Source organism: Eschscholzia californica, unplaced genomic scaffold (assembly GCF_041429995.1).
Source record: "Eschscholzia californica isolate CP2 unplaced genomic scaffold, dmEscCali1.0.p SCAF_4, whole genome shotgun sequence".
In the NCBI taxonomy this organism is placed as follows: domain Eukaryota; kingdom Viridiplantae; phylum Streptophyta; class Magnoliopsida; order Ranunculales; family Papaveraceae; genus Eschscholzia; species Eschscholzia californica.
The window spans coordinates 7247792-7369629 of NW_028238461.1; the positions used below are offsets into that span (position 1 = coordinate 7247792).

The 121838-nt window shown below is 35.7% G+C and overlaps 18 protein-coding genes across 33 annotated transcripts; 12 read left to right on the top strand and 6 right to left on the bottom strand.

The window, feature by feature from the left end:
• The first annotated feature begins 208 nt into the window (after nt 1–208).
• LEC2 (AP2/B3-like transcriptional factor family protein) lies at nt 209–3277 on the top strand. Its single transcript, XM_086636778.1, has 6 exons — nt 209–949; nt 1107–1181; nt 1788–1888; nt 1996–2042; nt 2131–2204; nt 2687–3277. The coding sequence occupies exons 1-6, from the start codon at nt 431–433 to the stop codon at nt 3053–3055; spliced, it is 1185 nt and encodes a 394-aa protein (XP_086492904.1). The 5' UTR covers nt 209–430; the 3' UTR covers nt 3056–3277.
• Nucleotides 3278–4726: 1449 nt separating this feature from the next.
• On the top strand, nt 4727–7506 carry LOC147542164 (small ribosomal subunit protein uS5c-like). Its single transcript, XM_086633942.1, has 2 exons — nt 4727–5569; nt 7133–7506. Exons 1-2 carry the CDS (start codon nt 4908–4910, stop codon nt 7380–7382), a joined length of 912 nt encoding a protein of 303 aa, XP_086490068.1. The 5' UTR covers nt 4727–4907; the 3' UTR covers nt 7383–7506.
• A 372-nt stretch (nt 7507–7878) lies between these two features.
• Nucleotides 7879–9216, bottom strand: LOC147542165 (Leucine-rich repeat (LRR) family protein). Its single transcript, XM_086633943.1, has one exon. The coding sequence runs from the start codon at nt 9175–9177 to the stop codon at nt 8053–8055; it is 1125 nt and encodes a 374-aa protein (XP_086490069.1). The 5' UTR covers nt 9178–9216; the 3' UTR covers nt 7879–8052.
• Nucleotides 9217–10548: 1332 nt separating this feature from the next.
• Nucleotides 10549–13235, bottom strand: LOC147542166 (ADP/ATP translocase 3, mitochondrial-like). Of its 2 annotated transcripts, none has more exons than XM_086633940.1 (5): nt 13118–13235; nt 12409–12864; nt 11819–12288; nt 11282–11653; nt 10549–11096 (listed from the first exon to the last, which is right to left on the bottom strand). In XM_086633940.1, the coding sequence occupies exons 3-5, from the start codon at nt 12263–12265 to the stop codon at nt 10815–10817; spliced, it is 1101 nt and encodes a 366-aa protein (XP_086490066.1). In that variant the 5' UTR covers nt 12266–12288; nt 12409–12864; nt 13118–13235; the 3' UTR covers nt 10549–10814. The 2 variants fall into 2 exon arrangements, with proteins under 2 accessions (XP_086490066.1, XP_086490067.1); XM_086633941.1 differs by lacking the exon at nt 12409–12864 and having other exon boundaries at nt 10549–10670; nt 10769–11096; nt 13118–13217.
• Nucleotides 13236–23465: 10230 nt separating this feature from the next.
• LOC147542167 (uncharacterized) lies at nt 23466–26165 on the bottom strand. Its single transcript, XM_086637285.1, has 3 exons — nt 25837–26165; nt 25592–25749; nt 23466–23956 (listed from the first exon to the last, which is right to left on the bottom strand). The coding sequence occupies exons 1-3, from the start codon at nt 25912–25914 to the stop codon at nt 23863–23865; spliced, it is 330 nt and encodes a 109-aa protein (XP_086493411.1). The 5' UTR covers nt 25915–26165; the 3' UTR covers nt 23466–23862.
• A 3909-nt stretch (nt 26166–30074) lies between these two features.
• Nucleotides 30075–31661, top strand: LOC147542168 (uncharacterized). Its single transcript, XM_086636983.1, has 2 exons — nt 30075–30641; nt 30722–31661. The coding sequence occupies exons 1-2, from the start codon at nt 30470–30472 to the stop codon at nt 31483–31485; spliced, it is 936 nt and encodes a 311-aa protein (XP_086493109.1). The 5' UTR covers nt 30075–30469; the 3' UTR covers nt 31486–31661.
• Nucleotides 31662–35108: 3447 nt separating this feature from the next.
• LOC147542169 (putative bifunctional methylthioribulose-1-phosphate dehydratase/enolase-phosphatase E1 1) lies at nt 35109–41631 on the top strand. Its single transcript, XM_086673367.1, has 12 exons — nt 35109–35353; nt 35502–35638; nt 36233–36328; nt 36603–36722; nt 37904–37993; nt 38734–38916; nt 39128–39283; nt 39883–40032; nt 40119–40220; nt 40323–40432; nt 40533–40651; nt 41430–41631. Exons 1-12 carry the CDS (start codon nt 35119–35121, stop codon nt 41519–41521), a joined length of 1590 nt encoding a protein of 529 aa, XP_086529493.1. The 5' UTR covers nt 35109–35118; the 3' UTR covers nt 41522–41631.
• A 4710-nt stretch (nt 41632–46341) lies between these two features.
• Nucleotides 46342–48339, top strand: LOC147542170 ((R,S)-reticuline 7-O-methyltransferase-like). Of its 2 annotated transcripts, XM_086636315.1 has the most exons (4): nt 46367–47155; nt 47468–47665; nt 47874; nt 48089–48282. In XM_086636315.1, the coding sequence occupies exons 1-4, from the start codon at nt 46367–46369 to the stop codon at nt 48184–48186; spliced, it is 1086 nt and encodes a 361-aa protein (XP_086492441.1). In that variant the 3' UTR covers nt 48187–48282. The 2 variants fall into 2 exon arrangements, with proteins under 2 accessions (XP_086492440.1, XP_086492441.1); XM_086636314.1 differs by lacking the exon at nt 47874 and having other exon boundaries at nt 46342–47155; nt 47468–47667; nt 48089–48339.
• Nucleotides 48340–58607: 10268 nt separating this feature from the next.
• LOC147542171 ((R,S)-reticuline 7-O-methyltransferase-like) lies at nt 58608–60533 on the top strand. The gene is made up of 2 exons (XM_086636316.1): nt 58608–59465; nt 59925–60533. Exons 1-2 carry the CDS (start codon nt 58680–58682, stop codon nt 60219–60221), a joined length of 1083 nt encoding a protein of 360 aa, XP_086492442.1. The 5' UTR covers nt 58608–58679; the 3' UTR covers nt 60222–60533.
• A 9240-nt stretch (nt 60534–69773) lies between these two features.
• LOC147542172 (wax ester synthase/diacylglycerol acyltransferase 4-like) lies at nt 69774–74875 on the top strand. Its single transcript, XM_086636376.1, has 5 exons — nt 69774–70630; nt 70877–71440; nt 73199–73552; nt 74146–74283; nt 74560–74875. Exons 1-5 carry the CDS (start codon nt 70418–70420, stop codon nt 74713–74715), a joined length of 1425 nt encoding a protein of 474 aa, XP_086492502.1. The 5' UTR covers nt 69774–70417; the 3' UTR covers nt 74716–74875.
• A 1659-nt stretch (nt 74876–76534) lies between these two features.
• Nucleotides 76535–79157, top strand: LOC147542173 (wax ester synthase/diacylglycerol acyltransferase 4-like). Its single transcript, XM_086673370.1, has 5 exons — nt 76535–77213; nt 77313–77888; nt 78045–78398; nt 78472–78609; nt 78782–79157. Exons 1-5 carry the CDS (start codon nt 76992–76994, stop codon nt 78935–78937), a joined length of 1446 nt encoding a protein of 481 aa, XP_086529496.1. The 5' UTR covers nt 76535–76991; the 3' UTR covers nt 78938–79157.
• LOC147542174 (RNA-binding S4 domain-containing protein) lies at nt 79125–85400 on the bottom strand. 2 transcript variants are annotated; one of them, XM_086673374.1, is made up of 10 exons: nt 84594–85400; nt 83874–83986; nt 83048–83179; nt 82886–82959; nt 82670–82775; nt 82472–82540; nt 82142–82206; nt 81924–82022; nt 80785–80884; nt 79125–79410 (listed from the first exon to the last, which is right to left on the bottom strand). In XM_086673374.1, exons 1-10 carry the CDS (start codon nt 84808–84810, stop codon nt 79348–79350), a joined length of 1038 nt encoding a protein of 345 aa, XP_086529500.1. In that variant the 5' UTR covers nt 84811–85400; the 3' UTR covers nt 79125–79347. The 2 variants fall into 2 exon arrangements, with proteins under 2 accessions (XP_086529500.1, XP_086529501.1); XM_086673375.1 differs by having other exon boundaries at nt 83874–83988; nt 84599–84882.
• LOC147542175 (dihydroorotase, mitochondrial-like) lies at nt 84599–89001 on the top strand. Of its 2 annotated transcripts, XM_086673372.1 has the most exons (9): nt 84599–85052; nt 85859–85927; nt 86082–86227; nt 86361–86542; nt 87007–87143; nt 87391–87556; nt 87662–87778; nt 88231–88391; nt 88602–89001. In XM_086673372.1, exons 2-9 carry the CDS (start codon nt 85898–85900, stop codon nt 88797–88799), a joined length of 1137 nt encoding a protein of 378 aa, XP_086529498.1. In that variant the 5' UTR covers nt 84599–85052; nt 85859–85897; the 3' UTR covers nt 88800–89001. The 2 variants fall into 2 exon arrangements, with proteins under 2 accessions (XP_086529498.1, XP_086529499.1); XM_086673373.1 differs by lacking the exon at nt 85859–85927.
• Nucleotides 89002–89931: 930 nt separating this feature from the next.
• On the top strand, nt 89932–90736 carry LOC147542176 (uncharacterized). Its single transcript, XM_086673376.1, has one exon. It carries the CDS (start codon nt 90072–90074, stop codon nt 90504–90506), a length of 435 nt encoding a protein of 144 aa, XP_086529502.1. The 5' UTR covers nt 89932–90071; the 3' UTR covers nt 90507–90736.
• A 1288-nt stretch (nt 90737–92024) lies between these two features.
• LOC147542177 (uncharacterized) lies at nt 92025–95246 on the bottom strand. 2 transcript variants are annotated; one of them, XM_086673369.1, is made up of 4 exons: nt 94925–95217; nt 93990–94268; nt 92222–93310; nt 92025–92148 (listed from the first exon to the last, which is right to left on the bottom strand). In XM_086673369.1, exons 1-3 carry the CDS (start codon nt 95066–95068, stop codon nt 92225–92227), a joined length of 1509 nt encoding a protein of 502 aa, XP_086529495.1. In that variant the 5' UTR covers nt 95069–95217; the 3' UTR covers nt 92025–92148; nt 92222–92224. The 2 variants fall into 2 exon arrangements, with proteins under 2 accessions (XP_086529495.1, XP_086529494.1); XM_086673368.1 differs by having other exon boundaries at nt 92025–93310; nt 94925–95246.
• Nucleotides 95247–97836: 2590 nt separating this feature from the next.
• LOL2 (lsd one like 2) lies at nt 97837–100766 on the top strand. The gene is made up of 4 exons (XM_086673395.1): nt 97837–98069; nt 99560–99667; nt 99835–99944; nt 100334–100766. The coding sequence occupies exons 1-4, from the start codon at nt 98015–98017 to the stop codon at nt 100403–100405; spliced, it is 345 nt and encodes a 114-aa protein (XP_086529521.1). The 5' UTR covers nt 97837–98014; the 3' UTR covers nt 100406–100766.
• Nucleotides 100767–102695: 1929 nt separating this feature from the next.
• On the top strand, nt 102696–107066 carry LOC147542179 (nucleic acid-binding protein). Of its 2 annotated transcripts, XM_086673393.1 has the most exons (10): nt 102696–103103; nt 103269–103873; nt 103944–104890; nt 105027–105072; nt 105182–105231; nt 105336–105377; nt 105456–105569; nt 106433–106511; nt 106591–106662; nt 106749–107066. In XM_086673393.1, exons 3-10 carry the CDS (start codon nt 104328–104330, stop codon nt 106794–106796), a joined length of 1014 nt encoding a protein of 337 aa, XP_086529519.1. In that variant the 5' UTR covers nt 102696–103103; nt 103269–103873; nt 103944–104327; the 3' UTR covers nt 106797–107066. The 2 variants fall into 2 exon arrangements, with proteins under 2 accessions (XP_086529519.1, XP_086529518.1); XM_086673392.1 differs by having other exon boundaries at nt 102741–103103; nt 103269–104890.
• Nucleotides 107067–107922: 856 nt separating this feature from the next.
• On the bottom strand, nt 107923–112820 carry LOC147542180 (putative nuclear RNA export factor SDE5). Of its 10 annotated transcripts, none has more exons than XM_086673386.1 (13): nt 112577–112799; nt 112478–112525; nt 111712–112301; nt 110793–110818; nt 110067–110141; nt 109905–109951; nt 109615–109814; nt 109310–109386; nt 109111–109167; nt 108855–108922; nt 108638–108744; nt 108496–108560; nt 107923–108408 (listed from the first exon to the last, which is right to left on the bottom strand). In XM_086673386.1, the coding sequence occupies exons 2-13, from the start codon at nt 112498–112500 to the stop codon at nt 108265–108267; spliced, it is 1479 nt and encodes a 492-aa protein (XP_086529512.1). In that variant the 5' UTR covers nt 112501–112525; nt 112577–112799; the 3' UTR covers nt 107923–108264. The 10 variants fall into 10 exon arrangements, with proteins under 10 accessions (XP_086529512.1, XP_086529508.1, XP_086529507.1 ...); XM_086673382.1 differs by having other exon boundaries at nt 109310–109383; nt 112465–112525; nt 112577–112776; XM_086673381.1 differs by having other exon boundaries at nt 112465–112525; nt 112577–112776.
• Nucleotides 112821–121838: the final 9018 nt, after the last annotated feature.

Consider the following 121838-nt stretch of genomic DNA (forward strand, 5'->3'; position numbering starts at 1 on the left):
TTTGACCGACTCGGTCAGCTGACGTCCACGAACCTTTCGAACGCGGGCGGACGTGGACGGGTACCGGGCCACGGGCCAAAATCCGACCCCAACTCTAGGCAGCATTTAAAAGCAGAGAAGAAGCGCCAAGTTTCAAACAACTCTTCTCCCAACTGGTCAGATGGGTATTCCAACACCACCATCTTCACACCATCTGTCCTTCAATCCACCTTGCCGAGACGCCCTTCCACTTTTCTCCCTCTTCTCTCTCTCTCTACTTTCTCTCTCTCATGGCTTTCCTTACCCCCTCCTCTTCACCAAACTTCCTGCATTTCTCGACGCGTTTTTCTTCCCTTCTCTCCACCTGTCTTTTATCAACTCGTTACCTTTTTCTCTTCCATCACCACTCTACCTCCAATACATTTCTCATCTTTCCAATCGGATCTCTTCAATGGAGTCTAAAAGCATCTCTAAACTTCACCAAGAAGAAAACCCATCAAATGATGAATCAGATCAAAACAAATCCAAAATGGGTCTTACATCAAATCAAAGATTTTCCTCAAATTTGCACTATTTTCAGACTTCAACAGATGTGCTCTGTTCTGAGTTGATTAGTTCCTCTGTTTTTACTCCATTAATGGGGAATCATCAAATTGAAACACCTGGTACTCCATTAATGGGGAATCATCATAATGGGTTTCATCCATTTAGATTAGTGAATTCAACTAAAGTACAAAAACCAAGGAGTTTTGGAGTTTCATCAGTAACAAAAGCAGCAAGAAGTAAGAGAAAATTGGTTAGACAGAGAAGTCTGACTTCATCTAGGGTTCGGTTCTTATGTAACCAATCTTCATCATCAGGCTCTTCTTCTTCTTCTTCTAGTAGTATATCATCATTGGCTACTGGAATAACTAGTAACAACAATGGAGGTGACAAAGACATTTACTCATTAACCATTCCTGATGACAAAGTGGGTTGATTCTAGTTTCTTAAATTTTGTATTGGTTTCTCTTTTCATGTCTATATGTTGATTTTGGTGTTCAAATTTGAAGTTTTGAACTTTTTTTCATCTGATTTTCTATTAGGGTTTTATTGGGGTTTATACTGATTATTTGCTTTATATGTAGAGATTAAAGTTTCTCTTGCAGAAGGAGTTGAGGAACAGTGATGTGAATTCTCTAGGAAGGATTATCATTCCAAAGGTGAGATTCCAATTCCTAAGTTATAAAATAATAGTATATCCTAATAGGGTAAAGGATTAAAATAGTGGATGCTCCAATTGAAAATGAAATCAAGGTTAAGATTTTTTTGGATCTTATACGCAAATACGGAGAGAGTTGTGTTAAGTTTGTGGCCATCCAATTCAAAACCAATCGGCAATGAGTGGAGAGACCTAGACATTATATCCTTGGTTGCTAGATAGCCCTTCTCCCATCTGTGCGATTATTCTCACACGCTCCCTCACGTGGCGTGGTTAGCCTAACAAGTGTTTTTTTTTTTTCGGGTGACGTGGAGCACGTGTGGCCCCTAGCTGATACCATGTTAAGTTTGTGGTCATCCAACTCAAAACCAATTGGCAATGGAGAGGACCTCGACATTATATCCTTGATTGCTAGATAGCCCTTCTCCCATGTGGGATTATTCTCACAAGTTGACACTCAAATCGAAGCGGTTGATTTCAAATTCTCTCCCGAGTCGGATTTGACTTTGGGTGGCCCTAGCATTTTTGGTTCCAATTTTTGAATTATTTTTGTAAGTGTTGTAATTAGTTAGTTCTTACTTGTGAACTATAACATGATTCCGAACAGAAAAATGCAGAAGCTAATCTCCCAAGCCTGAAAGTGAAAGAGGGAATTAAAATTCCAATTAGGGAAGTTGAATCTGCAAAAATGTGGTTCATGAGGTATAGGTAGGTGGGTTGGTTTTCATATTTCCTCTCTCTATTAAGGAGTTCATTTGCTTAATTTACAGCTAATAAAACCAAGTCTTTGTTTTTTTTTGGGGTTAATAAATCAGGTTTTGGCCCAATAACAAGAGCCGTATGTATGTGCTTGAAAATACAGGTGAAACAAACTTTTGATTTTTCCATTTGCCTGATGACTTTGTTTCATCTAACTCAACCTAATATAGTTCTCTCTCTCGGAAAAGCAGGGGAATTTGTGAAGGAAAATAAGCTTAAAAGTGGAGACTTTGTGATGTTGTATCAAGATGAACACAAACAGCTGGTGAGTTTATCTCTCTCTCTACTCTCTAGAGCCATTTCATAGTCAAGTGTTATATTTATTGTTTCATTTTGCAGTTGGAATTTTAAGCATTTTAGAAATAGTTTTCTTGTCTTAAATTATTTTTGGGAGATTCTAGTTCCAACTTCCAAGTACCTCTCTGTCGAATAAGAGATCAAATGCTACCTAGTCATGTTAAATTCGGGTATATTAAGGTTAAAGATTTAGGCTTTAGCCAACTATATGTTTAGAGTACTGGATCATTGATACGTGATGCTGAACGGGCGTAGAGTTTCCAATAACATTGGAATGGGACTGAAACATGTCCAATCCACTTATTCACGTAAGGTTTTTCTGTGAGCTCATATTTGACGGTGAGACACTTTTCAGTACACAAGGATAGGGTTCTTTCTATAATACCTTATAGCTAGTATTCACAAATTTGCGTTCTTGATTATTGATTTTGAATTATTCTTTAATAACAGTACATTTCTTCGAAGAAGGCTGAAAAATCGTCTCTAAGCATTGAAACTGAGAAAGTTGAGGTTCCTGAGCTACCAAATGATATGAAACAGAATGAAGATCTAAAAATGATTACGAGTATAGAGACGAACATAAAACAAGAATGGATAGTAGACGAGCCTTCTTCATCTTCAAATGATTTAGTAACGGAAGGAGACCGTCTAGTCTTTGATGGTTCCATGTTTCTAAACTTCAGTGGATGTGATCTAAGTGAACTAGAACTGTTGTCAAATTTTGATGACTGTGATCTTTCTCTCTATGATGACTTGGTTAAGGATTTCATCGCCGATGATAAATCTCATACCAGTGGTTCCGCCACGACATCGAAGTAAAACTCGCTGTCTCACTTAAGGTTCTTGAAGACTTCTTTTGTGATTCTGAATCTTTAGGAGATCAGTTTTTTTTGGGGCAATATGGGGGTTTGGTTTTAGGATGTTATTTTTGTTATATATCATGGGTGTCGAAGGAACATAAGAAAGTTTGCTTGCTCTATAGATGTTGTAAACTATGCTTTTGAAACAGGGTTGTAGATAATAGAAAAGAAACTTTATTTTTGCCGCTCTCTTATATCCAGAACAAATGTTTTAAAAAAATCCTATAATGGACTCACAACGAAAAGGCGGGATTGTCTGTCATAAGATTCACAATTTAATTATTGCAAATAATGCGAGTTCGGCGAGTAATCTCAAAATTTTACTCGTGAGTGAAGAAAGTAATCCATGTTCGATCGGTAGTCTTTGTAGCAATGGTGAGGGACTGCCAGTTTTTTCTAAAACTCCAAAAAAGTCATTGTTCATATCCATCTTTAGAAACTATATCATGCTTAGATTTCGGTTTTGTCAGTCCTTAGATCTTTTCACAATTTTTGGATCTTTGTTCATCCGTGGTGGTTTGCAATAAATAAAACACCTTTTGGACGTAGAGCTGTGGTAAGTGCACAATTTCGATAGAACCATACTGTACCCAAACTCGCCTGTACCTGGTGTGGAGGTGATTGGTGTGAGGACATGGGGTGTTTGGAGATGTGAATTTTTTGAAGATCTAGGTTTCGGAAAAGAAAAAGTAGGTAGCTTTATATTCCGTAGCTAGAGGGAGATGCCTTTAACCAAGGGTAGTGAAACCGAATTGCCGAAATGAGAAGGGGTGTGCTAGCAGGCTTCAATAACAGCTTCCGAAAAGCGCTTTAAAACTCAATATTCTAAATTCCTCTGCCAGATTATTATCCATATTCGTGGACCTAGTCCACCATCTCTTGGTATGGTGGTTGGACACTCACTCCGCAACACAGATGTTTCAGATTCGATTTCATAGAAGTGCAAATTAATGATTTATTGAACTTGGGTATAGATAAAGTAGAGGCATATTAGATGGGTTTTAGGCCCTAAGGGTAGTCTTTACCACTCTTTTTTTTGTTGTTGAGCCTTCAGCACTCAAATCAGAGAGCAATACTGCTTATTCGATTCATGAATCTTGATGTATCTTTATATTATTTCTTTATAATGTCTCAATGTCTTGTAATGATGAATTTTTTAGTCCATTCGCTTTTAAAATTCTGATCCTATATTCTAATGCCAGATTATGATCCATATTCGTAGACCTCGTCCACAATTTCTTACTATAGTAGTTGGACACTCGCTCTACAACACAAATCTCCCAAATTCAATCGCGTATAAGTGTAAATTCATGTGCTTATTGAATTTTAGTATAAATATAGTAGAGGTAGGTTAAATGTGTTTTAGGCCTTTAAAATAACTTTTAAGACCCAAATTAGACAGTTATAATGCTTATTCAATTCATGAATCTATTAGGCCCTTTAAAATGACTCTTAGAGTCCAAATTAGACAGTTATAATGCTTATTTAATTCATGAATCTTCACGTGTTATCACTTCATAATCTATCAATGTATCGACGTGGTATTCTTTTTCCAAAAATAAAAAATAAAAAACTTCTTTTTTTTTTTTTTTTTGTTGAACTAAAAATAAAAAAAGTTAGTAGACCTACCATGATATGGTAGATGTTATCTTCCATCTATAGTCGTACTCGACTCCTCAATTTCACCCAATCCTCTCCAAATCCATACCTGATAATAGAAACCTAAACTTTCAGATAATCTCTCCCTCTCACCCTCTTCTCTCTCTCTCTCTCTCTCTCTCTCTCTCTCTCTCTCTCTCTCTCTCTCTATAATGGCTGCCTCTGCAACATCTCTCTCATCAATCTCCTCTATTTTCTACATACGAACATCTCATCCACCAAAATTCACCATACCCACTTCCTTCTCCTTTTCAAAAATCAAAATCCACAAACTCAGTAAACCAATCTCTTCAAAAATCCCAAGAGCTCAATCCAACGACATAGACACAACATTCTTTGACCAAGTAAACCCAGAAGAAGATATAACTTTTGAACCACCTACACCTCCAGAAGGTTATGTACCACCTCCTTCCTTTGATGATCTTCCACCTGAAAGTGAAGAAGAAATAGCAGCAGCTTATGAAGAAATTTATGGTCCAGCTTATAGTGGTATGAGTGTTTTGGGTAATGACATTTATGTAATGGATGCAAAAATGAAAAAGGCAACTGGGTTTGGAACAAAAACTAAGAAAGAGAAAATTAGAGATGGATTTGAAGAAAGGGTTGTTCAAGTTAGGAGAGTTACTAAAGTTGTTAAAGGTGGGAAACAATTGCATTTTAGGGCTGTTGTTGTTGTGGGTGATAAACAAGGACAAGTTGGTGTTGGAGTTGGGAAAGCTAAAGAAGTTATTGGTGCTGTTCAGAAAGCAGCTACTAATGCTAGAAGGAATATCATAACTGTGCCATTGACCAAGTATTCAACATTTCCTCATAGGTAACTTTCACTAAGATTTTGTTCTTGATTTCTTTGGTGCTTTTGTTTTGGTGGGTAGTGATTATTATTTAGTTTTATGTTAAAAAGAAGCAAGAGAAGTTAGTTGCTACTTAACTAATAGTAATGTTAATGTAGCTCATGATGGGGTTATCGAATTTCGAAGATTATCTGGGTCAAGAGTTTGGGAGGGTTTATAATGTTTATGTGAGATTTTGTTCTTGATTTCTTTGGTGCTTTTGTTTTGGTGGGTAGTGATTATTATTTAGTTTTATGTTAAAAAGAAGCAAGAGAAGTTAGTTGCTACTTAACTAATAGTAATGTTAATGTAGCTCATGATGGGTTTATCGAATTTCGAAGATTATCTGGTTCAAGAGTTTGGGAGGGTTTATAATGTTTATGTGAGAGCATTTTAGTGTGAAATAAGATGAACAAACTAGTAATGTTATTAGTTCATATACTAGTAAATTGTAATGGAGATTTCTAACTTTGTGAAGCAAGCTAAATGAATTACAAATTCATTTGGTTTATGTCCGAGGTGAGCTGAATTCACATTTTAAATAGTTCAATGACATTTTACTCATGATCTATGAATCATTGAATTGAATGTGATTAAGTGATTGAATTTTTAGTTTTCATTTAAAGATTAAGTTTATAGCCTCAATTAGATTAGTATATTGTCATGCTTAATTTTTGGTGTTTACCTACTTATTTAACTGGTATCGTAGAGTATACATAATAGCACACTGCCTTTGCGGTTGACTAGTGATTAACGGAGAAAAGGTGCAATTCCCTCATAAAAATTTTGTGGAGTTCTCGATTACAGTAAATTGTTGAAAAGTAAACTTAGGCTTCACCTTCCTCGTTGTTTAGTTTGTAGGTTTCCAACTCCAAACCAATTTGGAAGGAATGGCGAGGCTACAAATGTCATATACTTGATCATGGAACTTGCCTTAGTTCACGTGGGATTATCCTCACACCCCCACTCACGTGTGTGTTCTTTGAGCCAGAAATGTGGCTTCAATGTCTTGGAGCACTGAGTAACCATTGGGGTTATTACATGTGAGCCTAGTTCGGGTATTATATCAATTGTATAGGCTCATCCTCAGAACCAATGTGCTGTAGGAGACTCTAATCTATATCTTGTATACTTAGTTAAAGACTTACATTAGTCACTATTCTCACACTAATGTCTGTATCCCCCTGATATTTGTTTTAGTTGATTGGTGCCCCCAACAATTTATTTCTGCTTTTTCATGCCTCGGCCAGGCAGCCTCGCGTAGACTGTTTGTGTTTTTCCCTAAACCCATAGACATGTTGGAATGAAAGTATCAAACATTTGCTTTGCGCTCAAGAATGTAACCAAATTGAAAGAGATAACCGTATTTGGGATCTTTGATTCATGCGGTCTCTAGGTTCACATAAAGTAGTAGTCTTTCAAAATTCAAATGATAAAAGTAGTACTATTTGCAATGCTGATAAGAATTAACTTGCTTGTGACATTTTGTTTCTAAAGTTGAATGAGTTGGTATACCTAATTTCCTTTTTCATTTATATTTATGTCAGAGCTGATGGAGATTACGGAGCAGCAAAGGTGATGCTTAGACCTGCTTCACCCGGTACTGGTGTGATTGCTGGTGGTGCTGTTAGAATCGTGCTAGAAATGGCTGGTGTTGAGAATGCTTTGGGGAAACAAATTCGGAGTAAAAATGCTCTTAACAATGCTAGAGCAACAGTTGTTGCAGTTCAGAAAATGAGACAATTCAGTGATGTTGCTCGTGATCGTGGGATCCCCATGGAAGAATTATGGAAGTGAGGGACTTTTCTAATGTGAGCTCCTTGTCTTGGTAAAGGGGTTGTAATTTGATTTATGTTTGTTTTTTTCTTTTTAATTGTAATCTTTTTTTGAGAAACCAGTAAATGAAATTCATCTTCTCCAATAACATCCAATCACTTCTACTTACTTTCAACTCCTTATTTTCTTGTTTTACTTTCTTGGTTGGTATGGGATTATTTTTCTTCGTGCTTGCATGCCTAAGGGTTTAACGAGAAAGGCCGATCATCTTGTTTGCTCTTTTTCTTACAGGCTTATTAGCAGCAAAACTTAGAATACTGTAGGAGGAAGGAGATTAAGGAGAAAGGATTTCAACTACATGAAGGACCAAGATCATGGGATCTTAGGTCCTGTACAGACATATCCACACTTGATTTCAGTCATTTATTATTTGTTCAATGATCAAAACCAAGGGTCTGAGTGTTTATTCTGAAATGTTTTGGCCAAACTTGGCGTTGACTGTTCTTAGAATACGAGAAAAGCAAAAACGAAAGGAACACCCATTCATGTAATTACAATTTATACAATGTTTGGAACTGAATTTTCACAGAAATCACAAGCTTTTTCTTTGGGTTTTTCGATAACATTATATATATTACTAATCATGCACGTGTTATTAATCATACGAACACAGAATTTAGCAGGTTCAAATCTAAGAGATGCAATGAAGGTTGAAGCAGTCAACAGGATGCTCGTATACTTTGTCACACTCTTTTCTGCTTCTTTGTAGTGGTTTTTCTGGCAAACAGTTCCGGTGATCATCATAAATGACCCGTCTTGATGTCAAATTTTGGCAAAGACCTTCTTCCTCACAGAAGAAGTTATACGAGTATGTGAAATTCTGCAAATTTGGTAAAGAACATATTGATGCAGGTACCTCTCCACTAAACATATTATATGCTAAATCGAGTTGCTCGACTTGACTCAACCCTGCAATAGTATATGGAATTGGACCTACTAATTTATTAAAACTTACATCTAAGACTCTTAGCTTGTATAGAAATCCTACCTCTGGTGGCAAACAACCACTTAAATTAGTATTTATCAGAAGCAATTCTTCCAAGTTATTTGCTAATGTTTCAATGGTGGGAGGAAGACAACCACCTAAGTTGTTATTAGCAAAAACAATTACAGATGCTGTACTTCCGTTTATGTTTGATGGGATAACTGAAGTAAGCCGATTATTATTCACAAAAATTGCATCGAAGCTTTTAGAGAAGAGTTCGGTTGGTAATGGTCCTTCGAATTCGTTATAACGAAGATCGAGAAACTTAAGAGAAAGCATAGAGAGAACTACTGTGGGGAATGGACCGACGAACCTGTTATTACTAAGATCGAGTTCAAAAAGGAGAGTGAGATTTGCAAAGGTTAGAGGGACAATTCCGCAGAAACGGTTACTGTTGAGGTGAAGTAAAGCAAGATCAGAGAGTAACCCAAGTTCATTAGGTAAAACTCCTGCTATATCACCATGATTAAGATCAATCCCAGCAACGACTTGAATTTCAGGATCATCGAGTGAAGGTGCACAGTAAATTCCATTGTAGTCACAAACAGAGGAACCGATCCAGTTGGAAGTGAAGTTGCTTGGGTCAGAGTAGATTACATGCTTCCATGCCTGGAGAGCTTGATAAGCTAGATGCAGTTTTGGGTTTGGGTTGATATGGTGGTGGTGGGTGGTGGTGGTTGAGTTACTGTGTCCGGATTTAGCTACTAATTTGTGAAAAGAGAAATGTAGTAATAAGATTATCAAAAGATTAGTCTTTGAAGATAAACCCATTGTTATGTTTTCTCCGATAAAGGATTCAAATGAAGTTGGCCATATTTATACTGCAATTTCTTCTTGTTCAAGTGTCTTGAATTGAATATTTGTTGGTCTTTCTAGTTCATCATTTCTTTCATGTCTTTTCCAAGAACTGATGTTTCGTTGACAAAGACATCTAAGGTACCTCTATCTACCTTTACATTAGATCGAAAGGGCTAATTTCCATGTTCCTATTGAAAAACAAAGTTTCTATTTTAATAGGTTCTTCAAATATTATATATTACATCAAACTAATCAGATCATCTGACGACAATCAACCGTTTCATTTGAACTATAGGGAAAACTTCACATCGAAGTGTTAAAAGAGGCGGAGAAAAAAGAGCGAACAACCGACACTCGAAAATCAAACAAGACAGATAGCAGAGAAACCGGAGAAAAATGGAGAAAACAGAGGAAAATGATAATGAGGGTAAGGAAGACAGAGAGATGAAAAGTAATGGTAGAGAAAGAGATGGGCAGGATAACGACATAGCTCCTTCTTATGTAGTTCTCCAAGTTAGTTTAAGGTGGGAAGTTGAAAATATGAGACTAGTTTCTTTAGTTTGAAGGAATACTCACCCAGAATTAGAACAAACAACAAAATCTTCAAAATTTGGATATAGTTGTTTCAGGTTAATGATTTTTCGAAAAGATGATCTGATTTTGACGTAAGAGTAGAAAACTCGAAGAGATCCAGTCTTTGAACCATCAGATAAGGATGGTGATGATTATATTAGGAATTAGGTTCAAATGTTGTTGATGATGAAAGAGAAGAGAAATGGGTAATACATAATTTAGTAAAAGTGACGAGGGTATTTGTGTTCTCGCGTATCTTAAGGAAAATTTGGTCACACTGTAAAAGAAAATTAAGGGCGATGACCGATTGGGTCAAAAATATATTACCAAATTATTTTGGCTGAAATTGACATTTTTCAAAATGTAATTGGCTTTTGACAGATTTCATCGAAAGGCCGGTAAACTCAACACAGGAAATTGGACCTTTCTTAAGGTAAAAAGACATGTTATATTTTGTTGGGTTAAAATCATAGTATTTGTATTTTGTGTAACGAAAAATCACAACCTTTCTGCTAACAGTTGAACCTTTTTGCGAATCAACTGCAAATTTTTCACAAAGCAGTTGCAAACCTTTTGCAAGCAGTTGCAATCGTTTTACAAACGGTTTCAACTCTTTTGCAAATTGTTGAAAACCTCTTGGAAGCAATTGCAAATTACGAAAAACACAGAGAACTGAAGATTAGAAAAAATTGAGTGATCCTTTCTCACTAAAACAGAAATCTTATTGGGAGTTTTAGAAAAATAATAGTAACCGACAGATCTATGCCAAACTTTTTCCAACAAATAACTTAATAATGAAGATTTCATGTAAACAGGGGTCACTCCATACACACAAAGATTACTCAAAATTGTATTACAAAATACTATTACAAGTTCAACCAAACAATGCTTACCTGAAACTCAATCCAAAGATGGGAAATCAATGAGAGTTTGTACTTAAAGATAGATATATGTATACTCAAACTATTTTAAACTAGGACAAGTAAAATACCAAGAAGAAATGTTTTTTCGTCGTTGTTTTAGCTTCCACTGTCAAATCAATACTTCTTTCCGATCAAGATCAGTTGCAGTTTGTCATACCCGGCAAGCACACCAGCTCCAGCAACTGCACGAAGAATGTTGGCTCCACCACCCTTGTAGAGTGATTTTGCACCTTCGTTCTTGAGGATTTGAGAGAATGCATCGAACGAACTTTTGTACTTGACTGCTTCTCCAGATTTCATCATCATCCTTCTCCGAACAGTATCAAATGGGTAAGAAGCTAGACTTGCTCCAGTCGTAACACCCCAACCCAATAGAAAACTTGCTAGGAAACTACCCTGCAATCTCAAACAAAATAACATGTATCGCTTTAAAGGTTAAAAATTCGTATTAGTCTAACATTGATGCTCGTTTATGAAAAAAACTCGGATACTAACATTCTTATACGTATCTATGTTATTTAGATAGAAATAAAGGAAATCCAAAACGGAACTACTTGATCATTTTTCTTATATGCACTAACCTGCAAATTACCAATAAGCACAACGGGCTTTAAAGAATCGTACAACCCAAAGTAGAGTCCACGATACACAATAATACCAACGAGAGAAACGTTAAATCCACGATAAAGTCCAGCAATGCCATCAGTTTTGAGGGTTTTCTTATAAACGTCAATGAGACCATTAAACTGTCTTTCACCGCCTTTGGTGGAAGCCTTGGCATCGTTCGCTAGACGTGTTCTGGCATAGTCTAAGGAATAAACAAGTAGTTGGGATGAAGCACCAGCAGCACCTCCTGATGCCAAGTTCCCAGCAAACCATTTCCAATAACCATCTCTGTCCTTCTTTAAATTGAAAAGGGTTTTGATATAATCCTTCGTAGCAAAGTTCAACGCCTGCCATGAAAAAAGATGTCTAGTGTTCAATAAAAAGTTATATTCCTATATGCATATATAATGGAAGCAGAATGAGTTCAAAAACCCTAAATCTTATACTCTTGGTCCAAAGACTTCTTTCTTGTCTATGTGGGACTAAAGTTTTATACCAACTAATGAGCTGACCTGCGTAGGGAAGTATCTGATAACATTAGTAGAATTTCCCCTCCATAGAGAAAGAAACCCTTCATCTTTGATTGTTCTTCCAAAACAATCAACGATTCCTCTATACGGATTAGAGAGACGACCCGCTTTGATCATTTCATCCTGATTTTGAATCAAGAGCTTAACTCGCTCAATCGGAGCAGCTGCTGATTTAGAAACAGCAGCAGAAACTCCTCCCATTAGAAAATCAGTAAGGAAGCCTGATATACTTTTCTCAGCTGGTGCTTGCACAAGAACTGGTGAAAAAGGAGACACAATTCCTCCTTGGCCTTCATTAATGTATGAAGTAGTCACATTGTGATTAACTTTATTATTCCTAGCCTGAAAATGGGGAGATAGCTTGGTGAAGAGGTAAGATTGATCATGCATTTTCTGTACTATTGATGGATATTTCAGTCCATCTCCCATTTCGACAACTCAATCCAACTCACCTGCATTAAAATGGGTAAATTCACAATTTTGTATAAACAACGGGGCAAAATTAAAAAAGGTAATTAGAACTCTGATCAATTTTTGAAAAAATAGCTGAGAGATGAGGTTTTCTATCATACTTATAAACGGACTATCTGCGCGTTCCACAACCCCGATGTGAATTATAGCGATCACACATCAGTCTTTAACTTCGATAATTATTTCTTCAACTCTAATACCAGTTATTGGGTGGTGTTGGGCTTCTCTCACCCTCAAAAACTAGTATGAGAAGTAAGTGGCCGTCGCACTTATAAACTAATCACATGCCCATTTCACTGATGTGGGACTATTCCAACAACTTCTCCCCCCACAAATGGTACGTCTTTGACTTTGATAATTAGGCTGAGACTTGTTATATCCTAGGCTATGACACAGTATAGGTGATCTTCAGCCTCATCTTTGACACCCACACTTATGAATTGACCATTTTCAAGCCCATGAACATAACTCTATAGTATCATACTCTTAGAAATATTGCTAATCAAAATAAAATGAGAAATCAAGTAGTAATAAACATAAGCAATTATATATGAATCCTGCAAAAGGAATAAAGAAAAAGAGTTGATGAGTAAGACCCAAAAAACTTGTTACAAGTTTCAGCAAACAGGAACGGTAATCGACAAAATCAAACCTACAAAGTAAGAGCAACAGAAGAAAAAATAAAGTTGAAGAGAGAGAGAGAGAGAGAGAGAGAGAGAGAGAGAGAGAGAGAGAGAGAGAGAGAGAGAGAGAGAGAGAGAGAGAGAGAGAGAGAGAGAGAGAGAGAGAGAGAGAGAGAGAGAGAGAAACCTGGAGGGTGTTCAAAGGTAGAGAAGCAGGTTGTTGTTTCAAGTGAAGAGAGTTAAATGGCAGGTGCAAGCTTCTTAATAGATAGAGATGGGAATAAGAGTACAAATTCAAATTCCCCTGCATACTGTGTTTTTTTAGTTGAATTTCTATTGATGTAACTACAGCCAGCCAGCCTACAACTTTGAATACTTCCTCCTCGTACACTCAATTAAACTGACAAAAGCCCCGAGGTCATGTCAACACTTGACTACCCAGGTGTCCACAACCCTGGAGTTTAAGCCTTTTTAATTGTTGGTTTAACTTAGGGGTAGTGGTTGGGGACATTGGGGGACATTTTCATGTCCCCCAATGTCCGTGTTATTGGTTGGAGACATTTGAAATTTCTTCAAATGTCCGTGTTATTGGTTGGGGACATTTTAAATGTCCCCAAATGTCTGTGTTATTGGTTAGGGACATTTGAAATGTCCCGAAATGTTTGTGTTATTCGTTTGAGACACGAAATTAGAGACATTTCAAGACAAATTGGTTTTGGGGACATTTGGAGACATTTTAGTGTAAATTTGGAGAGCTTTTGGAGAGAAAATGTCTCTCAAAATATGGAAGACACTTGTGTTCACTTGGGGACATTTGAGTAAGGAAGATAATAAAAATAATTATTATCAAATCATATTATAATAGTAATATCTTATTATTATATTACTACATTGTTGTATTATTATTATTATTATTATTATTATATTATTATTATTATTATTATTATTATTATTATTATTATTATTATTATTATTATTATATATTTGAGTAAGGAAGGTAATAAAAATAATAATCATTATCAAATCATATTATTATAATATTATCTTATTATTATATTACTATATTATTGTATTATTATTATATTATATTATATTATATTATATTATATTATATTATATTATATTATATTATATTATATTATATTATATTATATTACATTACATTACATTATATTATATTATATTATAATATTATTATATTAATATTTAACTATATTAAATAATAAATATTTACCAATTGTCCATCAATGTCCATCTACAGATGTCTACGAAAGTCGAAAAATATATATTTGGAAATATTAATTAATTTTTTTTTTATTTCATATGGTAAGACAGTAATAATATTAAAACTAATAAATATCAACTAAATATCTATCAATGTCCACAGATATTCGCGGATGTCTACGAAAGTCGAAAAATATATTTTCAAAGTAGTAGGGCAAATTTATTTCATATGATTATACAATAATGATTACACTAAAATAATAAATGTCTACCAATTGCCATCAATACCTACAGATATTCACGAATGTGTACGAAAGTCGAAAAATTTATTTTCAAAGTAGTAGTGCAAATATATTATTTCATATGATTAGACAATAATGGTAACATTAAATAATAAATGTCTACCAATTGCTATCAATGTCCTCAGATATCCACAAATGTCCACAAAAGTCGAAAAATATATTATTGAAATATGAGTACAAATATATTATTTCATATGGTTTGACAATAATGATAATATTAAAATAATAAATGTCTACCAATTATCCTTCAATGATGAGATAATAATAATAATAATAATAATAATAATAATAAATAATAATAATAATAATATCCACTACACATTTTGTCCATGGATTCAATATGTTGAAATGTCCCCAAGACATTTTGTCCATGAACCAAATGTCTTGAAATGTCTCTGAGACATTTTGTCTATGAATCAAATGTCTTGAAATGTCCATAAAGACATTTTGTCTACGAACAAATGTCCCGAAATGTCTTGAAATGTCTCTGGAACATTTTGTCTCTGAGTGTCCTCCAATGTCCTGAACCACTACCCCCCCCCCCCCCCCCCCTTAAGTTGTTATCATTTGGATCGTAGTAGATTTTCTCAATAAAAAAGAAAAGCCTGGAGGTCATTATCTCGTCGGAAGTTATAAAGGCCTTGCTCCGTAATATTATTGCCCCTCCCACACCCCCTTTGACTTGGTAAATCTGATTCCACTATTTTCGGTTTGAGGTGCTCCATAATCAGTGTACTCCGGCCGAATTCTTTTACGAAGTACAGCTCAAGGTCCATCGCATTCAACTCCAAAGTTCAAGAATTGAAATCTGTAGACTTGAATCGAATTTGTAACAAAATCCACCCTGAATTCACATTCACCATTTTGAATTGTATTAAAAAGCAGCGGTGTTAGGGTTAAACTAAAAAATGGGTTAAAACATAACAAATTTTTGCTACAATAACAATTTGGTCCTGCCCTTTAGCCGGTAAAACTTAACCTGTAAACTAAATCAACATGTCTGATTGGTCTCAACACTTTAACCTGTAGACTCTTGAGGGCCAACTAGTTATTTTGTTGTTATGCGTTCTGAAACCTCACTTACGGTTGTGCTATAATCACGAATCTATTGATAAGTGAAAATGACAAAAGAAATAAGAGAGAAAGGAAGGGATTAGAGAGAACTATGATACCTTAAAATGTTCCCTAGGTATTACTTATTCGGTAACATGTGATTTTGGTCGCTATTAGTTGGTTTTTGTAGTAATTGATAGTTGTATAGGTCATCCTTCTCAATTTTACCATAAATGGTTGGTTCATTATTAGTGGAGAGAAAAACTTGAATATAAAAACTGAGAAAATAGTAGTAAGAAAAACAATTGGGGAAAAAATGTACTAATTGGGAGGGATTATTGGTACAACAATCAATAGGAAAATCTACTAATCTTGAGTTCTGAAGATGGCTTTTGTTTTATTAACTCCAGTAGTTTGTCACAGAAAACAAAAGTTAGTGACTCTGAAATTAAAATAAAACGTTTGAGTTTGCACTGAAGCTCGTACTTTTTTTATGTGGCTGTTAGACATAGGATCATTTTATTGTATCTTGTTGAATTTTACACCCTAATGATGTTGTTAAAATAAAGAATGTTATCAAAAATTGAGTGTCTAGACACAAAAGTAAAAATGTCAAGATTGGTTAGCCTCCATCAAAATTTCTATAAAATCATGTAATTATTAAGGCAAGAAGTCAAGAATGTCTACTAGCTTAAAATATAGATAGGGTACAAAAAAGTAATAACATTATCAAGCCTTTGATTAGACATTAAACCTACCAAAAAGTAAATGGGTAAAATGTAGATTCTCGTCACAATGTATACCTGTACTAGATTTGATATCACGAACAAATAATGTTGTTTGACATATTTTAATTGTGCAACGCAAAGTAAGTAGGAAGAATTAGTATCAAAACTTTAGATTCAGCTTTTTTAAGTTTAAGATTTAACTTTTTAATGTATGATTCCTCAATTAAAAGGAATGAAATTTACTGTCATTGACTCATTGTGAGTAAAACTAAAAATAAAAATGATCCCTTTGAATTATCTTCATGCTTTATTTACTTGAGAACCTTTTTTTTTGTTGAACTTATTTTCTTGAGAACCTAAGAATCCTTTTTTTCTTCCCTTTCTAAAGTAGAAGAGATTTTGATATGGGCCTTCAGTTCTTCAATAACCAAGCTTTAAAGAGACTCAGAATATAGCAGTGAATTGAAAGATAAAAAACTACTTCGAGGGTAGCAACCTCCTAAACAAGCTTTTGAATAAATTGATCGTACTCTCTTTATTGAGTATGATTCTCTTTTATAGTAGAAGAGATCACCTTTAGTCAAACACTTGTTCCTAGATACAAGGAAGACTAGAAACAACTAACTACTTTGACTAATTCAAACAAGAAACACCTAGACTGAAACAAATAACTACTTTGACTTATTCAAATAAGAAATACTAGACTAGTAAATAACTTAGGCACGTATCAATGCGTTCTGCTCGAAATTAACCTTGTCCCCAAGGTTAAGATTTGGAAATCGACGCTTCATATCCAGAAGTCGCTCCCATGTGGCATCGTCTGCTGAAGTTCCTTCCCACTGGACCAAAATTTCAGTAATATCTCGCCTACCTTTGCGAGCTATGCGCCTATTCAATATCCGAGAAGGTTTAGGCTCCAAAATACCCTCATCTGTAACTTGAGGAAGAGAAATTTGTGGCACGTTATGGTTACCTAACTTGGGCTTCAGTTGGGAAACATGAAATACATTATGTATTTGGGCTGAGCGTGGCAAGTCGAGCTTGTAAGCTACTGTCCCAATCCTTTCCAAAACCTGGAAAGGACCAAAAAATCTGGGTGAGAGCTTAAGGGACTTCCGAACAGCTACAGAACTCTGACGGTAAGGTTGGAGTCTTAAATACACCCAATCTCCTACTTCAAAGACACGTTCTGACCTCTTCTGATCAGCAAAGAATTTCATTCGATTTTGGGCTTCAAGTAGATTCTGACGTAACAACTTAAGAACGGAATCACGATCCCGTAGTTGCTCATCCAATAGAGGTAAATTACTAGAGCCATCAACATAAGAAAGTAATGTTGGTGGTTTATAGCCGTAAACAACTTCAAATGGGGAGAATCCTGTAGAAGAATTAACATTTGTATTGTTCCAATACTCTGCCAGTGTAAGGAATTTATACCATTCTTTAGGTTTGAGGCTAGCAAAACATCGAAGATACGATTCAAGACAACGGTTGGCCACTTCTGTTTGACCATCAGATTGAGGGTGATATGCAGAGCTTAAACTCAAGCTAGTCCCTTGTAATTTGAAACATTGCTGCCAAAATTCACTAAGGAATATTCGGTCTCTGTCACTCACAATAGTTTTTGGCATGCCATGGTATTTAAAAACATAATCAAAGAAAGCATGAGCAACCGACTTTGCTGTATAAGGGTGAGTCAAAGCAATAAAGTGAGCGTATTTTGATAACCTGTCCACCACTACCAAAATAACATCTTTACCTCCTGATTTAGGCAAACCATCAATGAAGTCAAGTGAAATGTCGGTCCAGATTTTGTGTGGAACTGGAAGAGGTTGGAGAAGTCCAGCAGGTTTCTTGTTTTCACTTTTATTTCTTTGACAAACTTCACATTCCTGGATATACTTCCGTATAAAAGAACGCATGTTATTCCAAAAAAAATTCTGTTTGATTCGACGCCATGTTTGATGGAAACCCGAGTGGCCACCAATGGGGCTAGAGTGTAACTCTTTCAAAACAGCTTCTCTAAAGGTTGAATCAGTTCCCACATATAATCTTCCTTTATATAATAACCGACCATTAACAACAGAAAATTTCAGAGAATCTAATGTTCCATTCTGATAAGCTTCAAGTTTAGATTTAATATCAGGATCTAGGCGGGCCACTTGATCAAACTCATGAATCCACCTTGGTTCCATATGAGATAGGACGTGCAAGTTTAAGTCTTGATCACGCCTAGATAATGCATCAGCTGCTGAATTTTGAGATCCCTTACGAAACTCGATCTTATAATCGTAACCAAGGAGTTTAGATAACCATTTTTGTTGTAAAGGAGTACCAACTCGTTGTTCCAACAAATATTTCAAGCTATGGTGGTCTGTCCTCACCACAAAACAGCTACCAAGCAAGTATGGTCGCCACTTTTGAACTGAAAGAATTAAAGCTAATAATTCCTTTTCATAAGTGGAGAGGTGAAGATGCTTACCACGAAGTTCTTGGCTAAAGTAGGCTAGAGGGCGACCAGATTGCATTAGAACAGCACCAACTCCGAATCCAGAAGCATCACATTCGATAACAAATTCTTTCTTGAAATCAGGAAGGGCAAGAACGGGTGGACTGGTCATGGATTTCTTGAGTTCATCGAAAGCTATCTTTGAATGATCGGTCCAAAGAAAAGCTCCCTTTTTTAGCATATTGGTCAGAGGTGCTGCAATTTCACCGTACCCTTTAATGAATTTTCGATAATATCCTGTCAACCCTAAGAAACCTCGTAATGATTTCAGTGTCGTAGGCAAGGGCCAATGAAGGATGGATTCAACCTTCTTTTGATCAACAGCTACTCCATGTGCTGATATTACATGTCCCAAATAATCGACTTCCGAACTCCCAAAATGACATTTTGACATTTTAGCGTGAAGCTTGTGTTTTTGGAGTAGTTGTAGAGTCTGTTTGAGATGATTTATGTGTTCTATCTCTGATGAACTATAAACCAAAATATCATCAAAAAATACTAATATAAACTTTCTCAAGAAAGGTCGAAATACCTCATTCATAAGACTTTGGAAGGTGGATGGAGCATTAGTGAGACCGAAAGGCATCACTAAAAATTCGTAGTGACCATCATGTGTTCGGAATGCCGTCTTTGGAATGTCCTCTTTAGCCACACGAATCTGATGGAATCCCGATCTTAAATCCAACTTGGAAAAAATAACAGCACCATGGAGCTCATCAAGCAACTCGTCCACTACAGGTATAGGATATCTATCCTTAATAGTTGCACTGTTTAAAGCCCTATAATCGACACACAATCTCCAACTCCCGTCGTGTTTGCGCACCAATAAAACTGGAGAAGAAAATGGGCTGCGACTTGGTCTTATGATACCTTCATGTAACATCTCTTTGACGATGCGTTCAATCTCTCCTTTCTGAAGTAAAGGGTATCTATATGGTCTAACATTTGTTGGGGCTGTTCCCGGGAAAAGCGGGATGCAATGATCATGTGATCGGCTTGGCGGTAGTCCGGTAGGAGGGGAAAACACATCAGAAAATTCAGTAAGGACTGCCTTAATTCGAGGAGGAGGATCTACTGTTTTTCCAAGTGTACAAGCTTGAGAGATGTGTAGTAATAACCCAGGTGGAGTGGATTTGATTGCCTGTTGTAATTGAGGGCAGGAAAGGAGAGATATCTCCTTAGTCAACACACCTTCGAATTTAACCGGAACACCTTCCTTGATATATTGCATCTGCATCTTAGAAAAGTCCCACAGAATGGGCCCCAAAGTTTTGAGCCAACTCGTGCCCAATACTGCATCATAACCCCCAAGAGAGAGGAGGAAAAAATCAAGTTTGAGTGGAGTCCCCTGTATATCTAATGGAACATCATAACATTTTCCTTCACTAGACAATTTATCACCATTAGCCACCATAACATCAAAACGGGAATTAGCATAAACATGAATACCAACCTTATATGCAATTAGTGGATCTAAAAAGTTATGCGTTGAACCTGAATCAATAAGGATATAGATTGGCTTGTTGTATAAGATTCCAGTAACTCTCATCGTTTGAGGTGATTCAGTCCCTTCAATAGCATGAAGGGATATCTCAGGGGGCATCTCATCACTACCTTCAGGTGAGCAATCCATATCTTCATCACTGTTATTGTCGCCTTCCATAAGAAATAAAGTAACAGATTTACAACGATGACCGGGTTTAAACTTTTCATCGCAGTTGTAACAAAGTCCTTTGTCCCTTCTAGCCTTCATTTCCTCATATGATAATCTTTTCGTCTTTGGTTGAATATTGGGTGGCTTAACTGTAAGTGTTTTGCGCTCCTTTGTGTACGGTTTTTCTTGTAATCGAGCGAGACCGATTGCATCCTTTAAGGAGTCTGGTCGAAAAGACTTGACCATCAACTTAATTTCATCTTTAAGGCCACTTATAAACATACGAGTGAGGTATTTATCCGGAAGACCATCCACCCGTTGGGCCAAATTTTCAAACTGAGATTGGTAGGCAGCAACAGTAGTAGTTTGACAGAGTTTAGACAACTCTCCTTCTGGATCTTCATACTCTGTAGGACCAAATCTTTTCTCAAGAGCTGGTATAAAAGAAGCCCAATCATTAAGTTCACCAGCATGTTGTAAATAGTGATAATATTGTAGGGCTGCTCCTTTCAAGTGAAAGGACGCAAAAACCAAACGTTGTGCTATAGGTATCTGGTGCAATATAAAGTACTGATTTGCTAGTAGAATCCAACCAGAGGGATCCTCACTTCCGTCATAAGTATACAGATCAACCCTTGGTCCTTTGCTATGTAGTCCGACGGAGTCAAAAGATGTGGATTTGCTGGTCGTGGACCCAATTGAGTGATCTCCCTTCTCAATTACTGAACTTCTGGAGTTCTTTTCTACTGCTAGATTAATCGCAGCAAGTTGCTGCTTAATCTCCTGCATAAAACTATTAGTTTGATTGTCGAGTTGCTGAATTTTCTCACCTTGTTTAGCCAAAGCATCTGACAACTCTCGAAAACGAGTTTTTGGAACATCTGGATCTGCCATAGGTCGCAGAATCTAGGCTCTGGTACCACTGATATGGGCCTTCAGTTCTTCAATAACCAAGCTTTAAAGAGACTCAGAATATAGCAGTGAATTGAAAGATAAAAAACTACTTCGAGGGTAGCAACCTCCTAAACAAGCTTTTGAATAAATTGATCGTACTCTCTTTATTGAGTATGATTCTCTTTTATAGTAGAAGAGATCACCTTTAGTCAAACACTAGTTCCTAGATACAAGGAAGACTAGAAACAACTAACTACTTTGACTAATTCAAACAAGAAACACCTAGACTGAAACAAATAACTACTTTGACTTATTCAAATAAGAAATACTAGACTAGTAAATAACTTAGGCACGTATCAGATTTCTCATTTTCCTTTTTTTTTAACTAGTGGCCCAAATGACCCACCCCACAATTTCCTTCTCCTACCATAGCTGGAAGGCATAAGCATCTCTTCTTTTTGAAAGTGATAGGAATGGCATCCAATAACAATAATATGTACAAAGATAAAACAAGTCATTTTACAGCAACTCTCTCTCTCTCTCTCTCTCTCTCTCTCTCTATATATATATATATATATATACACACACACACACACACACTTGAGCTTGGGAGGTTGAAGATCACACCCAAAACCAAGAAATGAAGTTCTTGTTTCAGTGTCCATGTTGTGCTTGCTTCTGTTTCATGAAGCCAAAGAAATGTAAGCCGAAAGATCACGACAAGGAAACTAAGGGAGATTAACGAAAATGTAGTTCATTGTAACGGGTGTTCGCTTGTGTAATAATGGAGAGAAGGATCTCCGCTTTACCCTGTAATCTCTTCTATTTTAAGCATAAACATGCAAAACTCTGAGTGGATTTCACATCCAACCCGATACTCAAAACTTGTTCTTTACAGTCCTCTTCTTTTAGTTTATAACTTTATATATATATATATATATATGATCTTCTTTATGTTATGCCAATCTCCTGCACTTAGATGTTAGACCCAAACCAGACTTATTCCTGGAAGACTGCAGAGAAATCCACCAACAATGCACTAAAGAAAAAAAAAACTATGACAGCGCATAGCGAGAGTCTGATATACTTTCTTCTTTTTTGATAGTCGTGGTAACTCTGAACAATTTGATTGTACTTAGACTAATCTACAGAATCCTGGAGTTTAAACCCCTAGATGTCCTGGTAAAGACTTCAAACTAGTGCCATTGGGAGTAAACTCATCGCCGAACTAGATAACAAGCTAGCTCTGAAGAGTACATCAACATCATATAAGATATAACTATCACTGAAACCTAGTTCTTACATAGATCTTGTTGTAGTGTCTAACTGACTCGTTTGCGTATATGAATCATAGTAGTCTATTAAGTAGTAAGTACGTAGGATGATAGAAAAGACCAGACTGCAAATACTCTGGTTTCTGTAAAATTATTGAAGGAGAAAAGACTAATATAAGGGATTAGAGACCAACTCATATACGTGTGTTGATACCAAGGAATAAAATGTCGACATATTTCGGTCGAAATGACCGAAACATGTCCTAAATTCACATCACCAAAACGAAATGTCCACCGAAATCTGACACGAAATTTCGAAACAGAGATTTAGGTTTAGGGTTTCGAAAGATTCTAAAATCGTAACTCATATAATACCTTAGTCGTTTATCTTCTACCTTTCTGTTAATTTGTTCCATCTTTCTTGACTACTTCTCAAATCTTTTGTTCTTCAAGAGATTCTTCTCTTCTTTAGGTGATCTTTAACTTCAAATTCAGATTTGAGAGAGAGAGAGAGGAAGAGGGAACAGCCGGTTTCGGCTGAGAAGTCTTAGAAATAGGGATTAAGGGTTGTATTTAAGGGGAAAACAATTTTTACTACAAAACAAGAATGTTATGTTTTATATCTGGTTTGCCCCCTAACTATTACTATTATAGCAGATTTGACCCCTAAACTAACTGTTTTAGGTTTACATCTGATAAATAATTCAATATACCCCCTAAACTAACTGTTTAATTGCAGATAAACACCTAACTTAACTGTTTTAGTACTAATAGAGTTAAATAACTCTATTTATCCCCTAAACTAATTGTTTTATTGCAGATTAATACCGAACTTAATTGTTTTAGAACTGTTTTATCATTCTGCAAATTTGTAAAATTTCCACACAGACCGAAACGTTTCCACGAAACTTGTCCACTTTTGGACCGACCGAAATTTCCATCGAAACCGAAATTTCATTCCTTGGTTGATACAAAAGTAAAAATTACAGGTTCGAATTTTTTGAATGAGAGTTTGTAACAGCTGGTTGGTACGTAATGGCTTGAAAATCTAATGCTATATCGAGGATATGGTCCTTTAAGAAAAACCCAAACAATTTGTATTAGAGAGAAATTATCCACAAATCAATGCCAGTGTTATCCTCACTCTTAAATACCTATTTTCAGAGATCATCCATGCAGGAAATATTGGCTCCGTGCCGGTAGCGGCGATCCTGTTGTTCAGGGCTTTAGGCAACCAGAGTTGTGAGATAACTGCTTAATTTTCGTGAGGCAGACTTACGAAAATATTATATCCTTAATCCTTTTTGTCTTCAATGTTATCTTTTGGTCTCAAGCCCATCTCCTGCATTTGATGTTCAACTGAAACCAAACCTGTTTCTGCCAAAAAACTGCAGAAAAATATACCACAAAATATTAAGAAACATTCAGGCATACCCTTTATAGGTCTAACTGTTCCAAGGGGTATTGTTCTTTGATATTGTAAAATGGTAAAACAGTAGAAAAAAAAACGAAGCCCAGTAATATTTCGAAAATACCATCATTCACTCATACACGAATTGCTAGCAGAAAACAAGAGAAATATCTATCAGTTCTCCCACACTACAACCAGTATCTAGCACCCAGTTTGGTATATCTTGAATATTATTTTGTTCTACAGTTAAGAATTACCGATTTAGAGTTCTTTACTTATTTTTATCTTTATATGAAGCGTCTCATAGTGCCCAAGGCATTCAAAAAGCATCAAAAGGAAATGCTATGATTTGGTAGTAAGAATATTGGAAGATGAAAGACTAAATATTACATGCTACAAAATCGCTAGGAAATCTCAAGCTATGGGATTATAGATGTAAAACTAGCTTATTTTTCAGAACACATGGAGGGCATCTAGGATAGAAGTCGATCTCGCAAAACCAGAATGCTTTACAAAAAAAAAGAAAAGGAAAACAAACAAACAAATACAATACTGAAGTACAACAAGAACTACACACACAAAAGGCTACAAGGTTCGTAAACTTCAACTCCACATATTGACCGAAATAACGAGACTTGCCTCCCCCTCTACTGAAGTTATACAGGGAGATAATTACCAATCGCTATTTCTTTTATCTTTTAACTAAATAGTTAAATTTTGAATAACTAATTACTTGAAATTCATAGTATGAACCTCACAAGAAAATAGCAGACATAACTGTTGATTATTCGGATACTCTAGCAGGTTAATTAGCCTACCAAGTTGCTGATGATCAATCTCTATGCAAAGAAAATTGATACCTTATGATAATGTGAACAGGCTCAACCGAGACGCGAGTGGGTTCAACAGCCGACGCAGTATATAAACTCGTGCTGTGCGGACCGACACGTCGAGATTTGTTCATCAAGTTTATAACATATTAAAGTACAATGAAGATTTGAAGGATAAAGTCTAGCATTCATGCATTAATATACGAATGTCAAATTTGATTGTGCTAGCTAGATGGTGGATCAGTTTGATCTGCACAATTTTGCACAAGTAATGAGTTACCAGATGAGATTTTTAATGCATTTTCTACTCAATTTGTTGAAAGCAATGCTCCACTAGATAAAGTACTCATACTCGATATTTTTGGAAGGAGTAAAAAACTATTTCTAGGGGGAATCTATATCCTTGATGAAGAACACATATCCTGTCCATCGCTTATTCTTACTTTTTGGATGAAGAACTATTTTTAGGGTGGGAAGTGGGAACTAACTGCGTAGAAGGCGAATGACAAAGCATCAAATACTCAAACAAAAGAACTGATAATTGGAAAGATTACCATAGAAAGCATCAAGAACAGCTAAGGTAGATTGGGCAAGCTCATGACTAACATTATGAACATAATCCAAACTAGAACACACGTATAAATGTACAATTCTTCATAAACACACAAAATTAATCTACAAATTGAATCATAGCAGAAAATACCACTAACCCACATTCAAGAACAATCAAATCAAAACAAAACAATCAAACAGAGATAAGATCAAAGAAGAAAGGATAATACCTGCTAAGGAGAAAGAAAAGCACCCCAGATATCAAAACAAGGATAGAAACATGAATGATCATAGTTAAGTCACTTGATGAGAAAGATAATCCAAGTATTACAGCAAAACTAAGTCCAAGTACAAAGAACGTCATCTTCAGTACATTCCATGTTGGAGCCTGTATAATTGAAGCAAAAAAATCACTTCATCAATTCACTGTAGATTTCAGAGAAGAAAACTTTTGAAAATTTTGAACAATACTAACATTGACACCAGGAGCCAAAGCTCCTAATAATACTGCTTCAGCGGAGGAAACATCTTTTCGATCGCCTGATTTATCCATTACAGAAGAGTCCTAAAGATCTTGGAGATATAGAGAGAAAGAAGGAGAAAATTTGGTGCTGGATTTGGGGTTAGGGTTTAGTAAAATCAAACAGCAGTAGATCTGAAATCATCTAATTGACCCGGTTTTAGGTTAAATTTTCTGCGACAGTGTACCTATACCGTTGCTAATTTTCTGTCACTAAAGAATTGATCTTTTCTTTTTTTTTCTTTTTCTGTTTTTTGAAAGCAATTAATTTTATTTTGGGATCCGTTTGATACATGTGAAAATGTTAGATGTGAAAACCATTTTTATCTCATGGGATAAAAAAATCAAAATTTTCACATGTAAATTAACAGTCCGTTTGACACAGGGGAAAGTATTTGGATGGAAAAACCAAATTTTTCGTACCTAAAAGAAAATCAAAATTGAAGAAAATGAAAGAAAAAAAGAAGCTGAAATTCTAAAGGCGCCCTTTAAGAGGGTGCCTTTACAAGGTTATATAATGTTACGTATTTAAGGGGTGCCTTTAGAATTGCAGCTTCTTTTCTTCTCCCAATCCCATTGTTTTTCCACCTACATATTTCAGCTTCACTAAAACTAACTCCAGTGAAGCAAAGGTCGGTTGAAGCAAAGAGCTCTAGGGTTTTAATTTGTTTTTTGTTTTAATTTGTTCGTCTAGTTTTCATCTTGTTTCATCCTTGACCCAAAGTGGTTGAATTAGAGTTGCAACTTGTTTTTGGTTTTAATTTCTTCCTCTAGTTTTCATTTTGTTTCATCCTTGACACAAAGTTCGGTTGAATTAGAATTTCAATTTGTTCGTCTAGTTTTCATCTTGTTTCATCCTTGACCCAGAGCTCGGTTGAATTAGGGTTTCAATTTGTTCTTGGTTTTAATTTGTTCGTCTAGTTTTCGTCTTGTTTCATCCTTGACCCAATCTCGGTTGAATCAGGGTTTTAATTGGTTCTTGTTTAAATTTGTTCATCTTGTTCTTGATTCTTTAATCTATTTGTCTTGTGATTGGTGATCCTTTAATTGTGGAAATCTGAGAACAAATTTTTTCTTTTTTCATAGTTTAGATTCGTACGCAAAGATGTCGAGCTTACTTCAGATTCGACCAGCACTATCGATATTACTTCAGATTTTAAATGGCAAAAACTATTGAGGAATTTTGATGTCATTTCACAAATACAAATGTCTATATGGGGAGTGTTAGAATGATGCAATTCAAGGGCCTTTGATTCAATAACAAAGAAGCAAAACTATATTTGATGTGTGAAGACTTCGAGGAAAACATCAACCATCTCTTGAAAGAGTGTTTGCAATTTTCGATCTCCTTTAGGATATCGATTTGAGGATAATAACACCATTCGAGACAAAAATAAAACAATGAACGGACAACGGAGGAGAAGATAAAGCTGTAAGATGAGTGCTTACTTAATTTGCGCAATCTAGAAGGTAGAGAACAAAAAGGACTTAATAAATGAAAAACACGACGTGTTGAAACCCATTATTGAGACAATTGACTTGTTTATGGACTTGTTTATGGTTTATGAAAATAACTTGAAGGAAGATGACGAAAACACCTATACAATTAGTGAAAATGTGGATGCTGTATAATACCTTTTAAATGTCAAAATTAGATATTAATTCAATTATACATGAAAATTTGAACTAGTTCAACAAAAAAAAAAAAAGGCTAAGGTGGTGTTTGTTTTTTAATATTTTCAGATCTGAAATCTGAATTGGATTCCAATTCAGATTTCAGATGTTTGTTTTTGGATTTAAGAAAATCTGAAAAAAATTGCTGAATTGGATAATTGTCTGAATTGTCTGAAAAAGAGTCCTATTATTTCAGACTTCAAAACAAGTCTGAAATAAAATGCCAACTTCTGAAATGAGTGAAATGACTCTTGTGCCCCTGTATTAGAAAAAAAATTCTCCCAGATTTCTACCACCACCAACGGACAGCACCACTGCCACCACCAACAGAACACCACAACCGCCACCACCACTGCCACCACCAACAGAACACCACCACTGCCACCACCAACAGAACACCACCACTGCCACCACCAACTAGAACACCACCACTGCCACCACCACCAACAGGACACCACCGCCATATAAAGATGACAAAAAAATCACTATGAGATAAATAGACATACTCTAACAGAAGAGTTGATCTTGGCATCTGCAGAATTCCAAACCCTAGTTCCAGCTTGATTGGTTCCAACAGGATTGATTGATGATTGGGAAGAAGAGATGGGTCGAATAGGTTGGAAATCATAGCTAGGCAATATATCTTCTTTAAGCTCTTTCTTCAAACCAATATCAGAATTAGGTTTTTCTTCTTGAGGGTTCAAAAGTTCGAGGAAAACGTCGTTCTGGGGTGAACCGGATAGATCCATGATCTGTTTATCCATGAACTGAGAAGTATTCATGTGAGAAATTAGGGCTTCTTCTTCTTCTTCTTCACTAATTTTCTAGGTTTAGATTAGGGGGGAGATGGCATTAATAATAGATATTAACAGAGTGGATGAGTGAGAAAGTTGAGAGCTTTAATAGGAATCTTCCATGGGGAGGGACTCTGGATTTGGGAGATAATCTAAGGTGAACAAGAAGTTGAGGTGTTAATAATCTCTCTTTACCTACTACGATTTCTAGGGTTTCAGGTTTAGGTTAGCAGCTATTGGAGAGAGAGGGAGCAGTAAAGAGAGAGAACAACCATTGGGAAAGAGAGAGATAGTAGCAGCCATTAGAGAGAGCTAAAAGGTGAACAAGAAATTTTAGGTTTTATTGGGCTGCCATTGGAGAGATAGGGAGCAGTAAAGAGAGAGAAGGTGAAATAGAAAGGAATTAGGGTTAGGTTTAAGTCTAGGGGTTGTTTGGCAAAAACATATAATAAGGGTATATATGTCAAAAATGCTATTCAGACCTAATTATTCAGATTTAGAAAACAAACATACTAACTTACAAAATATTCAGCCCAATTCAGATTCAGCCAATTCAGTTAAGTCAATTCAGATTCAACCAATTCAGATTCAGACATTAAAAAAAAAACAAACAGCACCTAAATCTTACTTTTATGAAAAAAAGAAAAAACGTATCCCATCCACCTTTATCCTTTGATGAATATTTTAATTGCCTCAAACCAAAACATGTGTGAAGACTTGGGCTTAATTTCGATTATAAAATAACATATTTCAAGAATTACTCAAGGACAAGTATGGACCAATAAGACCTCTGTCCAGATGTCAAATGGTTCTCTATTCCGTATAGGGTTGGGAGTTGGGATTCACAGACATGCTAAATACAGTGGTTTCAAATGCACCCTATATTATATTGCTATTGGTTTCCTATTCACAAAGAAGTGCTCCAATCTTTTGATTTGTGTGACATTCACCTAATTTCCTCTTAATACAATATGTAATACATAATTTAGTCCAAACACCGAATAAAGATCTTTAAGATCATCCTACGGAACTGTAAAACCATCTATTTCTACTTTTTATCTTTTTATTGTCTTAATTACAAACTATAATTTTAAATGATAAACTGCTTCCATCCGAATTCTATTCGATGTCCTCATATGCATAAGAAGGGTATCAACCACTCGACCTAGAGACTCTATTGACAAATAAGGTATTGATCTTTTGCAAGGAATAATCACCCACCATCTAAATCGCCCCACAAGTCCACAACACATTCTAGGGGAAGTTTCTTTAGTAAATTTTTTACAAGTAACTCCAAAAAGTCATTAATTATTAGAAGCATTATCCTAAACTAAGAAAACTCAAAACTCCCACGCAAATTACCACTGTAACAAGAAAAACCTTGTAACTGGCCTACCATTATACTTTTCTTTTTTTTTCTTTTGTTGCAAACCATTATACTTAGTTATGTACCAGTGATGTTACAACTTATTATCAATGATACAATTCTTTTTTTTTTGCCATCAATTATTGGATAAGAACATTTTTTGTGACACTGACTAATAAACGAAAAACTTTTAGTAAAACAAAGTAATTTGACGTGCGCCTCTAACTCCGTTTGTTTGCATCTCTCTATTATAGTGAAAAGTCATGGATATGAGTATGACTCACACGAGTCTTGGTGAGAGAGGTTTGCCTCACGATTCGCCCTTGTCATTTACGATGTACAAGTAAAGATAGTCCCATATTGTCTTAAGGTTCGTTTTTATGGACTTTAGGATTTATTGTAGTATGATCTTTAAAATTTTTTATGATCATCTTGTCACAAATTAAGTCAAGATCTTTTGTAGACTCTCATTTCCGTTCAAAGTTTTGATCTCTTCAACGGTAATTTCATTAGTCTCTCTCTCTCTCCATATAATTCAAACCCCTGGCTCCTCTCCTTGTCATCTTCTCTCTCTCTTGAACTTTCCTATAGCTTTATATAGTGGAGGCATCTTTTCAGCTAACTTTCTAAGTCAAGTCAGTTATCACTATCTCTATTTATATTCTTCTCCTCTTTCATACCAATTCTCTTAATTTGATATTTTTTTATTTTCATCATCTTTCTTATCCTCTGTCTCTCTCTGTTTTCACTAATCATGAAGTTTCAAAAATTTCCCACCCTTGTCTATGTAATTTTAATGGGTTTGTTCTATTCATCAGAAGCTTTTACTTTTTATGTTGGTGGAAATGATGGATGGGGTTTAAATCCAACTCAAAATTATAATCAATGGGCTACAGAAAACAGATTCAACGTTGATGACTCACTTGGTAATACTACTCATCTTTCTCTCTCTAATTTTGATTTGATTTGATTATTGATCATGAATTTTGTTTTGTGGGTTTTGTAGTTTTCAAGTATAAGAAGGGATCAGATTCTGTTTTAGTTGTTAGTAAAGAAGATTATGATAAATGCAACACTAAGAATCCAATTAAAACCCTAGATGATGGAAATTCAATCTTTAAATTTGAAAGATCTGGTCCTTTTTACTTCATTAGTGGTATTGAAGGTAATTGTGAGAAAGGAGAGAAATTGATTGTTGTTGTTTTAGCAATAAGAAATCCAATTAAACCTCCACCATCTTCATCTTCTCCAATATCCCAACCACCAACTGTTCCATCTCCAATTGCTCAGCCACCTAAGGAGGCTCACACACCAAATTCATCACCACCCAAAGCTCAGCCACCAAAAACCCAAACTCCAAATTCTTCCCCTTCACCATCCCCAATTGGAATTAACCCACCCAAGTCTTCTTCTTCCTCTCCTTCACCATCACCAACTCCAGTGGCACCGAAGGTTTCACCTTCACCCGCGACTACACCCACGACTACACCCACGACTGCACCAACGACTGCACCCACGACTGCACCCGCCACTACACCCGCAACTACACCATCTCCTTTGGCTTCTACACCGACGTCTAAGCCTCCTTCCGAAACAACAATAACACCGAGCACCGCTCCATCAGGTACGGTAGCATCTTCTCCGGCCGATCAAAATAATAGTACTTCAGATATAACTGCACCACCACCAGTTCGATCTTCATCTTCTGCTCTGGTTTCTTATTCCTCTGTTGGTTTTGTGTTGGTTAGTTTGGTGTTGGGTAACTTTTAAATTTGAGGGATACTTTTAATTAGTACTATATTATTGAGTAGTTTGTTTATTATTAATATTTCTATTACTTAGGGTTGAGATCTTGATTTGATGATGATTATTTGTTGATACTCATATTCAATATTGTGTTTTCATGTATTTTATAATTAATAAGTAATTTTCTTTTTTCGGTTTTATTTTCTTTTACTTTATGCACTATGATGATATGATCTTTCAAAACATGGAAATGCATCAATTGCTTTTCTTCCCATATAGATTGGTCCTTAATTCCTTATAATGTACAGGGAAAATTGGCATCCCAATTTCCAATTAGGTAAACAGTTTCAATCTAGACTCCCCCTAGCTTGATTTTTATTGTCCAGAGTAAATGTGAAAGAAAAGGGGTCAGTTAGATGTTTACAAGCTTAGTAAAAATAAATAAATTTTTATGCGGAAAAAGTGATTAACATTTATGAATGTGCAATAATATTTTTCTTTGGTAAGTTGGGTGTTCTGAAATAAAACAGCTAAATCTATAGAGAAATCTATAGAGACACTTTATATTCGAAAGTTCTATGAACTTTACTTATATAACTCTCATGAAGTTGAGGAGAGAAATAACAATTACCATCCTTGTATCATTGTGATGTTTATCACTTATTAATGGACTAGGGTATATCCCGTGCCCTAGGGCACGGCAACTTGTATCAATCAAATGTTACGGAATTATTTATTATATTTATTGAGAAAGAGAGAGTTTTATTAGTTATTATTTTATTGAGAGAGAGAGAGATTTTTATTAGTTATTATTTTTTTGTTTCTTTTCTCTTAAATTAGTTATTATTTTATTGAGAGAGATAGAGAAATTTTAATTTCTTTTTTTAACCCTTGAAATTTATTATGTTTCTTTTTTTGTTAAATTAGAATTTTTATTTCTAAGAAGGAAAAGATTATGTTTTTTAAATAGGTAATTTTATTTCTACGAAGGATTATATTTTAAATTTTGAAAAGGATAATTTTTTTAAAATAGGTAACTTTCTTTCTACGGAGGACTATATTTTAAATTTTGAGAAAGGCTTCTAAACAATATCATTTATTATAAAAGGATGTTTGTCCCAATCATCGTTTTTCCTTCTGTTTTATATAATAGATATGTTTCCCTTGGATTCAAAACAAAAAAAAAAAAACAAAAAAAAACAAAAATCTGGAAAATATATCCAGATCCTACGTGGCGAGTCTTGGAAATTTAATTGCATTTATCACCGGATCCTCCATTCCTAAAGTACCCTCATCTCTGATCCTTCTTTCTCTCACTAACTTTTTTATGTGGGAATGTTTCTATATCTAACTTTTTCTCTCTTTTTCTCGTGATTTGCTGTTAATTATCACTACCTTCCTTCCTCTTGTTTTTCTCTCTAAATGTTTCTCCTTCTTTCATTTATTTTGTAGAACATGAAAAATGAATCCAACCAAGTATGATTTGTGTGATGATCACTTATTCATCTTTCATGTGTTTATTTTTTGAATTAGGCATAAATTTCAGAAACATAAATCTCAAGGTGGGATAGAAGATATTTCATTAATGGGAAATTTTAGGGTACATAGAAGCTAACGACTATGGAATATCGGTTAAGTTTTATCAGAAAAATTGAGAATTATAAATCAAACACTTTTTTTTTGTTGAACTAGTTATAAATCAAACACTTCATAATCAAAAGAAAATTATGATGTTCTTCCCCAACTAAAATAGTTCTTTCTCTCCGTCCAATTGAGAGCTCAATCACAATTATCGTCTAGATGTTCAGGATTATTGGAGGGCAAAGAGGAGATTAGGAAGATATGAAGTTTCAGGAACAATTCTATAAATTAAGAGAGAAAGGTTTAGAGAGAGAGAGAAACAAGAGAAGAAAGAAAGGGTATTTTAGGAAGGAAGAATGTGGTGTTAAATGGAATTTCATTTCCAAAGTTGCCACATAGGATCTGGATTTTATTTCCAGATTTTTAGTTGTAAGTGTAGCATTTCTCAAATCTATATCATATTTCTACCATTCTACTCATTCAATTTGTAAAGAGAGAGAAGAGGAAACCAAAGGATTAAAACAAAAATAAGAAAAGAAAAAGACAAAAAAAATAATACTGGAAAACTCAAATTTTTCTACGTATGGAGAAAAATACATAAAAGAATTATCTCGGCACTTCTCTGACTTTAGAGAGATGCGAAAAACTGGACACACTTTAGAACCATTAAAAAAAAAATATCTTTTTTAAAATGTTGTTATTATATGTGGGTCGCATATATCAAAGTTTGTCAAACCATCTTAATCAATGAAGTAACCGGCAATGTTTTCAACACAAAAAAAAAAAACAGGCAATGTGTAATTACATAGAGGGTGTGGTTCATCCCTTTGCATAGAAAATGGATATACGTCTCAATCCGTAAACTACGTGGAATTGTTCTTCGCAATCTTAATGTGATAAGTATTTAATTAATTTTCCAGAATTTGGTACTTTAATAATGACATATTGCATTTATTCTATCTCCCCGTCCACCACCCGACTTCTGAGATCATGCGTTTGTTGTGGCACTGATGACTTGTTTGAAAAATTAGAGTTTGAACTGGTAAAATAAAAAGGAATATTTAAAAAGTTTCTCAGTATTCATACATTACAAATGTTCAAGTCACCAAAACCCTTTCAACAAAAAAAAAAGTCGCCAAAACCAAATACTTTTTATCTTACATATCTTACAATATGAACTTGCCTACATATATTATCTATTCTATAAAACAGAATTTACAACGTGAATCAATTACAAAAATTGAATTGAACATCTAACAATTAACACTATATCAACATAACCCATACACTTCCCATCAATTTAAAGTTCTGAGGGAGGCGCCTATACAGACCTGAAGCCCGAGTCAATCGACCAAAGTTCATGGCACCAACCACCCCAAAAGGGGGGCCTTCAGAATTCCCCTTAGAATTATGAGTTATGGTTGTGCGTGTGAAATCATTTGCACGTGAAAACAAATTTTTTTTGATGGAAAAGAAAATCGAAATTTTCACATGTAAAATTATGTTTAAAGTGTTCGGTAAGGAGTAGTAAAATAAAGAGTGTTTACAAGGTATTGTCCAGATTGGACTTTTAAAAAGATGTGCTAGATGATAGAGAAAGTCTTAATCTAATTAAAATTAATCAGCTCAAAACTTGAAAATTAGGGGCAAATCTCCAAACCCTAAAACATGATTGCTTCGTATAGAAACCAGAAATTTAGGTGGGTGGTGACTGACTGAACATGGAGGATGAAAAATAGTCTTCTCCTTTGTTGTGATTCTGGCCTCCCTAATGTCTAAGCTTCAACTGCCAAGCTTAATGGAAACTTCTTGGTTTGAAAAGGGGTGCTTTTAACAAATTTTCCAAAACTGGGGTGCTAATAACATTTACAAGAGGTACTCTATCCAAAAGGAACAAATACCACTTATTTTGTTTCCAGCTTGTGGGTGGTGGCAAATCTCACCAAATGTCCAACAAAGAAATCATGGAGTAGCCTAAGAAGTCTACTCCAGGAAGTACATTATCACTAGCAATCACTAAAGTAATTCACTGGAAATCCAAGATCACAGAGAGAGAGAGAGAGAGTGAGGAATAAAATGGCAGCAGCCACAGCGGCAGCCGCTGCACTAAGAGGAGGTTTATCAATGGCGACACCTTCTCAAGCTTACATAGAGAGCAAATCAGTAACAGAAACTAGGGTTTTAGCTTCTGATCTCTGTCGTCATTTTTACACACTTGGTTGGGTCTCTGGTACCGGTGGTAGTATCGCCATTAAAGTCCATGATGATTCCATCGCTAAACCTCAACAACTCATCGTCATGGCTCCCTCCGGTAATACCAATTCCTTCTATTTCTCTTGTTAATGGAATTTCTTGTTTTGAATTACAATTTAGTAATTCGATTTGTTTGATTTCAAAGAATTGGTTCTGAATTGGAATAATGTTTGGAAGTTCTGTTTGGGGGGTTTTGGTTGATTTAGGTGTTCAGAAAGAAAGAATGGTACCTGAGGATATGTATGTGCTTTCATCAAGTGGTGCTGTTCTCTCTACTCCTACTCTGAAGCCTTACCCTAACAAACCTCCCAAATGCACGGATTGTGCCCCTCTTTTTATGAAGGTTTGTGTTCAAAATTGTTCTTTTTTTCTTCTTAAAAGCTAATTCTTGGGTTTATTATGCTGCCCACTGGAATCAGCTTGATTGATATTCTTTTCTGAATTTGTTTGATTGATATTTTATTATGACTATTAGGGTTTAAATTATATCACAAGTTAGGGGTTTTCTGATTAATATAGTTTTATAGGGTTTAAATTGTATTAGAAGTTAGGGGTTTTCTTATTGTTAATTGGTGCAAAAGATTTCATCTTGTAGTTTTGGAATTGCTTATGTTTTATAGTTTTCCCAATTTGAAGTGGATTTTTATGGTTCAATAGGAACTCCTGATTTTTCTGGCAATTGTTCACCGCTAAATTCTACAGTAGGCTATAGTATTTTTTTTTGAGGACCGAGGAAATATGAAAACCGTCTTTAGATGAACCTAGTTTGGAAAGCAATTTGATAAAACAAACCCAAGTTGTTCATCTTTATCTCGAATATGCTTATAGGTTAGCTAAGGCATCTGCATTATTGAGAATCTTGTTATCTATCCTTCTATTTTTGTTATTATCTGTGATTATGTTAAGATTTGCTTATCTTTTCAATTCTTTCTCTCAGGCTTGTCAGATGCGTAATGCTGGTGCTGTTATTCACAGCCACGGGTTGGAGTCTTGTCTTGTTACAATGATTCATCCGTTCTCAAAGGAGTTTCGAGTAAAGCTTTGAACTTTCATACAATTTTAGATTGATTAGTTTAAAAATGAAAAAAAAGGAAAAAGCTTCTATAATATTCAATTTCAATGAACATCAAATAACATTTTTACGTTTAAATGAGAATTGTGCATAATCTTTTCTCATTTTATTGTACTTTTAAGTGGATCCTTTCTTACTCGATGAAGTTCCTTCTTTAGCATTTGTGCATGCTCTTATATTAGTAGTTTGTTTTGCATCTTCAACTTTGAATGCTCTAATCTTTTATTATTTGCAGATAACTCATATGGAGATGATCAAAGGAATTCAAGGCCATAGTTATCATGATGAGCTCGTTGTTCCGATAATAGAGAATACTGCCCAGGAGTCAGAGCTTACAGAATCTCTCACTGAAGCGGTATATGTTCATATTCTTAGTTAATCGTATTGAGCTAATAGACATTTCTCTGTCGGTCCATGTTTTTGCATGACGGCCGTAAATATTGTACAGAGTATGCCTCAGTGATCTCATCTGCTTGCAATATTGTAGTATATCATAATGAATTCTTTGTCCTATGTAGTTCCTCAATATTAGCAACTAACTGGTTCAGTATGAACCTTCATATGAATTCTCTTGTATGTAGTTCTTTAGAGCTTTTGCAAGTTGCAGATTCTACAGAAGGCACTCTGTATTACTAATACTGGCATGGTTTATTTTGAAACAGATGTTATATTACTTTCTGCGATCTATGACACTGTTTATGGTAACAGAGCAATCTGTTCTTACTTTCTTCTGCTTTTATCTGGGATTGAATCACTAAGCACATTTAACCTGTTATGGTATTCTGTCAAATACATTGAGCAAACCGTCTTATTTGATTGTGTGATACTACTATAAACCGAGGATTGATTAGTATGATGTCCGCCACAATGGTTAGGCCTTTGACACCCTTTTTGTGTTAACTTCAATGCTTCGTTATGAAGTTAGTTTGTAAATAATTGCAACTTGTAATGCTGCACAGGTTGGTGGACCATTTTACACAATGTTTTAAAATACGTTTATTAAAAAAAAAACGTTTTTACGCCTCTTGCTGTCATAAGGCGGGCACACGCCTCAATGTGTAAAAGGGCGTAACAATTTTTTGTAAAGAAAATGATTGATAGTGTAAAAACATAACATAATTTTTCTAGTTTAGTACCATAGTTTTTCTATTTACTACTATAATATAAAGTCAAAAATAACGAAAGTACTAATAATATCATATCTTGCTCAACAACTCAAAAATAAAAGGTGACTTCAAATGCCCAGGTTTTATCCTTGAGTTCAAATACTTACGTCTCGAGGCGTACAACTCGAAAGTTTTAAAACATTGATTTTACATAATAGATGTCGTATTCTATTGATTAGAAATTGTATAATCGTTCTTAGTTTTTATTATATATCTGTTATCAAAATGATCGTTTTTTTGACTATCAGTTGTTTCACTAATTGTAGACAAAGAATTTGTTACCAAGTTATTTCCTGTTAAACTTCTTTTTAACTGAGTAATGCCTTGAATATGCGAACCTGATTTACTTATTCAATTTACTTCCCTATAGATTGGAGCCTATCCAAAAGCGACAGCAGTGCTAGTTCGTAACCATGGTGTCTTTATATGGGGAGACTCATGGATCAGTGCGAAAACACAGGTTTGTGGCTCATGTTGAAAGCTTTCTAAAGATGTTAATCAATGAAAGTCTAAAAGTTTGCTGCCATTTCGGCAAAAAAGAAGAAAGAGAAAGGAACCAGATATTTCTTTTCTTAATTAAAAAATGAGAATCGAAGTAAAAACTACGATATTTGATGTTTTAGGCCCCAACTCCAAGTGTTACACTGTTTCAAAAGTTAAGACATTGTCTTTGCTCACCAATCGTTCAAGGTTGCCAATCCACTTGTTATTTTTCTAGACTAAGATAATGATTACATTCTCTGAGATGTGTTACTTTGTTTTCTTGCACGTATGATCCTACACTTCCACCTCGACATTGCTACCTGGTATTAATCTAATTGATGCCTGTTGCTCCCGCATCACTCATAAAGATGTTTACTGGTTGACTTTTGCTAATCATGCCTTTCTTGCCAGTTTCCTCCACCTCACTGCCATTTACGTTCACATTCCTTTGCTGGAGCTTCCACACCTCAATATCCAACTTCATGTCAACAGACTTTACCCAAATATTCTTACTTCAAATGAGTATAAGTTATCTAACAGGCTCGGCCTTGTCTCCCCTCAATGTGCATTTACCTAAAGGTGCATTTGATGTGTTATCTGTATTGTCATCAAATTAATAGGTTAAATCATCATAATCATATATTATTACTATAGTGTGGAAGTTACAGAAAATATCTTAGTATTGCGGTTTTTCTGATAGCTTTGTTGTTTTATTAGGCTGAGTGTTATCACTATCTCTTCGATGCTGCTATTAAGCTTCATCAATTGGGCTTGGATTGGTCTAGTCCATCTCATGGGAAAATTCATAATTTCAGAGGACTTGCGGGTGATGATAAATATATAGATGGGGCTGTGAAGGTGAAGGCTCTTAGTGGCGGTCATGGGTCTCAACCTTCCAAAGTATGCTCTTGATGTCCTTCTCCATTTCGCATTAAGTCTTGGGATTTCATATATTTTTCTTCTTTACATTCTGCCTAGCTTCTATTATGAGTACCTCAAGTTGCTTAGAATGATGGAAACCTCCGTGTCCCTGTCATTTGGAGGTTCATTCTTAATGATGTTATCATTGTTCTTCTCTAATTTCAATAAGTAAATAAATAAATAAATGCAGCGATGCGTGCTTCTTGACATTGAAGGGACAACTACTCCTATATCATTTGTCACCGACACTCTTTTCCCATATGCCCGTGATAACGTCGGGAAGCATTTAACTGCAACATATGACACTGAAGAAACAAAAGATGATATTAAGTTGTTGCGTGCTCAAGTAAGTTACCATCGCCTTTATTTCTACTGTCTATATGATCCTATACAATTCACAGGTTATTTGCATAGAACTAATGTATTAGGATATGGAATGTAGCCAAGAACCACACCTTGGTGTTTGTGGAGAAGTTTCATATCAAACTGTTCTGCCGTTTAAGTGTTCTTTTTTATTTTATTCCAATCTCATTAGGAATACTCTTTTACACCTTATAGTGAGAGAACTGTATGTATGTACATATATTGATGAACACTTCGGCCTGTAGAGAATCCACTCGGTTGAACACTCGAACCACGTTTAGTTTACTTCACACTCGGATCATTTGATGAAAATCAACCATGATAATTGCAGTTCATGGGCATATTTTATGCCGGTGGTATAGTCAAGCTTCTCCATATAGGGAGAGAACTGTATGTATGTATATATATAGATGAACACTTTGGCCTGTAGAGAATCCACTCGGTGGAACACTCGAATACTTCACACTCGGATCATTTGATGAAAATCAACCATGATAATTGCAGTTCATGGGCATATTTTATCCCGGTGGTATAGTCAAGCTTCTCCAAAGTGGAAGTATAAAATACCATTTATAAATACAGGTTGAGGACGATTTAAAACAAGGTGTGGTTGGTACGGTGCCCATCCCTTCAGATGACGCTGGAAAGGAGGAGGTGCTTGCTTCTTTGGTAGCTAATGTGGAAGCCATGATTAAGGCCGATAGAAAAATTACAGCCTTGAAACAATTGCAGGTGAACAGAGTTCCTTTTAGGAAAACATATTCTCTTCTAAGGGTTTCTCCTGTGAAACGATTATATTCATAATGTTTATTATACAGGGGCATATATGGAGAACTGGATTTGAAAGTAATGAATTGAAAGGAATAGTTTTTGAAGATGTACCAGAAGCTCTTGAAAAGTGGCACGCCTCCGGCATCAAGGTTAGTTGCCTGCCTCAACTCTATCTTTTCTTTGAGCAAAACGGATTTCACTTTTTGATTTGAAAGAAATTTGAACAGTCACTACCTTTTCTTTTTAAATAGGCATACATATATTCTAGTGGTAGCAGGGAGGCTCAAAGGCTTCTCTTTGGCAATTCAAATTATGGAGACTTGAGAAAGTATTTATGCGGATTCTTCGATACCACAATCGGGTTAGTTTCATTAATTTTCTCGTCAAATTCAATTTGCATTCCTCTGTACATTCACCCCGCCTGAATGAGCTATATGGATCCTTGATATTCTTACATGTAGGAACAAAAAGGAATCACGGAGTTACTTTGAGATCTCCCAGTCATTGGGAGTAGATAAGCCGTCAGATATTTTATTTCTAACAGATGTCTTTCAAGAAGCAGTGGCTGCAAAGGAAGCAGGTAATTGCTCAGCTGATGCTGATGCTACGAACTCGCAATAGACTGTATAATTCTTTCTTCCTTTTTTTCATTTTTATGGAGATTGAGTCATCCACCTCCTTGTCCCAAGCTATGCAGTTGGGGGCTGTCCACTATTCTAGTAACTTGGCCGAGTTTATACTAACTCCTATATCTATATATATTGCCGATACTGATCGAAACCTCAAGTTAGTTGGGTGGATCAAGGGATTCCTGTTGACCAACTCAGCTCACTCTGCTGTGTCACCTTCACATTGTTGGATTTGCATTTTGCAATGCACAATTTCTTTCTTGCTTCACAGTCGAGCTATACGCATAGCATGATACTGCACTTGCCACGTGAAACTTATTATAGTTTAATTGAGTCATGATTTTCATTTCATATAATATGCTTATATGGTTGTGTCATTTATCCTTATAAGAAAACGTTTTTGTGATGGGATTTGAGATGTGATATTCACGAAGCAGCAAAGCCTAACCCCAGTGACAAGCATGCAACATATTCTCTGTCAAGGCTAGCCCAGGCCTGCTGAGTGATTTGTTGTATGTTATATAGTTTAACCTACCATATCGAAGTTCTATAGAATATACAATAGAAAATGATTATAGAAGCTAGTTATAGGACAAGAGTCAGTTGTTTTATCAGTTTTGCATTCGTATGAATCTGATATATCACAGTATAGTGTACTTTTATATAAAATAAGCGATTCAACTGTTAATAACCCGTTGCTGATTTACTTCATCTTTCGATCATTCACAGGTTTGGAAGTGATCATTTCGGTGCGGCCTGGAAATGGACCTCTCCCTGAAAATCACGCATTTAGAACCATAAAGTCTTTCTCAGATATCTGAGACCAATAAACAGCCTTACGTAATCTTTATTAGTTATCACATATTTTGATTAATAAATGTGTACATGAAGAATAATAGGTTCAATATATAATGGGGTTTTTAAGCTTTCATTTGAAGTCGAAGGGAAGTTTTTCTATTTCTATGATACGGTGGATATACTTCTTAGCTATATGTCCACACATTTAGGGGTTCTTTGCTTCTGATGTTGGTCGTAAACAAGAATATGAAGGTAAGTAGTCTTGAAAAAGTTTCAACAAAAAAAATAAAGTCTTGAAAATTGGCTGGAAGTAAAGCCGTTTTTAATCCAATTTTTCTATTATTTCCTTAGAAACCACGGTTTTGGGGCATCTAAGAAATTATGAATAAAAACCTTGGTGAATTGTCAAAAAATTGATTGTTTAATATTCGTCCCTTAATCTTCATCTTCAATCTTACCTCCGACTACCACCACCACTTCCGACCACTACTTTGAGTCACTAAGACCACAACCACCACTAGCATCACCATCACCACTAGCATCATCATCACCAGCACTTCTTTCTCCTCCCACTCCATCCCTCTCTTTCCCATACGTCTCCCTCTCTTTCTCTGCTTCCGTCCCTGTATCCATCATCGCCACTTCTCTCTCTCACTCCACCCCTCCTTTTCCCCTCTCCTTTGCTTTTTCTCTGCTTCCTCCTATCTCTGTTTTAGTGAATGAGATTCTTTGTCTAGATAGCTGATTTGGTTTGTGTCTGGTTTGGGGGTTCACTCAGAGTGATAGAGAGAGTGAGTGGTGGTGGTCGAGAATGGGACAGTGGTGGTGGTCGAGAATGGCGGTGGTCATAGTTGTAGGTAGTGGAAAATTGGAGATGAGGATTAGGGAGTCAAAATCAAACAAGTCGATTTTTAGACTCAAAATAAGGTTGTCCTCTAAGTCAAAACTAATTAACCAAAGTCTTTATTTCCTAGAAAATATTTTGAACGTCTCACAACTCCGCCATTCTAAAGTTTATGTTTAGGAACGAAAAACGGGCATGTGCGTTCGGGACCACGCACTAACATTTTTAAATTGGGTCGAACAAACAGAAACTATAGGACCAGTTGAGGTCATCAGGTAGATCGGGTGGGACAAATATTAAGTCCGGCCTGTTCGTTGTCTGTAAGTGACCACAAGCCCATATGACATTCTCGGATTGTGGACCAAGCAGCATATGGTTACCCAAAAAAAAAAAAAAAAAATTGATAGCAAAAGTGAATTTCATTGATTTAACGTGAGAATAAAGTCAAATTTTCTATGGGGATCCTCCTCTATTCATTAGGTGAAATAGGTATTAATTCACAAATCTGATTAAGGGTAAGTTTAGGTTTAGCTAAACTATTTGAGCTGAGATCAATAAGGGGCGCGGGAGGTTGACCGGTAGAGAAGAAGACATGGAAAATAGTGTAAATATAGGTCCGCCTGATACGTGTGAAAATAATTGATGTGAAAACCACTTTTTGTGTGATGGGAAAGAAACCCAATAAATTTCTTACCGAAATCCAAATTTTAGTTTTTTTTTTTTTGTTGAACTAATTCAAATTTTAGTCTTTGATAAGACACAAAAAAACACAATGGGAACTTTTAAAGGCATTTAAAGGTAATAGGGTCGGCGCCCTCTTTTCACCCATAAAGGGGCACCAACTACAAAAAGAGGGAATTCGGCCACCATCTTCTTCGATTGGTTGCGACCTCGACGACTACCATCACCTAATCAACCATCACCATCATCTCTTATTAATTTGAGAGAGAGATTTGTATGAATTCTATATAGAGAGGAATGCATCACAACGATATTGTAACTTGGAGGACCCGGCTGAGCTATTGTTAATGGTGGTCTAACTATGGAATCGACATTCCCGCTTCTTTAGTCCAACAACCAAACGGCAGAAAATGGATTTTCGTATGAAAATAGACATTCTCAACCTATTTTCCTACGTATCAAACGGACCCTAAAGGCAAAGCAGAAGTGACCTTAAGCTGTCCAGCCTTCTGCTCTCCTTAAAAAGTGTTTGAATTGTGTCGGGACTTTTAAAAGCCACTAACTCAAGGTCTGACTTGTTCATCTTTGTTGGAATGGTTGTTGAAAAAGGAGAGAAAAAAAAACCCATTAACTCATTCTATTATTTGGCTATTTTCTTTTCGAGATATTTACTACCATAGTCACACAATACAAAGACATCGAATTTAGACCTTTACAGGAGCTGACTGAAAATCCAACTAAACTACTGGCCTAAAATTCAGAGCATCTCCAATGCAAAACTCAATCTTAGAAACTCGGAGTGCCACATAGGATTTTCTGAGTTTTTCTTAAAAAATCATCTCCAATGCAAAACTCAACTAAGATCTCAAAGATAATGTGTCGAGAGTGGAATAGAGATATCTCAAGAGGACACTCTATTTTCAGAGTGTCCTCTTGAGATATCTCTAATTGTCCAACTCATCAATATTTAAATTTCAACCAATAGAAATCAAGTCTTCGTATATTTCCAAAATAACTAATTATTTTATTACAAAAATAACCATGACACGTAAGTAAAATAAAAGAGTTTAGAGTGTTGCATTGGAGACATATAAGAATTGAGGATCTCTATTTTCGACATGTAGGAGTGAGAATCTCAATTGAAACTTGACAAATAGGACGAATAGAGATTTTTTTTGAGTTTTGCATTGGAGATGCTCACATCTAACTACTTTATTTATACTTAAGTTGAATACAGTAAATCTTAGATTTGTACTTTTATAGGATCAAATCTGAGACTTTCGTGTTGTAGAGTGATGCACTACCAACTGGGCTACCAGTTGTTGGCTACCAACATCCTATTATTGAACTTGATATATTTTTATTTTTGTAGACTTCATCAAAGTCTACTCACCATTATCGTTTGAGTTAATTTGATATGGCTCCTATAGACGATCTACTCACCCAAATGGTTTCATGAAAATGACCACCTTTCCAAAAGAGTCATTTGTTTCACTTTTCTGTTAGTCAATTTTAACAGTTGATTTTCTTTTTCTTTTTCCTATTGGTCTCTTTTGGGAAGTTGAAATACTTGGTTATCGAATATGGATACATAGGGATCGTCTGATTATATTTCTTGTTATATCAGATCTAGATCTAAGGGTTCAAACATTGCTAAAGAGAACTAAGTCCAGACTTAGAAAAATGCAGTCGGAAAAAAGGAGTAGCACGGAGACATAGTAAAAACAAAATTTTTTGTACTTGATAGAGAAAGAAACTATCCTTAACAAAAAAAAAAGATAGAGATAGAGAAAGAAACTATCCTTAACAAAAAAAAAAAAAAAAGATAGAGAAAGAAACAACACAATATAGGTGATTTTGAAAAGGTAAGAGAGAAACAACAAAACCTTTTCAAATTTGATCCCAAAATTTCAAATTGGCATGTGCAACTTTAGAGAAAGAGAAATCTAAAGAGAGAAAGTACAATATTACAAAATATCCGCAAAAGAAAGAGAATAAGAGAGAGAGAGAGAGAGAGAGAGAGGTGATGGTGGTACCATCAGTAAGGGCAGAGCCATGATTTTATGTTAGTCCGGACTAGTCTAAATTTACTTGGAGAGCAAAAATTTTGTTTTTAGTTATATGCATTCATAGGTAGTATTTTAGAAGCATTTTTTTGCCGAATATATTATTTTTATATGTACCTTAACTTTTCAATTCAAAACGAGGGATGCTAAAAATTCTCATTAAAAGCAATAAGATCTACGTTAAATTTTCGTTAATAGTTCAAACATGAAAGCACTTATGAAAAACTTAGCATTCATTAAAAGGGATGTATGTGATCATTGGTAATTTGAAGATAAAGAAGTAGAACATAGGATTGAGCTTAACGAAAAAAAAAAAATTTAACTAAACAAAAATAAAAAGGTAAAAAAAGAATCTAGTTCAAAAGTAGGGGGCATGAGTTGAGACCAAAAGTGAAAAAATGCATAGCGTAAGGGGGCAATACAAGATTAATTAAGAGAGGAAAATTATAAGGCCCAAAATTCGGGTCAAAATAGCAAATGAAGCCCAACCCGGAATAATAATGCAAAAAAAACCCAAAATTTGAAATTACAAAACATTTATGAAAATTTCTGAACAAAACACAATTTGCTCTCAACAATTTTGTATTTGCTCTCAACAATTTTGTAAATGTATGAACAAATTTGTTTTTGTTCACACATAATTATATATGTTGTCACAGTTTCAAAAGTGTTGTAATAGTTTCAAAAGTGTTGCCAACAGTTTCAAAATTGGGTTTTTTTACATTATTATTCCCGAGTGGGTTTTTTTCGTATTTGGGCCCAAATCTTGGGCTTTTCTTACATCGTTTCATTAATGAATTCCCTACAAAAAAAAAAAAACTAATAAGAGTTGGGGAAGAAAGGAGTTGATCCATGAAGTCGGGTGTGTTGGGCTGAGGAAGCAACCACTCGAGCTTCCACTCACTCACGTTAAATGTTCACTTGTATTCTACAAGAAATTAAATCTTACCCTTGGTTGCAGCCAGGGACTGCCCCACCGGCCCACCCTGGCTCTATCCATGGGCAATAGTGGTCATAATTAAGGAGTCATTTAATAGAAATGTAAGAAAACACAGAAAACATCACCTTACTAACATAAAACTGCAAAAGCCAATCATCTTGGAAGTTGGTCATAATTAGGGAGTCATTTTAGTAAGTTTGCCATCTTTTAAGGGACCATTTTATCGAGTTGTTCATCTTGAGAGGGCTAAATTGAAATGAACCCTTCACTTTTCCTTATAAATAGTTACTTTCTTTCAGTCTTTTCAAGGCATTCAAACATTGCATTCTTAACAAAAATGGAGATTGAGAAACACAATGTGGAGGAAGAAATGATGCAAGGTCAAGCTGATATATGGAGATATATGTACGCTTTTGTCGATTCAATGGCCTTGAAATGTGTAGTGGAGCTTGGTATACCAGACATTATACACTCTCATGGCCATCCAATCACTATTTCTGAAATTGTCAATTCTATTCCTAACTTATCTTCCTCCTTCAACATTAATTATCTACACAAAATTATGACATTACTTGTCCGTAGACGTGTTTTCGCTGTTCATAAATTTGATCCAAATAACGGAACAAATGTCACTGAGATAACCCACTATGGGTTGACTCCGTCGTCCAAATGGTTACTAAAAGATTCTAAGTTTAGTCTTGCCATGGCGGTTCCAACTCTGAGCCATCCATGGCTACTTGATCCATGGCAGTATATTGGAAAATGCATTCAAGAAGGTGGGTCCGCTTTCGTCAAGGCCCATGGATCTGATATCTGGACATTGGGGTTGGAAAATCCAGAGTTTAATGAATTATTCTGCGACGGTATGGCATGTTCGACTAGGATCTTAATCAATGTAGTACTGAACAAATATCAAGAAGGATTTGAGGGTTTAAGATCGATAGTTGACGTTGGGGGTGGAACAGGTACGATGATTAGTGAGGTAGTGAAGAAATATCCAAATATAAGAGGTATAAATTTTGATCTTCCACATGTGGTTAGAGGGGCACCTGAGTACCCTGGTGTGACACACGTTGGAGGAGATGTGTTTGCCCAAATTCCTCCTGCTGATGCAGTAATCATGAAGGTATTATTTCTTCCAAAAATGATGCTATGCCCGGCAAGTATATATCCCGCATGGTGTACTTGGACGGGCATGATATACACTTTCTTTTACTAGATCATGCCCGTTCAAGTACCCGGCCGGGATACTAGCCGGGCATAGCATTTATTTCTTCTTGCACCAAGTAATTTTAGTTTTGTGAGTTTTCACAAGCAACTCGTGTAACACTTGGACAAATATTATCTTTTCACCAGTGTTAGTGAACTAGATTTCCGTCACGTCTTTCAGTACATTTCTCTTACAGGACTAATAATCTTGTGAATGAATTACATGCAGTGGATATTGCATGACTGGAACGATGAAGACTGTGTAAAGATATTAAAAAATTGCAAAAAAGCTATTCCAAACAATGGAAAGCTCATTATTATTGATTGTGTGTTGAAACCTGATGGAGAGGGTGTATTTGATGACATTGGAGTTGTTTTTGATCTGGCAATGGAAGTACACACAACGGGTGGTAAAGAAAGGACTGAAGTGTGAAAGTTAATGTAAGTTGGTAGAATAGAAGATACGAACTAAAATAAAGAACACAATAGTTAACGAGGTTCGGTCGGATATTCACGACCTACATCCTCGGAGAAAGCCAGAACGGCTACATACTTTATTATCCACACTTGTGGTGATTCGTTACAATGATTATAATCGAATGCTTAAACTCCTAGAACCCATCTCTTATTTATAGGGTCTAGGGTTTCCTAGTTTCTCCTAACTAAACTAGGAAATAATATAATCTCTACTCAATATTACTATACAAGAGATATCCTAAATATATCTTCGATATCTTTCATATCTTCAATATCTTGGACTCATCTTGGTCGTCGGATCTCTTGATGTCGATCCTCCTCATCTTCATATATCTTGGACGGTTGATCTTGGTCCATATATCCTAACATGAAGCCGAATGGAAAATGTTGTTGAAAGAGGGAGGGTTTCCGCACTACAAAATAACTCTTATTCCGACAATTCAATCTATCATTGAGGCTTATCCTGAGTGAATGAGGTTTCCGTTTTGTGTATGTGAGTGTTCAATAAAAGTGTGGTTTGGATGTACCTGTATTAATCGTGGTTTGTCGGTACGGGCTTATTTTATCGATACAAGTGTGTTTCGTGTGGAGGGTATTTAATCTAATAAAAGTGATTTTTGTGCATGCAGTAGTCTTATTTTTGCTATTCTATACAATCTTGTCTCCCGATATTTAGTAGCAATTGTCTACCAGCTCTTGATGTAGTGGTTGAACACACATTCTGCAGCACGGAGGCTCCATGTTTGATCTAGTGGAAGTGTAAATCTAGAATTTATTGAACTTAGGTATAAATAAGGGAGAATTTGACATACACCCCCACTATTATATGAATATTAGGACTACACCCCCACTTTTTCAAAACTTTTGATATACACCCCCACTTGGACGGAAACCGTCAACTCAGAGTTAAATTGGGTGTGTGCGAAACACACGCGCCAACCATGACGATTTTACCCTTTTGTAGTTGTTGAAATATTTTGAGCGATTTTGACATACACCCCCACTATTATATGAATTTTTGGACTACACCCCCATTTTTTGAAAAAAACAAAATTTTTCAATTTGCCCTCCAACGATCATCTTTTACCTTTTGTCTTATAAATTTATTTATCTTAGACAAGCTAAAAGGTCTAAGCGAAAGAACTATTTGAGATATCAACCTATAGAAAAGATGGGAGGAACTATTTGGGATATCAAGCGCAAGAACTTATTTATCTTATATGGGAGGAACTTATTTATCTTATTTGACATATAAGATAAATAAGTTTATAAGAAAAAAGGTAAAAGATGATCGTTTGAGGGCAAATTGAAAATTTTTGTTTTTTTCAAAAAATGGGGGTGTAGTCCAAAAATTCATATAATAGTGGGGGTGTATGTCAAAATCGCTCAAAATATTTCAACATCTACAAAAGGGTAAAATCGTCATGGTTGGCGCGTGTGTTTCACACACACCCAACTTAACTCTGAGTTGACGGTTTCCGTCCAGGTGGGGGTGTATATCAAAAGTTTTCAAAAAGTGAGGGTGTAGTCCTAATATTCATATAATAGTGGGGGTGTATGTCAAATTCTCCCTATAAATAAGTAAAGATAGATTAGACGGGCTTTAGACCCCTTAGGTTGGCATTTGAAAGCAGATGTATATGACCTTTATGTCTCAAATCACGCAGTTATAATGCTTATTCAATTCATGAGTCTAGATGTATCTTTGTATTATCTCTTCATGATGTATCAACTGTCCACCAATTCTTGATGTATGGTTGAATACCCACTCCGCAACACGAAGGTTTCATGTTTGATCCTGTGAAAGTGTAAATCCATGATTTATTGAACTTACGTATAAATAAAGTAAAAGTAGATTAAATAGGTTGTAGGCCTCTTAGATTGGCATTTGAAAGCAGATGTATATGGCCTTTAGGCTTCAAATCAAGCAGTTATAATGCTTATTCAATTTATGAATTTTGATGTATCTTTGTATTATCTCTTCATGATGTATCAATGCCTTGTAATGATGACTCTCGTTGTCCATTTCTGAAAAAATAGTTTGGTAGCAATTAACTACTACGTCCAAGTAATAGTCTTCATTCCTAAGTGACTTTGCTACTACACCTTTTTTTTGTCTATAATGTTAAGCAAGAATATTGTTGGACTAAGCAAACTATAAGTAATCAATTCATAAGCAACAATATTGTTGTAGGTGTCTGGATATGCAAAATTAGTACTAGAGATGTTCCTAATAGACAATAAACTGGATTAAAATTGATTTCCTATAAATGGAGACTTCCCTATATTTTATTTTATTTTTGTTAACAATTCTCTATATTTGTGTCATTGGAAGTTACACTTTTTGAGGTCTTATTCTTTTCAGAGAGAAATCCTTCCATTAGGACCTCCACTAATAGAAGGAGTTGGAAATAATGGGTTAAATTAATGGAGAACTCAGAAAATAAGAATTGTTGTGTCGTGATAAGGAAGTCCCCCATCTTAAAAGTGATTCCGGAACATCTTTGGTGCTAATTGTGTACTCCGGTCACTCTCCAAAGATTTACTAATAGGATACGTTATATAAGACGGATCGAAAATAGGGGATTTGGCGGTCAAGATAAGTTGCAGAAATAATATACGTGTGTAACACGTATATGTACGTGACGGATCGAGAAGACGAGATCCGACGACCAAGAAGAATTCAGAATATTGAAGATATTTGAAGATATATTGAAGATATGTGAACATTTAGTTTCTTATATTCAGAATATCTCTTGTAACTATCTAATGGTAATATTAGATAGATTTTGTATTATTTCCTAGTTTAGTAATCAGAAATTAGGAAACCCTAAACCCTAAGTCATCTATAAATAAGAGAGGGTTTTATGATTCAAATTCATCGAGTTATGTCTGACCAATGTAATCGATCAACCCGCAATTGAATGTGGTGATTATCAGTAAAGAAGTATTATCCGTGGATGTAGGTCTTGAGTATTCGACCGAACCACGTTAAATTCTCGTGTCTCTACTTTATGTCTCTATCTCCGATTATTATATAATCGTAAATTTAACATGGTATCATGAGCAGGTTAATTGATCCTGATTAATGCTTCCGCAAGTTTCCAACTTTTCTTTTGGTTGTAATTATATTATATTTCAATCGTGTATAAGATTTGTTTTCCAAGATTAGTCTTGTGATTATGACGAGAAAATCAAGAGAAATAAGAGTTTTTTTACTAAGAATAAGAGACCGGAGATTATCAATGATTATTAAAGTTCATCAAAGAAGCACTTCCTCTCCAACAAAGGTATAATTCTATATTTCTTTTTCACTTTTTTTCGGAATATTTTTTCAATTTTTTTCGAATTTTTTAGACCTAAAATAGGTCTGAAATTAAAGATAGAAATTTCCGGAACCAAAATCACGGATCTGGTTCACTTTCTACTAACCAGATTTCCCGTTCCGAATTAAAGACAACCCGGTTTTCACAAAACCGCAACCAAACAAACCCTTATGGGCACGTTTGACTTCGCTGACTTAGTCAGCAAACTTTGACCTGTGTTTTATTACACACGATGATGTAAGCATGACGTCATCATTGACTCCCAGTCAATACTCTTTGACCCGAGCAACACCTTTCTTCTTCTTTGCCGTGACAGAAACCCTAGGGGTTGATTCTGGCGTTTTCCGGCCAAATTTTCGTTCACAACCGGTCGTTCCCATCGATTTATACATAACTCTACTAACCAAAGATTTCTCGTTTGATTTGGTGAAGAATCAACTATTTATGACCGAAAATTATATTTTTCTAGAACTTTCTCTCTCTAGACATATACCACCATTGATGAACCTTGACATTGGCTCAAATTGGTTGGATTTAAATCTATTTTAGCAACCTACTATCGGTTAGGTATGGTTTTTTTCAATTACCTTCTTAGTTGGGAAACCCGATTTTGAGAAATTTCTCAATTTGGGTAAACCCTAATATAGAAGTTCTTAAATTTCCCCAAATTAAGTATTTGCGACAGTTTCTTTCCCCCACATTATTATGTGACGGCTACATTATCAGATTAGTACAGTTTGCATGTTGTCACTATTTTCCATCCAAAGGAAAGTGACACTATTTCATGATGTCACAAATGTTACAGTTTTGCGACGAATTAGTTATTTCCACAATTTGTCGCAACCATGCACTGTTTTTGCCACAGTTTTGTGTGGCAAACTTTTGTCACAGTCTCACTGTTGGAAAATTATTTTGTGACAGACTTCTAATGTCACCTATATCCAACTTTTTCTAGTTGTGACACAAATTTTTTCTGTCACTTTCTCCTCTATTGTGACACTAAAATAGATTAATTTATTCTATTTTGACTTTTCTTTCCGGATAAATCCATGACATTTCCAAAGTCATACTTTGTTTATGACGATTTTATTTCTCTACCAAAATATTTTGACTTTCTCTTCAACGGAAAAAGAATTCCTATTTCGGATTTTAATTCCAGAATTCAACCAGTGAAAATTTTCATAATCATATATTTCTAATGGTTATTTTCTTTCTTCCAATTCTATATTGGACTTTTCCTACCAAATTATATTTTGGAATATTTTTTCACCTAATAGAATATCTCTTCCATGAATAGAATATCTCTATTTTTCATTCCGGAATTATATTCGCGATCTTGTCTTTTTTGGCAATGAATTTCATGTCGACCATCGATCGTTTTGGTTGTTCCTTATCCAATATTTTTTGGTATTCCGACAATGATTTCTTGTCGATTTTAAACAAAACAATATTATTTTGTTGTCACTCCTAAATTTCATTCTTGACGTTTTTATACGACAAGATTTTGATCATCACAACCTTTTAGTTGTTGACATTTTCTTCATACAAATGACCAACTTTACATACATGAGAAAAATACATGTAATTTCGTTGTCATTGATTCGCTCAATTTTTTTTACCGCAACTACCAACCTTTTGGTTGTGACTTAATCATCGTTCAATCATCTTCCAACGTATCCACAATCTAAGAGTTGCAAGAAGACGAATACGACGAATCAAGAAGTATTTCCTTTTTCTCTCTCCAAGTCGGACACTTCAAAATTTACGTGCTCCAACTTGCGGGGTGGGGGGGGGGGGGGGGGGGGGGGTAATAGGATACGTTATATAAGACAGATCGAAAATAGGGTATCCGACAGTCAAGATAAGTTGCAGAAATAATATACGTGTGTAACACGTGTATGTACGTGACAGATCGAGAAGACGAGATCCGACGATCAAGAAGAATTCAGAATATTGAAGATATATTGAAGATATGTGAACATTTAGTTTCTTATATTGAGAATATCTCTTGTAACTATCTAATGGTAATATTAGACAGATTTTGTATTATTTCCTAGTTTAGTAATCAAAAATTAGAAAACCCTATACCCTAAGTCATCTATAACTAGGAGAGGGTTTTAGGATTCAAACTCATCTAGTTATGTCTGACCAATGTAATTGATCAACCAACAATTGAATGTGGTGATTATCAATAAAGAAGTATTATCCGTGGATGGAGTAGGTCTTGAGTATTCGACCGAACCACGTTAAATTATCGTGTCTCTATCTCCGATTATTATATAATCGTAAATTTAACATTTACCACAATTACTGTTATCTTCTCCCACTGAAGAGAACAATATTAGAGATAGCTGAAAGATATCTTAGTAAGTAGAGGAAGATGACAGGAATTTCTGTGTGTTGTTTTCTGTTAATTTCAGCTAGAATATACAACCCAGAGAAGACGTAACTGACTAGGAAATGTGGTGGAGACGATAGGGGCGTTGGACATATACTTGGAATAGATCGTGCTTATCCCCACATATATCCGTTAAACATAGATTAAATCAAATAAAATTACTCTGGATAGCAAAATGAATTATTTTGAACGTTGAAAGGATATCCGTTAAACATAAATCATCTAGTCCGGTCGAATTAGGGATCGTAATGCTTAGCTAGAAGTCGCTTATGATCGTCGGATCGCTTCGGTAATCCACGACGAACATAGACCGGATCCTGCAATTGAAGGATATATTCGTTCAGTCTGAAGGAGATGTCCTTCCGAAGAAGTGTCCTTCGACCAAAATGGCAATGCGATCAATTTGTCAGTTAGTATAAAGATGAAGATCATCCAGTCCGGTCCAATTAGGGGTTGCAGTGCTTTGCTAGAAGCCAACTACGATCGTAGGATCAATTCGGTGATTCGCGGCTAACATAGACCGGATCCTACAACGGGTTACACATAAGAGTGGTAACTTGATCGGAGAAAGTTGACTAGTGATAAAGTGGCAAATAAGTGGATTGGATCCATTATTGGTAAGGCCAAATAGTATTTGGAAGAGTCCAAACACATACACACAAACCCGGGCCCGAAAGGGAGCTCGGGGGTGCCCATAAAGGGGTCGGCCATGTGATGGCCGACCTAAGCAAGGGGTCGGCCATCACATGGCTGGCTAGATGCTTAAGTGGGCCGGCCACAAGCCCATGGAAGGGATAAAGTGGCCGGCCACACTAAACCCTAATAGGGTTTTATATGGGATAAGTCTTAATGGAGATTTTGTAGGAATCCTAGTTTGGGTCAAATACCTACTCTATGGTTCCCTATAAATAGACCTCCTTAGACATAATTGTGTTCACACAACTCATGCAAGTTTTGTGGAAACTTTGAGTGAATTTTTCTAGAGAGAAAAATATACATCTCTCTCTCTCTCTCAATATACAGCTAATGGAGAGAGAGGAAGTTAGAGAGATGATTAATTCAATCCATCTAGTCAAGAAGAAGAATTCTTCTCAACCTTATATTAAGTCCTAACAGACATTACTGAAGAGAGATCAAGTTAACCAACTCGGTGTCTCAAGTAGAGGAGCTACACATGAAGCTCTCGATCTTGACACACGATTGGAATGGTTCGAGGGAAAAACGCGATAAAGGTATTTATTCCCTCTTCTAGTTCATTGTTTAGTTCATGCATAAAATGATCCTGGTAATTTAGTGTTAACATATTAGATGTTGAGATTCCGCTTAGAACACTAGATAGTGTATTAGATACACCCATAACCCTACAATAATGGGTTACACCAAAGAGTGATGGCTTGAACGAAGATAATTGACTAGGGAGAGCTTGCCAATTGATGGATGACATCCAGCCTGATAGGCCCAAAAGATAGAAAAGACCGGGCCCGAAAGAGAGGCTCGGAAAGGCTAAAAAGGGAAGCATTGTGTCGGCCAAACCAAGCCCAATGATCGGTTGATCTGGCCGACCGCATAAGAGTTTTGGGCCGACCAAGCCAAACCCATTAATGGGCTGAACTTGCCTGCCATTTTAGAAGGAAACCCTAATTACTCTGAAAAGGGTTTTCAGAATAATATCTTTTATGTGGTCCATATTGAATCCTAGTTTGAGTACGACTCTGTTTTTAGGGTTTCTATATAAGGACAAGTCATAAAACAAAAAAGGTGTGGAATTTTCTCAGAGAGAAAATTGGTCTCTTCGACCATCAATGGAGAGATTGATTTTAGAGGAAAAGCTCTCATCTATCTATCTAGTCAAGAAGGGGTTCTTCGTCTCAACCTTCATCAAGGTCCTAGCTGACTGAAAGAAGGGAGTTCAAGTCAACCTACTCGGTGTCTCAAATAGAGGCGCTACACTTGGAGCTCATTATTTTCGAAAAGGCGTCAAAATCTAAGTTCGAGGGAAAGCGAATAAGGTATTTTTCTTCCCATTCTAGTTCATCTTTAGTTCATGCATGTGATCCTGGAAACTAGTGTTAGACATATTAGATGTCTGAGATTCCGCTAACCACACTAGGTGACACAAAAAATTCAACAGTTTATTCTGCGTTTTGAAGCCAGATCCAACGCTCCAGATTGCCGCTGACCCTAATATTTAGTTATTTCAAGTTGATTCCGCCAATTTGAATGGTATGTCCATTGACCCAAAAAGACACATGTACCTATTTGCATCCTATATAAACAAACCAACTTCATTTCATTCATCATCTAATTCACTATCTTCTTCTCTTCTAAAATCAGTATTCTTGTGTGTCTAGAATATAATTCTGATTTTAGCAATATTCTAGTATATCTATAATTCTAAAGAAAGGAGTCTCTGAGTGAATTCCGTCTATTCTCTTCTTTTCTTCTTTTCTTCTCTTCTCTCCCGAAATCAGTATTTTGGTGTGTTTGGAATATAATTTTGATTTTAGAAATATTTTTGGTGCATCTGAAATTTCGAAGAGAGAAGTATCTGAGTGAAAGTATAATATTCAAGTGTCTAGAAGATCTATTCGCTTCAGTGCAAGAGCTCATATTATTACGAAGGTTCCCACTTTCAGAATATAAAAGTACCATCTTAAAATTCTGAAAGGATGGTCGTTGTATTCCGAAGGCATACACCCTAACTGTTGGAATTGTTACGGGGGTGTAAAATGTCTTAAGTTTAGAGAATTTATTATCGCCTCGACTCCATAAGTTCTATTCTTATTCTTGTCTATCACGGATAATCCGAAAGCAGGATTATTGATAAGCCGACATCCGACTAGTGTCTATCTCTCTATAGCTTAGAGAAAGTAAGTTCCCAACTTCAACTCAGACTCTGTCTTAATCAAGACATGACAGAGATAAAGTGACATCGAATCATAACCAGAGAAACAACAATTATGGAGTATCTATTGTTATGACAAATACAAAATTTTCATATTAACATATATTATATATGGTTTGTCATCGGGTATTTGTATAAGGGAAATTTGATCAAAACTCCATATAAATTTTTTGTTTTGGTAAAATATGATCACCTAATTTCTTTTAGTCTTCCGTTCTCTAGATATTTCGTAATTGCAACAACTTGCAACAGTTTGCAACAGCTTTGCAACACAATTTTGCAAGATATTGGGGTTTCATCTACAAAATGTACAGATTTTGCATTTGTAACCAAATAATATACAAATTTTAGACTAAAACTTCTTAGTGAGGAATTATTTTCATGAAACTGAAAATACTACTTCTGTCTTCTAATCTAGATAATTTTATTTAACTTGGGATATGTTAGTTTGTAGTAGAGAAAAGAGAGTTACACATGTAAATTCCTCTTCATTAATTTATTATCTGTTTAATACTGTATTATCTTTGGGCTCTAAATCCATTGACCCTGTAATTTTGGATCTGAAATTCATCCCCCTTTCTACTATTTGATTTGTAACTATCCTATATATATAGAGAGAGAGGGAGGGTGGGAGGGAGAAAGGGAGGGAGGGAGAGAGAGTGAGAGAGAGATGTATATGATAAATCACATGTACAAAAACAAAAATTTAATTTAGGATTTTTGAGTCAACAGTCCAAAATCTGGGGGGTAAACCCAAAAAAAATCCACTCTTGCCCAAAAATTAGTTGCAGGTCCAAATGTCAGTTTTTTTTATTCCCCTCTTGCCCTTGGACGGGACATGCTGACGTTTTCCTGGGAAAAAAAAATGACTGGTAAATAAAATAATTTACCAGTACACGAAAAATTCAAAGTTTCAAAATTTTTGAAAATTTGAAATGAAATTTCAAATTCCCGCCCAGCAAACCATCTCTTCCCGGTAAATAAAATAATTTCCTGTACATAAAAAATTCCAATTTTCAAATTTTTTTGAAATTTTCAAACGAAATCTTTTTTTCGAAATTTTCAAACGAAATTTCAAATTCCCGGGCAAATTTTCAAATTTTTTTGAAAATTTTAAATTCTCGCCCAGCAAAAGTGTCTAGTAAAGAAAAAAAATTCCAGTAAATAAAATAATTTCCCGGTCACAAATTTTTTTTTCCGAAGTTTTGAAATTTTCAAACGAAATTTCAAATTTCCGCCCAAATTTTCAAATTTTTTTACGAAATTTCAAATTCCCGCCCAGAAAAAATGTCTAGTACAGATATAAACTTTCAGTAAATAAAATAATTTCTCAAAAAAATTTTCGTTTTCCGGGAATTTTTCGGTGGCTGTTCCGTAAATTTCTGAATAGTACAGATTCTGATGGACGGGTTGTCAGATTATTTTTCAGAAAAAAAATCGTTTCCCGAGAATTTTCGATGGCATGAACGGTAAATACTTTATTTTCTAAGGGCCCTTTACGTAATTTTGACTCCCAAACTGACACATTGGACCTCCCTTTCATTTTTAGGCAACTTTGGGTGGGATTTTCATTTTGGCCCCCTTTTTTGGACCAATGGCCCAACCCCTCTTTAATTTATGATATTAATTTGTGTTTAATTTGGGGTAAATAAAACTAGAAAGTATTAAATTTCAAAAATCAATGAGGTCTCAGAAGATGGGGATGAAAATTGCAAATAGAGCTATCTTTGTGGATAGCTTTACAACTGTATTTCCATGATACACACATTAACAGTTTTGTATACAAAATGGAGATAAAGGGTTTCATAATTGATTAAAAAAAGGATTTGATAGAGAGACATCACCTTATTTGTCTTTCTTTTTTTTGCAAAAAATAGACATTAACCTACTACTACGTCGAAAATAACAAATGGCAGAATTCTTGACGTGTTTTTTGAAACGTGGTTTTGCGAAAAATAAATAAATCTGAGATACAATTTTAAAAATGAATTTTACATTTTATCAAATATCAGTCTAATTGAGAATGTTAAACCTTAGATGAATTTTACATTAAACAAACTTATTAAACCAACATTATTACTTACAATAATAGAGAGGTTATTTCAGTCTTTAGACTGTTTGAAAGGTAGTTGAGTGATGAAATTGTTCATGAAAAAAATCTGTACTCCTCTCATAATTGAACTAGTAGTATAATTTAGAGAGGTTATTTTAGTCCTTTACTACTTACTATAGAGAAACATGGGGAAAGACTGCCTATTAGTTTTCTTTATTAATAGTGACTTCTTTCAATCTTTTCAAGCCAATACATTCAAACGTTTCATTCTTAACAAAAACAATGGAGATTGAGAACCACAACATGGAGGAAGAAGTAATTAAAGGTCAAGCTGATATATGGAAATATATGTATGGCTTTGTCGATTCGATGGCTTTGAGATGTGTCGTGGAGCTTGGTATACCAGATATTATACACTCTCATGGACGTCCCATCACTTTGATTGAAATTGTCCATGGTATTCCTAACTTATCTTCTTCTTTTGACATTAATTATCTCCACGGAATTATGGCATTACTGGTTCGTAGACGTGTCTTCGTTGTTCATAAATTCGACCGAGAAGACGGGACAAATCTGACTGACACCCACTACGGGTTGACTCCGTCTTCGAAATGGTTACTGAAAGATTTTAAGTTTAGTCTAGCACCTTTAGTTCTACTTGAGAGCCATCCATCCCTTATAGATCCATGGAAGTATTTAGGAAAATGTGTTCAAGAAGGTGGTTCCGCTTTTATCGAAGCCCATGGATCCGACTTTTGGAAATTTGGGTCAGACAATCCGGAGTTTAATAAGCTATTTTGCGATGGTATGAAGTGCTCGACTAAGATCTTAGTCAATGTAATACTAGTCAAATGTGGAGAAGTATTTAAAGGTTTAAAATCGATAGTCGATGTTGGTGGTGGAACTGGAATGATGATTAGTGAGATAGTTAAAAATCACCCAAATATAAAAGGGATAAATTTTGATCTTCCACACGTGGTGGCTGAAGCGCCCGAATACCCTGGTGTGACACACGTTGGAGGAGATGTGTTTGTTGAGATTCCTCGTGCTGATGCTGTTACAATGAAGGTAAGAAATGAATTCATTATTTCTTCTTAGGTTTGATTCGTTTTTAGTTGCAGCCAATCGGTAAAACATAGTTAATCCAACTTGTCAATAATACCAAATATACATTTGTTCGGTCAAATAAATATTTGATTCATCATAGGAACAGTAGATTGTCAAATACCATGTAGTTTAGGCAATATTGTAGTAATAAATTTGTCGGGTTTTAGGCCTCTTTCATTATGGTTTAAATTAGACCGTTATCGTGCTCATCACATCTTCATGGTGTATCAATGTCACGTAACGACTAACATATATCGTAGTCGATTTTCTTCGAAAAAGAAATAGATTGTCAAATACATTTTCTTGTTATATCTAGATTGATGCATAGAATATGAGAATGCCCTTGACCTAAGACATGAATCACATCATAATTATTACTAAGTTACTAACTAATCACTTTGCAAATTGAGTTACATGTAGTGGATACTCCACGACTGGAATGATGATGACTGTGTAAGGATCTTGGAAAATTGCAAGAAAGCTATTCCAAAAAACGGAAAAATCATTATTATTGATTGCGTGTTGAGAAACGATGGTGACGATTTATTTGATGACATTGGAGTTATATCAAATATCGGAATGAGGGTACATAATTCCGGTGGCAAAGAAAGGACTGAAGTCGAGTGGGAAACGTTGTTGAAAGAGGGAGGGTTTCCTCGTTACAAAATCATTCATATTCCGGCAACCCAATCTATAATCGAAGCTTATCCCGAATAAATGAGGCATGGGTTCAACCAACTTGCAGTTTTATAACAAAAGTGTTGTTTATGTGATTTTATCTAATTAAAGTGTGGTATGTTAATATATGCATTTTATCTATAAACGTCTGGTTTCAGTGGAGGTGTGTTCTATCTAATAAAAGTGTGGTTTGTGTGAAGTGTGTTAGATCTAGTTCCTTTTTTTTGTTGAAATGTGTTAGATCTAATTTGGAAATAACAAGATTGCAAATGTCTTAATATGTTTTTTAAAACGTATTTTGTGGGAAAAAAAAATTCTGAAATACAACCGTAACACATGAATTGTAGGTTTTATCAAGTATTTTAGAAATAATAGGCACGATCGATACGATATTTTTTTATTTCTCTCGTTTCACCAAAGGCCACAACCTTTTACTATTTATTTTTTGTTGAAACAGTGTCTCTTATATTAAGAAATTAAAACATTCTTACAATACAGATAAACAAGAAAACAGGGAACATTATGCCAAGTCTTCGTTCTATTCTTTAACCGGGTCCATTTCGCTAGCTTGTCTGCAGGAGCGTTGTATTTCCTGTTCGTGTATTTGAATTGCACCTTTTGCAGCCTTTTTTTACTTCATGAATTTTTTGGATGTGCATATTGGATTGCCATTGAATTCCTTGCATGCCATCCTTTATATTATTCATGATATTGATGTTGTCACTCTCGATGATGATGTCGTTATATTTTTTTGCTTCTGCCCATAGCAGTCTATTCAGGATAGCCATGGCTTCGCTTTCCTCACTGGTTCGACTTCTAATAGTAGTTGCGCGGGCTTCTATGAATTTCGAATTCGAATCATGTATTATTAAGCTGGTGCCTGTTACAAATTCAACATTTATAAAGGAAGCATCTACGTTTCACAATCTTTTACTATACCCACCACTATTTCTCTTTTTCTTACTTTTTCATCCTATCTATAAGTCACCAAGTCACCTAACTATCCCAAATCATGCAACCCTCTTTCTTTACTCTCAAATAAAATTTTATTTTGTAGTTTGTAATCCACCTTTCTTTTTTCCTTAATCTTTTTCTTTTCTCTTGTTTCTCAATCCATTCTCCTTTCCAATGTTCCTTCTCTCTCCTTTCCTCCTTTTCAATGGGCTTCCTAACAGAGGTGCGTTTTGGGTCTCTTTATTTATGTGCATCCCACAGATTAGGGTAGTCTGCGAGAGCACCAAACTTGGCCTAATCCTTGTTAGGCTTCAACAACGAAGATTAAACACAGTTTGAGAGCCGTCAGACTGCCCCAATCTGTGGGTCTTGAATTGCTCAGTTTGAGACACACGAAAAGTGCCAAGAGAGAGATGCGTTAAAAACAAGAGAATGAGGCGCCTTTAGAAGCACCCTCCCAACAATAGCATGTCTCCCTCCGACCATAAATGGTTAATTTGATTGATATTTAATAGTACAGGAGTAGGTTAATACAATACATTTATCTATATTGTATCTGATTTAGAACGCAGCGGAACTGAAAGAAGATGATAATAATAAACAAAGAACGATAAAATAATAATCAAATAACTCTAAATACTCAAAACTTTATTAAACTTCAATGGGTTTTCTCTTCAACTTGTGTATAAAAAATAGACTGGACATCCTTTTATAGGATATCATACTTTCCTAAATGACGGAAAGACTGAAATACTGCAACTTCCTAAATAGATATACTCAAACTAGACTTTCCAAATTAATGGAAATACTAAAATAATGTAACTTCTTAAACCTAGATTCAATACGAATCATACTAAAACTGGGACTTTCCTAAATCTAATCACTATGGTCGATTGGCCTACGTGGTCGTTAGGTCCACGATAAAAGTGTCCACGCCGGGTGCCCCTGCATCAGCTTCCCTTTCTCCCACAAGGTTCGTCCCGAACCATTTCTGAAGTGTGTTCAATTCTTCCGATCCTTCGTCGATGGGTAAGAACGTGATAATTTTCTTGTGCCATGGGAACTCATAGACGTTCAAACGTCTACGGTAAGTAGCATCCACGTTCGATTGCCAAGGACGACCCAAGATGATGTGACATAAATCCATATTTGTAACATCACAAATAACTTCAGACAAGTAAGATGAACCAATAGAAAGAGTAACAGTACACATACGATCGACTCGTGTGGTAGAACCGGATTTTATCCACGCGGTTCGATAGGGATTAGGTTTAGGTATCGTCGAAATTCCCAAATAATCAACAAGTTTAGAAAAAATTAGATTGTCCACACATCCGTTGTCAATAACAATGGTGCACACCTTATCCTTGATGGCTCCTCGTGTAAAGAACAAGTTTTTGCGTTGTGATTTGTCCTTCTCAAAAGGTGTAAAAAGAACTTTCCTAGTAATTAACATAACTCTATCACCGTTATCGGGATTAAGGCTTACATGTTCGATTTGATCTTCGTCGGAGTCGGAATCCGATTTCTTTTCCACAATATTTGCCTTACCACGAGAAGGGCAAGCATTAGAATAGTGTCTTGTTTCATAACAATGATAACACTTTACCGGTGGTGGTTTCTTATACGGGTATGTCGGAAACGGTTTTGGTGCCATCCTCTGTCGGTTTTGTTTGATCTGTGTCATCTTGTATTGTTTGAATAGCTTGATTTCGAGTGTTTTGTCTGCTGATGTCGAAAATTGGCTCCCGGTTAAATCAACATGAAAAAGGGAGTTGATGCATGACAGCCTCCGTTATGATGGTATATTCTGTTTGGAGAGGAGAGATTCCTCTGTTCAGCTCTGCTTCTTTGCTCCAACTCCTCGCTCCTTGCTCATGTTCGCCTGTTCCCGATGGGGGGAAACCTGCAAAGGGTTCGAAAACCGCTCCGACGCTCAAGACAGTCAGGGTGCTCTTTGCAGTAAAAGAATGAATATTGATCGATCCTTTTGGGGGGCGAGTTGTGAGAACTCTGAGTATGGGGTGATCTTTTTTGGGGTGAAGAGATCGTGTCCTGTGAAGGACGAAGTGGGGGGCCTTTTATAGGCGAAGTTAAACCGACTGTGATCAGTGGCGGTGGTGAGGCAGTGGCCGTCAAACCGTAAGGGAAGTTACCTCTCTTGCGTATCTAGGGTTTCTCTTCGAGTCTATCCCGGATCTTTGATAAGTGAAAGTTCCTAAGTTCAAGGATACTTTGTATATATCTTGCCGGAGTGATAGACTTTAAAGGAGAAGTTTCCTCCTCTAGGTACGTGGAGTCCGATCGGGCTTAAACACTTCAAGATGTGAGGCCGACTGAGATCTTTCTAAAAAGTCCGGGATTAAGTCATTAGGTCGCGCATCGCTGATATCTCCACAGTTATGGGCGTAAGATATGGGTTGAACCCGTGGAGACCCCCCTTATTCCTTTTAAGATCCCAGGGTTGATCTATCCATGCCAAGGGGGTTCAGTGCAGAGCTGATTTCTTCCGCCCGACCTCCTAGTTAGGGGAACGTTTGGTGGACCATCAGGTGTTTAGCTGTCCTGCTGCCTTAAGTCGAGTCGTTCCAAGAGACTTCAGGTCTGATCTTGACTCTTCAGACGTTAGTCAACGTCTGGACATTTTATGCATCATCATGAGTCCCGCCACTCCTTAGTTGAAAGTAAAGAGACTAGGAGTAGAAGTAACTCGTGTGTTTTTACTTTATTTGAAGGCCTGAAGTCGAGAGTAGTACCTGTCTCAGAGCTGTAACGAGAAACTCTTTGAGTCTTACCTTGACCAGGCTGGTTGGTGGAACTCAGTATTGTGATGATGCTCCAGAGCTGATTGGTATCTGCTAAGTGGAGGTATTTTTCGACCAAGTGTTGTTTCGGCCAGAGTCATCCCAGCTGTGCTTTTGTCTTGACGCGTGGTTTACTTTCCCAAGACACGTTTCGTCTCTTCTGCACAAGTAATTAATCTTTTCCATGCATGATTTTGTGGCGTCATTGACTTAATTCTCTGATCGCGTATTTCTGGCACTGATCTTTTAGGTTATTGCGCACGATAACTTGTTTCATCATGCACAGACGCGCGGAGCGTCGTGACTGGTGGATAAAACACATCTCCTTGAGACCCGCTGAAATTTTATTGGTAACCGCCATCCTTGAGTCGCTCACCCCTCTCAGTCGTTATTCGGTTGAATGTTTTCGAGGCACATCTGGTCTTCACCTTTAATGCTCTTCATCTGTTTCTCGAGAGGTCTCTTGGTTACCCTCTCTTGCTACAAATAGCCTGCTTTGGCCTTTAATGCTCATCACTACAAGTTTGGAAGACGATTTTGGGGGCGTCCTTCTTCTGACGTTGTCTTCTGAATTCCTTCTTCCTGCTTTCATCAAGGATTTGAGATGAGGCCCTTGCTCGAGTTTATACCAGTCGTCTACTTTGAGGAATGTTTCTTCATAATGACCGTGATAAAGGATGGGTTTCTTCATAATGGTCGTGGTAACCTCACGAGCCGTTTTGTTTGAACCCGAAGGGGGGTAAGGATTGCCAGTACTGCCTCCGGCTTAGGTGTTTAGGACAAGGTGATGACAGCGAGGGGGTTATTTTTGTAGGGAATTGTACCCTTCTACTAGTGTTTATAGCGGAAATAAGACATCTAATGTCTACACTAGTATTCCCAGGATCACATGCAAAACTAGTAATTAATCTAATGGAGATAGTAGATTACCTTAATCGCTTTTCCCTCAAACTAGTTGAATTGATTGAAGAAGACCAAGAGCTTCAAGTGTAGCTCCTCTACTTGGGACACGAGCAATCAATTTGATCTCCCACCTTGTTGTATAGCTAGCACACCAATGGTGGTTGGAAAGAAGAACACCTTCTTCTTTGACTAGATAGATAGTTAATGGGAATTAGCTCACTTTCTCCTCTCTACTTGATGTGGTAGAGTAAGAAAGCTTAGAGAGAAATTCCACACCTTATTCTCTGCCCTAAGAGTGTTTATATAGAACCCTAATAAGAATCCACCTCCTTTTAGGTTTCCTAAAACACCCTTTAGAATAAGATTTAGGGAAATAGTCGAAAATAGCAACTATTAGTATTTTCTCAATTCCCTAAGGAGATGACGTCCAAACCCAGCCAAAATTGTCAGATTTAATGTTCATAACATAAGGAAACGTCCCTCCAAAAATCAGCCCAATCCGAGCCCTAAAAGTGCCCGAATCGGCCTAGGCCCAAAAACCCTGTTTTTGGCCTTTTTGTACTATCTTTGCCTAATTCCTTTTTAGGCCTATGAGATATGTTTATGGGACACTCCCATGATTATATCTCACTCCCACTAGTCATATCCTAGATCAATTTGTCACTCTTATGTGTAACCCGTTGTAGGATCCGATCGAAGTTAGCCGCGAATTACTTCGTAATTCGACGATCGTAGTTGGTCTCTAGCTACAACTCTACGATCCCTAAATCAATCGGATTTGATGATCTTCCACATCAATTGTCCTATCCGACAAATTGTTCGCATTGTCACCTTGGTCGGAGGACATCTCCTTCAACTCCTTCAATTTTTTCCTTGGTTGTCTTCTTGCCTTGGTTGCATCTCTGAATGGTGGTTCCTGTCAGCCTTTCCACTTTTCTTCTCTCAAATTCTTTGACGGCTCTTCTGTAGTCGTTCAGGTTTTTGGGTCTATTTTCCTTTCCTTCGACGGTTAAGGGTGTTCCTGTAATTTTTTCTGTAATAGATTCTTCTTATGAATTAAAAAGATCATAGATAGTCTTACAGCAGCCGGTAGTCCGACATCCAAAAATGTGGTGATCATTAGTATTCTAAGAGGACGTTTGATTCATTCGGGACTTCCATTATAATTCGAGGTCCGCTTGTCTCTGTTGCCAAACTACATCATCTCTTTATTAGAGAGGAGATCATTGTTTCTGAAAAAAATTAAAGCAGCAAAACTATACCTCTATTCATTCGAAGCTTTTTTAGCTTCCAATTTTTAATAATATATATAGATTTCAGTTTCAGCAACAGTCCAACTGTCAAAATAAGAATCGTAATTATCATCATAAAGGAAGGGGCTATGCCAAACCTAATTTCAGCAACAACAATCACCTATCTCACAAATGGAAATTTCCAAGTCAACTCTAGCAACCAAGAATATAATGTTTAGGTCCTCTCCACTCATTGCCAATCGATTTTAAGTTGGTGAGACGGAGTGTGGTGCTCCTATTAAGAGGTTAAGCACCCTTCCATAATGAAGTCATTTAAAAGCGTGAGATCTGAAAATGCCAAAGCAGGCAATATCACTGTAGCCAAGGGCGAGCCCACATAGGGGGTCGTGGGGGCGCAGGACCCCACGACCCTAACGTGGCTCGTTAATGTTATGCGACATTTTCCACTATATTATATATATATATATATATATATATATATATATATATATATATATATATATATATATATTCTGTCTTTTAAACACAATTCTTCCCTAGCTTAGTTCTTTTTTTGTTGAATTCTTCCCTAGCTTAGTTGGTGAAGCGATTATGTTTCAATATTGAGGTCAAGGGATCGAGTCCCACACACAACATTATTTTTTATTAGAAAATTTCTACTACTTACACTTTTTTTTCTAAAATATCTACAACTTAAGTTAGTTGAAATTATTATTTGGTTTAAGATGACTACTTATTAAAAATACATTATAAAGGTCATGCTTGGCTTAAAATTGGTTCTTATGAATTGAGATAACTCAATTTTGTCCTCCTCAAAGTGACCAACTAAATAAAATGGCCTCGTAGAGAGGATGAGTTTTCTAAACGTCCCCCTTAATTTTGATTTTGTCTGATTTTTCCGTGACTTGTATTTTGAATTTCAAAATTGTCTTTTTTAGACTTTTGTTCTGGTAAACATGTTATTAGAAAGAAAACTTAATCTTCATCTTTTCTTCCATTACGATCGCATCCTCTTCATCATTCAGCATCGTTCTTCTTAATCTTCACCATTATCTCTTCATCCCCTCCTTTGTCTTTTATTTTTGTATATTTTGGTAATCCAGTTGGAGGAAAGATCCTTGATCCATATTGAGAAAATTAGAGATTGATTGTTACACATCAAAATTACCACGAAATATCTAAACTATAAATAAAATTTTGTTAAGAATTTGCTTTTCGATTCTAGCTTGGTCGTGTAATGTGGAATTCTTTCATTAACTATAACAAAGAGGTGCCCCACTCATAAAAGTTTAAACTCTTGACTTAGAGATGTTTTGTATGGTTGTTATGACTTCATAAATCAGTTAGCTAGAGATGTCTTCATGGGACTGTTTGAAAGGTAGTTGTCAAGAGTTGGTCCACGAGTATAAGGTGTACTCTCATTATTGAACTACTTACTGCACTATAAGAGAATGATGTGTTTCCTCTAATAATTGAAGTAGTATGTCTTTTACTACTACTTGCACTATAAGAGAATGATGTGTGTCCGGAACGAAATTTAATTTTTTAGTCGAACAATAAAAGAAATTTTTTTCTACATGTCTTCCCAATACAAAATTTTTCTAGCCATATTGGGATTAGGTCAGATGTGGGTCTGACTTTATTCTCTACCATTTTTTTTTTTTATGCAGAAGAAACTAGTTCAGTTACAAAACAAGATTATTTTTACCTCCTACTATTGAGTATATGTTCAAAATTGCTCTACAATATGGTTGGACAATTGTTTTTGTTTTCCCCAACCTGGCACACACGTTCTTTGACATTTATGTGTTTTGTATGGGTCTTAAATGCACCATCGGCATCTCAACTGTTATCCATCAAACCATATTTTTTGAGTAATAAACTAACTAGCATCCATATCTACTTTTACAGGTTCAATTGAAGTCTATTTACACAATTATTATTGGGATGTGTATATTGGGTGAGGTAGCATAGATTATTGGCTGTGGGAAAGCCTCCATAATAGTATTTTTTTTTTGTTGTTGAGAGGCCTCCATAATAGTGTTAGTATTAGAGAAATAGTATTCTTGGGTTATTTTCTTGATGACAATCTATAATGGACCAATTCATTACAGGCAGGTGGGCGATAGGCCAAGATAAATGGGTTCAAACTTAATAAAAAAAAGTCGGTAATAAAAATTTTTTTTTTTCTAATTTTTCCTCACAAATATAAAACTCCATCATTAATGTATTAAATGTTTAGTGAATGTGAAAATATGTGTAGGAACATGATTATTTTTAGCGTAAAATTAAATAATAAAAGACGTACGGTTATCTATGTGTCGTTAAATGCAGTAAGATAACGGTATCATGCAAAAAATGATTTGTTTAGTGAATCCAAAATATAGTACCATGCGAAAAATGATCTTTTTAGATCGGTTACATACAGAAATTTCCAATAGTCAACAACGTATATGAAGAAAATATAAAACCAACCGAAATAACTAAATTTACAAATAATTCACAATTGAATATTGCTTAGTTTTAAAGGCGGCTCTGAAAGTTTCCCCCCCCCCCCCCCCCCCTCCTCGAAGGCAAATATTAAAGAAAAATTGTGAGGAAAAGAGGTGCCGATAACACTTTAGATAGTTCAAAACTCTGTTTAATTCAAAAAACCACATCTTCTCTCCCCCTCCCTTTCTCTGATAATAACTGTTTCCTCTAGAGAAAGAAACCGTATAGTTCTTCGTTTTACTCCGGCGAAGGGTTGCCCCTTCGTCGGAATCTCTTTTCCTTTTCTTCTTCCATTGTGTTGTTTCGTTTCTTGCCCTAATTTTAATTACTATAATCATCCCAGTAGAGTTTTTAGAGTATAGACGCAAATGTTGGTATGGGAAGAAGATCAGATCCACCAATATCGACAATTCATCACGACTAACCATTATTAATTGTCATTGAGAGAAGAGAAAGTGGGTAAAAGTGGTGGATTCCTAAGGAGATTTCGTCCATTGATGAAGACTAATGTTTCATCCATTGATGAAGATCGACGATTTGGTAGTTCTCCATGCATAGTATGGCACTACGAGTCGTCCATGGATGAAGATCGGCATTTCTTTGTGTTTATCAACTGTGAAAAATATAACGATTAGGCATCTTACTATCAATCCATAAACCACGATCCAACTGATTGCAAGTGCAAGGAAGAAGAGTTCGTGAATGTTTCTACTTATGTTTTAGTACAATAAAATTTTATGACCTTTAGGGTCTTTTCATTCGCGATCTTGATGATCTTTTCATTTATGACCTTTAGGGTCTTTTTATTTAGTTTTTGTCTTGTTACTCCTTTCCCTTCAAGAGACACTTTACGTTCGAAAGTTCAATGTAGTACTTTACTTATGTAACTCTCATGTTGTTCTCAGAGGAGTTAAAATTCTCAAACCATGTAATGTTCTGGATTGATATCCTAGTTATGAATAAAATTGTGGTTTTACTCAAAAAAAATAACACTTTATATAGGCGGCAGTCAAGAATATTGTGATCCAATCAATGGTCTAATTATGGTTGATTGAATCAACAATAATTGATCTAATATTACCTCTTGTATTGATACGCTCCATCAAAATCAATGGTCTAATTATGGTTGATTGAATCAACAATAATTGATCTAATATTACCTCTTGTATTGATACGCTCCATCAAATTCAACGGTGGGGAAGCGACGTTAAGCTTGTGACAAAGTATTCAAACCGCGGGGTTCACAAGGGTTTCGTCATAATATCTTCTACTTGATCATGAGTCATCTCATCTTGACGATGAGCTTCTTTCGTTTAACCATTTCCCTCACGGAGTGAAAAGTGATCTCTGCGTGTTTTGCAGGTGCATGAAATACAGGATTTGTTGCGAGATACGATTATATATCTCTCTCTCTCTCTTTAAACAACTCAATAAAATCTCTATTATTATTTTTCTAGAAATTACAATTTATTACTTTTAATATATTTGTACTAGTTGAAGATCTCTAAAGTCTAAACGACGAAAGTATTTGACAAACCTCGCATATCATGCATATTGAAATTTCCGTACCCTACTGGCATGGGGTATAACCTATAATACCTTCATAAGACAAATCAGTAAATGAGAAATTATAAGATTTGTTTATCATGACAAGGTAGGCTTATATTGGGTATCATAACTAACCAACTAGGTAAAAGTCAGAATATCTTCTCCTATTTAAGACAACAGGGCAAGACTGACCTCAGTATAATTGGTCCAAGTTGCAACTGTGCAAACAGAAATTAAGGATAGAGATCTAATAAGCCAGGCAAAGAGCAAAAAGAGTATCATGGAGTCTAAAGAAGAAAGGTCATCAGTAGTTCAGAGAGAAGAACAAATCTTGGAACCTATAACTCCCACTGGACAATACTTTAATAGTAATGCCCTTTCTCTCAGCATTCTTGCAGTTCTAGAATCCCAGATCCCAATTGATGATTCCCCAACTATGTCTCTCTTGAAAGATCTCTTCCTCCCCATCAACCCTAATTTCTCCTCCATTATGGTACTCTCTCTCTCTCTGTCTAATTATATATAATATTAATAGGGAAATGCTGAAATCACAAAGAATTTTGACAAAAGAAGGTTTCCGGCTGACATGGCAGTTGTGATATTCATCTCTCAACGGCCTAGATTTAGTCAAAATATTCAACCACAACTGCCACATCAGCTGGGAACGTTCTTTTGTCAAAATCCTTTGTGATTTTAGCATTTCCGATACTAATATAATTTGATAACTTGGGTTATCCAGGTTCAAGATGAACAAGGTGAGAGACAATGGAAAAGGGTAACAGTTAAGCTCGAAGACCATGTCGTAATTCCCGTCTTTCCGGAAGGATTATCAACGGAATCTTACGATGAGTACTTTCAAGAATACTTGGAAGAGATAGCAATGGAACAACTTCAACAAAACAAGCCATTATGGAAAATTTACATATTCAAATACCCAACTAGTAATGCAGCTGGATCATTAATTTTTAAGCTTCATCAAGCATTAGGAGATGGATATTCACTCATGGGAGCTCTTTTTACTTGTTTAAGAAGAGCTGATAACCCTTCTCTTCCTTTAACTTTTCCATCTTTGCGACTTCGTTCCGATAATTCAACCAAGAGTAGTAGTGTTCTTAGGCTTCTTAATGTGGTTATGAACACAGTAACTGATTTCACATGGAGTCTAATGAAGAGTAATATGTTGGAAGATGATGTGAGTCCAATTAGGTCAGGTAATGAATTTGTGGAGATGAAGCCAGTTTCAATCTCTACTGTGACTTTCTCTCTTGATCAACTCAAACAGGTCAAAACAAAGCTTGGTGGGGTAAGTATATAACCTCTCATTCTTGTAGATAATTGATATATTTGTGATGAGTTTGAGCAACAAATTACTTTGAATCGCAAAAATCATTTGATTATTTAGAAGCCCCAATAAGATTTTTCAAAAAGTAGTTGATAAATCCACATATTGCGATTTAAGAGGAAATACTCAAAATTACATAAGTTATCGTTAGGAAAAATTAAATTGATTTTGGACAGAAATTCTGCAGCGTCTGCCTGTAATTCACTCCACATAAATGTTTTGCCTAAAATTTACAATAAGTCTAGATGAACTGCCATTTGAGGACTCCCTCTAAACCATCCTACCCCATTGGACTAAAAGACAAAGAAAATTTTAGAAAGAGAAAGTGATTTGGTCCTTGTCTTTTTGTCCAATGGGGTAGGACGATTTAGAGGGAGTCCCAAATGCGGTTCATCTAGACTTATTGTAAAATTTATCTGATTTTCTTACTCCATAACATTGTTCATTTTATTTGTAGTTATATACTGATCAAGAATTAGATTCCGTACTACTATATTTTCTTTGATAAAAGAAAGTTCCCAGCTGATGTGGCGGTTGTGGTTTGAAATTTTGACCAAATCTAGACCGTTGAGAGATGAATATCACAACCGCCACATCAGTTAGGAACTTTCTTTTGTCAAAATCCTTTGTAACTCTATTATCTCCCTTTTACTTGCATGTTGACCTGGGTAAATAGTTGATTGTAAGTTTTTGACATTACGGGTCCATAAAAGTTTTTAACTAAACTCTTTGATTTTTTTTTTGTTGAATTGAGTCTAAGAGCATCTCCAATGGGACACTCTAACAAAAACTCTAAAAGTCCTAGTTGTCAAGGACCAATAGAGATTCTCTTTCCTAAATGTCAATATAGAGACACTCTAATTTTTGTTGGTCTCCAATGGAGATCTCTAAAGTGTCTATACTTAATACACAAGTCCTTCTTCAATTCAATAGATAAAAAGTAGTTGAAAAACAAGATTTTCTATTGGTTGAAATTTAAAAGTAACACTTAGAGAGTGTCAAGTAGACACTCTCATTTTAGAGTTTCTCTCTCTAGACACTCTATAATAAATGTGTCCACCTCATATTAGAGTGTCTAATAAAGTGTTCCATTGGAGATGATTTTTTAACAAAAACTCCAAAAAGTCTATGTGACACTCTAAGTGTTAGAGATTGAGTGTCCCATTGGAGATGTTCTAAACTCTTTGATTGACATATGAAACAAATAAATATAGGGCTGCTCATAAATGAATTAATAAAGAGTCACCTATTTGTGGTTGGATCAGAGGTGTTTACTAAATAGTCTTTAATTGCCCTCAACTGTTTCTTAAATTCAATCAAATCAGACAATAGTATTTTTAACTGTATAACTTGGACAAATGAATATTCTCATGACCCGAAAAATATAATGTTTAATGAAATTATTAATTTATTAATATATAGATATATCTCTTTTTTATCGATAAATGAATTATAATTCATTAAGATGCCATTTTTATATATTTGTTAATTCTTTTTTTATTACTAATTTTTACATTTAATTGTACAAATGTAACAAGAAGGTAATGGTCAAAATTATTACTCTGAAAAACTTAAATTTAATTTATCTTTGGAAGCAAAAGATAAAATTTTGGAAAATGTTGTGAGCCATCTCATAAATTAGCCCTAAACTAAATCAAGTAAATTTTGGATAAAAATTTCTCTACTACATAATTAATTTTCTTATCATCTCATTGGCAGACTATTAACGACGTAGTTGTCGGTATAGTATTTTATGGAATTAGATTATACATGGAAACTACGAGCAAGGGTTCGGAAAAGGCACGATCCACCGCTCTAGTTATATTCAACACAAGGGAAATGATCAACTATCAAACTGTCCAAGATATGTTCAAACCTGATACTAAGGGTCCATGGGGTAACAATTTAGGGTTACTGCATGTGGCGATCCCCGAGTCGGCCAACATGGGATCAGCCGATCCACTGAAATTTGTTTATGAAGCTAAGAGCATGATGACAAAGAAGAAGAGTTCATTAGGTGTTCATCTTACTAGTCATTTACTAGAGCTAATGAGGAAACTTAGAGGCCCTGAGGTATGCAATATCCCTCTCTGTCTTTCTATTTTGAAAACATTTTCAAGTTAGGGTTATATCATGTAGGATGAGATTGAACTATATGAATATATCGCGAGAAGGAACAAATGTTTACGAAAAATGTTAAAATGCCGTTATAAAAAAGAAGTTTGTAGTTGCAATGATACATCATGAATACATCATTTAGGATGAGATTCAACCCAATGCTCTCTATCGATTTTTTTAACTCTAAGAATCATTACATTTATTTTATGACATGGATACATCATCATGAACATATAATATGAAGATACATCCATGTAAGTGTCATCATCGAGGACATTTGGGGTTTAAAGGTCATATAAAAACTCTTAAAACTGTTCTATAGGGTATGAAAGTCCATACATTCCTACCTTCACAGAGCCCAAATATTGAACTTGTGATCTCCAGACTTTTGGAGTAGATGCACAACAAACTGGACAAGTAGTTGTTTGTGATTTTTCAACTATAGTTGTTTCCTATTTTTCTTAAAACATTACTTTGTAACTTCTTTGATTAAGATTTGGATAAATTGCATACCGTTTCTAACGAAAATAAACCTAAAACTTCTGCAGGCTGTTGCTAGTTACCTAAGAGGTACAGTAACGAAGACAAGCATGTCGATATCGAATTTGATTGGCCCTATTGAACAAATGTCTTTGGCTAATCATCCTGTTAAGGGTTTCTACTTTGCTTCCCTCAGTGTTCCTCAGGTAAATTTAAATTTTGCTAAGTAGTTGTATGAGTATCCAAATACAAAATTCTAGTAAAAACTCTGTTTGTTTTACGCTCGAGTCTTATTTGGTATCTCTTTTGGCACATAAGGTAACGAAAATAAGAAATTTAAGAAAATCATTTATTTGTTTATGATCCTCGATAGAACCACAACGTTTTGAAAAAATTACACTTTATTTGATCACCAAATTGAAACTTTTCCTTAGCAAAATTTGTTATTGTAAAAGATGGTTTAATTGAGATTTTGTTTGCAGGATCTTACTTTATCAGTTGTTAGCTACATGGATAAGCTGAGGGTGACAGTGGGAGCAAATAAGGAACACATAAACCACAAATTGCTCAACTCTTGCTTGGAGAAGGCATATGAGGGGATCTTGAGAGCTTCTAGTCTCATTTCAGCTTCCTCTTAGTTTTATCAAAAACTTAATTGTCATTTCAATTCAACTGTTGATTCATATCCCACATGCATTTACTTATTGAATTTGTTCTTCTAAGAGTTACTACTATTTACTAAGATTCATAAATTGTACCAAACTAAATAACTTTAATGTTGATGTATTTGTTTGATTATCTTCCCAATGGATTTCATTGTTGTGTTTAGGCCGTGGGGTGGTGATGTGTCCAGAGTCTTGTGGTTGGGTAGTGGTCCAGAAACGGATCGGCACGGTCCATTTGTAAGTCAATAAGGCTCGTGTTGTGCTGTGATGATCAGTTAGAGGTCAACCGGGTTGTGGCGGGTCTAAGATTTCAAGTCTAGAACGTCAACCACAACCCATTAAGAATGGTAACACGACTCGCCACGTCTGGTGTCGTTCTTAATCTGCAATAGCCACGCTACCCGTTAGAAAAGGGTTACTTAGTTTATGAAAAAATACCACCCACTTTCTTATAATTAATAGTAAGAAATTTATTAATCAACAAAACAATGTATTTTATTTCAAATTGTAATTAATTCTTCCTTCATAGGTTTTTGTTACTCTGATACTTGTCAGTTATGAAAATATGCTTTTATGGAACTTACTTTCATAACTTGTTGTCTTAGGTCTCATCTTTATCCCTATTTGATATGAGGTTATCTTTTTCTCCATCAACAAACAAAAGAAAAGATAAATATGTTGGGTTGACACAAAAACCCACCATGTTAGACCTAAAAAAACAAAAAAGTAAGTGTTGATAAAGGCCGTGGCTGGTACAAACCCACCCTCGCACCTGCTAGGCCGTTACCATGGAGTATTTCAGCTTCCACATCTGTAGTATGGGCACGACATCGCTCAAAGACTTCGTAAGATGATCAATCCACATTACACACAAATTTGAAACTTAAAATCAATAAAATAAAATTTTATTTAGTAACACTTTTTTTTGTATGAGATGATTGCTTCCAAAAAAATTGTTTTTTTCATTGTTCAAAAACATATCTCCAAAAGTATTGTTCAACAAAAGATTGAATTGTTTTTCAACAGGTGCTTCTTCCAACACCCGTTCTTTCAACGTTTTTCCTAAACCCATTTTCTCAAAAAAGTTTTCTCCAAAACCAATTTTTCCTAATATTCCTTTTTCTTAAAACCGCTCTTTAAGAAATCATTTTTCCAGAAAAAATATTCCGATAATCATGAATTCTAGGGTTTTGCTTAGTTACTAGAACAAGCTAAGTCCTATAGATTCATAACTCATAGGATTAAAGAGTCCGTGAATCCTACGGACTTATGATTCTTCCGTCTAAACACACCGTAAATTTAGTTGTGCTTAATGTACATGATGTACTGTCCCAACTTCAGCCTAATGCCATGGTACATGTATTATGAATTCAATGTCGACTTATATATGAAGTCCACTTTGGGATTTGAGTGGTATGTCAAAAATCTTAATATTATCATCAAATGGTAGAGATTTGAGTTGCTAGGATTATTAAATGTACTAGGGACATGCTTAAATGTCTGCAAAATGTGATTTGTGAGGTGTGGCAAAAGGAAAAGGAGAAAGAAAGTAGAACTAAATATAATTATCATTTTCAATGAATACTAGTTACAACAGAATTTCTCATGTAAACTGTATTTTTCCATGAATACTCACTTTTTCACTCTCAACTTGTTTTTTTAGGGTTCTTCACCTACTCTTCTTTTACTCATGCAAAGTTTATGCATTAACACTGATGTTGCTTGCCATGTTGTTGGGTTTGTTGGAGAAGTTTCCTCTACTATTTATTATTTCATACATAATCGGGCGTACGTTTTTTTTGTGTCTAATATGACAGCCATGACCACTATTACTTGATCATCACTAGGGTGTGCCTTGGACTTAGTTTGCCGTATTTTCACACATTGAGCAAATCGGTTGATTTTTTATCACTATAATTTGATAAGTAGTTAATAATATATGCACGAGACTATTCTGTCATTGCAACATATCACAAGATGTAACAAACTCATAATCAAATGACATGAAACATCATTACATCCAACGCAAGGACATATCAAAAGATAGAATAACCCAACGACAACCATGAACATAAAGTCAACAACTTTTGGTTCGAGTAGTTACCAAGTTGGTTTCCATCCTCTAGGTCAAGGGTTCGAGACACAAAGTTCAACGATGAAACATAAAGTCAACCATCTGCATAAGATTTTTACTTGTACAATATATATAGTGTGTGTGTGCGGGCAGAGAGATAGATAGAGAGATTATTATGGAGTTCAAAGGAGCGAAGTCAGTGGTAGTCCACAAGGAAGAAGAAGAAGAAGAAATATTGGAACCTACAACTCCCACTGGACAATATTTCAACAGCGAAGCACTCAACCTAGGTGTTCTTGCAGTTTTAGAACTCGAAATCCCAATTGATGATTCCCCTACTATGTCTCTCTTAAAACATCTCTTCCTCCCCATCAACCATCGTTTCTCCTCCATCATGGTTTTCTTTCTCTCTCTCTCTCTCTCTCTCCTTATTGTACATTCGAATGCTTAGATAATTTTTTATACTCTCTCTTAGCAAGTTGGGTTATTTATTCAGGTTAAAGATGAACAAGGAAGAAAACAATGGAAGAAGGTATCCGTTAACCTCGAAGAGCATGTCGAAATTCCTGTTTACCCAGACGGGCTACCACCGGAATCTTACGACAAATACTTTCAGGAGTACTTAGAAGAGATAGCAATGGAACAACTTCCACAAACCAAACCATTATGGAAACTTCATATTTTCAAATACCCAACAAGAAATGCAGCTGGGGTAGTAGTTTTCAAGCTTCATCAAGCATTAGGAGATGGGTTTTCACTCATGGGAGCTCTTTTTACTTGTTTAAAAAGAGCTGATAATCCTTCTCTCCCTTTAACTTTTCCATGTTTACGATTTCGATCAAATGATTCGTCTAAGAATAAGAAAATAAGTAGTAGTCTTCTAGGGATTGTTAATGTGGTGGTGAACACAGTAATGGATTTTACATGGAGTTTAATGAAGAGTAATGTGTTGGAAGATGATGTGAGTCCAATTAGGTCAGGTAATGAATATGTGGAGATGAAGCCAGTTTCAATCTCTAATGTTACTTTCTCTCTTGATCAACTCAAACAAATCAAGACAAAACTTAATGGAGTAAGTAAGCTTTTAGTTTACATGATTTACAACTTATTTTTTCTATTAGATGACTATGAACAATCTACATGTCGACGAAATTAGTCTTTCAATCATCTTCTTTTTTTCTTCTACACTTGGGTAGTAAAAAGCTAATTCCTTAATTTTCTTCGACAGACAATTAACGACGTGATCTGCGGTATAATTTTCTATGGAACTAGATTGTACATGGAGACGGCCAGTGAGGGTTCAGGCAAAGCACGGTCGACAGCACTAATTGTATTCAACACTAGGGAAATGATCAGCTATCAAACTGTCAAAGAGATGTTCAAACCTGATACAAAGGGTCCATGGGGCAACAATTTAGGTTTAGTACACGTGGCTATCCCAGAGTCTGCCAAAGTGGAATTGGCCGATCCCCTAGAATTTGTTAATGAAGCTAAGAAATTGATGACAAAGAAGAAGAGCTCATTAGGTGTTTATCTTACTAGTCATTTAATAGAGCTAATGAGAAAATTAAGAGGATCTGAGGTATGTAGTTTAACTCTTAATGTTTTAATAAGATATTCCAACAAGTATTACTATCATACAATAAACTTTGCAGATAACAGCTAATTACATCCGTGGTACACTATCAAAGACAAGCATGTCGATATCAAATTTAATTGGGCCAATCGAAAAAATGTCGATAGCAAATCATCCTATTACGGCTTTTTACTTCTCCTCTCTCAATGTTCCCCAGGTTAATTGTTAAATTTTTCTTACTACAATATTTTCATGTTTTACGGTGCAAAAATAGGCAGTGAAAACTAGATTTAAGATTAAGAAATGATGAGACTACATATACAGAAAGTATTTCTTATTTGACTAATAAATGTGAGCTAAAGGTAGACAAATTGTGTCGTTGGTTACAGGATCTTACTATATCAGTGATGAGCTATATGGATAAGATGAGTGTGACAGTTGGAGCAAACAGAGAATTTATAGACCACAAATTATTCAATTCATGCTTGGAGAAGGCATTCGAGAGGATCTTCGATGCTGCTAATCTCACATCATCTATCTCTTAATCTATATACTAATTATGATGATTTTTATTTGATGGTAGATCCATGCCGGAGTATGATTAAGATTCATCAATTATACTAAACATATTGATTACTGACTATTGGTTTGTTTCTTACTCTAGTTCGTCGATATTTATCATTAAGTATAGAGTTTATAGAAATGCATCATGTATTTGTAGTTATTATTTCATTTAAGTAAGAAACAACAGTTATTTTTCTATTATAACTACGGTCTTTAAACAGTATATTATGCATGTATAAACAAATCGATATTACGAGAAAAATTTAAACTATGATTTCATAAACTAACTGATTCAGCTGATAGTAATAAGAAAAAATATGTCGTTTTGAAAGGAATAGGAAAGAAGTATTACTCTTTGCAAATGGATCTCTAAATGTCACCAATTGAAGCTTTATAAATATTGGATGAGCTCAACTGCAAACTTTCCCTTTTTTGTAGTATTTATTTCTCCAATCTACATGAAATAAAATTTGAGTTTTCAGGAAGTCTTACTAATGAGAGTTGTGGTCATACTGTTTCAGGTGTATCTAAACAACCCGTAAAAACAAAGAGACAGATATTATATCAGATTTATACTAACATTCGAACAAACTTCGCACAAAATATCAATAATTAAAAAACAATAAAACAGTTTGATATCTTATGTCTTTTACTTTTATAACAGAAAATCCCGCTCAGATAAAGGTTTTTCATTGAATTTGGCTACTGTAGTTAAAACAGCTATTTCTATAAGTCTGTAACAGCTCAATGAGCTGAGCTCATCTTTCTACACTTCTATTTAGAAAATATAGCGGTTGTTTAATTGGCAAAAGAAACGATAACTGGTCATGTCAAAAATGAGTAATTTTGAGATAGCGGGAGTATGGTAATTGTGAGAACAGTCAGAAGTTTCATGAGCAAACGCATGTAAGGTATAGATGATTTAAGGTTTCCCCACTCATTCTCAAATGGTTTTGAACTGGATGCTTAACGAAGACCGTTACTGGAAAAAAGCGGTGCTATTTATGGTACAGGGTTTGTTTCTCAAATATTGCTTACGACTTAATAAAGGAACTCGAAGAATGTTGTGACTTCAATCTAAATAGGGTTATTTCCCTAATGGCCCCCTACTTTGTGACCAGCTTCCTGCCTGGCCCCCTACTTTGTGACCAGCTTCCTGCCTGGCCCCCTACTTTACAAGAAATACCCATATGGCCCCCTTCCGTTATAACACCGTTACTCTCTCTCTTCCATTTCTTTTCTCTCTCCTCCAGCATGTTTTCTCTCTCTGCCACCTCGTTAAACCAGCCACATCATCGTCTTCACCGGCAAGGTCGCCGGCCGGCCAAATTTCCGGCCGGCGACCTTCAATTTTTTTTTTCTCTCTCTCTCTCTCTAAAAAAAAAAAACTTTTTTAGAGACCTAACTCCGGCGAAGGGACTTCGCCGGAGTTTAGAGAGAGAGGTGAGAGAATTTTTTTTAAAAAAAAGTTTTTTTTTTTTTTAGAGAGAGAGAGAGAGAGAAAAAAAAAAAAAAAAAATTGAAGGTCGCCGGCCGGAAATTTGGCCGGTCGGCGACCTTGCCGCTGAAGACGATGATGTGGCTGGTTTAACGAGGTGGCAGAGAGAGAAAACATGCTGGAGGAGAGAGAAAAGAAATGGAAGAGAGAGAGTAACGGTGTTATAAAGGAAGGGGGCCATATGGGTATTTCTTGTAAAGTAGGGGGCCAGGCAGGAAGCTGGTCACAAAGTAGGGGGCCATTAGGGAAATAACCCATCTAAATATGAATCAGGATTGTCATAGAATAAAAATGTAAGAAAATAGTGATACATTTAGCTTTAGAACTGACCTTTAGCCTTCCCTTTCCACTAACTGAAACCATATCTCCAGTCTTGAGTGTTGTCCCATTTTTGCTCACAGGGCTCCAATTTACTCGGACATCACCATTACTGAAATAGGAAATATATGTAAGGGATCCTTGCTTTAATTCATAAAGACAGAACCTCTATCCAATCAAATATGCAGGCCTTCCAATCTCATACTTATTGTGGTTTACTGGTTTCAAATGAAATCACACTACTAGGATCTGCTCTGTGCTTGGAGTTCATGTCGATGTTTATGCAAAAGAATTTTCCTGTAACAAAGAAGTTCAGGATCTTTGTTTTGTTTTCTTTGTGTCACTTTGCAATACAGAGAAGTTAATTAAATAGTTTAAATCAGGTTATTTCTTGTTGTTCACCAATTATGCGAGTAGAGTGACACAGTTCGATCAATATATGGAGAAAGTACAGCAAGGTTTTCAGGGAAAAAGGTGTGTGGTGTCATTATGAACCAAGAGGGCTGGCAGCTCTGTTTCATAACTATAACATAAATTTGACAGTGTAGTAGAATATAAGATTGGATATACATACTATAACATAAAAATAATGGAAATGGCCAAAACTCCCTAGGCCACATGTTCTTTTGTAAAAAAAGACAAGAGCCATGATATTTTTAGGCTTCAGCTCCCTATGCAAGCTTCGCCCAGCTTAAATCGTTTATACAGGTTTGCACACTTTTGCGAATGTTGCATAGTTTGCCTAAGTTTGTAAAGGGAGCCCAAGTCCACAAAAATATTGGTTTTGTCTTTTCAACCAAAACCAACAGGAAGTGGGTCATCGGGCCAATCCATAATATAGAGCCTTCCACGCATACATCCACGTAAATAATTCTCTTCTCTGTTTGGAATTTAATGAATTTTGAGAACAATAAGAGGTCAAGTTATCCACAGATCATACTTCGATACTGTCCTATTAGGTTAAACTTTCATAACTTAACACGCTTGAATACTTTTGAGTTCCTATAGGTTACTCTCCTCCCTAGTCGTTGTACTAATAGTTGATTGGATTTATGGAGTAAAATATACAATCTCGTACAGATGAGTCTAATCTTAAGAAATACATTCACAGAGATACATGTGATACATGCCGTTACTTATAAAGGTCTTACCTGATCAAATCGACTAACTTCGAACGTGAAATCTTAAATCCTGCACTAGCTATGGCATCAACCCGCAACGATGCTTCGATAGTTTTAAATGTTTTTGTCCTACAAAGTTTGACCCATCTTTCGTAACTTCGGATACATTGTAGACGAAAGCAATACAATAAACAGAGAATTGAAATAACCAAATAGAAGAAGAGAGTAACAAGAAACAAGATCCTGACCTGGGTGGTTCATACTCTAGAGCAAGCAAAGGTATCCTTGTGCAGGAGACGGGAACATTACCAACCTGGAAAAAAATTCAAAAAGAAGTTTAAATTCTAGCAGTTTTGGGGGATAAAATTCCGTTAGCATTCTTTGCATCAAATAGTTTATACATTCTCAGGTGTTTCTTTGTGAAGCTTTTCTCATGGCGTTATGAAATTATATTTTCAACTGAAGAAACTATATTTCTGGATTTCGACAATATTCCAGTGCTTAGATAAATTCCTGCATTAGCATCAAGTTACCTACAAGCTCATACTCCAATAATAAAACTGTGCACATCATCTTACCTTGTCAAGTGCTGTTAAGAGGAAGTCAACAAGTTCTGGAACAATAAGAATTTGAGCACCTTTTTCACCCTGGATTGTTTAAAGTACATCAAATTGGAAGATTTCTTGACGTAAATTTGATATGATACTAGGAGACTACTTAAGTGAAAGGATTATGGATAAGAGAAACAGAGAAAAGACAAAAACTGTATAGTAGACCTGTAAAAGGATATCCCCGAGCTTTTCCCTTTTAATTCCTGTACCAAGAATTGCGCCAAGGAAGTCACCATGAGAACAAGGTTGAAAGCCAAAATTTCCTGTTATACTGGAAGTAAGAAAAATTTAACCACTACAATGAAATGGCAGAATAACTAACATATTGGATCTATTGAAATAAGTAAGACACATAATATGGTGGAACGTGATAAATCAGACCTTAGTGCTTCCACTATGTCTGGGATAGTTGACATTGCTTCAGAATGGCCAACAGAAAGTCGGCGACGCTCAGCCTAGGTGAATGGAGCACTGATTAGGGTTCAAGAGTTATTAGAGAAGGTTTGAAACTTGTAACTGGAATGAAAAACCATCTCGATCAACCTGTGGATATCCTCCCTGAGTTACAGCTTTAACATCAGCTAACTTTTCCAATACAAGCATTGATTCCTTTAGTATTGGTGGGGTGAGGAAGTCAGTATGAAGAACTTCTCTTCTTAATGTTGCCCGTCGTGCCTGAGTTAAAAAGGCAGATTTTGATCATTACACAATGAGCATGGTATATGATTTTGACATGATTGAGTCGAAATGACCGAAATATTTTTGTTTTGATTCCGACTTGCAGAAAAAACCACATATATTGTTGTTATGTCATTATTTTGGTCTAAAATACTCTGCTTTTCAACGGGAACATTGATTTCGACCTAAAACATTCTATGAAAAATAAAACATTTTGGCTGATGTATACGAATCTTATAAATGATTAAATTACAATCTAGAAGCTGGGAATTCTTTTATGCTTCATTAATAATTTCTAATTTCCAAATAAAAAATTCCATAATATTTCCATCATTTAAACAAAATTTGCATCATCCTTGTGAGGTTGTGATTTATGATTATTCCCACACTAATCAAAATATTTCCAGGAAATGTTAGGGCTACAAAGCGACATAAATTTATATTGAACCAAAATTCCTTGAAAACAACAAAAAAAACTCATTTATAAAAAAAACTCTAAGAAACCCTATGTGGCACTGGCACTCTAAGTTTTAGAGTTTGAGTGTTGCATTTGAGATGCTTTAAATAAGAGAGACTCAAATCTTTATGTCGTATTACTGAAGTCAACCTCACAGGCTTAGAACATCTCTGATGTTCAAAAATAGCTTTTGTGTTCTTGAAAGAAAAATTTACCAATGGATTGTGCAAATACCATTTCAAGTATATGCTTCACAGCCTCGACGGCATTTTTGTCTCCTACCCCTTTAAGCATAACATCAGCTCCGTCTCCTTTAAAAGCATGGGCCAGATGACAAATCCCCGCAACTGTATCATACTTGATATCATTAACTACACAAAATGGTACTTTCTTGCTATCATGTTAAAACATTAGTAAGCAAGAATATTATATTACACTAATTAAAGAACCCAAAAAAGTCAAATTAGTCGAAGAAGCTTGTTTTGGTAAAGAAGGTCTCACATCAACGGGTCTAATACTTGTTTTCGGTGAATGTTTGGATGGGTGTGTGTTGGGTAAGTAACCAATTATACGTGTTTAGGTAAACCGAAGGGTCCGTCTCTTCTCCTACTCTTCGGACTGATGGAAAATTAGTGTTTCTTTTCTGGCATTGTAGAATCGCAGTTCTTCACATAGTAAGTAACCTAAACCTATGCTACAGTTAAACTAATAAGCAAAGAAATTTTCAAACTAACCATATGTTTCTCCTTAGCTAATACTCCTTAATATTGTTAAGAATATAAAAAAAAATGCATTATAATTCAGGAACAAAAATCATCACTAACTAAAGCAATTTTACTGTTTAAGTTCACAAAATTGATCAGAGACTAAAACCTAGAAAAAAAAGGGTATTTGCACCAATCAAAGCTAATGACAACTAAATAGAATAGTAGGAATAAAACAAAGATTACGCACCAGAGGAAGAAGAAGAAGAAGAATTCGTAGTAGTAGTGATTGGAAAAGAGTGAAGACGAAGAGAGAGTTGTTGAATGTTGTTATTGATTAGACGAGGAACTGATCGGAAAATCATCGTCGTCGATGGAGCTCTGAAGCTATTCACTATAAACCCTCCCGCCATTCTTCTCGACTGGGGAAATGAAGAATGAAAAAGAGATGATGTATCCTTCCTCATTATCCCAATTCTATTGTTTTTGTACCATTTTGACTCTCCTGACCGTCAGATGTTGACTCAACACACATCTCTAGAATAATTTATCTATCTAAAAGTTGTGTGGGCATCGGAATCAGATTTATAATGTAGATCGGTAACACTTTTTAGAGAGAGAAAGAACCTAGGAGAAGACAGAGGAGGTCCTGAGAAGTTCCTACTTCAGTGAGACTGTGAGAGAAAATTTTCTACCTAAACACGTCCAGGTTTCTTTCTCATCTCTCTCTCTAAATCTGATCTCTCTCTCTCTCTCTTCAGCTTTATTTTCTTGTCTATTGTTCTTACTTTGTAGGTTTGATTTTGTTGATTACACTTTCTGTTTGATCAAACTTGTAACAAGTTTTTTGGGTCTTACCCATCTCTTTGCTTATACCTTTCGGTGGGATTCATGTTATCTATTTTCTCTCTCTGTTTTGAGCTTTCAATAGGTTCTTTTTTTTGCTGAAACCTTCTTCTTATAAGATCAATAGGGAAACTCAAAACTATTGCCAGCAAAAATGTGAGAAAATTAGTATTAACCCTGGTTTATTGTTGGATAATGTGATCAAAGTGAATCAGAAAAGAATGAAAAGGTTCATGTTTTATAGTTCATAGATGTAAAGAAGGTAAATGAATCGGTTTATCATTGCCAACAATCCGTCTTTCCACCGTAGAGGTCAAGGGTTCAAGGCAAGCTGACAATAAAAAAAAAACGATTTATCACGTGTCAAAATAGTCCCACATAGGAGAATGGTGGCAAGAATATAATTTTCTATATCCTCTCCACTCATTGCCAATTGGTTATTGAGTTGGATGACCATAAATTTTTCTCATTTTTTTGACTAACGAAGAACAAAATTTTATCCATTTGATTGTTTAAGCAATTCTCATATATTTCTGGATGAGATTATGTTGAGTTTTATACTAACTTTCCCAAGTGTGATGCATAATGTTGATTGCATTAGGTGTAAATTAGTTGTTTAAACCCAAACATTTGGATCGCGACCAAAGGGCTCTAAGTTTCCATTTACAGGTATTGGAGGAGAAGCTTTGTTTTGTGAAGGCATTTACGATGCTGAAGACAATGATGATGGCACATAATGTATTCGTCACCCTCTTTGATTAACTTCATTAATTGTCTCATTTCCTGTTAAAAAGACGAGTAGAATAGCTCACTATCCTTGTAAAGTTCATCAGTGAGAATGATTATATGTCCACTTTGTCATCACTTAATGCAGTTGTTTGTTGGACTTTAGGCGTTGAGATTTCCTTCAAAGAAGTCGGAAAACCCACGTGTAGCCAAAGCTCAACGGGTTAAGATGGAGCTTTCATTAACAAAACCGGATGACTGGCATCTTCATCTTCGTGATGGCGACCTTCTAGAGACTGTTGTATCCCACAGGTTTACTCTTCCCTCTTTAGGAAATTTTATTTGCTCATTTTTATTGAAAAAGCTTTCTCTAAATTTGTATATAAATTCGTTCTGTTGGATGATTTATTGTTATTATCCCTGACAAAATATGATTTTGTTATAGTGCCGATCATTTTGGAAGGGCCATAGTGATGCCGAATTTGAAACCTCCTGTCACTACTACTGCTGCTGCTGTTGCTTATCGAGAATCAGTAATGAAAGCACTGCCTTCCAATAGTGATTTCACTCCTCTTATGACTCTTTACTTAACAGATAAAACCCATCCTGATGAGATCAAACTTGCCAGTGAGTAAAATTCTAAAAGAATTGCAATTACTTGTACTGATATGTTGCCAATAGTTAGCAAGTATCAAACTGCATGTTTCCAATAGTGATTTCACTCCTCTTATGACTCTTTACTTAACAGATAAAACCCATCCTGATGAGATCAAACTTGCCAGTGAGTAAAATTCTAAAAGAATTGCAATTACTTGTACTGATATGTTGCCAATAGTTAGCAAGTATCAAACTGCATGTTCAAATCTTATTAGCTTATGAATAATTTGATTTGCATACTAAGGACAGAAATGTTGTAATGATCAATCTTGATTTGCTCTACCCTTAACCAGGACTTTCACCTGAAGTAGTTTTAGGTTGGATTTCATTTTGAGCTGATGTTTTGATTATTTTGTATATCTACCGGATGCCTAGATTTGAACTTTAACTCAAAATGAATGTTGTTCATTTAAAGATTAGCATTGATTTGTCAGGGAAGAGTGGCGTCGTTTTTGCCGTGAAGTTGTACCCCGCCGGTGCCACTACTAATTCACAAGAAGGTGTGACTGATCTTTTCGGGAAGTGTTTACCTACTCTTGAAGAGATGGTTGAGCAAAATATGCCATTACTGGTAATTCTGTTTCCTCTCACCTTTTATCCATTGCTCTCGGAAAACCTTAACAGAAGGAAAACAACAAGAAGGAGCGGTGAATTCTTAATTTCACAATGTTGACTCGGGCTATGGCCGAACCTGAGCCAATTCCTGACTAACTACTGAGGTTCTCATAAGTCCAACTAATAAGCTTGTTCCTAAAGAGTGAAAAGATGTCATCAATTTACCAATCTGATTCCTTTATGCCGATAAACTCGTTTTGAAGGTCCATGGGGAAGTTACAAATCCAGAGATTGACATATTCGACCGTGAGAAAGTTTTCATCGACACCATTTTAAGACCATTAATAGAAAAGCTTCCACATTTGAAAGTAGTCATGGAGCATATTACTACTCAGGATGCTGTAAGATTTGTTGAGTCTTGTAATGAAGGTACATTTCTTTACTTGCAATTTCTTTAACAAACTTGTTTTTGTTCATCTTTATTTGTCGTTGAATTCCCGTGTTTTACGTTTTCGAATTATCTCATTTTGTTAGGATCTGTTGCTGCCACTGTAACACCGCAGCATCTTCTTCTCAACAGAAACGCAATATTTAATGGAGGATTGCAACCACATAACTACTGTCTTCCAGTATTAAAAAGAGAAATACACAGTATGTCTTGTTCTGAGTTACCTTGATTTTCTTTGACTTTCATTATATTTTTGCTGCGAGTCGAAGAATCCCAAAACAGATACGACAATGCCCTTCTAATATTTTGATTTAGTTATATAGTCCTTTTTTAGTCGATGTTTTTTCACTTTTGGATGATAGATTGTTACATTGAACATAAAAGACTTTAACCTAGATTGATTAATATTCAACAGTTTTAAAATGATTTTCTGCGCGCTCGCACAAGATGTAGAGACAAAATTTCACACTATACCCACTGAAGACACTGAAACCACGATATATATGAGTATTATATGTAGAAGTATCTTTCTTCAAAGAAGAACGGGTGAGCTTTAACATGGAAAGATTCTAGATATAAGTATATGTCTTCACTACATAGTGAAGATCAATGTAAAACCTTTATGTGATGAAAATGTTGGTTGCGGTTCGTGCAGGACAAGCTATCGTAGCAGCTGTGACAAGCGGAAATAAAAGATTTTTTCTTGGAACAGATAGTGCTCCTCATGAGAGAAAGCGAAAAGAAACTACTTGTGGTTGTGCGGGGATTTATAATGCTCCAGTTGCTCTGTCAGCTTATGCAAAGGTTTTTGATGAGGTGAGCTCCTCGTCTCTCTCTTGTGCATGTAGAAAATTCATATATGATCTTCCGATTTGACAGAAGGAAGTCCCGTTCTTGTTATATCAGTCTAAACCAAGAAAATTGACAAGTTCGTTCTCTTTCTCGTTGAGAACTTGCACTTAAAATATGGGTTATGATTGTTTTTATATTTCTCTTATAAGTTGAAATTGTTGTTATTGGCGGTAGGCTGGTGCACTTGACAAGCTTGAAGCGTTTACGAGCTTTAATGGCCCAGACTTTTATGGGTTACCAAGAAATGCATCGAAAATAAAATTGACAAAGAAACCATGGAAGGTGCCCGAGTCTTACAGTTATGCAGATGGAGAACTGGTTCCTATGTTTGCAGGCCAAACCCTTGACTGGTTCCCGTCAACAGCTGTTTAATCCTTAGTTTTTGAGGTTTATTTGATTATTTATTTGTGTCAGTCGACAGTTTTGTTGTAGAGAACTGTAAAGGTAGATTAATACTTTTGCAGGAATTGTGACTCAAGTTTTAATTCGGAATAGCTGATGGACCAGTCCATCGTATTGGTGTTTGCTGCCACAAGTATTAATGAAGATTTAGTTTTTACTGTTCCCTTTTTCATTCTCAAGTTTTCATTAATTTGACCCTGGAAAACCTAATTTTGAGAAGCTACATCTTACAATTGTAGGAACCACTTGTTTGATTGGCACTACAACCTACAACCACCTAACTACCCTTTCCACCACCACTACCAGTGCTAGTGTGCTACAGTCCATCACTCTGTTGCAGAGGATAACATATTAGAACAAGACGAACAACCCAAGAACCTCAATCATCAGCTATCCACTGTTGTATTTCTAGTTATCTGCATTTGACATTTACAACTTTAAATTACTTGGATAGGTACGAACCATAATGTAACTCGGACCCATGGTTCATATTCTTCTAGGTACATTTTTTATGGACGTAGTTTTGAGGCATAAAGAAAAGTCTCAGACACAGTGGTAAATTTCTTCAGCACGCGGCTTCGAGGCATAAACAAAAGTCTCAGGGACACAAAGACTATGGTCAACTAGATTTGGCGTAGGAGTTGCTTCATTTTCGGTCCAAAAACTGAATATTTGTTGTTGCCCCCTAGTTTTCATTTCCTCTCTCTCTCTCTTAGTGTCCCGCTCTCTCTCACTCTCTCGCGGCCTCGCGGCTGACAAATTAGGGTCCAGTGCCAAATTTTAGTTGATATACGACCTAAAAGAAAAAAAATTATACAACCAAGTAAAGAGAACAAATTGATATAATTTAACTGTAGAAAAATAGTAAGTCGTTAATGAATCTAAAGCTTCTCCGATTTGTTGAAGTTTTTAATTCCACGAAGTATTATTTTGAAATGAGAGAAGAGCAAACTGCTAGGAGGATGAGTAAACAGTTGGAAATTAAAGGGGCTGAAACACCTAGTTGGTCACAAGTTGGAGGCTTAAGCGGAATTAACCCTTACAAAACGTGATGGTCAAATATAGGGGTCATTTGGGAACTGTCCCAAAGCATCTTGACGTTAGAATTTCTGAAAAGTTGGTAAGTTTCCAGCTCCCTATCGATCTTTCTGGTAAATTGGGGGACCTATTAGGGTTTTAATTTCTTCCACCATGAATTGTACCGAAAGAACTTTTTAGGTAATTAATTTTAGGGTTTTAACGATGGCATCTGCTGGATTCTTCTTGATTTGTTTACTCCATTCTGTAATTGCCCTAACCACTGGAATTCTGATGATGTTTTATCTGAAAGAAATTTATGTTTTTGGTCATGGATCTGAAACTGCAAGTAAACTTTTAGGATCAACCCCACATGATCAATTATTAATCAAAACATCAGATTCATTTGGTGGATTATTACTTTGTGTGATCGGAATTCTTCTTTTCATGGTGGCTTTTGTTAAAGATAGTAAATTTCAGAGTTTTTTTGCTAAAGGTGGGATTTTTATTCATATAAGTATGGCTCTATGGAGGGTTTACTTTGAATCTAAGTTTGAAGATCTTGCTCGTGATTGGCCTAGACAGGTTGTTGGTGATGTTGTATTAGCTGCTTCTTGGGTTTTCTTTCTTGTTTATTCATGGAGAGAGAAATATGATTAGGGTTTGATCAAGGAAGTTTTCTTTCATGATTTAGAAAAAGGGTTCTCTTAACCTTATATTCTGATCTTCTTTGATGAGATTAAGATGTGGGTTTGCTAATTCTGCTACTGAAATTTGGTGGTTTAACAAAGATCAAATTAATGGAGTAATTGGGTACTGAGAACTTTTGGATTTCTAGGGTTTGAATGGTTTATGAACAGAGAAATATGAATTGGAAACTTATAGAGAAATGGGGAAAAGAATGGAGTTTTGATTTGTGGTTACTGGTTGTGTTTTCCTGTATTTTTGTTTGAAGAAATGGTTATCTTGTTGTAATAGATGAAGTTGTTAATATCCTTTTCTTGTACTAATAAAATTGAAATGTACTGTATGATTTTATCTGCAGATTTTAATTTTGCCACAGGCTAGGGAGGTGGAAAAACTAGGCAGAGACTCTAGACAAAAATCTTAAGTAGCTTGTTGTGATTCTTGCTTTCGATTATGTTGATCTACTAACTTGTCAATCACGGCAAACAAACTAGAAAGACTCTGGACAAAAATCATGTGACTTATAAAAATCTTATGTAACTTGTGTGATTTCATAATAAGAGTATAAGACTAGTATGGAACCGTCGACTTAGTAGTTAGTTAATAGGGGTATTTGTTGTGTGAATCTGATTTTATAAAAACGGAAGAGTATGCAATGTGTAGGAACTTAAAAAACTCATCTTCATTGGAGTGAGTTCTTGTCAAACTCAGCGTACTTTCTAAATGGTCGCTTAAAAGTCTGAATTGATCAAAAGAAACGGGATTGGTGGAAGAATGCGAAGGAACAAAGATAAGAGAGCTTGATGAAGAAAGTTATCGGTAAACATTCCAAAAACAGTTGGGGCAGGGGTCTTTGAGGGGAAAGAGGTACATATATTTGTTTGTGCCGAGAAAGGTCCTAGCTCACCAATAAACTCATCGAAACACATCTAAGAAAATATGTTTTTGAATAGCTTTTATATGTGTTTCTTCTGTTTTCTCTGTCAAAGATTATCTTTTTGTACTTGTTGTAATTCATTTGGGTTCGGTTGCATTTTGACCCCGTATAGGGTGAAGAGTAAAGACCTAAACAAAAGACTTGGGGTCTACATGATTTTCAGAGACAAACTAGACAAGATTTGAGAAGATTCAATCCACGAAGAGGAGTGGGGTAGAGAAGTGTTCTCATCAAATCCCGACAAACAAGAAATAACCCTAAAATTATTTCTCTTCTTCAATGACAGATGAAATTTTTTTTTTATGAGAATGACAGATGAAATTGAAAAGGAAACCCTGAATACCAACCCTAAAATTATTTCTCTTTCATTTAAGGAAATTTTGGTATAAACCCATCCTATATGCTCAGTTTATGCTTGTTTCCTTGGTTGTGTTCTTGGGCTTCTTCTTTCAAAGGCAGCAGCTTTGCAGTTGCAATCTTTTCTAGAAACCTAGGTGATCTTGTTCATGAAGGTAGCTAAATTAAGATAAAAAACTTGGAGACAAGAAAGAAAGTAATCAATTAAACCTCTTTAATACTTTCTAGCTTTTTATTTTGCAGTACCACCAGAAGAGTTAAAATAGCAATTAACAAGCAAACTGATACTCTGCACATAAACAAAAGCAATATCAAGAACCACTAAACCTGTCCATTCTCCTCTCTGTGAACTACCATTTAACCACACCATATAAACAAAAGCAATATCAAGAACCATTTAACCTGACCATCCTCTCTGTGATCCACCAGCTTGCACATTTAATCTGTCGAGAACAGAATTGAAATCCACAGGCTGCTGATTCTCGTCCAATCTCTGAATCACACTTGTTACGAGTTCTCTTCCATACCCCATGTTTACAACTTTCTCAATCAGCTCAGTGTATGGATGGATGCGCATTGGAGGTGAGGGACCTGAATGACGATTAGTCGATGATTGATTTTGGAGAGAGGGAATGTGGGTCGGAGGGTATCTGCTTTGGGAGTATTGTGAAGCCATCGAGTGTGGAGCCCTTCCTTGTTCCCCTTCATATATCATATACCCTTGTCTAGGAGGAGGAGGCTCAGAAACTGTGTAGGTGCCATCTTTGAGAGATGCAACATAACCCGCATACCCAAACCCTGCAGGTTCTAGCCCGTTCATCCCTGGTTGAGTAACTCCAGGGAAGTTCACCTGCATCGGCATGCTACTAGTTGGATATGTTTCTGGTGGTGGGTTAACAGGTAAGGTTGGTTGGGTAACGGGTCGGGTTGGCAGGTAGGGTGTGTAAACTGATTGTGTCTGAGGACCCATTTGAGATTGGGTAGCGGGCGGCTGAGGTTGCTGTTGTACTTGCTGAGTCCATTGTTGAGGAAATTGTTGAACTTGCTGAGGCTGAGATCTATGAGACTCTGGTGGATGCGGTTGCTGCTGTTGGCCCTGTAAGTAATGACCTTGTGGCTGACTTTGGGCTTGGGCCTGTGGCGGCAGATTCGTCAACTGGTTCTGTTGATAGTAAGTGGGTTGCTGGGTCTGTATTTGAACATTTTGAGGTGTGCTTTGAGAGGATGGTATTATTGGCTGGTGTTGTTGCTCCATTGGTCTGCTAGCAAGAGAGACGGATGGATTCACTTGATGGGGTAGAGTAAGGGCTAACTGCTGGCTCTGAACTTGTGTGCTCTCAGTTTTTTGGACATCGGAGCCAGAAGAAGGAATTACTTCATCTTCGTGGAGTGAAGGTTCTTTCTGCACATGAAGCTTGGCCAGCTCCTTTTGAGTTTCAGCCAATTCTTGTTTGTCTCTAAGAATTTGTACAGACCTATGAACCTGCAACGACACGGAAGCAGCAACATAGCCATTTCCTCAGATTAGTTGACTATGTAATAGATCCATTTCATCAAAACCATAACAATTTTACAAATGAGGGTAGTACAACAAACTAAATATTAAAGATCTTCAATTGATCAACACCTTAAACCATGAATAAAGACATATATTCGGGTGAAACCAATTGAGCAATATCGTTGCTGTCATTGTTATAATCGTAGATTATTTTCCATGAATGATAAAGATACAAGTTATACAACACTTCAGTACTTGTAGAGAATTGCAATATATGCTGCTATTATATTTTGTTGGGAGATTATTTTCTCATATATCCTGAAAATGGGTTTGCATGGTTCTCTGAGGATCGCGTGCACAAAAACAGTCACACTATGATCTGGGCAGATAAAACTGCGATGCCCAAGACAAACTTTACAAATGAGAGCGGGGAATGAACTTTTGAACTTCCACATAACCATAAAAAAGTTTACTCTTAGGAGCAATTATAATAGTTTGGCTTCTATGTAACCGTTTAAAGATCATTAGAGTTAATGGCTTCCATGTCAAGATGAACAAATTACAGGCTAACGTACTATCCATAACCCAATTTTCGGACCACCTAAATGGACAAAAGCAAATACACGAAAGCAAATAAATAAAGGTCACGAAGATGCAAACTTACTTCTTGAAGATGCTTCTCTAGTGATCTAAGCTTGGAATCAGCTTCACTGTGCTCCTGAGTTAACTCAGTACGCATTTCACCTATTGACTTCTCAAGATTGTAGCAATATAACTCCAACTGTTGAAGACGTGCACTAATTCCTTCAAGAAAGCGGAGGAGATTGTCAGCGTATTTTTTCATAGTTCTTTCAACAGTCAGAATAAGATCCTGGTGGAGAGGATCTGCTCGCTGTTCATATTCATGTGAAAATGATCTCCCCGTTCTGGTTTCGTGGAAATTCTGCTTAATCAAACAACAAATAAAACCCTCAGTGGAAGTATTGCAAGGGATACAATCAACCATATAAACAATTATTTGAGAAAAAGAAAAGACTTTTCTTTCTACATCTGAGACGGCTTTATAACTCCGTCCATTATAACTTCAAGATAAGGACATCGAGCTTAGCTATATAATCTTTAGCAAGTATAAAGTACTCCAAGGCCTCGTAGTTTGTTACCAAGTTTATTCAGTAGATATATAAGCTAGGAAAATGTCGAATATTCCTCGTAGTTAGAGGGCTATAAAATCGAATACATCAGAAACCTATAGGTAGGAGGACTTCACTTCATAACAATGTATCTTACTAAATCACCATAGCCAATGACACCCATATTCTTGAAGGTCTTGTTCAATCCCCAATCTAGATATAATAGCAACACATTGATAACATAAGAAACCTTCAAAAATCAAACTCTACATAGGCAAGCTAAATCAAAAGTTTGGAATATGGTGCTAGGTTATGATTCTAACTAGTTAATTGCCTAAATATGCTTTAGAGAATTGATTATTAGGGTTCTGAAAGCGTCTTAAAATCCATGATCAGCAACTGAACCCTAAAGAATCATGCACAAAACACAATCTTGAAACTAAACTGAGGATCAAAAACAAAAATATACCTTTCCCGGGGTGTTTGTATTGACAGAATCAGAGTGGTTTGCATTAGAAATTTCTGGATTCAGCATATCATCATAAGAACAGAGAATATCATCAGAACCAAAACCACCCTTTGAACCAGTTCTACCAGATGATCCAGAAGCCATGACTAAATCAAAGTGAAGGTCGGTTCAATAGGAAAAACAAAAAAGTTAGGGTTTTTACAAATATGATTCAATCAGTTACTTCTGCACCGAAGAGTAAATCTTCTTTTGCTTGCGGAATGAGTTAATATATATACGCTCACTTACAAGATGAAGGATGGAAGGTGAGAGACCGCCAGATGTATAAGAGAGATCGATTTCTATGAGGTTTAAATTTCCATTTGGCCCCCCAAACGTAAACGACTCACTATTTTGGTTCTTTAGCAAAATTTTGGCCCAACTTTTGATGTTGGAATTTTATTGGGGAGTTTAATAGGTAAAGAAGATTTCAGATTATACGTCTTTTGCGATTGATCTTGAACTAAAATTAAACTTATCAGAACAATAATTAAATATCTTAAAATTGTCTCTTGTTTGCTTAAGAAGGTTTCAAATTATGCTCTTCTTTTGGGAGCAGTAATTGTTTTATGCACTAGTTCGATTGTAATGTTGATTTTTCTTGTTGCTAACTCAAAGATAATTATGATGATAACAAAAATTGCAGCACACCGTGTTGATTGATGAACTAATTTTAGAACTAAAACTAGGTCTTTTCCCGCAAGTATACGGGGTCAAGTTATAGTATTCAAAGTATCGTTCCAAAGATAAGCCAATTTACCTAAATCTTGAATTTAAAACCCCTTTCAATTTTTTAGATTTGATTTTGAAACTACTTAAAGAGAGAAAACAATACTAATAAACTAATAAGGATGAAATCAAGGAAGAAGAAGAATCTAGGGTTTTCGATTTCACCACATAAATGGACTACTTAAGACAAGCATTCAATCAACAAATCACTATTTGTTTATAACTCAAAACCTAGCTTAATGAACTAATTAGGTTTCGGATAATATTCTTTAATAGCACAATTCAAAATCAAGAATGTATGATTGACTACCATATAAAATTAATTTCCTACACTATCATTCAAGATCTAAAAGGCATATCTCATCTAATAAATCAATAAAAGCATGAAATATCTAATATAATACATGAATGATAACAAGGTTATAGAATCAACATGAAATGACAATCAATAGGCATTGAAGCTCAAAATAAGGATTCATTGATTTAATACATATCTCAAAATAAGCCCAAATATGGGTTTCCTCTACACCCTAGATACAAAATTTAGCTACTCATGGAATCTAAAACAATATTCATTGAATTCATAAAATAAATGAAATTACAAAAGATTAATGGAAAGAAATCACCAAGAATGTTCCCAATCCATACTCCCATGTATCTCCATTTTGATGTCCAATTTAAGCTCCAAGTATATCAAGAATATTGCCCAAAACTCCAAGTAATAGCTTATTAGAAGATAAAAGAAGAGAAATTTAGAAGAGAGATAGAAGAAGAAGAGATTTTAGAGAAGAAGGTATGGAGGAATTAGAAGGTTAGAAGAAGAAATTAGAAGGAGAAAGTAGATCTAGAGAAAAGATGAAGGTGGTAGAGAAAAGAATGGTGGCTAGGGTTTTTAGTTGAGAAGAGGTAGAGAGAAAAGGAGGCTAAGAGAGGATAAGAAGTGGCTTAGAAATTAGGTAAGGAAGCCTTTGAGAGGGTTTGCAAGTCTAGGTTCTAATGGAGGAGAAAGGGATTTATTTATAGGGTTAGGGTTTTGGTTGGGTTAAAGTGGTAAAAAATGGAAAGCTGAGGGTCAAAATTGGAATTCTAGGGGTTAAAAGAACAATCTGGTCGGCGGCTAGGGTTTATAATAGGTTTCGGATGCTTTGGTGTAGCCGGGTGCAAGTTAACAAGTCGCGGTAGGGACAGCAGCCGTCGGATCTCACGCGCACGGATCTGGGTGGACGAGAAAGTGCCACGCGTCCCGGAGCACGGAGTTTAAGCTGCTCCGGGTGCACGGAATAAATGATAAAACACGGAATGCACAGGAACCGTCAGATCTTGAAAACACGGAGGGTTACGGTCAAGATTAAAACGTGGAGACGGGGCTACCGAGTTAAGCTGCAACGGGATGCATCAGATAATGCTCTAGGGTCCTATTTTGTTGCTTAGCGAGAATACGGGAATTTGATGAAACGACGTCCGGAGCGCGCCACGTGTTCCTTGGTGTACCGCGTGCCATAATAATGCCCGACATTGTACCGAAAGCTGACCAAATGTTGACCTGACTTTGACTTCACATAATTCTCTCATCCGGACTCCGATTTGACTTCCGTTTTCTCCTACGGACTCGTCTCGACCTCTACTTTTCAACCACGCACTGACTTTGGCCAAATTTCCAGAATGTCCTTGACTCCAAATGACCAAAATACCCTTTATGCATCTTTTTCTCATTTTTAACCGTTTTTCACACCTAACTCTGCAAAAGACACCTAATCAAGAAAAACAACCATTTTATTATAATAAAGACTCGAAACAGACTAACTCCGCTAATTTAAACGACTCTGATGGGACATTTTCATGACCCATCACCGACATGCCTGATGCTCGATAGGCCTAGCCAGGTAGTTGGGTATCGTCAGGTAATGGGCATTAGGTTTTTGAAATTAAACCAAACCACCAAGAGTGTCTTAATGTTCATTAATACTCTATTCGAGATAGTGGTGGTCAGCAGGTTGTGTCGGCCCAAAAATGGGCTGGCACATCCCATTTAAGAGGCAACACGACACGAAGCACCTCGTGTGGTGCCATGCTGACTCGTCACAAGGCAACCGAGTGGTGGCAAGTCTAAGATTCTAAATTTCCAGTCTTGACAAGCATGACTCGTTAGGAACAGAAACACAACAATACGAACGACACCTTGGCCACCATTAGTACCATTTTGCCACAATTTGGGGCGTCGCCTGCACCGTAGGGACCCATTCCCACCCTAAGGCCTAAGCGTACTGCATCCCCAATGTTCCTTTCATAAGAGAAAACACATGCTTGGTTTGAAGAACCATCATGGAGACCCAAGTAGCTGACGCTGCCGGATGCCGGACGACTTCTCCCACTCCAGGTTACTCTCTCTCTCTCTCTCTCTCTCTCTCTCTCTGTATATATATATATATATATATATATATATATATATATATATATATATATATCTGTCTAGTTTATTTTTTTCTGCGTGATCTAGTTTTCAAGTATGATATAATGTCTATGAATTGGGTTGCAATTAACTGACCAATTAACCATGTATGTTTCTAACTAAGAGTGAAATCACCTAAAAATTTGTAAATTTAGGTCAAATCATAGATTACTTTGTGCTATGTAATTCAAGCATCAAATTTCAACCCACTCCTTTACTAAGAATTTAGATACAATGGGATGCTGGAGTAGCTTGATTAGGGTATTATTATCATTGATTATCATATGGGCAATACCCACCAAATTAAAAGAAATCTTCTTGTCAAGTTTTTCGATTTTATGTTCAGTTTTTTGGGTTAATTCAATGTACTGAACTACCAGGAATTTCTTTGATCAATTTGATTATGAACTGCCCTAGTGTTAAAGGTAATAAGATTGGATTAATTGTACAATCAGGGTGGAAATGGATATGAAATACTTATTAACGTATAAATCAAGTACCCTGGAAACATGAACTGCCCTACACCATTGTAACTTAGACCAGCATAAGTGTAAAACTCCACGGGCGACCTTAGTTTTTCATGCTTGAGAGCTTACTGTGTTACTATGCAAGATTTTGAATTTTTGGTCGGTTCAAATTATACTAAAAACTGTCTTGATGAATTGGGATCCTAACGCATATAGACGGAAATGGCCCAGCTGGAGTAATAGTTTCTAGAAATATTTCCATTATGAGTTGTTCAAGTGACGTTCAATCGATTATATATTGATAAATATTCGAATGATTGTCCCAATATCATTGAAAAAAATGTTTATCCAAGTCACTTTACCTGTCCTACGGTTCATTTTGAGAATATTATGCACATTAGTAAGGCTAAACCAACCCGAAAGATATGGCCAACACAGCTAGCCACAACCAAGAATTCGTTTTCATCTCTTTCTATTTTATTGGCCTCTGATTTGGTTTTGATTCTTAGAATTATCTCTTATATCTAAGCTATTATCTTGATATGTATGCTTATATTTATTTTCTTTGATCGATATGAGAACACAATAAGACAGGGTTCTTGTTGTCCTATAAATAATAGCTAGAAGCCGTATAATTCTGTAACTCTGAAGTCTGAACTAAATATACTCTTGTTAGTAAACTTGAGAATTTTATTTAATTAACTGAAGTAAATTTTCGTTGACGCTCCACCTAAATGTTTACATCAATTTATCTATCTCTGGCTACAAGCCTACAACAGAGTCCAAATTTGATTTTACAACATTGAGTTTGTTCGCTTGTAATTTTCTGTTGCTTAAATACACAATTAGGAAAATTAGATGTTAATACTCAATGGTTTTGTCAAATTTATGCTCAGTATCCCATTCACTTCAATCTGATTCTTAAAAGTAACTCTCTGCATTCGAATGCAGAAATGGGTCAAATGGTTTGCGGAACTTGTCGAAGTCTACTTTCTTATCCACAAGGAGCAATACGTGTTAAATGTATATCATGTCGAACAATCAATCTTGTACTAGAAGGTTTGTTATCTGAAAGTCTCAGCGTTACTGACGGCTGTTTATCAAGGAAATATTGTACCCAAAGGAACATCTTTTTAATTACTATATGCTCTTTCAATTGAAATTTGGTACTTTATGAACATTTACAATTGAGGGTCTGATAACACAACTGGAGTCTTTATTTACAGCTCATCAAGTTGGAAATGTCAAGTGCGGAACTTGTGCAGTATTGCTGATGTACCCATATGGAGCTCCGTCTGTCAGGTGTTCTTGCTGTCATTCTGTAACAGATATTGGAGTAAGTTATATTTCAAACTTAAAAAAGATATTTGCTCATCGTCTTTAGCTAATGTTCTTGCTGTCATGCAAATGTATTGGTCCTCTTTCTCAACTAAAAACAACAAGGAAAAAGTTTTCACCAATCCCCTCCCTTAAGTTTGGTTATATATATGAAAAATAGCCAAAATGGCGTAATCTTCTTTTGTCAGAAAGGACTCGCGTGTAGTTTTTTTTGTAGGTTGCAACTCCCTATGTAAGGTTTGCACATAGTAAGTGAGGTTTACTTGTCGTTTGCACATATTTGCATAGGGAACCCAAGGCCAAATTTTTTTTGAAGCGTCCTTTTAACCAAGACCCACGGAATATTTCTTAATCTAATACCTTTCATTTGATTATGTCAATTTGCAGGAACACAATTTACGCCCTCCTCTTTCCGTTCAACAAGGCCCACTTCCTTCACCACCCAGTCCGGTCCAGTAGACACATTTGTTGAATGCATTTTAGCTGGATGATCGAACTTGTGACTTTCTCCCTGGCCTTATGAAGCTTGACTCCATATCCGGAAGAAGAATACATGATGTATGTAAAGCCGACAGTGGTTCCCTCGTCTAGAAATGGTCTTACGTTAGAATTCAACAAGCATAATCTAATTTAGATATGATAGGTAACCTTTTCTTTTGTCATCGATATACCTATGAACGAATATCAAGAGGAATTGCTTGATTCTAGTCACTCTTCAAATTGCTTGATCTTCTGTTGCACAATCTTGATCTTGAATGGATGTAGTTATAGTTATATTTTGACAAGATTTGCAACTTAAATTGAAGAATTTTGTAGTCCTTAGCTTTTTCTTGAACTCGATTATTGAGTCCCATAAGACATATTGAATCTAGGGAGCGGAAACTATTTGCAAAATAGTGGTATGATATTTTCATGTAACGAGTAATGAAGGTGTATAGAGATGAGAGGCAGTGAGATGCTGAGAGGAATATGATTCATATTTTAATTTGATTATGAGTGTTTAATAACATGTTCAAATGGGTTTGTAACCATCAGTTGTGCATCTCTTTAAAAATGTAAGTGGTCTTGAGTTCAATACCCTCTTAGATTATATTCTAAATATTAATATTTCAAGTAGCTTTGACTAATATTAATGAAGTTATTGGTATTTGATTAGTTATTCATAATCATCAACTGGATTTCCTTGCAGCTAAAACAACTACCTTCACTGCACGAACAAGCGAAAAAAGTGAAACCAAAGCCACCCTCCACAGGGACAATCAAAATCTCATATATATATATATATTACTTCCAAGATTCTCGTCGGACTATCCAATGGCAATCCGCCACCTAGTCTAAACAAATTCGGTGATCGGACATAGTGTACTATTTCATTTCCCATCTCTCGTCGGACTATCCAATGGCAATCCGCCACCTAGTCTAAACAAATTCGGTGATCGGACATAGTGTACTATTTCATTTCCCATCTCTCATTTATATTGTAATCAAACTCTTATGTAGTTAATATAATATTTTCTTTCAACAGAAAAAATTCTATGGACAACCGTTCTCGCCCAGCCGCGGACAACGGACAAACAAGTTTACTAAACTACTACCATACAGTGGAGTTTGTCGAATATGTGATGAACACCAAAACAGTGAATCTGGATTTTTTTTTTTTTTGTTGGAAGAGTGAATCTGGATCTTGTTGTCTTCAAATAACAAATGGAGAACATGACAAACACAAAGCATGAAGAAACAGAGAACATACCAAAACAAGATCATACCACAAGTAACATGTAGTATAGTTATTTTGTTAGAGTATTTGTCAACATGATTGATACATCTTGACCATCCAGTTGTTTGATGTTCCATGTGGTGGGGACATTCTTGTTCGATTGGAATCTATACACTTTTCAATGTTTGTGCTTATCTTCATAATGTATGTACAATTTTTATGTGAATGTGGTCCCTTTTATTTTATACTTCCATACACACCAATAGTTCTCACAGATAGTTCTCTCTTCAGATGTCCTAAATAAAAAGAATTTGTTTCCTAACATTTGGTGTTTCTTTTATTTTAGTTGAAAACCAACATTTGGTGTTGTAGTTGGAAACTTATTCCAAATGGAAGGTCATATGTTCAATTCTCATTAGAGATAGTTATGAGCATATTTCTGTCATTGTATCAAAGCCAAAATAATCTATAGAGTATATTCGTGTAAGTTTGTTGTTTGAAAGAAACATATTTAAAAGGATCTAAACTGTAAGAACAAAGTCGACGTTCTAGAGGTTATATTTTCTGATTGACCTTAAATTGTGACCACTTCCCCGCGTGACTCACTAAGTTATTATAAATATCCAGATGACCTTTTGTGTATTTTCGAGCATCGACAAACAATCAGATTTAAACTTTTCAGTATTATCCTTCGTCGTTTTCTTTTTAGTTTCTCTTTTAGTCCCTTAGTTTCTCTCTATTTTCGCTCTTTATCATCTTTCTTTTCTTTCTTTAAGAAAATCTCAGGCCTTTTAACTTTTTCTAAATGGAAATTAAAATAAAGAAGTGCTAAAATAAATTAGTGAAAAGAAGTCTAAGAAAATGATTTAGAAAAAGAACAATTGTATAATTTTTTCCTCACCGGACTAAATGTCTAAACCTATGCTATTTTAAAATTGCAATGGATGATCCTCCCATCTAAGAAAGAATATTTTTAGACTAAACCGGTATCGCCCAAAATAAGAATGGGTCATCAAAAACAAATGAGAAATTATATTCATCATTTTATTTGGTCTTTTTCCCTGCTCTCCGTCTGATGTAACAACATATCACTTGAGCGCGGCGGAGGGACGAGGGAGGAATGAATAGAACTTTTGAAAATATTTTATTCAAACGTCCTCAAGGGCTATATATATATATATATATGCATGGACCCTCATGTTAGGGTCAATCAATATAAATAGAAGGATAAGTCTAAGTGGTTTTCAAATAAATTTTCTCCAAGGGTTTTGATCTAACAAATTTTGTTCAAGTGTTATTATCAGAGAGAAAAAGATGAATACTAAATCAACTTTGAGGAAATCAGGAATTTGGGTAGCTTCAATTGCTGCAATTTATACTACTGTCATTTCTACTTCTTCAGATTTCTTTGCCACTTCCAACATTCATATCTCAAACAAGGTAAGATCATTAATCAAATTTATTAATTCATTTGACTTTAGATTTCAACTATAATTTCTTGTTTTCCTCTTAAATTTGAAACTTATTATTGAAATTGTAGTCAGTCTTAATAATCTGAATTAGTTTTTCTTTTCTTATTTTGTGAATTTTGATTCTGTTTGATAGGAAGATCAAGATGATTCATCTTCTTCGCGTAGATCAGAGACTTCAACAGATAAATTTGCTCCAAGATATGATGGTTTGAGATTCATTGAAACACTTGTTACTGCTCATAGATGATCAATTTCAGGATTCATACAAAGAAGAAAGAAAATAAAATAATAATTAATTTGGTGGTTAGAATTTTTATTGAGGCATGGGATAGTTGTTTATATATTCTTTTATCTTTTGGGTTTTCAAAAAGTTGTTAATCAAAGTTAGAATGTTACAGTGTAACTGTGTAAGTAAGATAAGAAAGAAAAAAAGAGAGATTTATCGGATTCTAGTTAAACAATTTTTAGATTTATGTACTCGAATCATTAAAAAAATTACTTGTTTTTATGCGTAGTAGAGGATGTTAGTCTAAATTTATCGTGTTAATTCTCAATTAGTCCCTTAAAGTGTGACCAACTTCCCCGTGGTCTCGTAAGTAACCCATAAATGCTGAAATGATCTCACTTGTTCAAGTCGAATTTAAAATTTTCAATATTACTTTTTTGTATTTTTCTCCTCTTATTTTTATTCTAAACCTTAAGTTTTTGGAAAATGATCCTCATCCCGGCATGAAACCCGCACGAAACCCGGCGGGGTGACGTGTCGGGCTGCGATCTAGAGAGAGAAAGTGAAATCTCTAGATCGCAGCCCGGCACGTCACCCCGTCGGGTTTCGTGCCGGGATGTGTATCACGGTTGAGAGTTTTTCTTTTCTCATTTTTGATCTTTCTTCCCATCTTCTTTTTATCTCAATTACTCTCTCATTCTTCCCATCTTCATCCTATTCAATTGCTTTCAAAGAAAGGTATTGTACAAGTATATAGGAGTGATGGATGCCCTTAGCCAAGGGGTCCCTAGTAAAAATGGGGTGCTTTAAAATTTTACTGGGCCATAATGGGCTCAAACAGATCCAATAAGAAGTCCAAATGATCATTTCTTTGTTTACCTTCTATGGAGCGGTGGCCGGACGCCCGGACCTCATCTCACTATAATTTCTCTCTCTAAATTTCACCGTACCAGTGAGAAAAAAAAAATGGCGAAAGATCGAAAGAGATCTTCTTCTGAAAGAAACGGCGAAGAAGATGAAAAAGAAGAAGAAGAAATTCCTTCAAAGATAGATCATCACCGGAAGAAATCAAAGAGGAAAATGGAAGATTCATCATCAGACGAGGAAACCGATCACTCTATTGAACGTGAAAGAGATAGAAAACACAGTAAAAACAAGAAGAAGAGTAGTAGTAGGAGTTCTAAAAGAAGCTCTCGAAGACGATATAGCGATGATGATTCATCTTCTGAATCTGAATCGGAAATGTCTGGTTCTGAATCAGACGGTTCTGATTATTCATCTTCTTCGGAAGAGAGTGAAGATGAGAGGAGGAGGAGAAAAAGGAAGGAACGGAAAAGAAAGGAGAGAGAGTATGAGAAGGAGAAAAGACGGAAGAGGAAGAGAGAGAAAGAAAGGAAAGGGAAGAAGAAGGATGACGATGATAATGATGATAAAAAAGATCGAAAGAAGAAGAAGAAAAAGGAATCAACGAAAGGAGCTGTTACTAATTCATGGGGAAAATATGGAATCATTAGAGAAACTGATATGTGGTAATATGATTTACATTCATGTTTCTTCAATTAGGGTTTTTGATGTTTGATAAATTAGGGTTTTTTAATTTGTTTCTTTTGATATTTCCATCAATTACTCCTTTTCACCACCTATTTGTATGTTTTCACTTTTCAGGAACAAGCGACCAGAGTTCACTGCATGGCTATCAGAAGTGAAACAAGTACTCTCTCTCTCTCTCTCTCTCTCTCTCTCTCTCTCTCTCTCTATATATATATATATATATATATATATATATATAACATTATAGCTAATTAGAACTTGGATAACAGGTAAACCTGGAAACATTACCTAATTGGGAAGAGAAGCAAATGTTTAAACAGTAAGATTCATCTTATTCACCATGAGTAGAAATGATATATAACTAAATTTTGACAAGCACAAACATTTGAAGTAGTACTAAGAGAAAGTTGCCCTTTTTTACAGATTCATGGAGGATCATAATACAGCAACATTTCCGTCGAAAAAGTAAGAGCTTTGGTCTATTAACCTTTGTATATCCTCTCAAGTTTAAGTATCGTTGAAGCTAATTGTTTGTGGTTGCAGATATTATAATCTAGATGCCTATCATAGACGTAAGATTGAGAAGGAAGTGAAGAAGGGTTCTAAGAAAGTTCCACAATCAGAACGTTTAATATTCAATGACGAAGAACAACGACGGTATGTACACGGAATGATATTACTTTGTGAAAAAGTACTAACTTTTCAGTTCTTCATAATAATTAGATATTTTGATCGATAAAAATTTGGATTATTTTACTTCAGTAGTAGAAATGGTGAATGAAAATATAGCACCTAAACAAACTAGACAAGCAAATACGTGTAATGTATGATGCAGACACACCGTGTCCTCGTATTAGCATAATCTTCTATCTGTATTCGACACCTCATATGGGATACCCAGTACCCATATGGATGTCTATGTAAGGGCAACTTCCATTTGTGTTCTTATGTTTAAAGTTTCAAACCTTGTGCTCGGATTAAAACCCTATTTTCTGCAAAACAGGTTTTTTTATATAACTTCCGAGGTTTGAACTTTGTTGTTTAGGAAATGTATTTTCTTTTCAAGCTCGCATGTGTTTCTGTGATTCTTTGCCTTCTTTCTGTTGGAGAAGAGAATTGCCTCTGAAATTATTATGTTTTTTGACAATAATTTCAAACTTAGATAGCGAAAAACAAAGATCTTCTAAGAGTAAAACTCTGCCTTTGCCAGTCACTGATGAAACTCTGGCCTCAAAGCCATACACTAATACAAAGACGAGGAAAAATAAATTCTCCTCGTGCTTGAATTTCTTAAAGTTATTGCTAAAAAAATGCAACAAACACAAAATAGAATGATCTAGAATATTAGAGCAGAAATCTAGTGAAGAAACTAAACCGAAGGTAAAGGGTTTAAGTCTCCCTGTGGGATCTAGTCTCATAGTGTTTTTGCGTCAGCAATCTCTGTAGTCACATTTTCACTAGATCGGTAGATCCTGGCTATTTGAGGTAAAGTTGTCATGCATTTTGTTATATGCTTGCAGGCTCGAGTTGCAGCAAGAACGTGAAAAACGAAAGGCACAAGAGGTGGAAAGTTTAAAGCTAGCTATGCAGAGTGGAATGGTAATTTTCTTAATTTCTTCAACCTAAACAAGAACTTTTGGCATATTATTTGATATTCTTTTTGCTATGAAATTGTTAGGCACAAGCAATGAAAGAGCAAGCTCAACTGAGAGAAGAGATGGCTTATCAATACAAGCTCGGCAATTTCGAGGTAACACCACAACCACGGTATCTTTGATTTTATTTCTACAACTGTTTTTCTTCTTTGTGCGTTACATTTCCGATTTATACTTGTAGGCTGCCGCCGCTATTCAGAGAAGATTGGATCCAGATGTTGCTATGTGAAATTTTTATACAATCACAACCCATCACCTAGTAGATCAATTAGGCATAATTTGTACGGAGTAATCATGAACTACTCTTAGGGGGGATGAATTACATCGAGAGCATCTACTAGCAGACAATCTATATTCCGATGTGATCATACTAGTATGCAGATGTATTGGTTTCTGAGATGTCCCTTTTTTTCTTTTCTGAGTTCTTTGGGATATTTGGAACTCTTTTCTTTTGAAGGCAGATAATTACAATTGGAATGTTTCTGTTTTAGTATCTAAATACTTGATAATGTTCTTCTGGTTGTGGCCTGTGGGTTCTATAGAAATAGGACAGTTTTTGTTGTTTTGAACAATCAACCTTATGGTATAGACTTCATTGCGTCTCCTACTACAAAACAGTAGTGATGAAGAAACACTTGAAGTATACGAAAGAATAGAGTGGTCATAAGACTTAGACATTACCGAAGGAACAGTATGTCATAATTTGGCCCTAGTCTTCTTCGGTGCGAAGTTTAGTCGATAGAAACGCTATTTGTTCCGATTTTTGGAGCCGCCGAAATGTAGTGTGATGGGCTCCAAACTTCGGGCAAATGGCAAGCACCTGGTTTGTGCTACAAGTGCTAGGTCATGTGGTTTGATTCTGGTCAATTTTATTTGAGCAGACTTTCTCACTTGTTTTTCTCACTTCTATCTCTTTATTTTTCTTTATGGCTTTAACTTGTCCATTCTTGAAGGTTCCTCGGACTGGTAGGATTCGGCGATCTTAAAGAATTTTCAGATTGTCATTGAAAGTTCTCAAGGGTTGTTGGATCAACTCCACTGTTTCTGTTCTGACTAGGGTTTATCCGCCAACCTTCAACAATTTTTGGATGGGAAGACTGAGACTTCCTAGGGTTTATGGATCCAACCAGTTCAAACAGAAATTGTGGGAGTGTCATTCTTGTTCTTGGGTTTTTTTTTTTGTATAAATTCTTGAACTTTTATTATCACTTGGGTTTTTGGTATTGGTTCTTGGATTTTAAATCTCAAAAATTAGGATTTTGACCAAGAGAAATAGAGGAGTGCACTTGTAAAATCAAGATGAGGGGTCAATACTTGGACCACTTGGTCAACATGTCACCAACTAAACAAGCAAAGAATAAATAGAGCATGACATAAGACTACCAACTGTTTTATATGATATGATCTCTCATCACCCAGACCACTCTCAAAAGTTTATAACCCTAACTGACCTGTAAATGTTTCTGGAGGGGAATGATCAAATTCGTAGTTTGATACATTTTTCTTTTAAAGGAAACAAACAATTTCAAGTGAACCTTCAAAATGACAAGGAAGTTGAACTTATAGATAGATAGGCTTGTCACTTTCAATCCTTTCGTATTTGCTCTTCAAAATTTCAACCATACCGCTCGCTAATGATTCTTTCTATAATAAGATTAAGTCAAGTAGTTTCTTCATTTTTTAGCTTCCGCCTCAGTTCAGGAGCTTAATTCGTTATCTGTATCTCTTCTTTCTCCATAAAAACTTAGACTTTCTGGATTGATTCCATCCAGTTCGACCATTATCGTCCCGTGACTTTCTTCACTCCATTTAAGGGATTCTCTCTCCAGAATCTCCACTACCTGCTAACAGAATTCTCAGATATTCTTTCACTACATAGTTTTCTGAGCAAATGAAAAGGAAAAGTCGGTGCAACTATAAGTTCTTACCTTAGTTCTTCGAGAACGTTTTTTGGTAACTTCTGGGTCAAATAGAATAACCTGAAGACGTTGAGCTGACGAAAGTTGGAGTGTCAGAAACATATCGGATCGATTAAAGAAAAGAACTGAAACGTATAAGTTGGTTACTTACATGGGATGCCAGAGAGGCTAGAAATGTAGAATTTGAGAGTACGGATCGCCATCTTCATGTCATAGTCCCGCAAATCAACAACCATTACTTGAACTTGATTCTTTTTTCTGTAACAAATTGAACGTTTTGGAGTTTTTGCCTCTTAATTTTACAAATAAAAGGAAAAAAAGGTAATATTGAACGAAAATAGAATAAAATAAGAACCCATAGCACTAACTCGCTTTCGAGGATCAGTTGTGATGATTTTTCATCCGCTTCTCGGGCTTTGTTGTTAAAATGTTGTCCCTACGCATTCAAATTGTTTAGTTTAAATCCGCTAATTACAAAGTCATACTCAGCCATATCATGGTTCACGGAAACACAGATGAACAAAATGCCTACTTAGGAGAAACCACGTAGAAGCAATCACATTCAACGCTCTAGATATTTAAGTATGCCATACATAAGTAAATAAACGAAAATAGGAATATTACCTGCTTTAGAAATTCATCAGCCAAGGCACGATCTCCATTTGCAAATGCATCAAATGCCTGTGAGCAACATAAGAGTCAATACCATAATCTTAATTTGCATAAATGCCCTAACATTGAAAAGACACAAGAGTCTAAACATTAATGCATGCGAGGGGAAAGAAACGGTAGTAGAAGCTAGATTTGCAAATTAGCTACTTACAGCTTTAAAATATTCCTTCATTGTAATCCAATGTTCCTTTGTAGCTTGACGAAGGACCTCGTAGGTGTCGTCCTCTTCTACATGATTTATATGGATTGCAGATTTCAGAACTTACAGATATAAGTTAATACTTCTTATATCGCATAATTTCAGGAGGATTTTAGATGATATCATTTTTATTTGGCCTTTAACATTGTTTTCAATTGGAATTCTTTTCTAAAAAATGATTTACCTACTAAAGCAGCTAGCTAACATTTTGTAGGCAAGACGCATGTAGAATATAAGATATTCAGAAAAGTGTTTACCATCCTCAGTATCTTGTGTTGGTGCCGTAGTTTTATTAAGAAACTCGTCTTTTGGAGGTTCAAATATCACAGTTCGTCCGGGCCTTGTCAGGGCAGCAATCCGCACTGGACGTCTTCTAGGTACTTCTTCAATCCTCTCAGGGACACCAAATAGTGATGCTAACACCTCTTTCTGAAGATCATATCTCCTTTTGTCTTGGCTGGTGAATTCCATGGCACATGTCTGAGTTTAGGTCTTAAATATATTGATGTTGACTACTTTCAAATATAAGCTAATCGGAAGAACATACCTTTGAGGGAAATCCATTTCTTCTGATGTTTTTTGAGATTCTGCAACCTATTGAAAAGCTGTAATTAGAATCCCAAGAACAACTGTATCTTCTTTTCGGTAAATCTAAGATAAAGAGCATATATCATCGTTAAGGACAATTGATACTGTTTAGCAGATTTACCTTTCCTGTAGAATCAGCAACAACATCTTTGTTTTTCAAACTGGATGCCGACATATTCACTAATTCTTCCATGCTCTGTGCAACGCAAAGCAAACATTAGATTCGGAAAATCACATTCCTTGCATAAATTCATAAGACAACTACCAGAAACTCTTTATAGTTGTAATAATTATTGATTGAAGACATTGTTGGCAAACAAATTTCATTGTTTCACATACTAGACTTTTAGGTCATAAGCATCACTTTCATTGTTTCACATACTAGACTTTTATAATCTGAATAAAAGATACACATGTCAGACAACTTTTTTAGCTTGTGTTAGTAGGGATGGTGAATGTCTTGTCTACTACATCTGAATTCTAAATAACCGTGACTCTCAAATGATAAATACATATTTCGGTTTAACTCTTATACTGAAATATGTTCATCATATTCTTTTTGACATTTCCGCCTAATGACGCCTAGGTAATTGAGTTGAATATATCCTCGTCTTTGTTATCACCAAACTATTTCCTCAAACCTCTTACATTAAAGACGTAAACTGAATCTTATATCACCTGAAATACAGAGATTACACTCACAGATTTCCAGAGTAACAACATGATACTAAAGCAATATATGAGATAGAGTGATGGAACTGAAATGAGAGATAATTATGGAAGTACAGAAAGCCACTTATCAAACAAAGCAAAAAGAACCCTAATATAAACGGAATAGGAACAATACCTTTTCTGCATCGTACCCGCAACAACCTGCAAATTTAATATTAAACATATTTTATTATATACACATAGCACTAGTAGGAAATTGAATCAGTAGCATTATCATCAACGCATTGCAAACAAAAGATTGCAATAAGTACCGCCTGACAGGTATAATGAAGCATTTGCTTTAACTTTAAAATAACATTTAGGATTGAACAGAAAAATCACGGCTGTTGGCAGTCAGTTGATCTTTCGCCATATCATTTTCTCAATAAATTCATGCTTATACTAAAAAGAACTGATCTTTGATGGTTGAGGGTTAAAGCATGAGCACAAAGTCTAATAGGCGGCAGCAAATATTTACAAAATCACAGAGTCCGATGTTTCTAATTTGACAACCACAAATATCAAAGAAACCGTTACTGTGCTTGTTATTTTCATAGCAATGGGTAATTGATTAGTAAACCGAAATTCGAAGGCAATATTCCTCTAAAAGCAATTATCAGATCTCTGTACCAAGTGTTTGATCAGTATATCAGTGTGAATGAGTTTCAGTTCACGTATTTAGATTTCAGGATGCTCTTTTTTCGTATTTCAGAATTTCTATGCTCTTTCAGATAAATATATAGTTAGTGATGCTATAGATGTGACAACAGACAGATAGAAAACCAAACATGAAACTGACACTAATAGAGCTAATCAATTGTTCAAACTAAACTCTAGACTTAATAATGTTAATTGTGAGCTATACGGCACTTGAATAACACATAAAAGTCATAAAAGGTGCATTTCACAATACGCCATCTGAAAGAACACGTACTGCGGTCGACTAAATTTACACCAGCAATCATTCCCCTTGAAGTCGAGTTAAACATTGAAAAGGAATAGTAAGTAGCAGCATAGACCAAGGGGAAAAAAATGATAAGACAAGAATCGTTTACCAAGAACATGTCGAATTACATCCATGTCAAGCTGAAACCCACTGCCAAGCATTTGAAATAAGAAGTCCTCAATATCTTTGTGCAATCGATCATTCTTTATTGCAGAATCTGATGGCACGTCTCTAACTATGAATTCAGCCACAGGCAAATCCGTCACATTCAACTTCAATGGTTTGGTTCCCGTTCCTTTAGGCGGTTCATATACTGATGTCGTTCGCTTAGCATATCCTCTACCAATAATACTTGAAACAGTACCAATTGAAGTAGAAAGCTTTTTAGGCTTTGATACTTTAGAGTTGTTTCCATTAGGAGGAACTGAGTTGTTAGCAGCAATATTTTCAAACAACAGTTCTGATGAAGATACATCACTTCTCTCATTTTCAGGTGCATCGGACGACGTATTCCCTTTTGATTCATAAAGAACTTCAGCAACGAAATCTGGGTTGGGGCCAACCTTGCAAAAGGCTGAGGCTATTTCTCTGAGAGAAAATGTAGAACCAAAGGCTTCAATCAACTCTTCCAAGACCCTTTGTTCCTCATAACACTCCAAACTTAGTGAACTATTTAAACTTGATGCTTCCATTTCAAAACTTCTTCCACAAAAAATGGAACAAAAGGAAACAAAAGTTATTACATAAAAGTGGGATTCAAGTGCATAAGTAACTAAAATTTACATAAGCAAACATTATAATCAATTAAACAGAAAAGAAAAATTCATTATCAAAATCACACACTAATCTTCAGTGTTCTTACTCAGATGAACAACCTGAACTCATTTGTTTCATCCATTAACTACTCCATGGATGATTTGAACCTAATAAAGCAAGAAAATGTGCAAATTTCAAGTTCCAATAGAAATACTTACTTGTTTTAGGGTTTCTGTAACAATGTAATGTTGTTGCAGGTTCACCTGTTGCCAAATAAACAAACATTTATTGGGCGGAGTCTGTTATAGATGGAGGGCCTTCAGAATCCCAAATTCGTTTCTCGCTCTTTACCGTATTGTCACAAAATTTTCATTTTGTTGGTTCGCGAAAGGACATGGAGGAGGATATTGTCCTAGTCAATTTTCACTCCATTAGTCAACCGTTGGTAGTTCAAGTGGTTCCAAGGTGTTGACATAAACTCCAGAAATCCCTAGAGGTCTCAGGTTCGAATCACCAGAGAAGGTGGAATTTTCGGGGTGTGAAGACATGGTCAAAAATTGGTCAATTTGGTTTAATTAATTTCTTTTGTAAGTTGTTATAGGGATAAATTTAGAGACTTAGAGAACAATTTCAAATTTTGGATGGTTTACTAATTAATTACTCCAATAAACAAACAAAACCTACAAAATCTTCCTAAGGATCAAACAAAAAGACAAGTTGTGTTTTAAAACTTCTAGCCGACTCCATTATTGTTCTTCATATTCATGATTTTTCTTTCAAAACTTTTTTTTTTATTCATAACTGCTCTTCATCTTCATCTTCATCTTTGAATCATTAAACAACTTCGTTTTTCTTCAAAAATCTCAGATTAGTTACACTCTCTTAAACCCTAAAATATGGAGCAAGAACCTAAAAAAATTGATAATGCTGATGGAAGTATAGCTCGAGATAGCATCACTCAAGAAGACCAAGAATCATGGTTGGGTTTAGATGACATTGAAGAAGTAATGTTTTTTTACTTTATTTATTTCGAAATTTTTTTAACCCTTAAACCCCAACTGGTTCAAAACTTCGAAAGAGGTTTGTGAAACAGAAAAAATTCGTTTCGAGGTTTCGTGAGTGTACGGACCACGTACCATTCTGTGGCCACGAAACATTTCGTGGGTGATGGATCCACGAAATGAATCAGTGCCCTTTTTTCTTCCTTTAAATTTTTTATGTACTTATTTCCGTTTCATTCTTTTTTCAGTCTTTTAAACTTGATTCAAATGCTTCTTCAATGTCAGAAGATGGAGCGCCTATTCTAGTATTTGTCGATGTGTCACATTCATTTCCAAAAGGCATGGTATGTAATTTGGGGTACACCTTGTTATCGTTATGACCGATGTTATTGATTCATTCTTGTAAAACACATAATGTATTTTTTTATATGTCGCAGTTGTTTAATGCAAGGAATGGAGCAATAGTTTGGTGCACCGAAACTACTATAGAAGCTCGATTTGTTATTGTGAAAAAAGGGGGGAGGTCAGTAAACAATGAAGGAAAGGGGTCGTATACCTTGTTTCGGTGTAGTCGAAGCGGTGTTTTTGGTAGCCACAAAGGAAAAAAATTGAGTTTCTAATACGGACCCAGGTAAAAAGAGGCGTACGGGTTCTTCTAAATGTGATTGCCCATTTTGTATAGGTAAAATATAACGTACTTCACGACAAGTGGATTGTTGAATTACTCGATGGACACCACAGCCACCCGTTGGAGAAAAGCCTCACAGGTCATGCATATGCAGCTAGGTTTAAAGAAGATGAGCTAGAATTAGTTATTGCATTAACTAAAAGTAGATCACGCCCCAAAGATATATCGTTGCATATAAACAAAACAAGAAAGATAACTTTTCTACAATGAGGACTGTGTACAATGCACAACGAAAGGTCAAGTGTGAGGAAAGTGAAGGTAGGTCAGTAATGCAACAGTTTATGAAGTTGTGTATGGATTACCACTATGTAGTCAAGTATAGGTGCTATGAAAATTCCAAAGAGGTAAAGGACTTGTTTTTTTTCACACCCTAGGAGTGTTCAGTTTGCGTTGTGTTTCCCACAGTTTGTTGTCATTGATTGCACTTGTAAAACCAACAAGTTCAAACACCCTTTGCTCCAGGTAGTCTCAGCCACTTCGACTGGGAAGACCTCCATAGTAGCAAATGCATTTATAAGCAACGAAAAGACAAACATTATACTCCCTCTGTCCCAATTTAAGAGTCCCGTATTCCTTTTTCGTCTGTCCCAAATTAAGAGTCCCATTCCTCTTTTATCATATAAAAAATCCATAGATTTTTCAATTATACCCGTGTTGACAATATATAATGTATTTATTACTTAATTAAAACAATTCGTTTTTTGGTAATCTTTTTAGAAAGAGATGAGAATAATTTGTGTTTATGGAAACTAATCTTATATATAGTACTAATTCTTTTGAATTCCAAAAAACATGTTAAAAATTAATGTGGGTAAAAATGAAAAAGTAAAAGTTGTGAAAAAAATTTACGTTTTTAAAATGGGACTCTTAATTTGGGACGGAGGGAGTACTTGGGTTATGGAATGTTTGCGACAGTTATATAGTGTTGGTGACTCTCCTATTGTATTCATTACTGGCAGGGAACTCGCGTTGATAAATGCAATTGAGATCATATTTCCAGATGCGAAAAATATACTTTGTATATGGCATATAAACAAGAATCTCCAGGCCAAGGCTAAAAAATACTTAGAGATTATAGATAAGGATAAGAAGATGGGTGCAAGTGAGAAGAAGCTTAAGAAAGATAAAATGGCTAATGAGTTTTTAATGAATGACAGCTTGTCACGTGGGCAGATACCGAGGAACTATACAAGACCCGGGTTAATAAGCTCATAGAGAAATGGAGAAAAGTCTCCCTAGAGTTAGTAAGTTATTGTCAAGATACATGGTTGTCACTCAACAAAGAGAGATTTGTTAATTTTTGGACAAACCAGATACAACATTACAACACCACATCAACAAGTAGAGGCTGAGGGAGAACACGGGAGGCTCAAGTGTTTCTTGAAAAATTCGTTAGGAAATTTTATTTCATGTTGGGAAGTTGCTCATAAGTGCTCAGATGTTCAGTTTATTGGTCTCACAGACTCATTTGAGAATAATTTGAGAAAGGTGTTGCATGCCCATCAAATTAAGCTTTTCGACAAATTAAGGGATGTGGTTGCACACCGCCCGATGGATATAATTAGGGGTGAGCAACGATCGGTTTTTTTCGGTTTTGGCTCGAGCCGAAACCGAACCAATAAGTGACGGTTTGACTAAATCGCCGGCCGAAGTCGAGCCGATCATTCGGCCGGCCGAGGTGGTTCGATTCGGTTTGGTTCGGCTCGGTTGAGTTCGATTGTTCGGTTTAGCCGAACACAATTTAGAGAAAATTGTAAACTAATGTTATTTATTTCATTGCATATGCCGAAAATAAAAATTAAGAACTCATCATACTTTTCCGCCATTACATATGTCGAGAATGAAAATTAAAAAATCATCGTACTACCACCATTACCAAAAAAAAAAGTAGAACTGTGAATACAAAATTTATAATTTTAAGTTACTAACTAAGAAAGAGTTGTGGTAAATATAAAATCAGTGAAGACTTACCTTTAAAACCTTTCAATCAAGTTGAATAGGTGGTTGATGAAGGCGACAACAACAACAACTAGGAAGGAGGATAAATAATAGTATGGAAGACTTAGATTAGGGTTATTTTTAATTTTTTTCCTTTTTAATTCAACACTTTCTAACTGTACAAAATTATTATTTCATTTTTCCTTAGAGTTCGGTCGGTTCGGTTTGGGCTGTTTCTAGAAACTCAAATTGAGGTCAAACCAGTTCGATTTTTCGGCCGAACCGAGTCGAACGGTAATCGATTCGGCCCAAAAATCGATCGGTGTGGTTCGACTTGGTTTGGTTCGGTCAATTGGTTCGGTTTTTGCTCACCCCTTGATATAATGTTGAAAGAGATGAGTTGGGTTGACTATGTAAACATGAGTTGATGGAGCAACTTGCCAGTAATGTGATGACATGGAGGAAAAAGGTGACGACTAGTTAACGGACATATAACGACAACTGAAAAAATTGGTCATCTGGGTATTTTCGATAAAGTAGGGGGCTAGGGGTGGGAATCGGTCCGGACCGGTCGGTACCGGACTCTAACTTCATCGAACCGGTCGACTCGGACATAAACTGTTAGTGACCACCTATTTATTCGGGCGGACTCGGACGGTCACTCTCAAGAATTCTTTGTCCATTGACCGTCCAAGACCGTTTATTTTACCGGTCCAGTCGGACACCGGACGGTCTCGGTCCGGACTTTCCAATAAATTTACTTAATTCGGAACTTTATTTTTATTACCACAAACAAAATTACTTGCAAATGAAGATGTTTAGCCAAGAAATCAAAAGTAAATATAAAAAAAAAAAAAAAACACAGTTGATCATCATTTGACAAGATATAATTAAGCCATGCACTAATGTTTGGTCTTCCAGAGGACTATATGACTATAGCCAACGATCATCATATATTCATATGTCTATAAAATTCAATGGTCAACTTTTAAAAATGAGGACAATTTAGTCGGTCAACCTATTCGGTCACTCGTACCGGTCGGTTAGCGGTCGGTCCTTCGACATAGAATTTTGACCGTGACCGTCCGCCAATTCTTTCGGGCCGGTCGGACACTGACCGTTATGACCATCGGGTGCCCATGGACACTTTTTATCTCGGTCGAACAGATCGGATAGCGGTCTTTCGGATCTTTTTCCCACCCCTATAGGGGGCTAGGTAGGAAGCTGGTCAAAGTTGGGGACCATTTAGGAAATAACCCTATCTTATAGTACTTATTCATCATGATGTTAAGTCACATTTGCTAAATCCAAACAAATCATTCTCATGGGAATAGAAGAAAGTACAGTATAGTGATGAGACATGAAAATGTCCCATCTGAATATCTTAACTCGGGCTATTTAGTCCAGTTCGAGCAGTTACTCTGATGGATTGTGTTCGTTTTGTCTAGGTGTCTTCTACGGAATTGAGCTCGAAAAATAGATAAAACTAAGAGAAAAACATAAGGGGTATTTCAGCCATTTGGTGATGAGAATATTCGGGGAATTGTGGCCATTTTCATGTCATTTGGTGATGGGATGAAAGGAGAGTCCAAGATGAACCCAACGGCGAAAACGGAACTCAAATCAAAGTCCGGATGAAGAAATTGTATGGGGTCAAAGTTGAGTCAAAAGTAGTTGACCAAAATGAGAGAAAATCATCCCATGACACGTGACGAGAAATAGGTAGGCGGATCTGACGGTTCGGATGGGATGTGGGTTATTCTCGATCATAGGAGGGTGTACTTTGGGATGACCATTAGCGCAAGATCCCGCATACCTGATCGCAATATATTACTGTGAACCCGAGTTCATCTGGAAAATCCAACGGCTGCTTTATCTCCACCCACACGTTCTGAAGCAGGTTGTAGTAGTTCTTTGCTACGCTGCAGAACACCGAATCAGATCTCCTTCAACACAGCTGACTGGCACTAAACGTGTATTTCCTCTGTTATCTTCTCATTCGATTTTCAAAGTTAGAAATTAAAACAAAAGGTAGAAAGAGAGCGTGAAACAGTAGAAAGAGATAGAGAACAAAGATGGAAAGGGAGGCGTTGATTGTGGGGTATTTTCTTAAAAAATAGAAAGAGAGAGCTGGAGACAAACGATCAAAGTCTGTAGAAGGAAAGAGAGTTAATCTCTTGTGAGGACAATGAATTTTATGGAAGGAGAAAGAGCTGGATGACTGCTGGAACAGAAATTAAGAGAGAAACTGGAGATTTTGGTTCTTGTTTCGGCTATACAGAGAGAGAAAGGGAATATTTTTGAAGGTGGAAATATTTAGAGAGGGATTATTTTGGAGGAGTATTCGACTATTTAGAGGACAGAGAACAGAGACATGGACATCTCTCTAAGAACCGAAAAGAAAACAGAGACTTCCTATCTCATCTTGGGATTGAACAGGAAATGGAAACCAAAAGAGAGAGTCATCATCTATCTATCTTTTCTTATTCTTCCTCTGTGTTTTTTTACTTTTTGTGAGAGAAAGTGAGAAACAGAGAATTAGAGAAATTTTTGTATAGAGAGAAGGGATTGTTTTTCAATCTTTCATCTTATATTTTTTTCTCTTCAATATTTTTTGTTTGATTTCTGGATTGAAAATAAAGAAAAGAGATAAACAGTAGCGAGAGAGAAAAAAAAATTCCACTGTTCAAGAAGACACTATTTGGCTCGAGAGTCTTTGTGGAAAATAATTTTCTAACATTGCTGGAAAATTATTTTCTCTAAGGGAATGTTTGGCTGCTAGAAGGAAAATCTGTGAGAAAAGTATAATCCTTCTTCCATGTTTCTTTCTTATTCTTCGTACTTATTAGTTTTAATCTCTTTCGCTATGAGTAACTAATCATCTAATCTAGGGTCAGGATGAAGTCTTAGTTTTGTATGATGGAATGACATTTTTCTCACGATAAATATCTTTGATGTGCTTTCATGGATAAATTTAATTTCTTCGCTCTTGTTTCATAGTATCTCCTTCATTAATTATGCTTACATTTTGATGTTACATGTTTAGACTTAGTATCTTTAATATACAATGCTTAGGGTTTGATAAGTAATAGTTAGAGCATCTCTTGAATATTTGTCTTGAAATTAAAATATTCGATGTTTATGTTTAAATGACTATGATTTTCCGAGGTTTGGTACGATTGGTTACCCTCCCTAGAGTTATAAAAAAAGATTTAAGTTGTGAAGAATTAGGTCATTTTACATACATGATCAGGTGGATTCCGAAACTCTAGATTCCCCCTTTACCATTATTGTCTATCTCCATCAATTGTTTAAATAATTTTGTTATTTTTATTTTCAGTTTTCTCATCCCAAAAACCAATTTTCGAAGAAAACCGTATTATATATAAGATTTCGAGTAGGTTTGACTTAGTTTCTAAGGATCTACCCCGGTCTTACCGGGATTACTACTTACACCCGTATACTTAAAGGGTGGAGACCTTTTAGGGTAACCTTTTAGGCCCATCATATAGTCAATCTAAACTTCATCATAAGAAGTCAAATTTAACAAACAATCATTTACAATCTAAAACAAACTCAAGCAAGTAGAACTAAATCTATTGTTTACACATCAACAATCATCATGAACAATCAAACACCAAGGAACCACATATTTGAGTTGGAAGAAAATTATTCGCATCCAAGTTCGATAAGACTCTAGTAGTGTCTCTAAGAAGATCTTCGCATCAGGGCAATCTACTCATAAGTTGTGTAGAAACGCAGCAATTCCAATGGTGCCACTTCTGACTGCAGATGAACATATAAGACAATTTCGGTTATGTATGGCCTTATTTACATGTAAGATTGACAGAATCACGAACCCATAAATTGCAAACGTGGATAGCTTCCTCGGATATAGGGGAGAAATGGAGGTCGGTCGAGCAATTCTTTAAAATTTCAGGTCCTTTCTTCCAATCTCTGTGTGCATCACTTATTTTGATCTTATACTTGAAGATCTGCAAAACCCAATTTCAACGACTACTCACAAATTGATATTTTGAACAAATAAAAAAACTGTAGTACAATTTGCTAGTCAAGTACATATGATACTCAGAGATGTGTGAAATGGAAACCTTGGATAACGAGTATGTTGGTTCCTCTAATTTATCATCAACATAGATACCAGTTCATTGGCATTATGGGCAGAAAACTGAAGATATATGGTTTCTTTTAGCACTTCTCAGATCATCCTTAAGCTTTGCATCCCGCTTCGCTCTACCCCTTTTTCGAGGAACCTATCCATTAGTATCAATTAGTATCAATTAGTATCAATTGGTATCAATTAATATCAATTAGTATCAATTGGTATCAATTAGTATCAATTAGTATATACTATCTTTATAATTAGGGTATAGAATAATATAAATTTGGTAATTTCCATTCTTGTATATTGACTCACTTTGTATAAGTACCCACTGTAACACAACTCTTAAGATATCAATGAAATATCATTTTATTTCAGATAGAACCTTAGCTTCAGTTTTTATCTCATCGTCTAACTCCTTTGTTTGTATTTCAGACTCACAGGGAAGAATACAGTGGATAAGACATGAAGTGTGATATACATGTAATGCCTACATTATTAAAAAGGATAATGTTAATCATTAAAGAAGAATGAACCTATAACAAGTTGTAGTAATGGAAAATACAAAAAACAGAAACAAGCAAATCATATCCTAGCTATCTTCTGACTAGAGCTTTCATTAATCGAGCAGATTCTTGCTGCCATTTTTCCAAACCCCACAAAGTTTACTTTCAAATTAGAGACATTGTCATTAAACATAACCTTTGGAATTACAATGTAGTTGTCACTATTTTCATCGTTCCCATTAGGAGAACAAGAACTCTTGGCATGACCTTTCCCTTCAAACTCCTCAAGATCGAGAATGAAAAGAACTTAAAGGGTCAACAATAATATTATAATAATTTTGTATGAAGGATGAACAAAGTAGACGATGTTAATGGAATAATATGTTGTCTTCTTGATTATAAATTGTCATCTTCTTGATTAAATTGAAGTGTAATTTTCTGATAATGCTTCAAATAATACATATCATATAAAAGAGAACATTATCAAATCAGCAAGGCCATTACTTTTTCTCTGAAAAACTCATCAAAAGGAATCAAACCAAATTGAAGAGAACATTATCAAATTGAAGAGAACATCTCGGCTTCATGAATTTATTTGTAAAACAATTCATAAATATAAGAGAATATCATCAAATCGAATCAAACCGAATCATCACCAAATCTATAGAACTCCTGTAACTTTAATAAATTCGTACATCAATCACAAATTGGAGAAGAAGGAAACAATTACGAATCTCTGATAGTGAAACCATAAAAATACCCTAATATATGGATAAGGCGACCCTTCATCTCTGTGTAATCTCCTTCTATTTGTGAGATCAAGATGAGAGATACTACCAAAAAGATTATAATAGATTAAAAGAAAATACATACTAAGAGGAAATTTCGGAGAAGGAAACCTCCACCGGAATATTGAAGATCCTTGATTTGCTCTCTTGTGAAGATCTCGGATTAGAGGGAGTATTGAAGATGGTTGTTTTCTTTTTTCTCTAGAGATTAGCGTAATATGAGATTTAGTGATTAGTTTCGGTCTAATAATCAGACGGATATAAGGGAGGGAGTACTGTGTTATTTAAATGACGATAATGGAAAAGAAGAGATGCGGGGAAGATTCTTGAGCTGATTCCACGACGTCATGAGAGCAATCGATTAAGTATTGAAGGAGGAGTTTTAAACACGCCGCTTAATTGTGTTATAGGCGCCTCATTCGAGGCAGTTTTGAGA

What these genes read in the sequence shown, in the direction of transcription:
- LEC2 (XM_086636778.1), top strand. Translation starts at nt 431, where the DNA reads ATGGAGTCTAAAAGCATCTCTAAACTTCACCAAGAAGAAAACCCATCA. An exon ending in TAACCATTCCTGATGACAAA is followed by an intron (nt 950 to 1,106) that starts GTGGGTTGATTC and finishes CTTTATATGTAG; the next exon opens with AGATTAAAGTTTCTCTTGCA. An exon ending in AAGATGAACACAAACAGCTG is followed by an intron (nt 2,205 to 2,686) that starts GTGAGTTTATCT and finishes CTTTAATAACAG; the next exon opens with TACATTTCTTCGAAGAAGGC.
- LOC147542164 (XM_086633942.1), top strand. Translation starts at nt 4,908, where the DNA reads ATGGCTGCCTCTGCAACATCTCTCTCATCAATCTCCTCTATTTTCTAC. An exon ending in TATTCAACATTTCCTCATAG is followed by an intron (nt 5,570 to 7,132) that starts GTAACTTTCACT and finishes TATTTATGTCAG; the next exon opens with AGCTGATGGAGATTACGGAG.
- LOC147542165 (XM_086633943.1), bottom strand. Translation starts at nt 9,177, where the DNA reads ATGGGTTTATCTTCAAAGACTAATCTTTTGATAATCTTATTACTACAT.
- LOC147542166 (XM_086633940.1), bottom strand. Translation starts at nt 12,265, where the DNA reads ATGGGAGATGGACTGAAATATCCATCAATAGTACAGAAAATGCATGAT. An exon ending in TCAGATACTTCCCTACGCAG is followed by an intron (nt 11,654 to 11,818) that starts GTCAGCTCATTA and finishes TTTTCATGGCAG; the next exon opens with GCGTTGAACTTTGCTACGAA. An exon ending in TGCTTATTGGTAATTTGCAG is followed by an intron (nt 11,097 to 11,281) that starts GTTAGTGCATAT and finishes TTGAGATTGCAG; the next exon opens with GGTAGTTTCCTAGCAAGTTT.
- LOC147542167 (XM_086637285.1), bottom strand. Translation starts at nt 25,914, where the DNA reads ATGGATAAATCAGGCGATCGAAAAGATGTTTCCTCCGCTGAAGCAGTA. An exon ending in CTTTGGCTCCTGGTGTCAAT is followed by an intron (nt 25,750 to 25,836) that starts GTTAGTATTGTT and finishes TCAATTATACAG; the next exon opens with GCTCCAACATGGAATGTACT. An exon ending in CTTTTCTTTCTCCTTAGCAG is followed by an intron (nt 23,957 to 25,591) that starts GTATTATCCTTT and finishes ATTTTTCTGCAG; the next exon opens with TTTTTTGGCAGAAACAGGTT.
- LOC147542168 (XM_086636983.1), top strand. Translation starts at nt 30,470, where the DNA reads ATGAAGTTTCAAAAATTTCCCACCCTTGTCTATGTAATTTTAATGGGT. An exon ending in CAACGTTGATGACTCACTTG is followed by an intron (nt 30,642 to 30,721) that starts GTAATACTACTC and finishes TGGGTTTTGTAG; the next exon opens with TTTTCAAGTATAAGAAGGGA.
- LOC147542169 (XM_086673367.1), top strand. Translation starts at nt 35,119, where the DNA reads ATGGCAGCAGCCACAGCGGCAGCCGCTGCACTAAGAGGAGGTTTATCA. An exon ending in CAGAATCTCTCACTGAAGCG is followed by an intron (nt 36,723 to 37,903) that starts GTATATGTTCAT and finishes ACTTCCCTATAG; the next exon opens with ATTGGAGCCTATCCAAAAGC. An exon ending in AGTGGCTGCAAAGGAAGCAG is followed by an intron (nt 40,652 to 41,429) that starts GTAATTGCTCAG and finishes GATCATTCACAG; the next exon opens with GTTTGGAAGTGATCATTTCG.
- LOC147542170 (XM_086636315.1), top strand. Translation starts at nt 46,367, where the DNA reads ATGGAGATTGAGAAACACAATGTGGAGGAAGAAATGATGCAAGGTCAA. An exon ending in CTGATGCAGTAATCATGAAG is followed by an intron (nt 47,156 to 47,467) that starts GTATTATTTCTT and finishes AATTACATGCAG; the next exon opens with TGGATATTGCATGACTGGAA.
- LOC147542171 (XM_086636316.1), top strand. Translation starts at nt 58,680, where the DNA reads ATGGAGATTGAGAACCACAACATGGAGGAAGAAGTAATTAAAGGTCAA. An exon ending in CTGATGCTGTTACAATGAAG is followed by an intron (nt 59,466 to 59,924) that starts GTAAGAAATGAA and finishes AGTTACATGTAG; the next exon opens with TGGATACTCCACGACTGGAA.
- LOC147542172 (XM_086636376.1), top strand. Translation starts at nt 70,418, where the DNA reads ATGGAGTCTAAAGAAGAAAGGTCATCAGTAGTTCAGAGAGAAGAACAA. An exon ending in CTAATTTCTCCTCCATTATG is followed by an intron (nt 70,631 to 70,876) that starts GTACTCTCTCTC and finishes TGGGTTATCCAG; the next exon opens with GTTCAAGATGAACAAGGTGA. An exon ending in GGAAACTTAGAGGCCCTGAG is followed by an intron (nt 73,553 to 74,145) that starts GTATGCAATATC and finishes AAACTTCTGCAG; the next exon opens with GCTGTTGCTAGTTACCTAAG.
- LOC147542173 (XM_086673370.1), top strand. Translation starts at nt 76,992, where the DNA reads ATGGAGTTCAAAGGAGCGAAGTCAGTGGTAGTCCACAAGGAAGAAGAA. An exon ending in ATCGTTTCTCCTCCATCATG is followed by an intron (nt 77,214 to 77,312) that starts GTTTTCTTTCTC and finishes TTATTTATTCAG; the next exon opens with GTTAAAGATGAACAAGGAAG. An exon ending in TCAAGACAAAACTTAATGGA is followed by an intron (nt 77,889 to 78,044) that starts GTAAGTAAGCTT and finishes TTTCTTCGACAG; the next exon opens with ACAATTAACGACGTGATCTG.
- LOC147542174 (XM_086673374.1), bottom strand. Translation starts at nt 84,810, where the DNA reads ATGAGGAAGGATACATCATCTCTTTTTCATTCTTCATTTCCCCAGTCG. An exon ending in TTCTTCTTCTTCTTCCTCTG is followed by an intron (nt 83,987 to 84,593) that starts GTGCGTAATCTT and finishes AGTATGATACAG; the next exon opens with TTGCGGGGATTTGTCATCTG. An exon ending in GTGGAAAGGGAAGGCTAAAG is followed by an intron (nt 79,411 to 80,784) that starts GTCAGTTCTAAA and finishes TATTTCATGTAG; the next exon opens with ATTGGAGAAATAAATACTAC.
- LOC147542175 (XM_086673372.1), top strand. Translation starts at nt 85,898, where the DNA reads ATGCTGAAGACAATGATGATGGCACATAAT. An exon ending in GAGACTGTTGTATCCCACAG is followed by an intron (nt 86,228 to 86,360) that starts GTTTACTCTTCC and finishes ATTTTGTTATAG; the next exon opens with TGCCGATCATTTTGGAAGGG. An exon ending in ATTAAAAAGAGAAATACACA is followed by an intron (nt 87,779 to 88,230) that starts GTATGTCTTGTT and finishes CGGTTCGTGCAG; the next exon opens with GACAAGCTATCGTAGCAGCT.
- LOC147542176 (XM_086673376.1), top strand. Translation starts at nt 90,072, where the DNA reads ATGGCATCTGCTGGATTCTTCTTGATTTGTTTACTCCATTCTGTAATT.
- LOC147542177 (XM_086673368.1), bottom strand. Translation starts at nt 95,068, where the DNA reads ATGGCTTCTGGATCATCTGGTAGAACTGGTTCAAAGGGTGGTTTTGGT. An exon ending in ATACAAACACCCCGGGAAAG is followed by an intron (nt 94,269 to 94,924) that starts GTATATTTTTGT and finishes TTGATTAAGCAG; the next exon opens with AATTTCCACGAAACCAGAAC. An exon ending in TAGAGAAGCATCTTCAAGAA is followed by an intron (nt 93,311 to 93,989) that starts GTAAGTTTGCAT and finishes GTGTCGTTGCAG; the next exon opens with GTTCATAGGTCTGTACAAAT.
- LOL2 (XM_086673395.1), top strand. Translation starts at nt 98,015, where the DNA reads ATGGAGACCCAAGTAGCTGACGCTGCCGGATGCCGGACGACTTCTCCC. An exon ending in GACGACTTCTCCCACTCCAG is followed by an intron (nt 98,070 to 99,559) that starts GTTACTCTCTCT and finishes ATTCGAATGCAG; the next exon opens with AAATGGGTCAAATGGTTTGC. An exon ending in AATCAATCTTGTACTAGAAG is followed by an intron (nt 99,668 to 99,834) that starts GTTTGTTATCTG and finishes CTTTATTTACAG; the next exon opens with CTCATCAAGTTGGAAATGTC.
- LOC147542179 (XM_086673393.1), top strand. Translation starts at nt 104,328, where the DNA reads ATGGCGAAAGATCGAAAGAGATCTTCTTCTGAAAGAAACGGCGAAGAA. An exon ending in GCAACATTTCCGTCGAAAAA is followed by an intron (nt 105,378 to 105,455) that starts GTAAGAGCTTTG and finishes TTGTGGTTGCAG; the next exon opens with ATATTATAATCTAGATGCCT. An exon ending in AATGACGAAGAACAACGACG is followed by an intron (nt 105,570 to 106,432) that starts GTATGTACACGG and finishes ATATGCTTGCAG; the next exon opens with GCTCGAGTTGCAGCAAGAAC.
- LOC147542180 (XM_086673383.1), bottom strand. Translation starts at nt 112,496, where the DNA reads ATGAAACAAATGAGTTCAGGTTGTTCATCTGA. An exon ending in AGTTCAGGTTGTTCATCTGA is followed by an intron (nt 112,305 to 112,464) that starts GTAAGAACACTG and finishes TTTTTGTGGAAG; the next exon opens with AAGTTTTGAAATGGAAGCAT. An exon ending in AACGTTCTCGAAGAACTAAG is followed by an intron (nt 108,409 to 108,495) that starts GTAAGAACTTAT and finishes TTCTGTTAGCAG; the next exon opens with GTAGTGGAGATTCTGGAGAG.